At 42.3% G+C, this 137,232-nt stretch overlaps 1 long non-coding RNA gene across 5 annotated transcripts; it reads right to left on the bottom strand.

The window, feature by feature from the left end:
* Window positions 1-61,634: 61,634 nt before the first annotated feature.
* On the bottom strand, window positions 61,635-133,196 carry LOC139827252 (uncharacterized). Of its 5 annotated transcripts, none has more exons than XR_011737689.1 (13): window positions 133,041-133,196; window positions 131,702-131,845; window positions 109,310-109,423; window positions 100,095-100,215; window positions 98,146-98,265; window positions 96,326-96,460; window positions 93,273-93,721; window positions 89,609-89,836; window positions 85,716-85,817; window positions 83,340-85,293; window positions 82,201-82,375; window positions 64,876-65,045; window positions 61,635-64,378 (listed from the first exon to the last, which is right to left on the bottom strand). It is a non-coding gene; the product is annotated as an uncharacterized lncRNA (long non-coding RNA). The 5 variants fall into 5 exon arrangements; XR_011737690.1 differs by lacking the exons at window positions 131,702-131,845; window positions 133,041-133,196 and adding an exon at window positions 114,048-114,135 and having other exon boundaries at window positions 61,635-63,013; window positions 64,269-64,378; XR_011737688.1 differs by lacking the exons at window positions 131,702-131,845; window positions 133,041-133,196 and adding an exon at window positions 114,048-114,135 and having other exon boundaries at window positions 93,273-93,385; window positions 93,619-93,721.
* Between the last annotated feature and the right edge of the window lie 4,036 nt (window positions 133,197-137,232).

Below are 137,232 nucleotides of genomic sequence, written 5' to 3'. Positions count from 1 at the left end.
TGTCAATAATTATCTAATAAGAAAGAAAACCAAGTCATGCTGTAATTCTTCCATGAATGGAGCCATAAAGAACATCTCTGCCTCCTATATTAGTCTCTCTATATTCACAAAACAAGCACACATTTAATATCATTGGCATTCTGTCCTTATTATTAAGTGAAATTGAAAATGGGCAAGTAGTTCAGAAGATTTGTTGGAAGAGGGATGGGATGGAGAGATAGGCAAAATTGTTTCAGCCTTGTTTCCTTAAGGAAGCCAGTTTTAAGAAACAGGCAACAAGCAGTTTCCCTCATGGTAATATCAACACAACGAAGCGTATCTGTTTTGTGTTATATAAACAAAGACAGTGCTTTGCAGTCAAAAAACTCTGGAAGAGACATTAAGATGTCTTGCAGATGGCCCATGTGTTCAGTGTTGAAGACAAAGGTCCTGCAGGTGACTCATTACATTAGACCTCCCTCAATTAAAAGAGATAATGAAAGCAAATTGCATATTGTCCACCTCAGGTGATGGTGGGAAGCATCAACGAACAAAAGACCTCTTGAGCAGGCCAAGTGGAGAAATTCTGCCTTCTACTTCCCTGTTGTTTCATATCCCACACTTCTGGGGAGGAAAACAGACAGCATTAATAAGGTAAGATCACTACTTCAGGAACTTCCCCTGATTTTTTGCAGTTTCACCAGCATCTGGTTAAAAACACACACACACAAAACAAACAAAAAAACCCCTGAAATGCTGCAGAAGTGGGAACATTTTGCCCTTTGCAGCAGTGAAGAAACTCATATAACTTATCTAATATGTCAGCAGATAGTTAGCAGCAGACGTGACCCCAGCTGGGTGGGTACCACGTCTATGCAGAAGCGTAATGGTATGGAAAGGAACATAATGAGAACCAGGCTGGGTTGCAGCATGGCTCACATGGAGAAAGGCTTTCTTTGCAGTCACTGTGATGTGTCAAGGAAGTGGAGCTTTTTGTGAGTCAGCAGCATCACTAGTGTTCCCTCAGAGGGACACTGCTGAAATGGCTAACAGACCTGAACCAGAGCTGTAAAGGATGAAAAAGACACAATTATATCATCTGAAACCTTCCCAGGCGAATGATGGAAAGGCTTAGCTCGCTCTCTGGTTTCAAATGGAGTTTTAGAGCATTTGGGAACCAAATCTGCTCTTTCTTTTCCTCCTCACAGAAGTCCTCAGAGCTTTGTAGAGCAGCAAATGCTGTAATACACTGAGTAAGGAGAGTGAGTAGAAAAGTAAAGATGGCTTTGGACAAGTAGCCTGTTAATCAAACTGCTGCTTGCAGGGCTGGAGAAACTACAGGAAAAGCACCAGGGAACCAGTAAGCAGTTCATAATCATATAACACATATCTCTGACATCTAACATACTACTGTCCCACTTCTCTTACCCCCTCCCTCTCAGTTCTTGCCTACAACTAAATATATTAAAGACTTGACACCATTGCCATTTCTCTACATTTATGCTCTAATGGCAGTAGATTTTGGCAGTGTTCATTAGTGCTGGCTCATTAGTGGGCCCAGTGCCCAACTCTGTGCAGTCCATTGCACTGTTGGAGTGCCAGGTAGCAGAAGCAGCATGAAGAAATTCTGATCAGAGCTACAAGTTGAACAGACATTGGGTACTGCCCATACTTTTTTCCACGTTTCAACCAATATCTTAAATCAGCACAGGAAGGCAAAGTGCCTTGTCAAATTGTAAAATTTCAGGCCAACGTATGCATGGTTCTTCTTTTAGTGGCTCATTAATGCAGATTCACAAAGATGATGCCAGTATTAGCCAGCTCACATCATTGAACTCTGCTGGAAGTAAATGTAAGCTTATAGTTGAGCAATAGTATTAGGCAAGTATTTTTATAACAAGGGTAGCAGCATAAATGCCATTCATGACCCATGAACACCAGCCTGAGAAAAAAATCATAAAGCACATTATCTATCTTCCTACTACTTGTTTAATTAGTTTTTTTATATATAGTGAGATTCTTCCCTAGGTGTGAATGTAGCAGAAACATGTATCATCAGGACTAACTGCTACAAAAGCTGATGTTGTTTGGTTGAGTGTATGCAAATACTGAACAGTATTGTACCTTCTAGAGAGCAGCCATGCAGGTGTAGGAAGGGAGGTCCAAGAAGTCCATGAGAGAAGGACTTTGTTTCCAGCACTCCCAGAATACAGTGAAATTCAGCTGAGCTTGAACCACACACAGATGGTTATTGAACCTGCAGAATATTGTAACTGTTGATTCTCTTCTTGGGAGCTGAAGAGAGATATGAGAGCAAGTGTTTTGCGTGTTTGTTTCTTAAAAGCAGCTGCCTCTGCTCTGCAGGTAAGCTGCAAAAGCCAGAGAACAAGGCTGGCAGCCTGTAAGGACACACCACGCCAAGGACAAGGGAGGATAACAAAAAGAGACTCCAGAAAAACAGTGGCATTATCCCACAGCACTCTTCAGAGAAAGTGTGCCACCAAGTGCCTATTTAAACACAGGCTGCTAAAAGCACCAAGCATCTGAATTCGGCTAATTAACACATGGAGAATCTGCATGAAGAGAGCGGAGCACATGCATCCAATTACCTGAGGGACACAGCTTCACTGGCAAGCATGTGGAATTGCTTCTGTGGCACTCAGCATATGGCAGAAAAATACTTCTCCGTTTTTCTTCTTCACCTGGTACATCAGCAAATGAAGAGCTCAGTTCCCATGCATTTCTCTTTAGGCACAGTGAGCTCCTCGTGAGCATGTGCTTAGCTCAAGCTAACAGTGCCAGTGCTTCTGCATTAATAGTAATCACAATGAATAATGATGAAAAGGGCTTTTATCACAATTTTCAGTGGTAGAACTCAAGTACTTTACAAATAATGGTAGCATCATGATAGCTGGGGAAGGAGAAACTACACAGCTTGTTTCAGCTTTGTCCTCAGAAGTACCAGACGCTAAATGCCACCGTAGGAAGTGCATGTGTATCTCCTGAGACTCAGCCCAGTGCTATATCAAATATAAAATGTCTATTCTCCTTTTTGGTATATAAACAAAGGAGCCACTTAAATACAGATGCTTGGAGTGGTACTGGCATTCTCCTGCCATGCCAGGAATCCACATCTGGAGATGTAGCTGTCGGTCTCCTGTAGGAAACAAACAGCCTGATGTACCTTGCAGAGGCAAAGCTTCTTTGACAGCTTTTTGGCAGCCTCTACAGAAGGAACAGAGAGTTTCTGTCTGCTGGGACAGTCATGTCAGTGAAACTAAGGCATACAGCACTTTGTCTACAGAAAAAATATCCCAACCTAGGCAATGATCTGTACAGAAACAGGTGCTGAGGGACTTGTTGCAAAATGTCACCATCATGAAGACCCAGCAAATGCACCAAGAAAACTGTGGCAATGGTGGGGGTATACTTTTTTCTTTATTTATTATGTGCATGCAGCCCCTACACAGATGTTTCTTTACCTCCATGCAAAAGCCTATTATGTCTGAGTAGTTTACTCCTTTTTCATTCCAGAAATAAGCCATGCCAGTATAAAACATACCTTATGTCCAAGAATAAAATAAAAATTCAGAATTGATAGCATGCCACGTATATTTTGCAGTCCACATCAGAAGAGTTCCAGGACATGTTTAAGGTAGCTTTTATTTAATCTCATTTGCTTCACTTTCAAAGTAAATTCAACAAAATCAGATTAAGGACTTTTAAACTCTAAATTAGGAGTTTGACTCAGGAATTTAAATGGAGTTTAACTAATCATAAAACATACACTTTTAGTTAATTTAGCTTGTTTTTTCTGTGTGTTCCTGTTAGACAAGCTGTTAGACTGTGTGAGCTTTGGTTGTCTTTTGTATTCACAGAGTGAATACAACAGGATCTTAATTTCAACTCAGGCTGTGAGTCACTTCCCAGACACTATGGCAAAATTAACAGTAAACACCAAGTTTTACTGCTACTTATCTTGCAGATTGTAGGAGATAAGTGCATGTTTTGGTTCATAAAGAAAAAAAAAAAAAGGAAAATAAAAAAAAAAGGAAAATAAAAAAAAAGGAAAATAAAAAAAAAAAAGATAACTCAGACACATGGAGTCTCTCAACCAGGACAATTCTCTGAGATTAGGAGACTGTCATTCAGCTTTCATTTCTAATTTTTCCCTTTGTTAATTTTTCCATCTAAATAAGAAGTGTTATTAAATAGAGAAGATTAGCAACAAGATCAATGCCACTTCTACTTTTTTAAAAATTATTTTTATTTTTTTAACTGATTTGCTTTGGAAGAGACGAAACATCCTGCAATCAGGTTCCAAGCACATGGTCACAAGCATGCTGCAATGGTGGGTACAGGGACACAGCTAGATTTTGCAGTTAAGCCTCCCGTTGCTTAAACAAGTGATTCAGCCAGGGCTACCTGTTCTCAACCTAATTTCAGTATTATGTTAGGGAGAGAAGTCTCTTTGTATCAGATCTGACAGGCATGTGTTCCCGAGGAAGTGGAGGGGAAGGCCTCCGTTCATATGACTAATTAGACAGGCTTCATGCTGGGTTGCTCTTTTTTGATGCTGATCCCTGTACTAATTGTCAGTTTGTTCCTCGGGAAAGCAAGGTTGAGTTCAAATGCTGCAGCGCCTTGTTCCCTGTTAGCTTTCTTGACCTTAAACTGATGCGAATTGACAAGGAACAGACTGGGAGAGAGAGAGAGCGCGGCTCATTCCGCTTGCGGAGAGCATATTTTGGAGTCACAGGAATAAAGAAGCAGGAGCACAATTAACAGGGAACCGTCACGTTTTAGATGAAGTGTGTGCTGGTATGGTTTGAGTTTGAGGAGGAAGAAGCAGCGTGATCGATAAGCAGTTACTTCTAGCTGAGATTCTGCAGCTCCCTCAGGAAAGTGTAGATGGTTTAATTTTTAACTAGATCTCCCATCAGATTTTTTGCTCTGCTTTTCTTCTAGTTTGCTCTGCAAGACCAAGCTACCACAGCTAAGCCAGGCTCACTTCCCACCAGCTGTTGGTTTTTTTTTTTTTTATGAGGCTGTTTCAGCTCTGGTCAGACTTTCATGGTAGGAAAGGAGAGGGGGGTAAAAGAGGGAGCATTTAATCAGATCTGACATTCAGGAGCTCAATCCTGCAAGGTACTGAGCTCATTGACCTCAGTCCAGCAAAACAAGATACATAGGACTTCAAAGGGGATACTCACATGCTTAAAGTTAAGCAGATGTCTAAGTGGTATATTGGATCTGGGCCAGTGAAAGCAGGGCCTTCCAAAAATCAAGGCGCTCCAGTGCGCTCAGGTCTGCAAGCTGCTACCTTCCTCGGCTCAGCTTTCCACGTAGCTCCAGTGGAGGTGTTACAATTATAGCAGGGTTTGAGATGAAAAGGGGCCCAAGGGCTTGGCTGCAAAAGCAGGAAAAAACTGGCAGTTTTCTAGGCAGTAGCCCCTGTTCATTTGTTGCAAAATAAATGCTCTCTTACACTATTTCTGATTTAGCATGAAATGAGGCAGCCAAATGCTGCATTCCCCTCTAAAGTCCTAAAATTTTAATTTACAATCGAGGCATGACAACTCTGCAGAAGAGGGAAGAAAGATTTTGATTTTGTTGGTTGGGCTTTCCCCCCTTTTCTTTCTGATGCTTTTAATTTTCATAAAAGAGTTCAGGAGTGCAAAGCCATAGCTTTCTGATTTCAGGGGAAGACAGCTTGGAAATCATTCTGTGGATATGAGCATCCTCAAAACCTGACTTGAAAGAGTTGGCGTTGTGCAGCTTTAACTAACAGACTTCCCTCCACATTTTGTGTAGACATCTGAGAGAAACAGGAGAGTTTGCAGCCAAGTAAGGACTCTCTTGGTCTGATTTCAGATGTGGTCTCAGGAGGACTTGAACTGTTCAATGTGTCTTGGAGGTAAAGAGCGAACAAGACCCAACTCTGTGATGTCAGCAACAAGAAGAAAAGAAATCCCAAGCAATGATCTCTACTGGGAATCTCTGTTAGATCTCTACTGGAAAAAGCAGTGATTATCATCTGCTCAGCTCATCTTATCAAACATCCTTCAATTAAATATGTTTTATATAGGTACGTATACACACACCTGTATATCTTTCAGTTCTTATTTTGCTGCTCAGTAGAATTTGGACAACTGTATGCTTATTTCTGGACACAGTGCAGATAATATTTCTGTCCGCCTTAATGCATGGAAATATAAGCAAGTGGAAGGGATACAGATAGATCATTTCAGCCTCTGAAGAAATCAATTCTGCAGAAGTTCAACTGGCTGGACAAGAACTAAGCAACTATTGAAGATCTATGAAATTCCAGCCTTTGAGATGTCTTTGAAATACACAGAGAACATGTACTAATCAGTACAGTATGCTAAACATCAGCTTTCTAATAAAAGTCACTGTTAAGCTACAAGGGTTGCAGGGCTTTACAGCGCACTCACAACATGATTTTCAAATTTTCTTTCAAGACCTGATGTTTAAATGTTTTTTCTGCTTCATATGTGCTTCACTGTTCAGTGACACTGTTCAAGTAAGGAAGAGAGAGGGAACTCCACAAACAGGTGAGAGAAACCAGAGAAAGGAGGGAGAGTCTAGACAAGCAAAGAACTGTCATGTGTCCAACTTAATTTAAAAACAGTGACATAGGTAGAGGCTAATGTATATAAAGACAATCAAAAACAAACAAACAAACAAAAAACACTGACCAATCAAACAAAAAAAAAAAAACCAAATCACAACAAAACCCAAATCCTTCTTAGTACTCTTCTAGAGCAGCTCAAAAGAATTTTGCATTGCTGCTCTAATATCCCTCCAGTATGGACAAGAGAGTGACAATTCCAGTCCTGTTTTCTCATGATACCACACAAGAAAAATGTGATCTCAGTCTTTCAACATTTGGGGTATCAAGGCGACAGCAGACTCTTTGAAAGTTGTTTTGAGCATGTATATATTAAGGGGTCCCATATAGCAGAACACGCAGTCCTCCTCCTCCTACTGTCTCTAGCTCTGCTGTGGATTATTACCTGGTCTGGGATAAAAGGAACAGCACAAGTGAAAATTCATCTCAGGCGCCTTTCACTCATGACTTTGGAAGTAACAAAACATTCTTGCTTTCATACTTGGGCAGCACAGTGTTTCTATTATAGAACATTAGCAGCAAAACAGCTTCATTTTCACTGACTGCATCTGCAGTAGGCCCTATTTTCATTTAAATGATGGGTTTTCAATCTTCTGTGGTTTAGACCTTGTCTAAATTGGGGAATATTATCTCACCAACATCTTCCTCCATATTCATGTCAGCACAGACTTGCAAAAGGCTTTCCTGCAGAATTTTATCAATAGGTGCATCAACAATATATTTTTAAAAATTATTTAAAGAACCTAATAGGCATTTAAGAGAGAGGTCACAGTGTGATGCCTGGTATACCCATTCCCCTCAAGCATGCAATCTTTCAAACCCAAAGCAACAGGCTTTCTTCTTCAGCCATGACATCTGTCCCCACGTGTCCTCAAAAAGTGCTTGCTAGCAGAAGAGGAAACTTGCAGAATGCCAGAAGTCACTGTCCTACATCCAGTCTGCATTGATATCAAAGACCTTTTCCAAAGCTTGTCACAGGGTGCCCTTATGGAGCCTTAAATCAGGTGTTGTGTCCTGGCCCTTCAACTTTTAAATAGAAAATAATGGGTTATTTTAGTTTTCTGAAGCAGTTTTAAGAGGCAGTGGTAATCTCCTACCCATTTGTGAAAGAACCAGTTATTTGTATTATATTCCTATGTGTTTGGATAATATTTGGATAATATTCCAACTACATATATTGAGTAGTTCACCTGATGAGCACAGCCACAATTGTATGACTGCAAAAGCTCCTGTTACATCAAGTGATCAGAAATACACATGCAGAAAAACTGAGCACTGGATACTGGTATCCTCCTGTTCTAGAATTCCTGCATCTGTAATAGCAGCTCTACATGTACCAGAGTCCAAGATAACAGTTACAACAAAAATATCAGAATGTAGATGGCATAGTATTCCTCACCTACCCTTCTTCCTCTTTCACATACTCAAGATAAAACAAGGTGAGGGGACATAAAGCATTATTATGATTCAGCTTTGAGAAAAGTAGTTCGGGTCTCATCATTAGGGCCACATAAGAATACATGAAACAAAGTTTTCAAGAGATCATTGTGGAAAGAATCAATTTCATTATAATGCATGTGAGATGTAGACCATCTAAAACACAAAAGAACAGCAGGATAACTTTGCTGCCATTCAAGATCACTTGCAAATGTATATTGAAATGAGTCTCATGAAAACAGTGCTCTTGATATTGCAGAGGTCATCAGATCAGTGCTTGGTTTGTCAACATAACAACAATAATTCCACAATAACAAGCTTAGCCACAACAATGGGGACAGAACATTGGGGCGGTACAGTGACCAACCTTCAATTTTCAACTTCAGCCTCCCTGTTCAGAGTGGAAACAGCAGTGTGTGTGGCATGCCCTTTGACTGATGTACAAGGTCACTGAAAGCAAGAGTGAAGCACTTGGTGAAATAAGAGCTTAGACTAAACACTGGGTCATATTGTTGGGACTTGACCATGTGGAGGAAGCTTTCATCACCAAATTGCATTTTACCAGATGTTCACAAGTACACACACCCACAATCACAATCTCTTGTCTATTAGGAGGGAATTCATGCCATTTTCCTTTGTTCATTAGAATAGGGTCCTGTTTGGACTAGGTTTACAGGAATATTTCAACATACAACAACTCTCATTGTAGACAGCTGGGAGTGAATACTTGTAAACCCAGTCATCAGATATAATCACTGTGGGAGAGAGGGGAAGAGACCAGGAGACCTCACCAAACACAGTGCTACTGACAATTTTAATCAAAGGTTGCCACAACACAAAATGGCCATGGTGAGGAAAGGAAGTTAGAATGATTGAGGGGACTCTGGGGCAGATGGTGATGAAAGGTTCTGAGGGAAGGAGCAGAAAACTCTGGGTAGGAACAGTTTGGGAAAGGAGCTTGAAGAATGGGAGTGAAGTGCTGGAAAAGCGTCAGAGAACTTAGAAGCACTGGGGGTACTTGAACTCTGGGACAGGAGGTTTGAGAAATAGAAGATTGTGAGTTCCCATCACCCAGTCTCTCATGTTAAATCAGGAGGAGATGGAATTATCTTTAGCTAGTGATAAGGAGACCCTCATTAGGAGTACAGGACATAGACCTCCATCTATTTTTTTGTTGCAGTGACTACCGGGACACTCTCCTTAACAAGCTGGAAATATCCTAACCTTTCCAACCTCTTTTGACCATAGGATAGACGTGTCCAAATTTCCTAAGTGTGTTGTGTTCTCTGTCTTGTCAAAGATAATATTTGATTAGTTCATATTAAGGAATAATGAATTAATCCTGAAAACAGTGCTAGCTATCATTAAAGCTATTTAATTTTTGAGTATTTTGGGGGCATTTGTTTAGCTGTTTGTTTTTTTCTTTTGGTCACCACCCTCCACTGACACAAACAACTACTATGACACTGAAAAAGCCAGTCCTCATTTCCCACTTCAATATGCTCAAGACCCTTAAGACCCTTTGAACATCTCCACATAGGAAAAGGCAATGTAGTTCATCGAAGTGCAAAATCATTTATTTGTAAAGGCTTGTTTCTGCCATCCTTACACTGTAAAGAGCAGCGTAAAGTAAGCGCAAGAAACCATCTTTTAAACAAGTGCAAAGAAGGGTTTTCAAATGCTGGTGATGAGGCAAGTGCTGGTGAACACTCATTTTCCCCCACTTCCATCTCTTGTGGTCTCAAGGAGCCATCCCGCACCCCCAGGCCCATCCTGGGGCTTCCTGGTACACACATGTTGCAACACACTGGAGAAAGGGCATTGGGGAGCTGCAGTATGACCTGTGCTAACTGATGGCTGTGGGTTAGCTCAACTCAAGCCATGGCTGGCTTTGGAGATGGTGCTGGGGCAAGTGGAGGGACACCTGATGCAGTACAGAGCTCATGAAGAAATCTCAGTGAGGCAGAGATTTCTTCACTGTTAACCTTATGAGCATCTCTATACAACATGAAAACTGGTCCAAATGAGCTCTTGGAAAAAACCCTCATTTGAGGTACAACTCACCACATGCCTCCAAATCCCTGGCTGCCCCGCAAAAGTGACAGGCTGAGAATGTGTGTTCACTAAATATCATTTACAGTGAGGCCCATGTGAGGAACAAGTGGAATAACTGATATTGAGGTAGCTGAGATATTTCATGTTTGTAAGTACAAAAACTAAATTTCATTAGTTTACATATTCTGCCCCCCCACCCCAAGAGGCAGGAACTAGCTTATTTGCTGCTGTGTTCTACAATAGTTTTATCTTCAGCCTTATTGAGTCAGATCTCTCATGGTTATCAAGTAGCATCCTATCACAAATGACACCATCTCCATCAGAAAATTGTCCTATTTTTCACTAATGTGAAATATTAATACAAAAAAAAGTTTCAAAAAAAGGTACAAGAGCACAGCATAAACAGAAAACTGAGTAAAATAACAATGTTCTTGGGGACAAATCAGACAGAATTTACTTGAAAAACTGTGTGATTCTAATTTTACTTCAAACACATATAAATACAGGTAAAACTAAATCCTATAAAATTAGTCATCATACATGTATCAAAGTTTTCTTTAATAAAGCAGAAATTTTAAATGATTTACAAGAGTAACTGTGCCAAAAAATGGTGGATGTCACAGCAAAAACAGGTGGGTGGTGGTATTTGCTTCTCACAAAACAATCCAAGGGACACCTCATGAAATTATCCTGTAGCAAACTTAGAAGTAAAGAAATACTTTTCCACACAAATAGTCAAATTCTGGGACTTCTTGCCACAGAAGACTGTGAAGGCCAGGAGCATGAAAAGAGGTTCAGAGAAGAATTGGGGAAATCCATAGAGGATATATCCACCAGTGCATATTAAAGAAACAACCATTCTGAAATCATCAATGTTTGCAAGTTGAGAAAAAATATACCCGAAAAAAGGATCCCTCTCTATTTGTTCAGCCGGCTTGCAGCAAAACAAAATATTGGCCTATATGGATGTTATGGTCTGGTTCACTGTAGCAGTACTTATGCTTATGGGAGTTCAAAACACCCCCCAACTTTCGTACCCTTTATTCACCAACATATTTTTTCCATTTCTTTATCTCCACCTAGCTGTTTAAACACAATGCTATAAAAACCTGGTAGTAGTGTCTTACTGTCTGTATCAATAATTACTAAATGCATGAAAACCATGTATAAAACTGATCACAAGGACAGCCATCATAATCGTTAAAACTAGGCACACAAAGTAATTAGTCAGCACATCAATTCAGCTGCAGTCCATTAGCGTTTGTGTTTGTCACTGTCTTTTTTAATACTCTAGTTTGAAAATAATTTAATCCTACTAGTCATTTTGAGGTTTTTTTCTTTTTAAGTTAAGACTTAGTAACTAAAAAAAAAAAAAATCAGATCAAACCCCAAGAATAATCTCTTTTTAAATTTATCTTCAAAAGTGCTTTTTTCCACCCAAAAACATATCCCAAAAAATATACCAGGAAGGAATGTGGAAGATGAATAGGTTACATGACACCAACACTGACTAGAAAGCAGAGACACTTCAAATGGCACATGACTTTATCATTGTAACAGAATTAAAGTTCCAACTCCAAGATCCAGAAAATCTATCACTCTTCTGGATAACAATTCCTTCCTAAATCTCAGTGTTACACTCAGTTCCATTAAATTAACAGGGGTCTACATTAAAGCATACAGCATCAACTTCAATTTTCACAAATATTTCTTGAGTGAACTAGACAACCTGTTAACCACAGCTGTAGAAACCATACCATGACTGATTGTGATAAAAGGACAATTTTTGAAAGGGGGAATCAACATAGCAACAGCTTGAATAAACAGGATACCTGCCTTTCACTGTCCTTGGAGATGCTCTGTGTGTACACCTGTGTTGCAGCAGTATCTGTATGCTGGTGCCTGTTACAAGAAAAACTAATGTAGTAGATGACTGCTCACAAAAAAGTTAGATATTTTACTGAGGTATTAGTGCTACACTCCCCGCTCCCTTCCCTGTTATTCCAGGAATCTGCTTGCTTCTCCATCCACCCATGCAAGCTCCAACAAGCAAGTAGTGGTTTTCCATGGACCTTCTGTCATCAGTACCCCACAGATAACACAGATGTTTCTCAGCCCAAGGTCCTCCAAATGAACAGAAGCAAAACAGTCTATTTGTGTACTAACCAGGAAATAGTCACATCACTTAACTGCTTTACTTCTACCTGTTGATTTTATCAAAGTCAACACCTGACCAAGAGTATTTAGAAGAGTATCTAGAAGGAAAGCAGGAGCACCTGAGAGCCCTGAAAAGGTTCCTTCCCCATATATTCTTCCCTATGCAGGGAGGTGTGCCTTTGTATACCTGGTGGAGGGATACTAGGCACTGATTTTAAGCTTTATGTAGGTACTATTCATGAATGGTAGCAGACAGCTTTACCACTTTCACTTATCCAGAAGACCTGAAGCAGTACTGCAGCTGTTCTTCTGTATTTTCATTGGTGATAGAGAAAAAAAACTCTTTGCCACCTAGAACTGGATTACTTGAATGGAAAACTGTGGTATAGATTGAGACCACCCAGTGAATTCGGCTTGGTGGAACCCTTATTGGTGATGCCCACATCTTGGTAGAGACTGTATTTCTCATGTATCTAGTATCTTAGGGGACTACTGTGAAGCCACCAAAAATAATGGGCTGGGACCTAGCTATTTCTTTTGCCTGAGCAAAGTTCAGTAAAACTGCCCAGGAGACTTCACAAACATTAATTTAGTAGCTGTGCCCTCAAGCTTTATGTTTCAGGAGTTAAACATCCCCAGAGATAAGAAGCTGTTTTCTAATCACCACAAACAGCGAGTTTATATAACTCAATATGCTACATGACACCTTCTTAGCAACCAGTTCTGCATCAGCTGTTCTCACTTCATTAAATTAAAGCTTTTAAAAGACCTGTCTAGAGCTGATTGATAAAAGTATTTCTCATTCTTTCTACCCTATGTTTCCTCTGATTTTTTTTTTTTGTGTGTGTGTTTTAACAAAAAGTCTCCACCAATAACATTAGTGAATTTCTGAAGAAAACATCAGCATCCATTACCTGGAAGAGAGATTTTCAAAACAGATACGTTTTTTAAGTAGCTGATTTTATTGTGCTGCCAAACCTAGATCAGCACACAGAGCAGCACGTTGTTTAATTAAAATTGGAGCAGCAGTTGGGATGGGACCACTACATTACAAGATTAAGCACATCCCTCTTAGTGCAGGGAATATCCACTCCTCTGCACTGTGGCATCACTTGCCACCCATTTTCTTTAAGACAGTCAGCTACTGTTAGAGAAGGAAGAGATTTCAGAGAAAAACAAAATCAAGGCCTTAATGAACTGACAGTGATTTCTTCCTTTATGATAAACAAGTTCTTCTGTTCTTTGAGAGAGGGATCCAAAACCTGCTGAAGGTTACGGAGCCTCCCTATTGATTTAAATGGGCTTTTGGATCTCCTCTAATTCCCTCCTCACATTTTTATCTTATTTGTAAAAGGCCAGATGCTGGGTCCATATCTGCTCAAATCTATATTTTGCTAATGGAGCTCAGGTTTCCATAAAGACAAATGTAAACGAGTTCTACTAATACCCATTGCTGTGTGACTCTAAAAGAGAGACTTAGTCCATCCTGTGGTGAAGAGATAAGAATCATATTTTAAACCAACCTACTTTAAATGAAATTAAATAGCTGTCAGTTTTAATTGAGGACACTTCTCTGCGGAACCAAAAAATCTGACTTTATTTCTTCCTTCTAAAAGAGCTGCACTTATTTCACCTCTCCAAATAATGAGATAGGGAGGACTTCCCAGGAGACTTAGGAGACAGACGTTTGTGCAAACTTCTTTTAGGGAGAGATGGAATCTTCTGTAAGTTTTTGTATCATTTATGTTTCACTCACCATTAGATAAAATGACAAATAATGTATACTTGCACCTTTTAATAATAACTTTTGTCTGTTTATGAGTTATGAAGTATCTTACCTGTGCAATGTCATACCCTAACTCAAAAAATATAATTATAGATACGGTATGCAAAAAATACATGTCAGCTGTCTGTGCCACAGATGATCTCATGCATGTGACATGGCATTTAACATGTTGGACAGTAGTCCAGGCTGGGTCACACAGTAGCAAAAGGGCTGTTCTGTGGTTTTAACTATAGGTGGTATTACAGACCACTGTATTCTTTGATGTCCTTTCTTTAAAACATCATACAGATTAATAGATAAATAAATCCAAATGAAACAAATACAGGAAAAAACCCACAGTTAATTTTGCGGCTACTTTATAATTTTATTCAAAATACCTGTCATTTAAAAAAAATCTTACAACCTTTTGTGTTGCTGCCTGTATTTCCAAAAGGCTGTCTGAGTTAACACAAAGTCCTTTGCCAGTGTTTGATATTCAATGTCTGAACCGTACTAATTTGGCAGTCTTTGTAGGAGGAGATATTATCCTTTATCAGACCAACAAATGGAAGTGGAAGAAATTACAAGCTTTTGGGTTAATTTGTTCAGACAAGCCACATTATACCATCTTTGCTTATTAGAACAATGAACATACAAGCATCTCTAGCATTTAATAAAGGGGTTTTCCCTTTAGTTATGTCTAAGTAATTCCTAAATTGCCTTATTTGAATATGCATATCAGTAAAACTCCGTCACTCAAACCTTTGCAAGAAACTATCCAGAAAGTGCCTAACGTGGCAGGAGAGAATTCACTCAAAGAAAAACACAAAAGCGTGAAATCTTCCTTTTTGCACTCAGTCTCTGCATCTGATCAAAGCTGCAGAACCTAATTGCTGAAATTTTACATGCAACTTGCCTCATCTGCTGTTCTTAAGACTGCAAAAGTCACTTGCAGCACAACAACTTCCTCTTAGTTTGGACCTTGTCCTTTCCTGCTTGAGCTAGCTAGTGAAATACATCCTTCTATATGCGTTGCTACCTCTTTGGCAGAGCCAACTGGGAAGCAGTGGTTCAAATCCTGTAGTTGTTGTGCTAGGAAAGTTTTTATATAGCCGCTAATTAAAATAACGCCTTCTCTAGCTGCTAGACCATATATCTCCTTAAACATATCAAAACACGTTCAAAGGTGAAAAGTTTATGTGATGATCAAAACTGAATGGCCAAATTGTCTACAAATAAAACAGAAGCATAAGTTAACTTGGATGCAAGCAAAGTGAAAAAATCAGTGAAAGAAAAAAACCATGAATGATCTAATTCCCTTATATTAAAAGGAGTTAAACCCATTTTGCCCACTGATACTCTGGGGAGCAGGAGAACTGTATTTTATTTTCACACATGGAATGAAATGCAGAATGAACTCCATAAAGGATGAATACTCAGAGGAGTTTTTCATTTTCCAGTGTGGTCTCTGCTTTTTCCTCTTTGCTTTTCCCACCTTTTCTTGCCCACCCCCAGTCTTTTTATTTGGAAAAAAGCAGCTTGAATAAAGAAGACCACCAATAAGAATGTGACGTATTAGCAGAAGAATCTTGTCATATTTCTTTACTGTGGCCACATATAGAACCTGATTAAAAACTAATGCAGAACACATTACACATTAGACTTCATTAACACCCTCCTTCCACTTTTAGTTTTTCCATTTCATTTCCTCATTCGCAGGCTTTTATCACCAGTGTGGTTTGATAAAAGTCTGGGTTAGTTGTGTGACACTGCAAAAAGGATTGTACACTCAAGAACATTCTCACAATTTCTGAAGTATCCAATATTTGTCTCACTCATACTGAAGAATACTTGCCCCTTGAGGTGTTTTCTTCTCTACTTGAGCACTGCAGTTTTTACATTTATACATTTATTCCAACTATGTTATTAAGTTAATATTTAATGGATGGCATTTTCACCCACCTGCCTGGGGTTAAGGTTAGATTAAGTCCTACACGAGTACCAGCAATGAACAGTGAAGTTGTTCATATTGATTGCTATGACTGAAGAACATGAATACCTGAATGATTTGTAGTAACAAGAGTACTCTCCAGAGTTTAGAACTGCAAACACCTGTCCACAACTTTAAAGGGTATCTGTGCTAAGGCGCTGGGTAGATGGCTCCATCCTGGGGATCTGGCCCTGAGAAGCCTCCTCAGGTCTGCATCAAGGCTTAGGCTTCCACTCCTGGTTTCTGCCTGAGATATGTTGTCATTATATCCCTGCTCGGTTTTGTATTTCCCCATCCTTGATCCCTGGACTAGAAGTCTTGGCTTGACTCATCCAGTGCTCTAGGCTCTTGGCTCAGCCTGGTGTTCATCCCCAGACTTGCTCTGCTTGTTGTGCTCAGGTACCATGGAACAGACCCTAAAAGGTTCATTAATTAACATATCTTTAGAATAAGAAATGAGCCATGGCATTAATTCTGTGCTTTGTGGAGAGGATTTCTCCAAATGCAAATCTCTAGCCCATCTGGAGATTCAAATTCTGATAAGCAGAGTACAGAAATATTTCAAGACTTAGCTATCTTATAAGAAATCTTCAGTTTGGCTTCATCTAGAACTTTCAGCTGGAAGACCTGAGGGAGGGAAAAATCCTCTCTCCTCCCTAGAATATTTGGGGCTTAAAATTTCTATCAGCTCAGAAACAAATGCTGAACAGGACACTGGTGGGGAGAAATCTTTACCAAAAAACACACTTGTGCCAGAAAAGGCAATGTTTTCATGAAAAAGAAGATACTTATAAAACCCCATTATTATTTTGTGGCAAATAAGAACAGGTTTCAAAACCTGCAAGTGAGATTGCATTACATTTTCCTATTCTTTGTTTTTTCTTGTAATTTCTTCTGTCACTGATGAAGCATTTGCAGCTGGTTACAATTTCCACATAGACTAAACCAACTTTACTCAGTTCTGAAGATGAGAAGAGCCCATTTGGACCCCAGAGGACCATTTTCATAAAAGCTCAGTAAAGTGCTGAAACTGGTGACTGCAATAGCTGCAGGAAATGTCTGTCAGAGAGAAGACCACCATCTTACCTCTTTACATTAAGACCTTATAGGGTTTTGGAGAGTAGACTGCCATTTTCTCTTATTTTTCCTGCCCTCTTCCTTCTCAGCATAAAGATGTTCTAACAGAGTGTATCTGTGGCACAACTCCCATAATAGAATCATTTTGGTTGGAAAAGACCTTTACACTTTCAGTAAACCACGTCCCTAAGAACCTCGTCTAAATATCTTTTAAACACCCCCAGGGATGGTGACTCCACCACTTCCCTGGGCAGCCTGTTCCAATGCCTGAAAACCCCTTCTGTGAAGAAATTTTTCCTAATATCCAATCTAGACCTCCCTTGGCACAATTTGAAGCCATTTCCTCTTGTCCTATCACTTGCTACTTGGGAGAAGAGACCAACACCCTCCATGCTACAACCTCCTTTCAGGTAGTTGTAGACAGTGATAAGGTCTCCCCTCAGCCTCCTTTCCTCCATCCTTGGGGAAGCAGCCAAAGGGGACTAGGGCAGTGAAAAGCCGATGTTAAGACACAGGCTGAGTTAGCTTGAGTTGCTGCATGTTGGCGGCTCCAGACTGATGCCCAGAGACAGTCTTGGGGAAAGGAGAGGGAGAGCAATGCGGAAAATTCAGGAGACACAGACATGAGCAACCCATGTTTTCTGCTGGCACCAAATTTTGCACAGTTTTGAACCCAAAGTGCTTTACAGCACTGCTGCATTAAAAACAGGAGGATGAGGAGACTTCAATCCATCAAAGCCACAAAACAAATCCCAGCTTAAGCCATCAGGTTTCACACACACACACAAAAATGAACAGCAAGAAAACAGAAGCCAAAAACACTCAGTAAAACCACAGAGATAATAAATCAGCCCAGTTTCATGCAGAAAAGTTACCTTTGAAACATCCTCTGGCAAACCTGCTGAGAGCTTCATGTCCCTAATGAAACTTGAAACCTGCAGGATTGCATTTTTGAATGTTAACTCAGCACAAGGGAAAAAACTACCCTTACAACTCAGGAAAAAAAAGCCTTAAAATATCTCTGCTGCTTCTTTCTTCCCAAGGCACTCCTGCTTGCTGGCACTTCCACCAGGAGACAAATCCTGCAGATTCATCATTTCAGTACTTAAAAGGGGCCTATAAGAAAGAGGGGGACAGACTCTTTATCAGGACCTGTTAAGACAAGACAAGGGGTAATAGTTTTAAACTAAAAGAGGGGAGATTCGGGCTAGACTCAGGGAAGAAATTTTTTACAATGAGGGTGGTGAAACACTGGCCCAGGTTGCCCAGAGAGGTGGTAGATGCCCCACCCCTGGAGACATTCAAGGCCAGGCTGGACGGGGCTCTGAGCAACCTGATCTAGTTGAAGATGTCCCTGGTCATTGAAAGGGAACTGAATTAGATGAGCTTTGAAGGTCACTTCCAACTCAAACTATTCTATGATTTTATGGTTCTGTGATCAGGACCTGATGGGCGAGAGATGCTGCCAACATTTCTGAGAGCTTTTGGGTCAGGCTTTGGTGCTCTGTGGCCAAGAGATGGCACCCAGCACTAGAAATGAGAGGAGTGGTACACTATCACCCAGCCTTTACCTGTTAACACATACAGGCAAAGCACCAGGAGTGTTTCACCACAGCTGCTTCGTTATCAATACAAGGATTTCTTCTTCAAACAACTTCAGCTCCATTTCTACTTCTTTCCCAGCTAGCTATTACTGCAATGAAAAGTTTAGTGAGCCAAGAGAAAGTGCCAAAATCACTGCTTTCCTAGGGACAGTGGATAAAGGGCAAGACTGCCCTGAAATTAGCAGATAAGAGCAGACCTCAGCTGAAGCTTTTAACGGTTGTTTGTGTTCACCGAGGCCAGATGATTTTCAAGGAGCCGCTTAGAGATTTAAAGCACTGATGTGACAGGAACTCTTTGATTTTAATGTTCCTGCCCTCTTCTTGCAGCCAGTGTTTATGTAAACTTGAGAAAAACTGCCACTACTGTTCATCTCCCTCATTTTTCAACCTTAATGGTAATTACATTCCACGCATGACAGGAGACTCAGCATTGCATTCAAGACCAGGGCTGTAACGCTGCCTTTGACATGCCATTACTATGCATTAAGTCACGTTTTCGTAGAGGGGGAAAAATAACCTGTTGCAAATTCATGGGCTTAACAAGCATTGCACAAACGTATCAATGATTTGTGTACAAGGTTTCAATAAAATGCTGCAGCTTGAGATTTCCAGGGGCATCCAACTGATGGAGGCACAACAACCCTATCAGAATTTAATGGAAGTGAGGCTTTCAGCTTCCATGGGCTCTATTGAAATCCCAGCCTCAAAGATTTCTATTTAAAGGGTTGTATATTTTCTTCCTGATCTTCTGGAATACAGGAACAGGTTACGAAGTGAGATGTGTGAGTAATGTGGGTTTGAGTTTATAGATACAGTATACAGCTCTTCCCAAACAAATGTCCCTCATTTGTAAACCTTTCTGCATAAGTGCCTCAAGTTTTACATCTAACATTTTAGTGTAAAAACTTCTTTCAGCACTGTGTTTTCATGTCTTTTTTAAGGACAAAATTTCTATTTGTCCATGCCAGATCTCCACCATACCCTTCTTTGTTTTCAGCTTTTCTCTCTCACCTGATAAGCACTCTCTTTTCTTTATGCCTTAGAAAAATCCCATGCTACCAAATATTTGTTATACCTTCCCAGTCCTGCTTGAACTACAGACCTTAACAAAGATTGCCTTTGTTTACTGTAAAGAGAAAGGATACTTATTTTAATGTGATGCCTACTTAGTAAAAAATTCCCTCCCTCTCCTTAATTTCATCTGCTAGAGGCTTGCTCTTCCAGCTGCAATCTGGTGAGTCAATTGTGTGGAGGGAGGAAAAATAAGTAGTGGTTGCTGGTTTTCTCCTCTAGCTACAATGCTGTCTGCACAGACATGTGGCTGATGAACATATATATCATTTCTGAGAAAGCATAGCAAGCTGCATTGCTAACAAACTCTCACAAGATACAACTTATGACCACTTTCTGTGTGACATGCAGTCAGAGCACTGCAATGTACACAAACATCATCTGAGACATCTCATAGCCGTGAGTGGCAGAGCACAGAAAAGATGTTTCGATCTGGAAGCGAAGTTCATCTTCAAGCTCCCAAATATCATTACTCATCTGAACTGCATTTCTGCCAGACACAGGCTAGAATAAATGGAACACAGTGAGTGATTTCAAGAAAGTCTTGACATAAAAACATCTTTGACTCACAGTTTCAACCCTGAAACAAAGCCAGCTACCCTGGGCAAGGATTATTTCTGTAGCACTTCGGTTTCAGCCTTGGCTCCAAGCTCCTGGAGAGGAAAAACGTGATTTTTACCTTGAGCAGCAGCCAGGTTATTCCTCTATCCCCAGCTTACTCTGACTCTCCTGCAGGCAGCCCCTCCAGGACAATCCCTGGCTGCTTCCACATCCCCAGGCATCACACATCTCTCTTCTCATGGTCTTGCTTTGCCATTACCTTGCTTGAGCAGCCTCCAGCTGAGGTCAGGCCAGGCCAGGCTGATGGTTGCAGCACAGAGATCAGCTCTTAGTTAATCTGCTGAGCTGATTTATTTCCTTGCGAGAGTCAGTAGTTGCAGGTGATGGCAAAGGAGTGTTGCAGGTGAATGGGGGGATTGGGCACCCATGTTGCTTTGTGCCAGCCTGCTGTGCCAAGAGGGCTGCCCGGTGCTCCAGCCTGCATTTTTTAGGAGTACTGAGGGTACCACAACTTCTGAAACATGTGGGCAGCTTCAAGATCATAGTAGCTTTAAAATGGTTTTAATTGAATTACCAACTTTTTCTCTCCATCTTGGACAGCAAAATATATGTCTGTGTGTAACAAGACAAAAGCTGCATCTGCTACTCTGCAAACAGATTCCCTAGAGACATAAACTAGCAAAAAGAAGAAAATAAAAGAAAATAAAAAGAAAAAAAAAGAAATAATTCACCTGTATGTTTGATTAGGCTATGCTGAGAGGAAAAAACTGGGCAATATCCTCCTTCTAATGGAAATGGGCTGTGCATCAATGATATTAGTTTTCATTCTTTAAATAACAGATCAGATTTTAAAATCATTCCACACTGCTTCTAAAGACCTTTTTAAAGACCTTTTTCAGGGTTTTATTTCATGGCCCTTACAGAACTTACTTTAGATGACACGGACCAAAAAAAAAAAAAAAAGTTAAAAAGAAAAAACTTAAACCCAAATCGATTGCTCTGGTAATGGAAATGGAAACCCTGCTTGTCCTTATTATCATGAGCCTTATTACCCTTGTCATCACCACCACCATTATGCCATGAGGCTTTTATTCTCCAGGCATTGTGAGGAGGTTCAGCAGCAGAAGGGGCAAGCACCCAACCCTCTCCCTGCTCCGAGCTGCAGAGCTTCGCTCCCAGCTGTCAGTGGTTCCCTTAAGTGGCGCTTTATCTTCTCTGCCTAACGACTTACACTTTATTGTATCTGCCTCACAGTAATGCCCCGAGTTCTCTGCTAAAATCAGGGATCTCCTGCAATTACAGCCTGTGCAGACTTACAGTGAAAAGTCATTTTTGCAATTTAAGCCATTGAGGCTTCTCAGGCTGGATGTCCAGACTCTCGTGATGCATGAAGAGTGGCCCAGAAAGCAGGGCATGCACAGCACTGAGCAGTAAAAAAAAAATCAGTAATTTTCACTTGGAATACCTGCCACCCAATTCAGGAAATATTCCCCTGAAGCAGTACACATAAGGCCACATTTCCTATAGATGCAGAAGGTCAAATTCCATTATCCAGCCTAGATGTAAGTCCAGGTCAGCTCTAGCAACGTTAATGGAAATTACTGGATTTTCAGGAAGATTAGTGGGAGTAGGGTATAGCCCACAGCAAATACTTTTAAAAACCATCATGTTAGTGACTTTTCTGCAAGCATACAAAAAAGAGAGCAGGTAAGGGAACTGTAAAAGTGCTCATACTACTGCAAGTGTGTAGTAGGCACGATTAAGCTGGAATAAGTGCACATTTTTCTCCTGAGTGACATACAACAAACTGGAATTGGAGTGACTGTGCAGAAAGCATAAGGCATGACTGTGGCAATAGGATTAGACCAAAATATTTCCCCTCATCTAAAAATCTTGGCAGTATGAACAGCTCCCTCAGGTTCTCTAAATGACATTTTGCTCTACAGATCTATATATTTAATAGAGAAAAATACCACAAAAAGTGTATTTCAAAAAGAGGGGTTTTCCAATCTGAGGCATATCAGCGCTGCTGATACTAATATGTTGCAGGACAGAAAGTCCCCAAGGAAACTCCACATCTCTTGAAGGCGCTGGAATGGGCTCCCACAAAACATGCCACTTTCCTATTACCTCCCCAAAACGCCTGAGGTCAAGCTCTCACTGTGACACTGATCCTCATGTGCCACCAGTGCACAAGGAAAAGGGCACTAGTATTTTTTGTGGAAGAGCATTAGGCGGCTGCTGGCAGAGAAGAACCCTGCCTTCACCAGGAGTGGAGCGGTGGGGTCAGGCTGGGCACTGCAGGCACCCAGCCACCCTCATTTCGGGGCCAGAGCTGGCACCTCTGCATCACACTGTGGTGTGCCACAGGGACTTTGCCTGTCTGAGCATCGCTGCGAGAATGCTGCATTGCAAAGTGTAAATGTGCCTGATGGGTTTTGAAGAGAAGGCTATACACGTGGAGGGAACTGAACTTTGACTCGAGCTCTACACTTGTGTCCCAGGCTCCAGATCCTTACTTCATCTTTAGCTGGCAGACAGACCATCTATAAACTCTCACATCTCTCTTTCTCCCTTCTCTGCCTTGTGCATCACTTGCAGTCAAATTAGCTATTCCTATTATTGCTACCTTTCTCGCATTATTGTCTTGTTGCTCCTAACAATGAGGAATGTGACTCCCTGGCAGTTATCAGCTAATTGGGGCTGAATAAGGTCACTGACTAGGCATTATCCCGACCAAATCAAAATGCGCATTGACATTCAATGCAAACATTATCCTCTGTGTGAAATATCCCAGCTCTAACCAGAAGCATGCCTTCCAAATTTTGCTTCAGCTGCTCTGCAAAAGCTCTGCTGTGCTTCTGTCAGATCCATGGGGATAAGCTGCAAGAAAGAGCCCACAGAGGGAAATAGTGCTCTATATACTGTGTAAGCAAGTTTTCTGGCAGCCTTATTTACTGAGGCATTCAGTGGAGTGACTGTGGTTAAAAGCAGGATCATCACTAGGCGCAGGAATCACAGAAATGAACTTCTGCATTCAGTGGCTCTCTCACCGCTGCATGTCACAAGAGCGATCCCAGAGTCTTGCTTCATGTTTGGAGTAGATTTTTCTTTTTCACAGTCTGTTTGATTGGGTTGCAAAACCTTTCTTTCAAACATTCATTTGATTCCTGAGTGGCTGTCCTCTTTACCCTTTCTAGTATCCTGCTTTTATTTGCTCTGTTTACACCAACGAGGTTTTGTTGATAGGAGTATTTGAGATATGTCTATTAATCATCCTAATGTCCATATTCATTTGTCTGTTCATGCGTCACTATACCTTTTTAGTTATTCCTGATTAATTTTATAAAACTTTCACTCATTCAGTTAGAAAACTGAAATAATACCCTGTTACTAAGGTGCCAGTCAGACAGCATACTTCAGCCACAAAGTGCCTGGCTGTGAGTTTTGATGGACAAGAAGGTGTGAAGTCTGATGTAAGAAGAAAACATCTTTGTACTTCACTGAATATAACATCCTCTGCTGTTGAGAGGCAAGACCCACAACACCACAGGTGTCTGCTATGGTTATGTTCTCTGGGAGGAGACCTGAATGCCCTGTATAGATTGTTTTGAGCATGGGTGAAGGAGTGGCCAGCACAGGGATGGCAGGGAGGAGTCTTTCAGTTTGCAGATCCAGGGTGTGACTCCTAGGATGGTTGCGGGAGTGCATCCACAGTCTAGGGAGGACATCTCTTAACTACAAGGGTGATCAATCACCTAGGAGCCAAGGCTGAATCCTGTTCATTAAAGGCCAGGATTTAGACTTTGGTGAAATGGTAAAGTCAATTCTGTCAATGACACACAAATAAAAGCTGGAATTGTTCTTGGCTTTTGGGATTGAACACTGTTTTCTCCTCATAGCACCATTTTAATCTAACAAGGATGTCAGATTCTCAGGGCTCATACCTGCATGCACCCAAGGAAGTCTGCGGTTTTCCTGGCCAATTCTACTTGATATAAGTGAAGAAGTGCATTAGTAAGAAGCCCCACTGAGCTGGAAGGGGTGAGTGTTAGAAGGATATAACTGCAGCTCAGGCTGTTTGTACAGCCAGCAAACAGTGGAGTGCAAATAACAGAGCGGATGCTTTCCCCTTCAGCAGGAGAGGAAAGGGGGTGGGAAGGGAAGTGGGGGGGTCACTCTTCTCTGATGGAAAATCTTCATGTGCTGATCGCTGACACTCAGATTTTAGATCTGACAGAAAGCAAAGACATAACCAATCAAGAAGATTAACAGTGATGAGGTTGAGGTTCAGCTCTGAAATGAAGTAATTTAACACTCGGCTGTGCAAAACACTGAGCAAGAGAGTTTCCTTGTGCCTTCAGCCAAGCAGAAAATCTCTGTGAAATTATCTAAAATAACAGCATCCTTTATGAGCTTTCATTCCCACACCACGTAGTTTCAACCGGCTGAGGCTATTTCCACGATGCACCCTACATCAGGTGCACACATGTGTGCACAGCAGTATTTCAGAGATGGGGCTTCCCACTTTTTGTATGCTGGAAGCCACTGTTCAGGCACTCACACATTTCAAGGGACTGAAATACTCCAGATAAATGTCTAGTTCGGGATGAATATTTAAGTTTCATTTGAAGTCTTGTAGGAAGCCTGCTTCAACTGAGAGCCAATTTTATTGACTAGGAGCTGATAACTTCAGTATTCTTTAGTCTGGGCTTTCAGTGAATAAAAGTGACTTCAGGTTTACTTCAGTGTCACTTGCAATTCTTATTCACTCAAAAATGAAGAGGACGGTGATCTCTGTCTGTCAGTTACCCTTTCACTAGCCCTCCTGCTTTCTCCCTGTTGCCTTCACAGCATGAAATGTGCTTGCTCTTGTATCTAAAATAAGTTGATTAATATATACTGACCTTCACTGAAATGCAGGAAGGGATGTTTTGTCTTTCCACTTTTTCCTGTAATTCCACAGATGGGGCAATGATTATTTTCTGATTGCATGTGTCATCTGATAGCTGCCAGAAGCAGAGGTTGACCTGGGCAGCAGGGCTCCATGCCATGGCCTGGTGGAACCAAAAAGCAAAGCTTTCAGCCGTAAAAAAGGATTGGGCAGTACACTTGAAGATGTGTCAGTTAAATTAGCTAATCGATACTACACATAATTTGGCACTTAATTCAATACATCCTTACTGTATTTCCTTTTTGGAATCCAATGCTTTACTAGCTCAGATTTAGGCTACATGGATACCTACTGTTTTTATTCCTTAGGGATAAATTTGGTTATACAACCTTATAAATTTCCTCTGGTAGTGCAGATGAGCTACCTCAGTCTCAGGACAGGGTGACCCATTTCTTGCAGCACCATTATGAACCCTGACCAATCATGTCTTATCAGATGAAGCATTAAGGGTAACACATTACATTATGCAACAAGCCAGGAAGTAGGTTGGCTTTTCCTGTATTACAAATATTTTGGGGTACAAAGATGACAAAACAATATGAAAACTACCTAGCTTTTAACAACTGAGGCACTACTTTCATGATTTGTTTTTCTAAACATACACTTTTATCAAACAGGGCCATCTCCTCTCTTTTCAGTAAGGCCACGTTGGCCTCTCAGTTAAAAAAAAAAAAAAGGTCTATATACGAATTATTGTGAGCATATATTATTTTAGTAAGGCAGTGAGAAGAACAGATACAAGAATTCAGTAGAGACAGACATTACGTGTCCTGCTACTGTCAGCAAATGCTTTTTATAAAAGCAATAACAAACCAAAATCAGACTAGTTCCTTCTTTCCTACCTCTTCTCAAAGGTTACCAATTTGCTACAGAAAGTTGTTCCATTTTTATTTCCGTTTTGGCCACTCACAGTTGCTCCCCATTCCCTGATGTCACATTTGTCACCCCATAACGGCACATTAATGAGTCAATCTGGGGTTCGGATCATGGGGACAGGACACTCCCTCTCCATCCTGCCATCCCTCCCCTGCCAGTAGTGGACTCTGGGCAAGGCACGTGGGTGCAATGTGACATCCAGCCAGCCCCATGGCTCCTGTGAGGGTGTGGCAGCAGTGATTTGAGCATTCTGTCCAGGCACTCACAGCATCAGGGGGTGATGTGTGAATTTGGGGATGGCATGTGTCTGTTTGACAACTCTGATTGAAGCCGCAGCTTCGTGTTGGTGTCCTCTCCCTCACCAAAACCTTTTTGGGCTGCTAAATGATCCCACTGTCCTCAACCCCCGCTCCCATGTCCTAGCAGATGGTGGACATAGAAGATACTTGTCCCCATTTGGTTCCTCCCAGTGAGCAGTGACCCTAGCAAATATCTTTTTCTTTTTTCAGCACCGAGTCTGCGGTTGGGCTCACAGTGCCAAAATGGAGTTGTTGGCTACAGTCCCCAGATGTCTTTCTCTGTTTACATTTCCCACTATCAAGTCTTTTTTCTAACACCCACAGTATCAGGGTTTGGGGGGAGGCAGGGTGATGTTCTGGGACTACCTCAGACATCCATTTTCCATCAGAAGGGCTGGAGCCTTTCGATGCCAGACAGCCCCGTAGGATGCAGAAGTGATTTTTCTCTCTGAATTCACTCTTGCCGTGTCTCCGGTTCGATATCTCAAACTCAGCACAAAACTCTTTCCCTGATAGCTGTGACTAACGGCTTTTGGGATCCAGTGGGATGTTCTGGAAAGGACAGAGCATAGTATCTCACTGGGTGAGTGACTACAGAGAGTTTTAGGGATTTGGGGTTGGGTCCCCCAGATTTGCACCCCCACAGGCTGCTGACACCCATGCTGGTGCATCCCGTGAGTCCACGCATCCTACCTTTTCTGAAGGAAACCATGAGACAGGAGTGAAGATCAGCTTGGGAAGAGGACACCCAAAATGTGGTGGATGGGAGAAGAGATGGAGTGAGATAGCATCACTGCTCAGGTGTAAGAAAAGGAGCTTTTGTGATTCCTTCTTCCTTTGTAGTCCAAGAAATTCTTCTATTAAATTCAGTGAAAACCCTTCTACTCTAACAAGAGGTCCCAAGATGTTCATTGGAAAACTACACGCTGATCAAAAAATTCTGAAATTGGTATTAGTTTCCAAGTGCTTTAGAAAAGAGTATACTAAAAATATGTGTTTTGTTCTGAGACTTTCGGCTACCTTTTATTCGCTTAAGTTTAAACAAAACATCTGAAAATGAAGCGTCTGTTTATTTCAGTTTAATCTAAAACCAGTCTCTTCCCTAGTTCAATCCAAGTTATCTTTTGTTAGTTGTTCATTAGGCAGTAAACAAAGTAATTATGTGCTGATACAGATTAACTCACTTTTAAAGTAGGCACATGTTCTTGCTGCTCAACTTTGACACTCAACTTAGAGCTGTCATGAAAGGTTAATAAATTTGTGCTTCCCCATCATCCCAGTAGTCTTGAACATTTAAGGCCCATGACAATATTTCCTTGCAGTTCCACAATTACATTTCTAAATAAACTAACTTCATTTATAGAGGGTGTGTGTATCCCCTAAATGGCTGAAACTCCCACTGAACCTATTGGGTTGTTGTAATCCATGGCATCATTAGAAAAAAGTAAAATCAGGTATGTTTGGGGTATATGGATAGCTTCCAAGATGGCTTTGAAGACTGCCTTTAGGGGCACCAAATTTCGAACTTTAATAGATTTGCTTACTTTCTCTGTGTGTTGAAATACATCAGTGGAAATGGGATGAAAGAAGGTTGGTTCAAAGCAAGTTGTCATATTATGTTAACTCCCCTCATCCACAAAGTCAGAATGAGGGTTTCAGCTTATAACAAGCTGCACCTGTTTTGATCAGCCAAAGAATTTCCACAGCCAGAAGCTGCCTTCATAATTTCGTGTACGAACTATAGGCTGAGTTCGAAATTGAAACCTTGGCTAGGAACTGTTAGAGATAGCACTCAGTGCACTGTGTGGAAGGTTTTGCCGTGTACAACATGAGCAATACTAGAGAGATTGATTGATTGATTGATATTACAAATAGAAGTATTTTAATGTCACTTGTTAAATTTATCAGGAAGATTCTTCTAGTATTTAAAACTGTAAATGTTCTGCTGGAAGAGTAGAACATCAACACAACTAATCACAGTGTGACTATTTTCAAAAAGTCCTAATGAGATCTTCTGTGTCCCCCAAGTTTTCAATCCAGCAGCAAGAAGTAAACATATTTGCACTTTCGAGAAACATATGGGCCATTTACAATTCAAAATATTTTCTTTGTCTTCTACTACAACTGAAAAGATTGTAATAGCAGATTTGATTTTTTCTTGAATCCTTTCAAGAAATTGAATCAGCTCTGACATCTTTACTTCTTTTCCAAAATGTGAAATCTTTGAATCAATTTTAAATAAGATTGTAATTGACAAATCCATTGGAACATTAGTGAATATTTAAATACTAATTAGCTAAGCCACTGCTAATCTCTCTTCAGCAGAACTCACAGACATAAATGTCAATTAAACCTGAGTTTGTCCCCAAGGAAAGAAAGGTCAGAGGGTAGTGTTCAGTCAGCTGTGAGATTATGTTAACGCAGTGTTAGGAGTAATAATCTCTGGAAAAAAAAAAAAAGGTAAACTTTCTTTTATTTATTTATTTTTAATACATAATTACATTAACTATGGTGTGGAAAGAGGAGGAACAAAGGAAGAATTACAAGAAGTGAATCAACAACTGTTGTCTCTTTAGCAACAAACCAAACAACCATCAATCTATTGCCTAAGGAGTTAGGAGACAGTTCATTCCCTCCTTGCAACTAAATCATTGAGTATCTCAGGCAGATTCCTGCCTGTTTCCACTAGATTAAGGTTTAGGTTTTTATTTACTCCTGAAATTTCTGTAAGGTGTATAAATTTGAGGTTTTTTTTCTTCCTTTAACGCACCCCTCCCACTCTTCCCAAAAGAAAAGCACATCTCAAGGCCTTGCACGCCCCCATCCATCTCAAGACCTGCAGATCTATTTGTTGTCCCTAGCAAATACAGGACAGCAAAATAAACGGTGTGTGCTCCTTTTGCTTTTCAGAGTACTTTATTCCAGTCCTGCACTTAGGCAGGTGGATGGCTGTGAGCACACAGACAAGTCCATTCAAGTCAAGGGACTTCTCGTGCACTTCAAATTACACAGCTCCTTAAGTGCTTCAGTAGACTGAAGCCGTAACTCATTAGGACTGGCACCACAGGGGTATGTTTAAGTATATGCTGCAATGTTTCTGCAGATTATTTATTTATGTTGCATTGATAGACTTCAGCACCTGTTTAAGCACTTGCTTCCTCAATGAGGGACTCAAATATATTATTTTCTAGTTATATCTAGCATCTCTTTTTCCCTACACAATCTTCCAAGGAGGGGCTGCCATGGAGAGCATCTCCTGAGACACAGAGTCTCCAAAGTGCAGCTCTACTGATAATGTAAAATCAATCATTTCAAACTAAGAGGGAAAAAATGCTGTAGATGATTCCTGACTCCTGCAGCTGTTATGGGAAGTGTGTAGATTAACAGCTCTCTTATCAGAATATGGTTCTTGTATCAGCTTGCTTTGTCAAAATCTTCTCTTTTGTATAAAATCTGTAATAGAGTATAGGCAGTCTACAGCACAGTAAAGATGAAGTTAGAGCGAATATAGTGGCACATGGAAAGTGTAAGGTGCTATGGGAAGTGTTTTGAAAAGCAAAAAACACTGAAGTGACACAGCCCAGGTGAAGCAACATGTGGATTCTCCCTGCTCTTGGAAACCTTTAGCATTAGAGCCTCTTAATGGTGCCTTAAAAACAAACAAACAAACAAAAAACACAAAAAAAACCCACAACACAAACCACAAAATAAAAAACCCCCAAAAACCCCAATAAATCTTATAAACCATTCTTCCAAAAACAAGATTAAAAAATCCCCAACATGTCTTAAAATAAAAACAAACTAAAACTGTTCATGTACCACGCTGGTTAACAAGTTAAGTAAAAGCTGATTTATTTAGAAGCTTTGGAGAAATCTCAGAACAGAAAAATATTACAGCTTGCTGTCATAATCTCCTAAAGTTTAAGCGTTCATAGATTTGTAATGCTCCAAGCTAGGAGGGGCCAGTCTGTCATCCAGTCTGACCTGTTATATATCACAGGTCATTACATTTCACCAAGTTACCTTTGCATCGAGTCCAATAAATTGTGTTTTGCAAAAGACTATCTCCAGAAAGGCATCTGTCTGGATGTAAAGACTTTAGGAGCCAGAGAATCTACCCTCCCCCCACCCGGCCCTAGTGTATTCCAGTGATTAGGCTCACTCTAATAAAAACACGTGTTATTTTCAGCTTAATTTGCCCAGCTTCAGCTTCCAGCCACTGACTCAGGTTATGCTTCGCATCACTGGACTGTAAAGCCCTTTGGTGTTCAGCCTTCTTTTCTCGTGAAGACGCCTCTCTGGAGGACCTTTGTGGAGGATAAACATGTATAAGCAGCTCCAGCTAAATCATTTCTCTTCAGCCCTTGATTTTGTTTTACAGCTTTTTCTGTGCTCTCTGGGTATACACCTGACAAGCAGAACTTGCTGAACCTGCAGTATTTCAGTATCACTATCATATTTCAGTATCACCAGCCACAGACGGGTTCAGAGCTCAGTAACATCTTTATTCATGTAAACATTACTGGAGCGTTACACTGCAATCCGCTGCCTTCTTTCTGGTACAATATAACCAGTAGAGACTTCTGTTTTTGAGGGTACAGCCCCCTCTTGTAGATGAGGTCTAAATTTTTTATTCTAAGGTGTACAAACTGGTATTTCAATTGTACTCATTCCATTTCACTGGCATACACCCATCAAGTCATTCAGACAAGTTTATATCACTGCTTAGTCTTCCTGACTTTTACCATTCAGACAGTCTTTGCCTTATCTCCAGACTACGATTTTACTTCACCTCACAGATAAAGATGTTGAATTGCCACGTTAAATATGAATTGCCACTGAACCAAACCAGAAAAATCCACATTCAGTTAAAATTCCTCATTTATTTACAACTCCTTCAAGGTTTAGTCCATCTAATACATACCTTATTAACGATGTGTAATGCTAATTTTTTTCAGATAAATAACATGCAGAAGGTAGTGTAATAGATATCTTACAAAATTCTATTACTACTTCTAGCAATAAACTTTGTGATTCCAGCAGAGGAGGACATCAGTTTTGATCTAAGAACTATTATTAATTCTGTTCCTGTCCTTGGATATTTCATTAACAGAGCCTTGTAGAAATTAACTTGTTATTTTGACTGAGCCTGATGTTTGGTTAACTGGTCTAAGTTATACCACTTATTCTTTGTGGCTACTGACTGTCTATTTAGTATGTAAATATTGGTAGTTTTACAATGGACTGCCTATTTAATATGTAAATATTGGTAGTTTTACAGAGTGTCCCAGGTCTTCCATGGTCCAAAATTCAGATGAGATGAGCCTAAACTCACATATTTATGGTCTGTAGATGCCTATTTTGCAACCACTGCATCATGTAAAGAACCACATTCACGTGGTCTTGCTTAAGTAATTCATGTGTCTTTAGCAAGAAAAGTCTTAAAACACGCTTTTTTTAAAGCCACAGGAACCAAAACTAGAGGACTCTGAAAGGAGTAAGGTGATGCTGCATGATTAGTACAAGTGTAGATTATCCTCACTTGAGAACACTTAGATCCTTCAGTCATTTTACATGAGAAAAAGCTACTGAGTAAACACGGCCGCCTGAAGATGCTATCTGTGCACGGGAGTCTGAAGGTCTAGAGAAACTCTAATAACTTTACCCCAAATGAATTAAATCTGCCACGGGGTATCTCCAGGCCAGGAAGACACATGCATGTGCTGAAATGTTTATTTTGACATTCGTTCTGATGCTGGCAGCCTTGAGTGGTGGAGCCGCAACGGACTTATCAGCTCGTCTCCCACTTGAATCCCACATGCCAGCAGGGACCACGTCTGCATCCCCATCCCCTATGGCTGCCTGTCGCCCCACAGTATCTTGTTGGGTTCCAGGCCTTTTCCTTAAAATTATCACGTTCCACTTCCAGTCACTGTGGGTCTGAGTGACGCTTGCCAAAACTGATAGAGTTACAATTTTGACATGTCAAAATTGTTACACAAGCAGAAATCATGTCCCTGAAGGCCTCCCCTCCAGCATGGACAGTGTTGTCTGATAAAGCAAATGTTTGCTCCAAAACTAAAATGATGCAGATGCATTTTATACTGTGCAAGAGAGAATACAGCTGTAAGAGTCGCACAAAAATCCTGACTTCAACTCTAATTGTCAGATAACTCCTGCTATGCAATATGCTCGGCACCAGGGGAAATATCAAAGTGCACTTCCAAATGATATTTTCACATAAAAACTTGCTAAATGGCAGACTAAATCCTCAGCTGGCCTGCATCAGTGAAGCCACGGAAATTTATCTCATCGAGAATCTGGTTCAACGTCGTGTACATAGAATTACAGCGGCTTTGCTTGCCACTAACAAGTAACGAAATAAAAATAAAGTCTGCAGGGCTGTAGCAAAGAGTCTGGGGATTTACCTGAAGCACGTGTTGATATTCTAACTTGTGCAGAAACTGGGGCCTGAGATGGTGGCCTTGGTGTGGAAGCGCAGATTGATTAGATACCTAATCTGCAGCATGTCTTTCATCCCAGAGCGGTTTCCAAATGTGATTGTCACAGCTTGCTTTCCCTGACAGCTTCCCTGGTATGCGATCACCCTGTTTCTCAGTGCCCTGGGATACAGTTCAGCACGGCAGGTTACAAATGCACTCTGGGGCCACCTCTTCAGCATCGAGGCTGCAGTTTTCAGCTCTTTTACATTTCCTAAGTGTATGCATTTCTGGATTCACAAACTTCTGGGGCTTTGTAGGACAGCATGATGCTGAGTACTCAGACTTCAAGCACCAGGAACTGCCATTTCCCTGTCTGAGAGAAACATAGAGGTCAGGGAAGCCCAGGGAGGTTGGAGCTCAAGGACCAGCAGTCCCTGCTGGGTCCTTCCGAGGGCAGGATAAGGGCAGCAGTTCCTGCCTGTTGGAGGCTTGCTGGGGTCAGCCTTTCCCTCGAGGTGGAAAGCCCTTCCCCTCAGCTGCTAGATGGCAAACCCTGGCATCAAGCCCTGGGCTACTCTAGAAAGAGGACTATTGCTCCCTCTGTACTACCTGGTACATCATATATAATAGCTGCTAGTGTCAACACCACCAGACAGGTCCCTCCCCTCTGCAGTGAGCATCCTCATTGTCTGTTGCACTCTCCTAAAGCGCAACCAATGTGTATTTCATGATGCAAGAGAGGCTCGATGCCCAAATCAGGGCATGGGGTTTGCTTAGCTGGGCAGCATCCATACTCCCTTAAAAGCGTAAATCAGAGTACCTTGTAGATCCAAAACTTTTCATTCCTGACTCTCAATAGCCCAGTGGGGTCTAGACAGGACCATTATACTTCGATAGATTTGCCTGATATGCTAGGAATGTGTCATTCTGGGGTCTGTGTGAATGCAGCTGATTTTATTGTTGGAGTTTGGACACTTACCATCACTCCTTTCCTTCTTTTGCCTTTCCATCCCCTCACACCTCTTTTACCTTTGTTACTGCCCTATTGACCCTCTAGTGATCAGCCCTGCAGACCCAGCGCATCAGCCCCACAGTCTCCACCCAAAGCCAGAGGAGCCCTCCTCCTTGATGGGGCAGCTGCTGGGCACAGGCAGCTCCAGACCCTCCATCAACTCCCTATGGCATCAGGGCTATATGCTTCCATTTCCCTGCAGAAGGGGCAAAGGATCACTGCTGTGGGACCCACAGAAATTTCTTTTGGCGCATTATTACTGTGCTAGCAAGCTGCAGTCTACAGCGGTTCCCACATCCTGGATAAAACTCTCTCCCTCCTCTGATTACTGCTAACTCATACTTTCCAGAGGCTGATTTATCCCAGGCCTCGTAAAAACGCTTCAGAGCAGCCAAAGCATGTTGCCTTCGGAGCGCACCAGATTCCTTCCAGCACCAGGTATTTTAAAGACATATCCTCAGGGAGGATGCCTCTCCCAGTTCAACTCCTATGCACAGAGGCTTCACACTCACCTTAAATCACACAGGGTGTCAGCTGGGCTGAACTATCATAATTACTATTATTGTTAGCACTGTCAGGGTCAAGACTTGCTTATTCTGATCCCTGCCTCTTGCTCTGAATGGGCAAAAATGAGAGGAAGGGTGGGAGGAGGGAGAAAACGGAGTTTCTCACAAGACCATGGCAGGAGAGTGGCAGCAGCTGGAGTAAAACATTAGACTTTCCTAAATTTCTGCCCAGTACCCTGTGTGTTTGGTCACTCACTCTGTGCATTTGGTCACTGACTTGCTCTGCACCTCCACAGATGTCCTGCTCCTACTCTGCATTTGCTTTCCAGGAGCCATAGGTATTTAGTCAAAGTGCAGGTCACTGTAGATGACTACAGTGCCGCTAAGCTACTGTTGGCCAAACCCATCTTTGATGAACAGATACCTTCAACTCAGCAGGCCAGGGGCAGGCAGAGGAAGTCACCTGCCCATGCTGAGCAAGGACTAGGATGCATGCCTAAGATCGTGCCTGTAGCCGTGTGTTTTTCTTGAAAGCAATGATGCCAAAAAGTTGGGTTGATCGCTCACCCCAACCAAGTACTTTCACTCTGTCCATTACCAGACTGTTTTTGCAGCTCTCTGGTTATTGTAACACACTAAAATTGGAACATTGTCTTTCACTGGCATTACTCTAAGAAATGACAACCTACGGAGGTAGCAGTATGCTAAAGCAGTTACAAGCAGCAGTAAAACATCATCCTATTGCACCCCAGGGAAAGGCCTATTACCCTGTTTCCCCAAAAATAAGACAGGGTCTTATATTAATTTTTGCTCCAAAAGATGCTTACTTTTTTACATGTATAGCTATTGGAACACTATTTAAATTGATTTTTTTATGAACTGTAACTAGGGCTTATTTTTGGAGTAGGGCTTATATTTTGGGCATCCTCAAAAATCCCCAAAAAATCATGCTAGGGATTACTTTCAGGGTAGGTTTTATTTTTGGGGGAACAGGGTAAGAGACAGCAAACTGAGCCTTACCTGGCTTCTCTGAGCTCCCTCAAAACCTTTTTCTGGAGAAAGAAATCGGAGATAGAAAACAACCTCAAATGCTCCCACTGGTAAACACTGTCCCATAACAATGAAAACGGAACATACCTAGCAATCAAAGCCCTTGGCTTTCTCCTAAATTGGCTGGTGGGAAAACAGAGGTGATGAAAGAAGAGCAAAATACTGACCCTTGGTTCTCTTGTTTCCTACAACTCTGACCAGCACAACCCTCCCACCCCTGGCAGAGCAGAATCACGTAGGACTGCCTGTTGGGGCTGGCACCCGCCATGCAAGAGGCTGTGCAGACACAGAGAAGAGGAAAACTCTGCACTCCAGCAGTTTTGTGAACTAAGTATAGTTCAGACACTAACATTATTTGTTGCTTTTATGACACCTGCTTTGGAGGAGATGCCTGTGCCCCTTTGCTTCACTTTATGTCATATAGGGACATTTTAGTCTAACACAAATATAACAGTGCATACATTAATCTAAGCATGAAGAGTCATCTACTTCAAAGAGCATTAGACAGAATCCTCTGTGTACGATTAAAACCCAGTGCAACTATTTAGTTGACTCTGGATAAAGCCCTACTTTACAAGGTTTCTATGCTGACAGATCATTGAGGCTTCAGCAGTGCTTTTCTCCCCAAAACAGCAGATCCCCATCATTCCTTACACCAGGCAGGACACCACAGCAAACAGTCAGATGTCTGCAGATGTCTCCTTAGCCAAATACCCATCCCACAGACTTAACATAATAAGTCATTGTCTTTTTAAAAAGCAGAAGACACATTGATCACTCTCATTAAGGAAGCAGGACAATTTTCTTCTATAAAACTTCACCCTTCATAAATGTTGTAACGGGTCCAAAGGGAGAAGTGGAGTAGTTTAGTAGCCAGAGGACAAATTCACAGCTTCCCCATATGCTATTGCCCAACTAGGGGAACAAATGAAAGGGAGGAGGGGAATTTGCAGTGCTGAACTTCTATTTTTCTTCTCTTTTTCTTGTTTTCCTTTTGAAAGTACCACTCTCACTGTAGGGCAGTGGATCACTGGAGGGATAATTTTCCTCCCAGCAGCTGGATGAACACATTGGGTCATCTTGCTTGGCAGGCTCTTGGCCAAACATCCTCAGCCCTTGGCCTTTAAAATTCACTGCACCAACAATCTGCTAGTGCCCCTGCTCACCATCTTGCAACCTGGATTACAAAACCTTTTGGGTTAATCTACTTTTTAATTATGTTTTCTTTTTATTTTATTGCTGCAAGGGCAAGCAAGTGCTTAACAGTGATTGATGTGATGGGGCTGTCTCAGAGAGTAAGATATGTTTGTTTATATTGAATCACAACACGCTTCCCTATGTCTCTCATAGGTACAGCTTTAAATAGAAGCATTAATGAGTTACCTCAAAGCTGTCTGGCAGATCCAATCATTTTCCCTACTTTGTTGGTTTACATGCATAAAATAGACCATGGAGATACCAGCTGGGGCAGGTTCGGGGGTGCATAAGAGAAAAATGAGAGGAGATGCAAAGATGGAGCTCTCCCTGCAAAGGGACCCTGGGTCAGCACTAATTTGGCAGCACTGCGTAGACCAACTTGGGCTTCGGTTCCAGATACACAGCTTGTGTTGCTGAAGCATCACCATGACATAGCAGTCAATGAAGCACCATAAGATATTATCCTCTCCATGCCACAGGTGAGGAAGTGAAACCACAGATGAGGCATGGGGTGTATTTTTTAAGGATAGTAAAACACCTGCAATGCCAGATTAAGTGAGGCATGTGTTGGAACACTGGATCAGTAAAAAAAAGTCAGGTCAGGTGTTATTTTTCCAAGTTTACATTATAAATAATTGCCAAAGAAAAAAAAAAAATGTTGGTTTCTTAAATTCTAGCTCACTTTCCAAAAGGCTCCATAGGAACCTTCATGTTCTGACCATGTTGGTTTTCTCCTTTCTCAGATTCTTCAGAGGTTTTAGGTGATATATATTAATCCCTAAAAAGATACAAAAAGATGACCTGAAAACACCACTAGACGCTTCCTCTAACATTAAAGTCAGCAAAACGTTTGTTGGAGAACTGCATGTGATCCTAATTAACACAGCAGGTCCTGGAGGGAGGGACAGACAGACACCCATGCCAGTCAGGATCCAAAGCACTCTGGCTGCCTGCATCGTGCCACAGCATGACCACAAGACCATGAGATATGTGTGGTGTGCATTGCGGGCGAGCATCTCCCTTGCTCAGGAGCGGTTGGGAGGGCGTGAGGTTTGCCAGGAGATATTTTCCCCAGTCCTGAGACGGTGGAAGGACCACACACTTTTAGGAAATGGCGCTTACTAGTGGGCACCCATCAAGACTCCGGGTTACTGAGCACTCCAGCAGCAAGCCGGCTTTACAACCCTCAAGAACAGCCTGGGTCTTCCTCCCAGTGTTTTCTGGGAGGTTTCTGGTGATAATTCAGCCCAATAAACATAATGGTGAAGGGGCTGAATCCAGATTTCTACCACCATGTAATTCCAGTGGGTAGCAGATGGTCTCATGTAGTTTTTGTGGTGACCAAGGAAGATGAATGTACTATTGAAACAGTGGACACAAGAACCAAGTTTTGATCCTTTGGCAAGTAGAAAATGTATGTATGGTGACTATTTAACATGAGATTAAAAGAGATTCCCTATTCTACACTCATTGAACTTATGTTTTACCTGTCAATGAGATATCATTGTATGACTGATTTTGTCATCTGAAGGAATTAAAGCATGCCAGGATGCCAAGGCTGATTCTGAATTAAATCTACAAAATCCCATACAGAATAAAGACATTCAGTGTGACATTATTTTACACTAAGGTAATACAGGAGCACCTGTACACCCCGAAAATTAGATCTTGAGGTATTAAAAAAAAACAAAAACAAAACCAAAAACAAAACAAACAACAAAACCACATATAAAAAAGCTAACATGCCCATACAGCTACAACTACTCTTCTGCTTCTTTATAGAGCCAAAACTGTTTCTAAAAGCACTGAAAAGACCACCTGTTGAAAACTGACCACCCTAACTTGTAATATAAACACATTATATCTCTTTTGTGTGTAATACAGAAGCATGCATCCATTCACTTCAGCTTAATCTCCCAGTTCTTTATTCAGTCTCCTTATTTTTCATGAGTGTATCCAATTTAAATATATGCATACAGACGTGTTAGCCTCTGTTACAGTGGGAGCATAAATGTTTTTTACTAAAATTTCACTATCTTCCTAACAGCAAGTGTTTCTGGGGGACAGCAACAGCAGTTTTGCAAAATCACCTTGAAGTACACTAATGTTACAACTACAGAACGATTATATGGACTTATTATACTGTATTTCCTACAGCTTCTTTAGCATAGGTCCTGTCAGATAAATTCATTGACGTTTACATTTGAATCCCTTTTACTAGTGCTTTTAAAAGAAAAACCTCAAACCAGAGAAGGATCAACACATACTTTACTTACCTGAGCCACACAAAAACTGCTGGCATTGCAATACCAGCAGCAACCAGCAATTCAGTGTCCTTTTTCTTTACAGTGTTATTCTTTGTGCACAGAGACTGTTGACTTTGAGACTAAATTTGCCCAATAGGGTTTCCATCTCACATAACGATCTTTTCTTCTCCTTTTCCATTTTTCTTGTTCTCCTTATTAACAACTAATCACACCCAGTATCTGTAGTCTCTCAAGCACATAAATACTTGTCTTTTGGCATGAAGTCATGTACCTGGTTATTTGAGCCAGCATTTTCTGGACCTGAATGCATAAAACTTCTGAGGTCTGATGCTTTGCAGTTGCAATGGCAATCTAACATTGAAAATGCCCTATGGGGAACTTATGTCTCTTATTGTGGCTTTGTTTACTTGTTTGCTGAACAGAATTGGTTCAATTGTTAGCTATTCAGATTTATACATTACACTGATCTGAATAATTCCCTAGCCAAATGGCAGAAAGAAACCATGAGGCTCTGGGCTTTGCTTAAATTAAACCAGTGTGTATTAACTATGTTTTAAAGCATTTGATGAAAGTGCATTCAGCAGACTCCCCCAGAGACATCCAGATCTCTTGCTCACCATGCTCCAGCCTGCTGCAGTTTTATATGAGAGTAGTGGTGGCATATATCAGTGATAACTTAAAGCTGGACACTCAGTGTGCCTGTGTAAGCCTTTTGCATGAAGAGAACCTTAGTTTGAAGGTGATAACTCCAAAAGCTGGAACACAAAGTGTTGCCAAAGCAATACAGATGCTTTTTTTTTTTTTGATCACTTATAGATTCAGCATGAACAAATCAAGCCTTCTCTTACAAAATTACTCTTCAAAATAGAAATCAGAATTTCAGCATGTGTGTTGCCCATTTACTACCTCCTTGCAGTCCTCTGTTCCTTTCAGGTAACAGCGTATTTTAGTCTGCATTTTGCTTACTTGTCATACAGCTGCTTTCCCCAAACTGGGCAGGCAGCTTTCTGTAGTGCTACTTTTCTACTTTTACATACATTATAGCAGAAAAAAAACCTGGACAATGGCTCATCATGCTTTCATGGTTCCAGTTTAACATAAGCTAAACCTCGTGAACAACTTCCAGGCACTAGGTTGTTTGCAGGTGTCTTTTTATTTGCCACAACACGCGCTGCCCCAATTCTTCTATTCCTGCTCCTATTTTAGTGGCAAGATTAATTTTTACAATTTTGTGCTAGAATCAGGGAACTAGAAGGAGAATTATCTTTAAATGCCTCTATCCAACTTCATAAAACATGCTACAGACCTATTGCATTTACAGCCACACATAACAGGAGCAGCATCCCTGAAATAGCAAAAAGAGTGAGTGAGAATCAGATGCGTAGCATTAAATACCGACGGCACTGATGCATATGCATGTGTGTATGAATCTGCTCAGCTAGAGCTTCTGTGGTATATGAAAGGACAGTAAACCCTGAAGAGCCTGAATGTTCACAGGGGAGCTTATCAGTTGTTGATGAGGCCCTGTCCAGCCTTACAGACAGCCAGTTTCCTTCTGCACCAGGGCACTAGTTTGCTGTGGAGCCAGCAGAAAGGTGATAAGCCGCGGAGAAGATTTTTTAGGAGTCTTGCCTATCTTTCACACCAAGTGGCCAGAGCACATTTTCCACAGTTGCCACTTACAGATAGGCTGGCTGCTCTTGGATAAGGTCAAGAAAGAAATAGGAAAATGGGTTCCAGTTTGCTTCCTCTCACAGTCCCATAGGACTCTGAGTTTAGGTCAGACTTTTTTCTTCTCCTCTCCGCTTCCCCCTTTTAAAATGTATAAATTTCCCAGAGCTTCTAACTGCACCAGACAAGGTAACTGTGGAGTCAACTCAGAGCAAGAAACAGATTTCAGACTGGCTATCAGCAATTCCCTGTCTGCAACCGCCAGGCAGGAAAACGCTGATAATAAAAGCCTCAGTTAAACCGAGCTATAAGACTTTTTCAAGCCTCTCAGAGGAAAGGGGTTCTTGCAAAGTTCATCTTTTACCAAACCGCAAGTAACTCTTTTTGGGCTGGGCTCCGAGGTAAGGGCGATGCAGAGCAGGATGGTTCCACCACTTCACTGGGAAGCAGCACGCAACATCCAGCTCCAGGACAGAGCAGCCTCATCCCTTGCTCCCCAGGCTGCTTCTCTAGGTGCTGTGGGAAATGCAAATATGCGGTGGTTGAGGTTAGAATTTGGGGGAGACAATGTTAGGAAACTCTATGAGGGGGCTTAAGCTGATGCCTGAGGTTGTTGTATCCTCATCTCTGAATATCTGACCCCCTTGCAATTGCCAGAAGCATACCAGAGTGTTATCCTGGCCACTGATTTCCAGGGTTGCAAACTTACACTTGCGGGTGCACATTTTATCCTTGACTTCTGGCGATGATAAGAGTCATCTCGAGTTACCTGCATGTTTAATACTCCACTTGGGATAACGCCATTAGCACATAACAACACACAATGACTGTAAATCTGATGTCCTGTGGGACTTTGGTGGTATTGCATCGAGCAGACAGTTTTCTTTTACAGCAGAGAGAAACTCTGCCAACTGCAATGTTGCATCAGCCCTTCTCAGCATCTAAGCGAGCCATCCTTTATTGCCTCCCAGCTAAGAGCCTCCCAACAGAAGAAAGAGATTTGAGAAAAAGGCTACGTGATGCTTCAAAGGCTTAGTTGAATCTTCGTTGCTCTAAGGCATAAATTTGAAATAATAGAGAGTCCTGTGTTCCAGTGCTGCAGTGCCAACCCTTTCGAGTATTGCCAGTGTTTCAGGGTCAACATATTAATGAGGAAATGGCTGAAAGGGAAAAATAATTTCAAAGTTCCATTCCCAGTTCAAACTACCTCTGGAGTCCAACGCCTGTATTTTCAAGCTGTCCGTGTGCTGACGTCTCTTCTATTTCATGAAGGCATTGATACCTTCCACTTCTTGCCAACACGGATTAAAAGCCTCTCACCCAAGCTCCTCTTCTTGCAGACTACTGTGACAATTTTGTCCTGCTGATGCACAGAGGCTTTCCCCAAAATCTGTTCACTCTGGGCTCAAGCAGTGCCAGGCGTGAGGCGGCCTCCATGGGTACCAGAAAATAGCTCTCACCTCTAGCTCACAAAGGGAGCAGAAAAGGACCCTGTCAGTTTTCACATGGTTTCCACATGGTCTTACAGCACTGTATGAGGTTTCTGCCACCTGTGCAGGTGATGCAGGGCACTGCCAGCATCCTTCCTGGCTGGCAACCACCATAGCCCTGGCAGCTTTACCCCATGGCATGCCAGAGGCCTCGCAGCCCTATGCCGTTCCTTCGCAGAGCAATAACACTTCTAATTAGCAGGAGACCTCCCAAAAGAGGGGCAGAGGAGGGATGGAGAGACACAGAGGTGGCTTGGCCAGGGCTGCTGTGCTCCCAGCAGTAACAAGGTGCTGGGGCTGGAACGAGGAGAAGCTGGGAGATAAGAGAGGGCAAGAGGGGAGTATTTTGCTGACAGAAAATAAATATGCTTGTGAATGATGTCTAGTGCCAGTGATATTTTAATCTCATTGGCAGGGAGCTGCTCTTTCAGGTGGGCAGAATTAATTTGGTGTTTTCAGTGTCTTCCTTCAGGTGGATGGGCAGGCAGAGGGACACACTCCCTCTCCTGCACACCACCCCGGTGCTGGGGCTGGAAAATATTCCCTGACCCAGCAATCAAGAATTCATTAAAGAAAAATAAACTTGAGGCCTGATTTTCCATTGTGCCGACTGTTATGTCGGTGTCACCAGTAACCACTGTGAAGTGGCTCCTGACCCGTGTGGTGCAAAGAAGGGAAGAAGCAAGCCTGCAGACTCCTGGGCCCCCAATCCTATTTAGCAGTGGCAATTAATGAGGCACCGCTATGGCTGAATTGCTTGCTGCAAGACCACCTCCATGACCCCTACGTCTGTCAGCAGCAACAGGATTGCTGACCTGGCCAAAATGTTCTTGGTGCTACCAAGAAAGCTCAGCACAGGGGTATAAATCCATCATTCAGAAGGGCCCAACACCAGAAGAAGGTATTCCTGTTTTGTGGTCTGCAATCAAAAAGGTACCCTATGCAGAGAGATTTTTTGCCCCTTTGCTCTTCCAGATACCCAATGGAACCACAAACATGCACAAGGACATCCCTTGTAGAGTCATTCATGTCACCAAGACAGGTATCATATCATCACAGCCACAGGAGTGTTTCTCTACATCTCAGCTTGCAAAATACTTGTGCCTTGCAATACCTTGATCTTGTCCTTGTGCAACATTTCCCAGTGATGCAGCGATAAGCGATCAGCACCAGCTTCTCCTACAACAGATCTGCAAGCTCCTTCACCAGCACAAAAGCATGTTACCTTAAAAGCCAGTTTTATTAATTCCTATCTTATACCTGATAATGAAACAGCTCAAAACATAGGTTGTAGGTAACAGGAAGCTTCTGACTGAATTCATACCACTTTGTACACTCATTAATTTGGTGACTGTCTATCAATTAAAAAAAATAGTTGTATAAGTTGTTTGGGCAAGTTGCTTGCGATAGCTGCCAGAGTTAGACCTGGGACTGTCAAAGCATCTCAGTTCACCTAGGGTGATAAGAGCAATTCAGACCACCCCTTCTACACAGGTAGATCAGTCTCAGTGCCTGCTGCTGGCACCCAGTTCAGCCTTTATGCCCAACTGCAACACACCCAGAGTACTGACCTAGCACAGCTAGATGAATTCTCATTATGGATGGACAAGGAAGGAAAAATACGATTTTGCTCTAGTTTAATTTCTGGAAAATCAAAGCATGATCCAAGGGAAGAAAAAAAATATGTTCATTTTACTCTTTTCAGGGTAAAGAAACTAGACCTGGAGACATGCTACCTTAATTCGTCAGAGTATCACATGCTACAGCTGAGAGCTTTCATTGTACAGAGCCTCCAGTGTGGTCCAAAACAATAACAGGGTATTTGTCAGGCAGGAAGAAAATTCACAGAGTTTCATTATGCTGAAGGACACCAAAAACTGGAGAACAGGCAGTGGAAAAAACACATTACTGCAGCCTGGGAGCAGAGGTCAGCCAAATCCAGAGAGTGAAAAAACAAAGGGCTGTAACCTATACTGGATAAAATCAGAGACTACAGTAAAAAAGGTTAAAAGAAATCTTCCATTTCTACCACATGTTTATTGCCTGCCTTTGTCTAGGCTTACAAGCCTGAAGGCTCACTTTTCCCTCTTGATCACCAGTTTGGGGTATTTTTTTTGTCATAATTTTGTACAAGATGTTGCTTTTCTTCAAAGAGCTCACATAGACTTCAGTGCAGAATTAGGACATTGGTCACCCCAGGAAAGGAAACGCCAAACGTGTATATAAACAAGGGGAGAAGAAAACACAGCCCAAACAAGACCATTCTGGCAACAGAGACAGGCACAGGCTCCCTCATAAAATGTGACAATCAATATAACAAAGAGAAATTAAATTCCTGCCAAGTGTCTGATAGACATTGTGCATGCTGGGCCTGGTTATTTACTTCTCTTCCTCTCTGCCTTAAGAGGGGATGTTATTTGAGCCAAACGTGAAGCTAAGCCTGTCAATAAAGATTTATTAGTTTGCTGACAAAGTCTACCAGTTGCCGGCAGCACCATCAAGGAGAGATTCAGCAAAGGCAGGAGCATAAGAGTTGCTCAAGAAAGCATCACTGAGACTGATGGGGGCTAACCACTGTGTATGTTTGCCTAAACTACCAGCTAATTGAGGTGGGAAATGACTTCTCAAGAAGACGGACACTCTTCCTGATCTTGATTAACTCCCTTTGTATTGTGGTTTAGAGAAATATGTCAACGTTCTCCATCAATCTGCCAGCAAGTCTTTTCTCTAACATATTTCAGCTTGCCACTTGGCCTTTCACTGCAGATAGGTGCTGCCACCGCTGATATAGCTCCTGCATGACATCAGGGGTCCGTGCTGCCTCTTTCTGCTGGCACTGACCTTCCCACCTTGCAATAAAAATGAAGCAAGTCAGCAACTTAAAAAAAAAAAAAAAATCCTGAAATAGTTGTAGTTTGGGATTTGGAAGTCAATACTTCTCAGGTGTCTTTTCAAATCCTCCCTAGGACTCAGGATAGTTATAAAAAGTAAGTGTTGGGGACAATGTCATTGAAGAGTATTGGTGTTGCTTTGAACACATATCCATTTGTATCATTTTCCAAGTACAATTATAATATTTCAACTCTTAAAAATATTATTTTTCTTGTTAGGGATGTTGTGACATCTTAGTAGAGCAATTTGCATGGCACTCAGGAAGAACTGAAGTTGCAAATGCAGGTTAGGAAAGACCTGTTGGGGCAGCCTGGTGAGAAAGGAGCTGAGATTTACAGCTCACCATGAGTACTCGAAAAGCAGAGATGCCTGCCTCTGTAGACTGGCATGTCACCGTGCCCTCTGTACCGCTGATAGTGCTCCACTGGAGTACTGTATAAGGTGTCAGGTACAGTACTTCAGGCAAAAGTAAAGATTTCTCAGCTGTGCAGGCAAAATGCATTTACAGTTACAAAACAGATTAAGAGAAGGAGATAAGCAACCCAGGATGAGGAAAGCTGGGCCAAAAGTCATTCTCTTAAAATCGTCTTCCACTTCTAGATCCTTCCACGCACCCTCTTTTCCTAGGGCTTCTTACTCTTTCTGGACCACCATGTTCCTCTGCTACCCCAGCAGCAATCTGTACAGGGGCTAGTGGTCTGCTGCAAGAAGAGACATGGACTGGGGAGTCTAGGAGAGGGTATAGAGGGAGCAAGTAGAGACTACAAAATGTGGCTTTGAAGAAAATGTCAAAAGGATAAAAATACTTGCTGTGTTAGTTTAAAGAGACATGAAGAAGGGATATCTAATTTGCTCATTGCCTACTAGAAATGGTGAAATATATAAAAAACAAAAAAGAAGATCAGTAACTAAGTCCATACATCACTCAGATTCCTAATAACTTTGTGACTACAACATATATTGGTTTCAGGCTGGATTAGCAGGCGAATAGTTCCTTGTGGATGTTTGGTATTGCTTCTTTGGGAAAGGCCTCCTTTTACTGTATATAGTACTTAATTCAGTAAGGCTCTGAAGTGAAAGTCTACAGGCAACAATACAGAAGTCCACTTGAGAAAAGCTAGCTGGTTTTAAACAGCTGGAACAATTAGCAGGAAGTGTTCTACCTGCTCAATCTGCCATTTAATCATCACTAAGTCTACATAATATTCAAAATCCAAAATAAAAAGCAGCCTCAAAGTCCTTTCAGTACTTAGAAGGGTCCTATAGGAAGGATGGGTACAGATTTTTTTAGCAAGGCCTGTTACGACAGGACAAGGGGTAATGGTTTTAAACTTCTAGTGGGGAGATTCACATTAGAAATTAGGAAGAAATTTTTTACAATGAGGGCAGTGAAACACTGGCCCAGGTTGCCCAGAGAGGTGGTAGATGCCCCATCCCTGGAGACATTCAAGGCCAGGCTGGATGGGGCTCTGAGCAACCTGATCTAGTTGAAAATGTCCCTGCTCATTGCAGGGGGTTGGACTAGATGTCCTTTGAAGCTCCCTTCCAACCCAAAGTATTCTATGATTCTATGATTTGATCCTTTTCCGTTACCCTGGAATTTAGGTGGTTGGCATTTAAACTTTATGCATATATATATGCCTGATAATTTAAAGACATGAAGACCAAGAAAGCCTCAGTTAATATGCAGAGTCCTAGTAAGCTAAAACTTTTGCTATGTTTACTTTTTTTTTTTAGTTCATCAAAAGAAAAAAAATTCTAATTCCTAAAGGACACCTGCTGCAGGGCTCCACATGCTGACATTACTGTGAGGGAGGAGCATGCAGAGAGCTCACAAACGATACATGAAAAACAAATGAAAAGGTTTATAAGCTGGACATTTTGTAATACATCTTCCTAGGGGGTAGATCAACAGGTTACTTTCTCTGAACTTCTCAGAGAAATTTTGTTCCTTCATACCTTAGGTGGGATGTTTTCTAAAATGCAAGTGTTCCTGAATGGCTGGCTTTCTTGTAGGTGAGAAAGCAAAAGGTGCACTAATGATCACCTTCAATCATCTTACAACCTTGTTGATCTGCAGCAACTCACAGAGAGAGAATTTCTTATTTAGGAGGAGGAAGCAACCAACTTGAATCGATTGTGGACCAGCCTGCAAATGCTGCTTTTTTTTTTTTTTTAAGATAGGATGGGTTAATTTCCCAGTTCTACACAATTTATCTGTGCTGAGCTGGAAGAGTGTTGAGTGGGAAAGGGTTTCATTGTCCACTAGGGCCTTATGGCTCTTCAACACCCACCACTTCTGCCTCATGTCAAAGAAAAGCAAATAGGTTTATTAAATAGCTGTCAGGCCGAATGAGGCTGTACAGAGAACAAACAGAAGGGAAATTGGATTAGAGGCAGAGTACATGCCACACTAAACAAGGGTACAGATTTATGGTTTTCTCTGCACAACTGGACAAAGGACTTTGAAGATGAGTTTTGGGGAGGGGGAAGCCGAAGTCTGGGGAAGAAGGGGCAGGCGACCTGCACAGCCCTGGCAGGGCGGCAGTCATCTCCCTCTGTAGCTGGAAGCGCAGAGGTGAAGGTATCACTCCTCTTCCAAGCTCCTGGCTGTATTCCTCCAGCACATCCTTTCAGCATGCAAGCAGAAAGCGTACTAAGGCTGTCCCCTACCCACCTCCCTCAGGGAAGATGCCTTCGCCCTGACCTTCCCAAACATCAGTCCTAAATCACACCATCTAGCCCAGCACGGGCAACAAGAGGGAAAAGGAGTCACAGCAAAGCTACAGAGAATTAGACTTTCCCTGATAAAAGCTTTGGCTCACAGGCAGGCTCAGAGAGGTTGGGCTCTTTTGCAAGTGGCTGATAGTTATTCCCAGAGAGACCCCGGCCAAATTCTCACTACAGAGAAAGAAGTGCCAAAATATTTTCAAGTTGTTTTTAGCTGGAAGAAAAGGGATGAAAAATGCAGACGTACTCATCAAAGGGACCTCAGGGGCTGGTAAGGTCAGAAGGATTGTAATGCGCCAAGCAATGCAAGGAGCTATGCGTTTTGGGGCTGGAAATCTGCAGATCTCAGCTAGTTATATGTGCAGTAGCTGGAACTGACTACTACCTGTGTTGCTATAGCTGCCTGAACTTTTCTTTTACTGAGGAAACTATACCAGATCATGCAGAGCACAGTAACTGGCTCCACCATGAGAAGAAAAAGGTCTTGAACTGTTACCCTTGCGCTCACTTTCAAAACCTCTGGTTTTGTGTCCTACAGCCAAGCTGGAAAGCAAAGAGCTAGATCCCATGTGCTTCTACACACTTAGGTCCAAGACCAAGTAACTTTCTGGGCTTTTGCCTTAACAACCAACATCCAAACTCCACCAGGCAGGCTGGGTTTTCTTTACACCTTTGACCCAGCACAATCATCTTGAGACCACAGGATTCCAGGAAGGCAGAACCCCTCCAATGTCTTCATCACTGTTACAGCTCTTTCTGACAGTGCAGGTAAATGTACTTCTTGGCTGTACACTGACCTGCATATTTGTACCAACAGAGTGCTTATAACCAGAGTTGCTTGTAGTTTGAATTGCTTGGCACTGGGATTTATCCTGATTTGCTAGCATCTGCTAGTTGAGTTTGTCCAACCCTCAAGTAAGGCAAGAAAACATGGGAGAGTGGACTCATAGGGTGAATTTTTCTGTAACTAGTTGACAGATTTTTATATGTTTTAATTCATCACTTCTTAGCCAAAAGAACATTCCTATCACTTTCCATTAGAAACGTATAATAAAAGAGTGAGCAGGTGCAACGCACAATTTCCTATAAATTTCCAAGTTACCATTCTCCTAGTGACAACACATCTTTCCATGTCTCCACTTATTTAGCCTGAATTTGCCTATCATCCTCTGAGTTATTTAAGCACATGATGGGTGTTGGGTGTTCTTCAGTGCTTGACTGTATCACAGGCTGTGGCATTTATCTCACATCCAATGATCTGAAGAATCATTTGTCTTCAGATCAGTGTGCACTTGGAGTTATTTTTTATTATTTAAATTGCAGGAATTTTACTTTGAAGAGCAGCTGTGAAGATTGACACCAGGCATTAAATACATTATTTGTAGTGGTGTAAAGACACCTTGACATGATGCTGCAAAAAGATCTTCATCCCATGCATGGTCCTTGTATGATATTCTCCAACCCAAGTTCATCTAACGAGGTCCCAAACATTTAATATAGCATAACAAGACATTAGTCAATCCATTTTCAGTCACCTATGTGGAGCATCCAAGATATAAACCTTAGACCTCAAGATTTTTGTGGAGCACAGGAAAACTAACAAAAGAATCAGTGAAATTCTTTAAATAGTTCCTCTATTAGAATTTGTAAGATGATGGTTGAGAGCATGAGGAATCATTCAGATATTTTGGTAAACAAAACAAGACAGAGAAAATTAAAGAGCTTAGGTTTTTTTTGAACAGGGAAAGGGCAATCAAATCAGCTTGTGTCACACTGGTACTAAAGTCTCTGATATCTCAAGGTCTTAGCCTGAAAACATTCAAGAGTTCTTTCACTGTTTTGGGTTGGAACAAGACCTGCATTCCAGCTGACCAAAACATGAACCATCTTCAGTTCTTTGGCAAGCACAATGTGTTGTCCAGCTAATAAGGTCAATATAAAGATAAACTTGAGGAAGCCTACCAGTAAGAGCAACAGTTTGGGTCCAAGCTGGACTACTCAAACAAGTTGGCAATCTTTTTCCCTTCACCTGGAAATAACCCAAGCATCTGATCCCACAGTTGAGCTCGGCAGCCTCCCCACATGGTTGTGATAGAGGAGATGGGGGTGAGAGACCTCCAGTCCCCAGGGCACTTTTGGCTCCAAGGGGTAACAGCACGCTGTCGTCTCCAGGACGTTATCTGCCCTCTGAATGACAGGCACCTGTCATCAGTGGCCAGGTTGAGCGTTTGCCAGTGCTGATCCTCCTGGTCTGGGCACAGCTTGTCTGAGGCCCTCGTCAGCTTTCACTCACCTCCGAAGACCAAGAAATGAGCCACTGGCAGAAGTCGGCACCTCTCTGAGCTTAGTGGGTGTTGTCATAAGACACAAAATTTAGTGTTATGTTGGAAAACGCTTTGCACAGCAGTCAGGTGGTGGCGTGCAGTAAAGACAGTGTGCTACAGTGGCATGAGAACCCAGGAAAAATCCACCCTGGGATGGCTCAGGGATCAAGAGCTAATTTTGCTTACAAGAAGTCATGTTTCTTTTGTTTCAACACTGTGAAAACGCAAAGGCTTCCTTTCTTTCTCCCCACCAGTTTGTCAGGAGCTGATGCTATTGTTACCATAGAGCAGCGGAAAGTTTCCCTGATGTACCGCAGGAATTGGAAGCAAAAGGTCGGTTTCAAATGCATTTTTGCAATGATTCAGCCAGTCTGGTTTGGGATGCTGTGGCTGTGCTTTATTTTATGGTCATATTACATGCTGATAGATCTTACTCTTTTTTTTTTTTTTTATTTCACTAACAGAAAGCATCAGTATCTAGCTCATGAATTATCTAAACAGTTTCAGCTCTCTTGATAATGAAACATAAATCAGAGGGCAAGTTGATTAGTAGCATGCTTATAAAATATTGTACATATGCCAGCACTGGCAAAAGAGCATTCAGGCCAAACATTGTGGGCGTCAGCTTGTTTGCTTGAAATAAAACAGCTTAAACTACACACATGTGAAGTGTTAATTGTTTGTACCACACAGCAGTACACACAGGTAGTATCTGTGAAGTAGGTCAATGCAGGGCTAGAAGTCCGGCCATACTTTATTTCAGGCTGAGAAGAGGGTGAGCATATATTTATAACAAGAAAGATTTTGAGGAAGTGATGACCGTTGGTAAGACTCTTTCCTCGTCATCAGTAGTGAGACTCATCCACTTTATTAAGAGCACGCTTAAGCCTACATAAGCTTCAACAGAGAAAGGGCTAGGTTAACAGCAGTCCCTGCCTAAAATCCCACCCATTATGAATACACCAATACTGAATTAGTGAGCAATACTGTAAAATCACAATAAATCAAATAATGATGCAAACACAGCAATAAATCTTATGTTACACACCATTATGAATTTTAAGTCTGACATTAAGCAGAAAATGTATTTATTTGAGATCACAGTAGAGCTTTCCTCAGAAGCCACAAAACGGATAGTATTAGCGTTACAAAACCAGGCTGTGTGTAAAGAGTCACCAGGCCTTGCTTTTTCTATATGAACTAAAAAAATCAGCAGATAAATGTACCATTAAGTTGGTTTGTGGCTTTGTCTGACCAGAGATTTTGCCTCGAGCATGTTTCCTGCACAATCAGGCATGTGATAGGCCTGCAGACAAAAATGTTTTGCTAGATACAAAGACCAGGTTTAACTGATTAACATATACTACAATATAGAAGTGGCTATTAAAGTGTTCAGAACATGGTAGAAGCAGCAGATTGATAAGCTTCCAAAACAAGCTGTAGACAATGTCCAGTTTCTGGTAAAAGTATGGTCAAGATAAAACAGCCAAACCCCAGAAGCCACTGAAAGCCTAAACCGACCAACCAAAACAACCCACAGACTGACATGGTCAGGTTCCAATGATCTGTGAAATTACTGAAGCAGTAAAGTGGAAGTGAAAAGAACATGCGCCACAAGTTAAAACCTTAGAGAAAATTAAGGCCAGGTCTGCATTAGCAAGCAGTAACACTGCAGTAGGAGAGGATCTGCAGAGCAAAGCAAGTGGTGGTGAGAAACCAACTTCCACACTCCACACAGCCTGTTTGCTTCAGCCTGTCCCTTGCCTGGTTCCCCCACACTTATCTGGAGAGACCTGGGCATACATCTTCTGCTTTCAGTCCATCCAGAAGAAACACAGCTTGTGACCTCCAGGACTGCCCCACAACACAAACCAAAGCATGTTAAGTGCTGATATATGGGAGAGGGATTTCAAAAGCTCTCCTGCCATACATTGATGTGCTAACATAGGTGCAGCCTAGCTTACCTAAAAGTATACATGCATTGGAGAAATTTTCTATTCAAACTGCAACATGATGTTTTTCATTCTGCAATAGACCTTATTTTGAGGAGTGTATTGACTGCAGTATTCTGCAGTGACTAGTAACAAAAAAAAAATATCTTGATGTTAAGACTTTGTAGCACATACTTCAACTTTTGGTCAGCCCTGAAGTGGCTAGGCAGTTGGACTAGATGATTGTTGTAGGTCCCTTCCAGATGAAAATATTCTATTTAATTCTAGACTTCACAATCACGTCTGAGTCTAACAATACGGAGACAGAAGATCTTATGATTATGTCACTTTCAGAAAAAAAAATACTGAATCACTTGATTTCAGCATGTGTGGGACCTGGACTGGCGCATGAGCAAGGCAGGACAAAGCAACCTGCTGCAACACGCTACTTACTATGGCAGCATGGATGCACATGTCCAAGATTCATCACCCAGAGGAGTTAGAACATTCTTCCTACTTGCATGCACAGAGAAGTTTGCTCATCATGCTAACCAGACTACTCATGCTGGTTTACCATTTTCATGGCATCTTTGAACTATCACATAAGGAAATAATCTAGGACCAGCAGCAGGAAATATCTGTCATGACCTCCCCGTAAGCAAAATGATTCCACTCTGCCCCAGCAGTTCCCCTCATGCCTTTTTCTAAGGAGGGACTGTTCCTTTTGAGTAAGAAATAGATACCAAGAAGCACTGGGTCAAATCAAGTCTTGCAAAAATGGGTTTGTAGATTAACATGCAGCCTGTCGTTTCATACCAGCTTCTACATTTCAGGTAGATGCTATGAAAAAGGACAGCTGGTCACATCATTTTCTCTAAGCAGCCAAATTGTGGCCACACCAAGAAGTCTAAACCTATAACCATGAATTTCTGAAAATGAGACCATTCAAGCTACACTTAGCTCTCTTACAAGTTTTAGTGCAATTTGCTCATTCTGTGGCATTGAAAAGATGTAATGCTAAACTAAAATGTCTGAATATGTATAAGGTGGTACTGTGTCATGCAGACAGAAGCTATTCGTCTGTCATCCTTGGGGTGTGGCCTGTGGGTCATGGAGGATGGATAGGTCTTGATACTGGACTGCTCTGAAGCCTCTTTCATAACACAATGATGGAAGAAAGTTGGTTAGTGCCAAAGAAAGACTTTCTGTAGTAGTAGTAGTATTTTTTTTTTCTGCATGGATCCCACTTCAACTTTTACGTAACAAAAAAAAATAACACATTTAAAAATAATCACCGCCAGCTCACTGGTCAAGGACAAAGTGAATCTCTGAAATTAATTGAACATAATTCAGTTTGATTTGAAGTTTGTCTACTATTTGATGAATCATGGCCTGTCATGCTTCAGGGATGGTTACAAGAAAAGAGAGGTCCCAAGTGACATACAATGTCCCCTGTCCTTAACCCTCTCACCTTCTGGGCTCTCTGGACCTTCAATTTTGATTTAAGCCCCTTCCCAGCTGGGATCAAAAAGGCAAAGGCTTTTTCTCAGACTTGATAGGCCATGTCCCAGAAAAGTAGTACATTAAACACTAACCTGTAGCTCCATAAAAAAACAGGACTGGTAGTTGTTTGCAAAAGCCTGAATTAGAGACTAGCGACTTGAGATAAGATAGGCAATCAGTTCTGACTCTGCCACTGCAGACTTCTGGTCTACTTGCAAGAGAAGACATGTCATCATTTCTCTTGACAGTCCCCAGGATTTCAGGGAGATTGCCTAGCAGTCACAAGAGAAAGGGGGAAATGAAAACAGGACTCTTAAGGAAGAATGAAGGACTTCAGGAGAGAAGGTCTTAGCTTTATTTTTAACAGACGGTCTACACCAGCTCTAAGGTTAGATATGGTTACATATGTCATCTCCATATCTTTGGGCAGGGAGACTGCAACACATCGATGTAACACAGATTTTGCTGTTGCAAGAGTCCCTTACATAAGGGTCACAGTGTTGGAAGAAGCCTGAACAGAAATGAAGGTCAGTTTATTTTCTGTACTATTCAGTAGTTACTTGAATAGCATCTGTTTTTTTAGTTACAATTTCTTCCTAATCTGCCTATGCCTCCTGTGCAATTATACTGTCCATCCTACCACTGGAAATGTATTTTCCTAGACACTTGATGTAGCAAAAATGTTGTGTACTATATTAAATCCACAGCTTCTGCCAGAAGAAAACAGATCACAAAGTAAATCTGTCAGCTGTACGTTGAACTTGGTATCCAAACAACAAAACAGTAGGGCTGACATGGTAGCTCCACAGGACTGATTTGCTAAGCAGGTTTTTGAGGCTTATATTAACCTCTCCGATGGACTGGCATCCCAGCAGAACCATGGAGAGCAAGTGCCAAATGTGAGCACTGGCACAGCTGTGGCAAGCTCTATCGCTTGATGGCTAGTGACACGGAGAATGAGAGGAGAGATGCTAGTCCATGAATAGTTGTAAGCTGAGGAAATGCTATATATTATTCCTTTTCTGCAGAACAAATTCATATATAAGCATGAGTCATTAAAGAAAGAATTGTTCCATGTTATTAGAGTTTCTTGAGAGCCTACAAAAATACTTCATGCCCACATCTAGTTATTAGAGATGATACCTTATTCCATTGCAGAGGAATAAATGTTTTAGGCAACTTAGGATCTTCTGGCACAGAATTTTCATTTGCCCAGTTGCTCTTGAGTGGTTGAGATGGTCACTGTTCTCAAAAACATGCATCTACTGTCAGACATACCCAGAGAAACACAATACTGCTCATCCATAGCCAGACCATTTCCTGGATTGGTACCAAAAACAACAGAAGAAAGCGGCTATGAATCACAAAAGGGTTTATTGGAGATGGGAGAAGGACTGCTGGAGGGACTTTCCCTGTTATGGTACACAGTCCCAGTCACACAGATCTCTACCTGGATGTGTGGCCCCTCATTTCCCAGCTGATACTTGGAAGCTGGAGACAACCACACTATCACTAAGTGCATCACTGCTTTCTCTCCTCAGTACTCATGCTACCAGGTGTATAGTTCTTACTAACTTGTAAATCTCCCTAGGCCAAGTCTGGGCTGCTTCTACCGGGTCTACTGATGTGGAGGCCCTAGCTGAGCTGTTTGCCACCAAACCCACTGCACCCATCCCCAGGCTTCTTAGTATCTTACTCAGCAATTGGTAATTGAATTAGAAATTATTCACAGGAGGGTTCTCCCTTCCTCCCCCTTATTCCTCAAATGAAACATCTCCTCTTGCTCTATGTTCTTTAATCCTGACACTATTCAGAATAGAAACATAGGAAGAAGGTTACTGTATCAGAGCCTCTTCCTTCTTTCCTGAAACAAATAAAAAGAGAAGTTCAAAGTCTCTTGCTTTTGGTCACAACCTTCAGGCCACTTCACCAGGAGGCATATGTGTATACACTTTTATTTTATATGGTCTTTCTTCTTCCTTCCCTCTAAGCAGTCCTCTAAAGACCACACAGTATGCAGCATTTGGAGCATATTTTTTTTTTCCCCTCTGGAGCTCATTCTAAAGTGCTTCCACAGATATTTTTCTTGCCTTGTGTTGTATTTCCTCTGTAAGCTTTAAAAGACTTGGCAACACAACTTCCCTGGCTGGTATAAATACAGCCATAGATATTTTTAAATCACAAAAGCAAACCTTCCTACTCCCCCTCCCTCCTCCCCCCTCCCCAAAACCCATATCATGCAAGCATCTCTCTCCTCCTTGTGATGGAAGTAATTTCATTATTTTAAAAGCACTTACGCAACCAACAGAAGCTACACCATGTGTGTGTGCATACACAAGCCTCCCCAGAAGTCAATACGATTGTGCCCTCTCCCTACTTTCTCCTTTCTGTGTTCTTTATCAATATCATAATTTTCTTTTACATTTAACTAGGTGCAGGTTAATATCTGCTGTGTCTATCTTAAACATGAGTTTCCAATGTATGATGTTGAACTCGAGCAGGTTGCTACCTTAGGTGGAAAAGGCACAGAGAATGCCCTTTTGATGACTTATACAAGTCTGGCTTCATCATGGAAGTTGCTTCCTTTTGACAGAGCAATGATCACTGGATTATCTCTACCCAGCCTTAGTCCCTGTGCAGTCTTGGGGATCTTCATTTATTGCAGTGATTTCACCCTACTCTGTAGCAAACTAACTGGAATGTCACTTCTTTCCAGTGTTTGGAAAAATGTTTGCTGATTTGGTTTGGGGCTCCCCCCCACCCCCCTTCAGTTAGAGAGCAATTATGCTTGCTGTTTCTTAGCTTTGAATTCAGCACTCTTCACATAACATTACTTCCTGCTAGAAGTATCTAAATTCTTGTCCTTGAATTACTTTTTATGAAATCCAGGTCTACTAATATACTTCCAGCTAGCAAAAGCAGTTATCCATGCCTCAGTGTTGTAAACAGTTGTACTTAATTGTACAGACTTATCAGGAATAGTTTGGCACGCAGAAAAGGGAACTGCAGTATTCAGCAATCCCACCTTTGCCTGGTGGGCTATAGGGAGGAAGAACTCTGCCGTTGTCCTTTTGTCTCCAGTTGTCAAAGTCCCCTAATCAAAACTCATGTCCCTGCAGAGCAGAAACATCTTCACATCCAGTGCCAATATTCAAAGAGGGTAAAGAAAAGCTCTGCACTGTGCGTCTTAGTGTCCAACAATACTTCAGCTTCTTCAGGCTAAGAAATCATAAAGATAGCCTGAAAACGCCAAAGATACAAAATTAAGATTGTTTTGGGATGTTAACATTTCTTGTCATTTATTTTTAACAGAGGGGATGTGTTTCTTTTAAGTGTACAGATTTCTCATGCAATTCCTGCTCTCAGGTGTGGTTGGAAAGAAGTTCCTGGAAGGGCTCTATAGAAGCCCCTATAACAAACCTCTTCTCCCTGCTTTGTCCTGTTTTGAAGTGCTGGACCAGGGCTCACATCCAGCCTCTGCATTGCATGGAGTGTGTGGACACCACTGATGGAGCTGAGTGATGCTTCTTCCAGAGCAAAGGCCTTTGGACATGTAATAGTTGCAGTAACCATAAGTGCGAGAGAAGATTCAGTGACACAGTGGTCGTTCAGCACACCTTAGCATACATGTTCCCCCTTCCCACCTCATTGTGCACTTTAGTGTCCACAAAATGTTGGCAGCTGCTCCCCAATGGGTCCTGTTGCACTCTGCTTTGCTGGCTTTAGGGTTTCTACTTCAACCAGCCCTCTCCAGTACTGGTGTTAATTGTCTACTTGTATCCCTGAGTTATTTGGGCTTCCTGTCTTCCTCCAGACAATTCTCCCACATCCACCAGCTGTGCTCGGTATTTCCAGATATTCAGCATGAGCTACCTTTAACACATCTGAGTCTCCCAGTCTCCAGGAGGAAGAGAATTCAGGGAGCAGTGCTCAGAGCAGAGAGGTGCTGGGCTCTCCAACATTAGACTTTTGACTACTTGAGGAAGGGTCATCCGCTTCAGGAGACCAAAACTCAAGTTTGATTATAAGCAGAGCCAGCACATAGCTGTGGCAATGAATCACGCACACTGGAGTGTGCTTTTCCACCAAATGCATGCAGCTTCCCTGGTGCAGGAAGAGCCATGGTTGTTGGAAGGCAAAGGAGACTAAGTCATTTAAGACTCTTTCCATGGTTCTGCTAACTTTTCTTGTTATCATTCAGCATGATTTCAAATAAGAATATTCAAATTTCAGGGGACACTACGGATTTTTTTTTTGCAAGAAGAGACAGAACAAAGTGTCTGTACACCTCTTCCATTTCTCAGTGCAAGATGGAAAGGTGGTAAGCACTTCTTACCCTCTCAAGGAAGAAAGATATTTCAGGGGATTGATGTCACTGCAGCCTTTAAGTATAATTTATTCAATTTCTTCACCTCAGCTTATTTTTACCTGACTCAAATTATGCTTTCCGTCATTAGAGGAGTGAATTCAGTATTCAGGTTATCTTATAAACATTACAGAAAACACCTACAGATCCTATAGTAACACCTTATTTTTCTCAACCCTTGCAGTCTCCAACAGTATTTCTTATACATTTGGTTTAATGTACAAGTAACACTAAAAATACAAGAATAAAGAGATGAGCAAATATTACAGAAAGGAATTGACAACATGAAACAAACTCCATTTGGACAAACATCAACAGAAGATCTGTGATTGGCCAGCAGAGGAAAAAGCCTGTTGTAGATACCAAAGAGCACAAAATTTTACCAAGACTTCCATAAAGGCAGTATGAATACTGTGCTACTCCCGTAAGACAAAATCCTTTGAGGAAAATGAGCAATACCGTGCTATTAACTCATTTTCCAGAGGAAGGCTTGGCAAAAGAAGACTAGCTGTAGAATAAATGTCAAGAAGAGTAAGAGCTGGGGAAGCAATGGCAAAACAAATATAAAGAACTGCCTCCAGATGTTCGGGCAGATCCTCTTTTCCTCAGACCAGAGTCATGGAGCAGAACTGCAGCTGCTCCTGTGTCTGCTCAAGATTTACATTAAAAATGAAAGCATCAACATTTGCCCGTCCCTCCTTCAGGGTGTGCTTGAGTCACCCAGGCTCCAGAAGAACATAATCTGCACGTGGGGGTTAACATGGTTGAATCAATCTGATCATGGATGAAAATTCAGCTGCTATCGATTGCCCGCTTACACTGATTGCCCTTCCCAGGTCAGAATGTAGACCCGTCCCATTGTTCAGTGAATACAGTATTCTGTTCACTACATCAATTACGCTGACCCCAGGGAGGTCCAAAAGCCTCCCTGCTCACCCATTTACAGTGACAGCTGTCATGCTAATGAATCCACATTGACATTATAATTAAACCATTACACAAAGTGAGGCTGCACTCTCAGCTGTACAGCAAGCACACACAAGGCCACTTTGGAGAGGTTAGCTATTAGAAATGCAGTATAATAAGATGTGGTATCCCCCAAGTTTTAGAAGATGAAAAATGCACTGGTGCAGGCAGAAGATGCAAGTTTAAAGAGGGATTAGAAAACAAGTACAGCCCTGGAAGAAGCGACTTTTGGTTTCATCTTTAGCATAGCTTTTACTCCAACGGTAGTTTCATGACATTAGCTTCCTGACAGGTCTCTTTTTGGACTAGAAGGAGCACCTCAGACCCATACGCAGCTCCAGAAGGAGACTCAGAAGCACAAAAATTCTCAAACCCTCTAAACTCACCGCACACCTGAGCTAGACCTCACACATCACAACCAGTTCAAAGAAAGAAATGAATGTATCAGTTGGGGCAAATGTATGTCAATTGTTTGGCCAGGATGAACTGGGAACCGCCAGGTACTGCAGTTGCATTCTGCTTGACAGAAAGGCTTTTCTTCACTGCGACTGCACCCAAGCCACAATCCTCCCTCAGTTCCCTTACATTCTGCATGCATATTCCCCTCCCTGCATCCTTTTCTTGTTTGGCTATTACTGACCAAAAGTCTTAGCAGCTTTTTTTTTTTTGTGTGTGTGTAATAGTAATGGATTGGGTAGGTAGAGACAACTTCACATAATTCAAAGAGCTGTTGTGCTTTGCAGACCTAAATGTAGGAGGTTGGAAAAGGCTGAAAGGGGACAATATTGATGTTTAAGAAAAAAAAAAAAGTTATTTTACTCTATTTCTGTGATTACTGATCTTCTCAAATAATATTTTACATTTATGTGGAAGCCTATTACATAAAAAGTTAGTAGTGACCAAAAGATTTTATTTTAAGGAAGTATAAAATACATGGTGCAATAGATTAACCTTACTCATCTAAATGCAGAGAGGGGCCTCCAACTATATTTATTTTATCAGAAGTTTCTCATTTGAATCTGAGGAGCAGAGGATTTAAAAACTGTGGTGTAGGGTTTTTTTTTTTGTTTGTTTGGTTTTGGTTTTGTTTGTCTTTAAATACTGTGTTTTCAAGTACAGGAATAAACTCTGGGATGTTATTGCATGTTGTTCTTTGGGAGCAAATCTTCGCATTTGAGTATTGAAAAGCAGTCAGTATAGTGCTATATCTCAGGCTTTCAGCTTTGGTAAATTTGAGGACAAGGCTGTCCTTCACCAGAAAGGATTACCTGAACTTATTTTGAGACCTTTGTGGTCAACCTAAAGTAATTTGGAAAGAGGAATCAATGAGTTTCTGGGACTATCTAGAGACTTCTGTGTCTATACTGAAGATGCTTAGCAGAATCCAGCTTCCACATAATCCAGCAGTTCACTGTAGCAGATGATTGAGTTCTGAAGACTTGACGTCTCTGTCCTGTCATGTCAAGTCACTAAAAGCTGCCTGAAATGCCCCCTGTTGGTTTCTACTGTTGATGAAGGTCATAAGGCTTCTGCATGTACCATGTTAAAGATGTTCCCTGCAAAGCAAAACCCATGACAAGTAGCCACAGTATTCCACACCATCCCTGACAGAAAAAGCTGTATTTATATTTTTAATTACTCTGTCAGAGAATAAATTCAAAATAGAACAAACATCTAACTAGAAATCTCTACTTTTACCTAGAATATTCAGATGTCCTGCAATAGATGGACATGTTCCAGAAAGACATATTTTCTCTATAGAAAGAGAGCAAAATTGAACACTTCTGATTGTTTGTGTTTAAAGTTATCTTCTCCAACTGACAGCCAACAGGTTTCTTTCTTCCCTTCAGTACCTCACTACAATAGATTACCCCATATGCTAGTGTAAAAATGAGAAAGGAATGGATGTGTAAAGGAGGATCACGGAGTTAAGTGTTCACAAGTTGGGAAGCACCAGAACCATGGCTACCCTGTGACCCTTGGATCAACCCATGGGTGCGAATACGTTACATCGTCTTTAGCTCTGTGCCCACTCAGGACACAGAATACATGCCCAGCTATGCAGCAGCCATGAATAGAACGTGACTAATTTCTTCTAGAACACAGGGAGGACTGAGGAAGCACACAGCGGGAATATCATGTGGCATCACACAATCTTCCACACATATGGATCAGAAGAGCTTAAAGTCTTAGATCCCTCATTATCATATTAAGCCAGTCCAAAGCAAACATTTAGTACTGGAAAGGGATATAACCTGACAAAGTTATGGGAACAACTGAGAGCTGGACCTTGGTCAAAAATTTCAGCAAAACGTTACACTTCTGGTCCTACTTATAATACTGCTACCGCATGAACAGAACAAGACCTTAGAATTTAATTTTATTTTTAAATCAGCACAGTTCCTGTGCTTCCCTAGGGCTATGCAAGTATACAGAAGCCCAAGGTTGCCTATAATCTATGTTGTGTTATTCTGGTTTCCTAAACTGTACTTTGAATGATGGAAGGCTGAAGCAGCTGATAACAATGCTAAATGGTGAGAGACCAAATATGCACCAGTAGCTCAGCTGAAATTGCGTAGCTGGCATAGAGCTGGGCTTGGGCTGAGAAACAGATGAAGTGTCCTGAGAGCATGTCAGACCTGGAGTCCTAGAAACAGAGTTTTCTTTGCAAAACATCTTTCTCTTGGGGGATGGGGCAGGGGGAAAGAGAGTGACTTCTAAAAGCTATGAACATTATGATTTTTATTGAAGCATTCAATTAATACATCAATAACTGAAGTGATACAAAACAGATCAAAGGTACACGCAATCCAATCAGCCTGCTCCTCTGTGGAAGGGGAAACTGCGCGTATGAAGAGGGCAATTGTTTCCACACTTGGTGCTACTTTGTTGTGCCCAGGGCATGTCCATCGATATCTTTTAGCAGGAATCTAGATTTTCTTTTTTTTTTTTCCAAGACCTGATATTTTTACAATAGGATTCTTCTCTTCCATGCTCTGCATCCTGTGTCTACATGAAAAAAGGCCCAGGAGCCTGGGTAGGTTCAGCTTTATTCTTTTGAAGTCATTCTTGCTTTCTCAGAGCTTGAATCAGGTGTCCCAGAGGCTCCTTTATAAAAACTTGTCTGCTGCAACATGGCAGCCCAGTGCAGCAGCATTATTTCTCAGTGCTAACTCATAATTTCAACGTTTGTATTTCACTGGTGTATCTACAGGAGTCGTGGGGTCTGTACTCTGGTGGGACAATCTGCTAGAAGCACACCAAATCCACAAGCACTGATAGACCAGAACATTAATGTTTTCAGCATCAGAACCTCTTTGCATATGGATAAAACTGAAAACATTTTTACCAAGCTAAGTATTTACAAGTACAGGAACACTGGCTAAGAAGAGTTTCCCTTTGCCTTGGTATATTTAGTAATTTGTGATGGTAGGAGAGACATGAGCGACCAAGACAACACAGAGTTTTGCTTGGGGATAGCTGGTCCCAGCTGAAGCAAAACAACTTGAACTGAGTTATAAGGAGGGAAGAGTTAATAGGACTCCAGGATAAGATACTCCAGCAAATAAATCCAAACACGAGTTTGTAGGCTTGCTTTTTCGTTCTTCATTTTTCAAGAACTAACATTATCCAAACACGGCATTTACGAATTCAGCATGTTTGCACAACATCTGAGGCCTCTGAGCACTTCTTCTGAACTACAACCAATAAACAATATTTGGATTTGGACATTCAGTCAAGACCGAGGCAGAGAAGAAGGCAAAGAAGTCAGTACGTTGAAAGCTTCATTTTTGCATTTCAATATTTTCCTCTATTCATCTGTGCCAGTCTTAACAATGAAGAAAGCTGCTTTTCAGTGCCCTGTCCCTTTTTACAAATGGGTCCCAAAGATCCTCACAGTGTAGTCCCCACTGCCTGAGATTTTACAAGATCCCCACAGCTCTTCAATTACCTTCTTTGGCCTGTCAGGACTCCAGCATCTCAAATTCAGTTAGCTGGTGTTTGGACCTCTGCCAAGGGCCAGCCTTTGCTCCTAATGACAGCCAGCTGAGGGGACACTGAGAGGGGCTGAATTCAATTTGCAGGCCCTCTAATCTGATTACGGGAGCAGGGTTTTTATTTTCTCCAAAGTTTGCAGTAACCAGGATGAATGATGGCCAAAGGATGAGCTGTCAACATCAACAAAGGCTTGGAGACAAAAGGAAAAAAATGAGGGGGTATAAAAAAATTTTTCTAAGAAGAGAAATGAGTCTGGTCTGATTGACAGCATAGCGAGCTGTTGAGTGAATTGTTCAGGTGACAATGTTGTGTTTGCAGAGTGTCACTCTGTGTGGGCTGTTAAAACAGGAATGGATCCAGCTACCAGGCAGATGTCAAACAAATTCCAAGGAGAGATTTTATTTTGTTTTTTTAAAATAGTTCCAGTGTCCAGCCTCAAATATTGCACTATTCTCCCATCCTAGTCTAAAATATGTAACACTTTCTCAGTTTTCTATTTCATTATATTCTATTACAACTATTCAGCTGCAACTAAAGCTTATTATATAGCCACACACTCTTCATTTTTCATTCTCACACATCTGAGGGATTTACCTTACTGAACGGACTTGAGCATCACTTGGCCAAAGGCAAAGTTTCTTCACAGTAAAGTGCTTTCCTCAAGCGTGCAAGTTTTATTTGCCTCACTTCATAATACAGTTATGACAAAGTCTAACACCACTCACTCATTGTGGTTTTCTTAATATTTGAAAACCTCTCTTTACATAGTTGCCCTCTCAGTTAATCTTTAATGACATTTTTTGTATCAGCAGGACATGAACATAGAGGAAGGCAGTAGAGCTATGGCATTCTGCAGGTTCTTCTCTTCCTCTTGCAATACCCTGAACGACGTGTTCAACACAGTTATGTTTTCCCCTACTAGCTCTGCACATATTTGTTTCTACTCACTTAAGACAGATCGTGATAACAATTATTTAAATAAAAACCCTCTCTGATAAACAGGCGGGGTTGGCCAACAATCCAGTACAAAAGGCTTCATAACACAACAGAAGAGATATTCATACACTCAGGATTCCCATTCATAAAGTTTGAGTTGTAGAATCCATCCCATAAACCAAAAGCAAAGTGAGCAGATTTGGAAAAAGATGCCATGGGGAGAACCCTGGTTCCAGATCTAACTTTGTAGTGCCACAGTTTCCTTGACTTAGATATCTGAGTGGCATCAGTATGAGTCACAGCCCTAGAAACAACATGACGACCATAGCTATTCAAGGCAATCCCTGAGAAGGCCACATTTTTCACAAAGAACTACTGAAACTTGCAGCCATAAATGTAAGAGTCTACCAGCCCCTCAGAGAACCCTCAAGACAATATATTGTTTAGAAAAATACCCAGCTCAGATAGCATGTAACACAACATTTTCTAATTACCCTGTAATACCTACCAAAGAAAGTCACTTTCTCATCCTGTGAGCACATCAACTGGCAGAGGAATAAGCAGCATGAACAGATAACTTCGGATATCAGACTTGACCAAAGGACTTGAGGAGAGAGCCTGGAGGAGAATCAGGGTAGGACTCAAGACATGACCAACACAGCTGTCTCATCCAAGAGCAGAAAGAGAGGTATGGGCTTTGCGATGACCAAGCAGGGGCTGGTCATGTCCCAGGACCTACACGCCAGTCACAGTTTAAAGGGAGCCAAACATCCTGCTGGCGAGCAACACTGTCATCTTGCGAAGGGGCACAAAGCAGTTCCATCATTGCCTTACCAGTTGAAGACCTGAAACTGGGGGACTTGCATAAAAATATCTTAGAAACAGGTTCCAAAAAGAAAAAAACTGAAAACCTAAGGAATGCATAACATTGAGAAGAGACTGCTGCTGAAACCACAAAGCAGCAGAGAGAATTAAAACAAAAAGAGCAATAATTCTCCTCCTGTTTTCCCATAGACAATGTCAGAAGGTGTGCATAGGCTGCCCTTCTAGCAGGATGCTCATTTTGCCAGCAGTTTAGACTCACTTGTCATCCTGAAGTGTTTCTGGTCACTCACCTTAGGTAAGACTTCGTAATTTGGTGATGGAGACCTGGTGAGTAGGTATCTCTTAGCCACGTGCAGAGCTCTAAGGTCTCCTGTGCTTGGGAGTGGAGGCTTCGCATTTGGGAAGCAGCTTGTTGTCTTGTCAAGGATATTCTTTCTGCGTCTGTCTAAGTTTGAAGCCTCTGCAAAAATAAATTAGTGTTCACAAATGCCAGCTGGAACCTATTAGCTTGTCTGCAGAGATCCGCAGTGGTCCCTTGCTCTAACCTCCCTCAGTTCTTGCGTTCAACCGGATTAGGCTGTCTCCACAGAACATCCCAGGGCTAAAGGGCCAAGCAAAATGTTTCTTGCAATCATTCTTCCTGTAGTCTTTTCTCCTGTCTTTCTGGGGCCTCTATGGAGCCAGACAGGAGAGCTGACAGCAGGGAAGATGCCTGTACTGTGCCCTCCACTTCTCTTGTTAATGCTCTGGCAGAGAATAATGAGAGCAGCCTGACAAAGGTGCAGAAGGGTGAATAAGAAGAGAAGAGGAAGGAGAGGGGAAGACAAAGCTCAGATGAATGAGGAAAGTGCACAGGAAAGGAGACACAAGACAGACATGAGCAGCTGAGGACACATAAGGCAGACACAAGCAGCAGCTGTGAGGAACAATTTTGGAACAGAAGGGGGAAAAGGAAGACACACTGGCCTGCTACAGCCTGCAGTCAGCACCCGAAAGTATTGCCATTCCTCCCCTGTTAGGATGCCTGAGAACATCTTGCTGCCCTTAGCAGACTACTAGCAATAATAGAGCTCTCATGTCTTATACCTAATGAGCTCAGCTACTACAAGAACCATTGCACAGACTTATAGATCCTCCTCCTGTTGTGGGGAGCAGGTGGGGATGTTAGTGCAATGGTACATGATCACATTTACTAATCTCAAAATGCTTTAAATGCTATATGGGTATAAAATTACAACTCAGATGATATGTTGGTGGAAAGGAAAGGCTGCAAAGGTAAATACCCTGATGTTAGAAAATGGCAGAATTATTCACTCATGTTTATGATAAATCATAGAATAGTTTGGGTTAGAAGGGACCAAAAATGACCCATGCTTACTCAAATCTGAAAAAATCATAATGTTTTCAAGAGAGCAATATCCTTTATGTCAAGAACAGTATTATAGAATGGCAAAATAGGGAATCTCTTTTATGGCTTGCTGAGGTCTTCTGATCTAAGCCTCATGACAGCCTGTGCAATGAAACTGTCACCTGTGCTTGTTCATTGCTTTACACTTACGTTGAGAATAAAATGCCCAGTAATGGATGCCTTGCCTTTGTGTTGGCATCCATCCATTCAAAAACTTGAAACAAATTACAGAACAGTATCAGCCCACCAGTGATGCTGCAAGTTGGATACCAAGTGGTCATTCCATATTCTAGATCTACCTTTGGAGTCTAATAAGACTACAAAAAGCCAAGCCAGCTCCCCCAGATAATGAGTGCAGATAGAAAAGGCAAAAGCACTGAACATCCAAAAAAGCCTATGGATGACAAAATTTTAAAAGATGCTGCATACATTTACATCTTGTTTGAGGCCATTAATGCAGTTACACTATGGGAACATTTGGCCCATTATTCATAATAACCAGAAGATGAAGAAGAGTAACACACTTAATTGAAACCCTTGTCAAAATGAAAAATTAATTATCCTCCAAAGATTCTCTGTCAAACTGTCGCTTTCTATTTGCTACACAGGGACAATATCAGCAAAATAGCTCTGCAAGTCCTCACTACCAGCAAGTATATTATATTATGTACAAGTAACAAATGCAGAAGCAGCCAAGTCAGGACTTTTGCGATGAGGAACATTTTCATTAGAAAATACCTACTCCAAAACCAAACCCGATTTAGCAGGGTATGGGAAAAACACCAAGCATTGCAGTTTGAGCGTGGCTATCTGTACTCAAGAAGGAAGTTTCTGAGAGGCAGAAAGGGTCATCGCAGAGCTACAAGACAATCCCACAGCCCAGGCACTCTCCCAGCCAGCAAAAAACCTCAGCTCTGCTTCGAGCAGAGCAACAAAAATCTGTGCTGAAAGGAAGGACCGTGAGGTCGTTGGCTTTTTTTGATTCCTGCTGCCTCTGTGAACAGTCCAGACACCCTCCAGGGGAACAGAGAGCAAGAAGAGGGACTTTCACATCTCAGGAACTACTGAAGGATGAAAGAATAATTTTGTGTTCATCCCTTTTCGTAACTGGGAAAGCAACAGCAGCCTAGGCAGGGCTTCCACCCATCTAATTCCATGATCCCTTTTCCACAAGGATGGATGAGGAAAACTAAACAGAGCACTTTGATAAGAGGCACCAATGACTCAAGACGGTGGCTATCTGCCCAAACTCAACCAGAAATATTCATTCAGTTTCTAAGTCTTCCTAGAGCAAAGGCCTTAAGTTTCCAGTCGCCCAGGTATTTGCTTTCCGCCCTGCCAAGCGCTATTCCCGAGACAGAAAGAGAGAGAGTGAAGTCCCAAGAGCCTGTTAAAGGCCTCAGTCTACCCAACCTAGAGCATAGCTAGAGTGGAGAAAGACCCCTGGCTTTTTTCACTTGCGCCACATTATCACAGAAAGGTGGATTAGAAGTTATCTCAGCTCTGCTTTCTTTCAGAGCTCCTTGGCAACACAGCCACCAAGATATAAATATGCACACACAAAAATTTGCAGCAGGCATGTGTGCACGCACACACATAAGCCAACAGGCAAAAGTATTCCAAGGCATGGGACAAATAAGATCAGGAAGGCACAGGACTTCAGAAATTCTGGGAAGAGGAAGAAAATTAGGGTGTTTTTTCTATTTCTTTTTTTTTATCCTCTTAAAAAAAAAAAAAAGTCACTTTGGAAAATAAAAGAACTTCACAGCTGTCCTACCTACTACACAAATTGCAAGGTGCTAGCCATGGCTTCATGCCTGCATCATATAAACTATGATTTAAATAAAGAAGACTTAATTCTGACTGAAGTAAGGCTGACAAAGGACCAGCTTAGCCAAAGTACTCAACACTACATTGAGTAAGGGGTGTATACAAGAGGGCTCCCTTTTCCTGAAGGTAGTAGGCAAGTAGCATTTAACAGTCCATTTACCACTTTTCTACATCTTTGGTGGCCATTAGCACTTGCACCCAGGTTAAAACCAAAGAGCACAACACATTGATATTACCGTTTGTGTTCAGCTATGAACAGACACACATGCAATACATTTTAGGTGTCCTGCACAAGAGATGGACCAACATGCCACTGTTGCTCATTACACTAATACCCAAAAGTGGCAAACAACCTCACCACACTAAGTCTCTGCACGCAGCAAGTGGCAGCTCTCACCTCAGTGTTTAATACCCCAGAGTCCTGAAATCTTTGCTCAGCAAAGGCCAAGAGGAAAGCTGGTCACCACAACCTTTTTAAAACTTTGCTTTTCTCCTGACTAGCTCTGGGTAGAGAGGACCCTCCCCTCTCTTTGGGTGGGAGTTTTCCCACAGGTGATGGATGTTGATGCAATCAGACACCTGGAACAGATGCTCTTCTTTCTGCATCAGGTGATACATGCATTTGGCATGGCTTTTCAGTGTCTCCTGGATCATAATTCTTGTCTCCAGACACACGGGAATCTCTGTCTGTTCTCTAATAGGCAGCACAGGGTTGGGAGAGGGAGCAATCATGTCAAGAAAGCTGTGGTGGGAAGGTCTTTGGGCTTGTGCAAGCTCTTCCCTCACGGCCGTCAGGAAAGGATTGTTTATCAGCTGCTCCTATATCTCTTTCTGGTTTTATGTGTGTGCAAACTGTTTACATATTGAATGTTGTGCAATAAGATTAAGAAATATTTATTCTGTGATGTCTATATTAACCATTTTTACAACAACAGCAAAGTTAAATTTCATCCAGGCTCTGGAAACTCTTTTGTGAATCAGCTTTATTATTGTGAACAATGTTTCTGAAGTCCATGTGGCTCCTGTGGTCTTTAAGGAGAGCACAAACATGAGAGTTTGCAGTGGAACATAGGAGTCCTGCAAGTGGAAAACATTCATCAGGAAACTGAGGCTACAGGAGGGCAGAAAGCTCAAAAATCTTGCTGATTTTTGTTTATTGACAGGGCTTTTTAAAGAGGGAAGAATCAAACAGAACCGGATTTATTGTGAAGCACTCTCTTGACCCATTACTTAAAAATATGTTTAAAAAAGTCACACAATTTCCTTGCTTTATGATTTTTTTTCTTTCTACAACCTTAGAAATCTTCATTATTTACATTCATTTCAAGGTTTGAACCTAGTATCTGAATCCAAGTATCAATACTGACTGTGAATTCAATACGACAGAGGGCAAGGCTTTGGGAAGAAGTCATTACAGTTTTCTTCTCAGCTTTCCTGCCCATGCAGCCATGCCAGGGTCTTATATATCTACTCCTGGGTGGTTTTTGGGCATTCTTTCAGACCATCATCCATCTCTTCTGAGAAACCTCATGAACTGCCATTTCCAAATGTTATTACTATCCTTTCACATGCCTCTTCCTGATCCTGCTGGTCCCCAGGGTCTCAGTCAACATCTGTCTGGGTGAGCTGCTCTGCAGTTCCTTTTGGATTGTTTCATAGGAGCTGATATCCTGCAGAGCAGACACTTCACCATGAAAGAACATCAGACTCTTCCCGTAATGTGATTCTTCATTAGTGAATTGTTGTATTGCAGTCCTTTTATGTTTAATCTCCCCAGTTAGTTCAAATAATGAATTTACTGCCAGGAAAGTTTACAAAAGCAGATGATTTTAAATAAATACTTATTAAGTAAGTAGTCACTAAGTGCACTAAAAACCTGTATGTGCTCACCCCAGCAGGCAAAGAGCTATGCAGGGGGGTGGCTGTGGCCACAGCTACTATTTCTGCGCTGGACAAGTGGAAGAAGGGATCCTAGCTCTGGGAAATCCCCCATTGTTATTTGGAGGTGCTCTGCTTTAGTCCCAGCTACTTTTTGGTATCAGTATCCAGGCATTTGCAAAGAGCTATAAGTAGTTCATTCCTAGGAGAACTGCAGGTTAGATATTACCTGTGTACATTACCTGTCAATTTAAATCTCATCTTCCTTAAAACTCTCACAGAAACCAGAATATATTCACACAACCATCTACAAAGGAAGAATGATTTGGATAAACCAGCAATTACTGACAAAGTAGTGCATTTTATTTCTATGTTTTGTTCACAGAGATTGGAGGTAAGCCATATTTAATGGCGTTCTTTCTTTACAAATCTGGCTTGCATGACAATGAATTCTTTCAGGAAATATTTTTTGATCAGTTAAACAGTTCCTCTTCCAAAAGCTCCGAAGTTACTTGGTATTTTGAAAGATGTTCATTCCATAGTATTGATGGCATGCTCACCTTTCTGCAGGTTTACATTCTGATTATTTTCTTTTTATCTAGAAAAGCAGATAATTATGTAAATTTGTAATGTTATGTTTTAACAAGGAGGTTGACACTTCTGGTTTAAACATCTTCTTTGAAGAGTTAAAGCATTTTCTCTTCAAGGAATAGGAATTAATACCTTGAGATTTATTTCAAGAAAAAAAAAGAACAGAACAAAATGAAATACAAAAAAGTTATTTTTCTTACTTCTTTACTCTTGTCTGGTAGGCTAATGCCTAAGAAGGTAAGGGAAAGAAGAACTTTCCAGAGTCTAAGTCGTCTTACTTTTCCTGTAGGGCTAAAGAGAAGAAAAACAAAAAAAAGAAAAGTTCTGAATGGGGATTTTTCTAATGCAAACTCCTACTTTTCCAGTAAGGTCTACTGGGTCTAGTTCAGAGTAGAGTGCCTATAACTTATTATGGTGTTGAGTATTAAGCATCTCCACTGATGTCCCAGCACGTGGCTTTCAATGTGTGGCAAGACCTCCCTAGTCACTGGAGGAAGTCTGAATGTCTTACAACACTTACAGAGTTGATATGTTCTTTTCAACTATAATTAACTTTTTTTCTGAGACACTTTTAGAAGTATATTTTAAAAATCATTGTGCAATTCAGAGCTCTGAGGCCTTGACCTTACAAAGCACTCCATGGGAGAGGACGTAGAGTCACCCAATACCTTGGTGGGACAGCTGGGTGCTTCAGACGGGACCCACTCAGGTATCTGTGCCTATGAGCAAGATACAGGACACAGTGCTTATGTCTTGTGTCTAGGTCTAGAAAGATGAGTGTGGATTCAGAAGCAACTCAAAACCTATCTCAGTAATACCATGGCTTTTAAGGGTAGCCCTTAACTTGTGGATTTACTTGATTTTTATTGACATTCTAATGCCAAAAACATTAGGAAACCTACTTGCTGTCTCCCCTAAGTGCTCCTCCCAGCCTTGGAGGAAAGGTCAAGGTTATTATCCCTTGTAATCGATCATGAGGAATTTTCAGACATTCAGAAATGACAATTTGGTAATTTTTTTTGTGCCACCCTCAGCCCTGCAACTGTGTATTTTTTTTTTTAGGCAAGGACAGCAAATAAACCCATTAGTTCAAGTACCTGCCACCTGAGTCAGGAAAGCTGCATCCTTCTATGTAGAAACCTACATATATATATACATACATAAGAGAGAGGGGGTGAGACAATTTCTCAGTGGCTCTCAGAAGAAAGCTCTTTCGTGATGAAATTCTTACTTAAGAAAAGCTCCTAAATCAATTGCTCCCAGGCGAGGCGGGGAGGAGAGAGGATGAGGGGGGCTGCATTTTCTTCTCTCAGCAATTTTCCATTGCCATCCCCTCCTCCTTCCACTTCCCATCATCATGTTGCAGACAGCACCCAGGGCCAAAAAAAGAGCTGGCCTCATGGTGCAGCACCTCAGGGTGCTTGGCGGGCTGTAAGGGCCTCGGCTGGTGATGCCAAAACACATAGTGCTGGTCCCTTTCCACCACATTTCCTTCCAGCGAGGCGAGAGCAAGGCTCCCATATCAGTTTAGCATACCAGAGACTTAGAAGGGCTTACCAAGCTGCTCTGTTTAGGGGATAAAAGATGGGAGCTTGGCAGGAATAAACATGTCACTCGGGGAGCCTGCTCCATGGGGCCTGATTTCCCTCTCGCGTCGGCTCGCTGCTGGCGCAGCTCCCCAGATGCCTCAGCACTAATCCTGATTTATGCTGAGTTTTGGTGGGTGTGGGACCAGTCCCTGTGTAGCCCCTCCAGGCACTCTTCTCCCTCTCTCCTGGGCATTCGCTGGTGCTCAGGAGGAGGAAAAATGTGTCCTCCTCATGCTGGTAGGAACAAAATGCATAGTTTAAGCAGATTTCTAGCTTCTTGGGTGGGGGCACATGGCTTCACACGTGTTTGTGAAGCATAATTTAATGCTGCTGGGACTTCCCCTGAGGTTAGGTTAGCAAAATCAATCATGATTTTGAAGCATGGCTGGCTAGAAACATCTACAGGCCATGCTCATTGGTGAGTGGACACCCGGCACTTTCTGCTGGTGAGGTGGCTCACGGAGGCCACACTGTCCTTGAGATGCACACTGTCTTGTGAAGCAAGAAGACTGCTCACATACCTTCCTGATGGGAGTATTGGGAGAACGAGGTCATTTATTTATGGCAGATCTGAGATGGTCATAGGAGAGACAACAGAGCATTGAGCTTTCTCTTAGGGATATATTTGCTTTCAATTGCTAACTTCCCATTTACAAACAGAAGTATGGCACTGATGTTTTAATGGTTTTTTGCACTGCTTTTAGCTGTCTAGTCTTTCTCTAAAGAGAAGAGTAGGGGGAAAAATTCCCAAGACTTCACAAAGGGTCTTAGTAGGCTTCCCAAACACGTCTGCTCAACAAGACCAGCAGCCCTTCACCACCAGCCCGAGGTATCTGGGTGCACAGAAACACTTCATCCTGCCATCTCCATCACACGATGCAGAGAGCAGCATCTCCCCCAGATCTCAATGGAAAGTCCACCAAGGGCAAAGCCCTTCAGGAGGTTTTTTTGGAGGGAAATTATCGCTCTCCCCCTTCCCTGTCTCTTCCCTCTGCTCAGTCATGGCAGCGTGATTCGACTTGAGCCCTGCACCCCCCAAGAAACTGCAAGGTCCCTCGCAGATGTTTGGTAACACATCAACAGCACGGCCCAACACAATGTCATGAAATTCCCCCCCAATCTCCCTCAGACATTACCTAATTGATAAAGTGGCCGCCCCGCGCCGCAGCAGCTCCCTCCCCAGCTCGTGCGACACAGCCGGGCTCTGTTCCCTTTCGCCATGACATCATGCCGGCACTCGCTGCCTATGCATCATGCTGCCTGCAAGCTTCCTCTTCCACCCCAGATAAACACAGCTGAGACAAACTCCCTCAGCAATACAAGGAAAAAAAACCGAACAACCACACAAATACAAAAAGCCCCAACATTCTGCAGCTCCTGCCGCAGGCCCTCTTTCCTGCCCAGGTTGCAAGTGAGAGCTGCTGGCTGGGTGTTTGGATGTGGAGCCCATCTGCGGTCGCCTCTAGCCTCCCACTGTTTGCTGGCAAAATCTAAAAAGGGAAAAGGCTCAAACATACCAAGGTTTCTGCTATAACTTCCAGACACAAATACCAAAGGTAGTCTTGCTTATATGAGTAGGCACAAGTCAGCAGCGTTTCCACGGGGTCAAGTATTCAACCAAATGAGACCGTTGGGCTCAAGCTGGTAAAAATCTGGTGTAAATTTGTTGGCGGGGCTATAGCTAAGTTTGCAATAGGTTTGGTTTGCTATGTACTCCACCTAATGCAGAATTGGAGAACAAGGTTGCGCACAGAGAAAAATGTGTGCAGGCAGGTTTATCAGCAAAAAAAGCCATTTTCTTATTTTCTTGTTAGTAGCTTTTGATTTGAGATTGCCTCCCAACATTGCCCCCCTCAATATATAGTTTACAATATCTTTTTTAGTGTAATCTCCCCCACAATTTGAAAGCTGAATTCAGTTATCCTTCACTGTCTAGTCTATATATCTGTCATGAAAAAGATAGCTGTGAATTTCCTGTCATCCATATCCATAACGGGTCTTAGAAAAGTTTTCACACAAATGTAATTACTGAAACTTGCAATTATGCACCGACAAAAATTATCTATAAAACCCCTGGAATTTAGCAAATAAGGTCAGAAAAAAATTGGTCCAAATATCTCAAAGTTTTCTTTTCTAAAGGATGTATTTTACAAAAGGAATTTTAGTTTCCAAAATTTGGATTTCAATTTGAAATGCAATATTGTTTCAAAATAACACTTCTTCAGTTATAAAAGAATCCCCATATAATCATGCAATATAACCCAAAGTATGTGTATTTGCACATGTGCACACACATACACACACATATAATCATGCAGAGAGAGACACAGAGAAAGTAGGAGAGAACCCATGAAGAAAATTAGCTTCTTTGTATTTAAGTCAAAGCTAAGCCCAAACAATTTTTTCTTCTGGTTTCTTAGTTCAGGTATCAAAAACCAAACAAATAAAAAAATAAATTAAAAAAAAAGTCAACCATTCACTCCTAATGCTTACACACAATATCCTTTACTTCCTACCCCACCAAAAAACTCACAGTGAACTTCCAGGCTCTGAGGTCTAAATCTGTATCTACGAAACACAGGAAATAGTACATTTTTGAGCCTAAAAGCAAAAACAAGAGTAACAGAGGTTCTTTTCTGTTAATGCTGATCATGTAATTGGCGTCCAAACATTAATTAGAAACATTAATTGCCACACACTTCATACAAGGTGCTGTGGGGTTTTGTGGGATGTTTAATGAAGTGGTTGCTCAGCTGCTGTAACATTCCTTATCCCTCAGTTTCTCTGGATGCAGAGAGCAAAGCAGTTCTGTGTCCAGGACTGGGCTGCCACAGCATTTCTCTCGCCTCCTCACAAGACTGAGAACCAGAGCTCGGGTTTGAGCTGCTGTAGGCAAACTAGCAACACATATGCAACTAACAATGTCGTTCTCATTAATTAATCCTTTCTAGCTAGAGGAAAATGCTTAGCTAGAGATATGGGTTGCTCCAAGCAGGACCCACTCACCCTCAGCCATGCCCACTGGGATACAGAAGCCAGCCCAAAAGGCTGTGAAACCCCCCAAAAATGGAAGCACCGCAAGGAAAAGCACCACATCTGCTTCCATCCTAAATCCCTTGGCATAATCCTCTCCCACTGCAGGAACTCAGGACAGATGAGATAGATCCAAACAAGATTTTATTTCCCTCCTCTCTCTCTCACTCAAGGAGAACATGGCCATAACTCCACCGAGAATAAACAACCCCACAGCTAATCTTCCCACTCCTCAGGACGGTTTGTTGAAATTAGTGAAAGGATGCAGACTTTGCGCAGGCTGCTTGATAAGAGTTATAAGCACTGGTTTGTTATTATTAAAGAGAGGGAGCATAACTTCACTGTATCCAATGATTTTAAACCACAACATTCTCCCGCACAGCTATCTCCCTACCTACTCTATTTACATTAAATAGATGCCTGAGTAATTGTAGGGATGTGCATATGGAGAGAAAATAAATGGTTTCCAAGGGGAGGGTGATTTTTCTATTGTACACATTTTTTGAGGATGTGGCAATATGAACCACAAAATAAAGAATGAGAACACCACCAGAACTCAAAAAATCCCAACAAACAGTAGAGCCTGGAGGTATGAGCAACTTACTTTCCTTGAAATATCAACACAGATGCCAATGAGAAAATACAGATATTGGCTAGCAACCTGCTTCTAGGATTACCCAAGCTTGCATGCCGAGCTTCATGTAATGAATAGTATGGGTAATTTCATCCTGGTCCTTCTCAGGTGCCTCTGACGCTAAAATCAGGCTGCTGGTTTGATAGTTTAACTCAAATACTAGCTTAAAAGTAACACCAGTAGCAACCAGTAGAGTACCACTAGTGCTGCTTTAGGAGTGAGAAATCAATGTCTGTTCAGGCAGGTGCCCTATTGCACCCCTTTGCACCCCACTGCCTACCAATGCTAGTGGTGGGTGTTGAGTATGCAAGAACTGGCTTGGTCCTTTTTCTGCAGCTGTCTGCAGGGTGAGACAGGTGACACGTGTTTAGGCTGCAGCTGCTCTGGAGCAGACAGAAAGACCATTCCTCTATTTTGTATCACCCCAAGCACCACAGGATCCCTGCCCTAGGCTCCTCGGAGCTGCGCTAACAGAGATAACGGGCTGTCGTCATCTCTGTCGGCTAGAATAGACCTAAGTGGAAAAATCCTTTGGCTAACATTGATCTGGCACTTGCTGAATATGCAGGGAAGGTAGAAAGTTGGAGGGCAATGACTAACAATGGGGGAAGATAATAGCAGGATTTTCCGTATCTGATTTCACAGGCTCTTGTTGGCTTTTTTCTTTCCCATTGGCTTGTCAGTGGTTTTACTACGTTTATTTATACCCTGAAGAAACAACTCTACTGCTGCCATTTGCTCTTTGACCAAACAGCACCTAAAAAGGAACTTTGTGCTGTTGTTAAAATTTTTGCTGAATTAAGCACCAATTCATTACAACAGCTTTATTAGCTATGGCTATGTGTTTGGAGATAACTTTGGGCATAGATAATTCCAATTTAGTTTTAGGCAAATTCAATACCAGTTGTAATTTCAGTACAGTTGAAGTTATGAAGATCACTGTGTAACATCTAAGTGTGAAAACAACATAACAAAATTAAGTTTTAAGAAAACATACTGGAATGGCAAAGAACTTGCAGTGAGAAATCAAGCAGAAGCATGTCTACCTTCAGAATCCAAAGTTTATAGTTAATGTAGTGTCTGTAAATCTGTAATGGCTGTTATTCTTTGAAACATATAAAATTATGGAAAAATACATATCATTCTGTCCAGCAGACCATTTGCAAAAATATTGCTCTGTAGACCTTGTAGCAACACATTTCTGTGTGTTTTCTGCTGGTACAGCAGTATGGGAGCTGGGCAGCAAACGCTGCACACCTCACTGCACACCTTGATGCAACACAAACTGGTAATACAGTATTTATTATGTCACACAGCATAGAAATATATGTAGGCATGTGCATGTGCACATACATATTTGGATGTATTTGTGTGTGTATATACACATAGTGTTTGTACATACACACAGACACACATGCATCATATATTTTATTTTGCAATATCAAAAAAATGTTTGTAATAAGAGAAAGAAGAATGTGATGTCCTATTTCCTTTCAGTGAAAAATAAGCTGCAAAGGTTGGCTTTAAAAATTTTGCTGTAGTGCTAGTTACTTGCAAGTGTTGTCACCTCACAGAATCGTATAACTGGTGTTTTACCTTCAGCATAGCGTACTTGCTAACCCTGTCACTTTTGTATGCCATTCAGTCATGTGTTTGTAATCATAGGTCCAGGGAGCTGGCAAGAAAATCACTCTCTTTCCAGCTGTTCTGTCCTTTCACCGACATCCCATTTGGAGAGCAAACTGTAAATAATGAGGAGTTGATGAAGCTTCCATAGCTAGCAAATTTCCAACTTCAAAAGCTTTTCTGCTTCTGAAGTTAATGGCTGACTTCCCTCTGGGTTCACTTTTCATGCTTTTACTATATGCCATTCTAGACCACTAATAACTATCGGTGTTTGTGGCTGTCATAGAAGGACTCGAAAACATATGACCATTCTTCATGGTTCTGGTTCAGAGTTGCAGATCACAAGTATGTTCATAGTAAAAGGCTAAATCTGTGTTTCACAGCAAAGCTTTTTTTGTTAAAAAAAAAGTACTCTCAGATTTAGAAAATGCAACAAACTTCCTGTTCCAAGAATTGCTGGAGATTTATGGATGTTTCTGGACACTTAACATGAGACAAATACATCCAGAATCTGTGGTAATCAAACCCTTTCAGGTACAAATAGCCTCTTTGGCATTTGAGCAAACTGGTTGAAGGAGAGAAGCCAGAGAGTCGTGGTCAATGGGGCACAGTCTAGTTGGAGGCCTGTACCTAGTGGAGTGCCTCAGGGGTCAGTCCTGGGGCCTGTATTATTTAATATATTCATCAATGATCTGAATGAGGGAATAGAGGGTACTATCAGCAAGTTTGCTGATGACACCAAGCTGGGAGGAGTGGCTGACACGCCAGAAGGCTGTGCTGCCATTCAGTGAGACCTGGACAGGCTGGAGAGTTGGGCGGGGAAAAATTTAATGAAATATAACAAGGGAAAATGTAGAGTATGGCATCTGGGTAGGAACAACCCCAGCTTCCATTATAAATTGGGGAATGACTTATTAGAGAGCAGCGTAGGGGAAAGAGACCTGGGGGTCCTGGTGGACAGCAGGATGACCATGAGCCAGCACTGTGCCCTTGTGGCCAGGAAGGCCAATGGCATCCTGGGGTGTATTAGAAGGGGGGTGGTAGTAGGTCGAGAGAGGTTCTCCTTCCCCTCTACTCTGCCCTGGTGAGACCATACCTGGAATATTGTGTCCAGTTCTGGGCCCCTCAGTTCCAGAAGGACAGGGAACTGCTGGAGAGAGTCCAACGCAGGGCAACAGATGATGATTAAGGGAGTGGAGCATCTCCCCTATGAGGAAAGGCTGAGGGAGCTGGGTCTCTTTAGCTTGGAGAAAAGGAGACTGAGGGGTGACCTCATTAATATTTACAAATATATAAAGGGTGAGTGTCACAAGGATGGAGCCAGGCTCTTCTCGGTGACATCCAATGGTAGGACAAGAGGTAATGGGTTCAAACTGGAACACAAGAGGTTCCACTTAAATTTGAGAAGAAACCTCTTCTCAGTAAGGTTAACAGAGCACTGGAACAGGCTGCCCAGGGGGGTTGTGGAGTCTCCTACTCTGGAGGCATTCAAAACCCGCTTGGACAGCTTCCTGTGTAGCCTCATCTAAGTGTTCCTGCTCTGGTATGGGGATTGGACTAGATGATCTTTTGAAGTCCTTTCCAATCCCTAAAATTCTATTATTCTGTGAAGCTCTGGGGCCGATGGACCTTCTGTGTGAAGACCTACTCCTCACTCAATGGGACATGCACATCCATGCTGGCAATGAGGCAGCACCTAACAACTACATCTCTTCCTTTGCTGCATGCAAAGCAGTCTTTGAGGTTAAAGAAGAAGGTGGGTAGGGAAGAATCTGAAGACCATTGAGGATAGTTTTGAAAGATTATCTTCTCTAGAAGAGCAGGATTTTGTGGCAAGGCATAATACAGCCCACTATTTAAACTTCAGATGCATAGTCATCGAACCCATTTTCTTCAGATTCAAGTGTCACATTTCTCATAAATAGTATCAGCAATATTTTTAAAACAACAACTATATCCCTAAAGAAGAAAGAAACACATTTTGAGTTTTAATTTATTAGACAATGCTAAGCAAGTATACCACTTCAGAGCTGCAGAATATAAAATATGACATCACAGAATCACAGAATTGCTCAGGTTGGCAGGGGCCTCTTGAGATCATGAGGTCTGCCCCTGCAGCTCAAGCACAGTCACCTAGAGCAGGTTTTCCATCATTTTATCTAGATGGGTTTTCAATATCACCAAGGATGGAGACACTGCAACCTTCCTGGTCAACCTGTGCCAGTGCTTTGTCCCCTCACAGTAAAAGAGTGGTTCTTGAAGTTCAGAGGGAACCACTGCCACAGTGAGCAAGATACTGCTCATTGACACCAGCAGTTAATCAAAAGTAAATCCGTCCTGGAAAACAGACCCGTCCTTTCATCACTGATTGTTCTTTGATGTAGAGTGGCAAAAGGACAAATGCAAATAAAAATCTCACCCTGTGTCTTAAAGTATACACAGACTTCATAGCTGAGATCACCTGTGAACTAAGATGAGGGTTGGCACTGCAGGCACAAAATAGGAGAAACTTGGTCCTTGTCCTGAAGTCTTACTGCCAGATCATCAAGGTAGTTAGCATTTGAGCTGACATAAATATTTGCTGCTTTTTCTGTGAGAAACAAATTACTTTCTTCCCCTTCATTTCTGTTCTCTCTGATCTTAATAGCACATCCAAGTGTGTCAAACACCCAGGTGAATATGTTCATATCCCTGGGATCCCTTCTAGAACTGAGCATGAAGCCTGTCTCAGCAGTTCTTCAAGAACATCTGCTAAAAGTGGAGATCCTTGATTGCTTTTCTTCTCTCTCACATCAGTCTATGCTTACACAAATGATTTCAGCAGTTAATATATAAAATCTACATATTTCCAACTGTAAGCCAGTTTGGGACAAATAGGATGACAAATTCTTTCCAGTTTGATGTTTTCCTACTTATTTGCAATTCTGCTCACATAATCCCTGCCTCAAAGATGTTGTGTCACCCCTTTGCTTACATTCTGCATGCATACAAACATTAGTAAAAATAATATGCACAAATATTCAATCATTTTATCGCTCAAGATAAAATACAGAGTGAGAAAGAGGCTGTCAAGACCTAATAACCATTGACATTTAAATATAGTTATTTTCAAGACTCAATGGACAGATGTGGCTCAAAGCAATTGTCCTTGCGTAGGCACCCAACTGGCATGGCCCAGAACACCTGGGACATTGGCACAAGATTGGCAGATATGATAGAAAAGTATGGGAGACCCAGGCCAAATGATCAGCACCTGAAACCCAGATATGGTGTCCTGGGGATATATCAAATAGCTTGTAGACATCTGTGGGTCAACAACAGAATCAAGTCTGGCCATCTCACAACCGCCTATGGCCAGACAACGTGTGCAAGGAACTTATCGCCTCAAGTTCACCAAGTGGTTTTAAAGAAAGCACCCTTTGGTATCTATCCTGTTACTTAGGCAGATTTGAACGATTTACATCCAAATTACCAAATTATAGGCTGATGTAGGCAGAGATTATCTTTCAGTAGTTTCTGCAGTTGTTTTCCACTCTGTATGAAATAGTTATATAGTGAATGAGACAGGCGCCAAACAAATGCCTCTCCTAAACTACTCCACATGTAGGTGAGTGCCAGTTCCCAAAAATCTATGTGCTTTACAAACAGTGGAATCTCATTAAGGAACTGAACTAGAGAAAACCTTCACCAAGTATGTCCTAGTCCTGCAGCTGAGGGAACTGCTTTGTGTGCCCTCATCCCTTCTGGCTACAATGACCTGCTAGAGCAGGTCCTGAGATAGAAACTACCATTGCCATGAGATTTCATTTTCTCCAGACTGGAAAAAACAACAACAATCAAACAAAAACCACAAAAACAAAACAAAACAAAACCAAAACAAAAACAACCCAAAACAAAACAAAACGACAAACTAATTTCTTCTGAAATAAGTAGCTTAGTTTCAGGCATTTTTAAAAAAGAAAAATGAAAAGCTGTAAATTCATCATTGTGAAAACTTAAGTTGTTCTCAGCTTTTTGCTCAGTAGCCAAAAACCATAATACAAAACAAAATTGTTCACACAACCGCTTTAAACTTAGATTAAATTAAATTAACTTTTGATTAGATTAAGTTAAACTGGATGCGTCTTCTAAAAATGGAAATGAAACAGAGGAAGCAGAAATTTGACCACAATTACAGACAAGCTAGTGGTGGTAAACATGGCTTCCAAAGATGTTTGGGAATCAGATATCTACAGAGTTTCGTATTCAAATCTGTGCCAGAGCAACAAGCTCTGACCTTGATAAGACTCACTTAGGATCCTATCTGCTCAAGACAGTCTTTTAAATACAAAGGTGAGAAAGAACAGAAGCAGAAAGTGGAAGAAAGAGCTCTACATACTTCGTTGAGTAGTTCACCTTCCAAAAGTTGACAGTTCCTGTCCATCCTCCCAATCCCACCCAAAAAAAAGTTACATACAAAAAAAAATGTAAGTAGAAAGCCTCATGTTGGCTTTTGTGGAGAAAATTGCACGTAGCAAAAGATGCCGGGATCTGCTGGTATACAATGCTGTCAGCAGACATTGCCAGCTCTGAAGAGTTATATCTCACAGTGACAGAGCACACGTTTGCACATTACAGATGTCCATGAGCGTATCTATTTTACATACAACAGAAGACTTGTAGTTCAAGACACTCTGGCAGACTAAAGCAGACGTTCCAGCGAAAGCACATTTATCCAAATAATATTTCTGAGTATGCTGCCACATCTTTGCCCAACACCATTCATACAACAACCATGACTAAATTTATCCAGCAGTTATTGCTACATAAGCATGTCTTGCATTCTTCATGTAGGTGACCAAACAGTCCTATGATTCTTAAACACTGGTGCATTAAGGCATCTTTCCTGCCTGGCTGCCATTGCATGTGACAAGACAAAAATAAAACCATGGGCCTCTTGTAAATTTTAATCACCATATTAACACCCACCAGAAAAGCTTTGGGTGATCCCAATCTTGTTTAAGAGGGTTCAGCTGTAGATACTTACAGGATGTTCTGCCCCTGCTGATTGCTCATTATCCAAAATTAGCTCTCAGAGCAGCCTTTGCTATAGTGTCTGGCAAAGTGGAAGCTGGACCTGTTTTCAAGAGCTTTTGACATTCTCAGGACCTCCGCTCTTCCAGGAATGCATGCCTTCACGGTGCTGGACATTGCACAACTTTCTGCAGGGAGAAGTCAAGAGCACTGTTTTACTCAATGAGGAAATAAACTCCTGGAATGAGGCAATTCTGATTTTGTTGCTTTCCTGGTACACTCAGCAGTTTATTTGGGGTTTGGCTCCAGCTTAATGGTTTTCCAGGCTAACGGGTTCAGGTTCTGTAGTAGGTCAAATAGGTCTTGGACACAGTGAGTCCAATCTGAAAGGCTTCTTGAAAGCAAAATTCCTGTTGATCTTAGTGATGTTCTCCCAGCATTCAGAGAAAAAATGAACCACTTATGCTTTCCTCAAAAGATACACTTGATGTAAAAACCTGCACCCTTCCTGAAAACCTGAGATTATGAAACAACCCTCAAAATGTAGATACACATGCCTACAGAAACAACAGCTCTTCAGTCAAAGCGGAGCAAAAATCATACATCTTTTATATACACAAAAACTCTTCAATGCATCTTGTATAAATTATTTTAGATGGTAATATAAATTCCTGTTAATGCCAGACTTACAGTTGCTAAGCTCCGAAAACCTGTAAAAACAAATTACATTTTGAGGATTTCTTCAAACTTTTCCTTAGACAAATTGAGGTTACAGTAGCTGTTGATTTAATTCTAGTAGGATGATGTGCTAATGTAGTTTATTTATTAGCTGTAACAATTTTCCGTGATACTTGCGGTAACTTTGAGCTGACAAAATGCTGGAGAGGTTTTTTTCTTACAGAAAAATGCATTTTTTTTGCCAAAACCTAAGATATTTCACAAATTTGCTCATCAGAAGAAATCTGATTATTTTGTGTCAACTCTTGTTTTTATCTTGTCAAAACATTAATGTTTGTGTGTTTTTCATTTATTGCTATATTACAGTAAAATATTTGTTTTACGTGTTATAGACACATTGCATACTACATTTAACAAAATGTAACTCGAATCAAAACTAATCAGAACAGCAAAGTCAAAATAAACACTTCTCACCTTTTCAAGATGAAGATCTGGTTTTCCAAGTGAGATATTTCAGTTCTTTCACATGAGATTTTATTTGGTGATTCTTCATGAAAGTTTCCTGTAGAACGTGGTGCTTCCACTGGCTTTGTGATAGGAGTGGAAATGTGCTCACTTTGAGCACTTAAAAGAAAAAAAAATCACCTCCTCTTATTTCATTTCTTAAATTTTTCCTGTTTCTTTTCACTCCATATCATTAATATATTTTTTTAAACTTTGTGGTAACCGTTGCTTGGTATTGCTACATTTTTCCATATGAAAATTTCTTTTAATGTGGCCATTATGTAAATAAATATGTCTAAAATATGCTTTGCTATGTTACAAAATGAAGCTTTAAAACATATGCTTCTTATAACTCTTATAAAAATTAATGAAACACTCATTCTTACACAGTGGATCTAACTTAACTTTGAAAAACTATGTGAAAGCACTAAACTAAAATGAATGAGATTGCTGTTAATGTAAAATATCCGCTTGAAATACTTTGGTATTTAAATTTAGCTCATTCAGCCTCTGGCGTATGAATTTGGAAGCAAGCCAGTTTCTCTTAAAAGTACTATGCAAATCCAGAATGGACCGTTTTGGAGCAAAGCTGTGCTTTTATTGCATCAACTGTCTTTGGGTGTAAGTGAGGGGAAAAAGCTTCTTAAACAATAAATTTGTAGCATAGGAATGCCAACAAAAAGAGTTTTGCTTTTCCAGCTAATTCTGTCAGGCATTCCCCAAATTCTAATAATTTGCTCCCGCGGAAGTTGTAGTCTCCACTAAAATAGCTGTAATTAAGAAAAGCAATTCTGGACTGGTGCTGGTCCCAGCCTGTGGTCATGGCTGGGCTGGACGACAGCAAGGAGCCCGAGGCAGAGCTGTGTGCGGCTGTGGGTCACAGACACCAATCCCCCGTGAGCTACACCCGCAAATGGTTGCTCTTCCAGAACACGGAGGAGGTGATGAACATGCTTAGTGGCACCAAACGGTGGCTGGTTTTGGGGTCCCCCTGGCCCTGATGCACTCAGGCAGAGCCAAGCAGGTGGGGGAGTCCAGCTTGGGGACTAGGCATCCGTCATGCTCATGGTGGGTCTGTTTCCTTCAGTGCAACAGGGTAAAGCTCACATTTATCTGAGGGTGTCCCAGAGGTACAAAAGGCCATGAGAAGTGCCACTGCCATCGACATTTTAGGCTAGACCTGAAGACCTGCAACAGCTCTGCACAAGACTTGCCTCTGTGGACAAGATGAAAGTACTATGGCAACTGCACAGACGATGGAGGAGCCATAGTCACTCCTCCTGGGCAAAACCAGAGAGAAAGGTGGGACAGAGATGCATGGCTCTCTAGTGATAGCACTAGACAGAAGAAAACCCACTCCCTATTTATAAACGAGCAAGACTCTCCAGTGAGTGTGTTTCTGACTGTGTCTTTGTGGCGACTCCTCTGACAGCCCCTCTGCACTGAGCCTGTGTTCTACCTGGGCAGGAATTGCACAAAACAAAAAAAAAAAAGAGATATCACACAGTTCAGCACAGTGAAAATATCTATGGGTGAAGCACTCAGAGAGAAACTCAGTCTTCAGAAATTGATGTTTTTCTCCACTTGTACAAAAAAAAACTCAGAATAAGCGACACATTTGTTATCTTGCAACCGATGAGCGAGCAAGTACACCGGGAAGAGTTCAGGACAAAGCACAGGAAAGAGGAGCAGAACGGCACGGTTCAGCTTGCCTCGTGGAAGGCAGATCTCTGTTTTCCAATGAGACAGGAAGTGATGCAGCCTGATCAAAGGGCAGCTCGAACCACATGCAGCTTCCACTTGGAGCAGCCTGCAGCTGGCCAGCCCTTTCCAGTTTCAGATTGATATTTGGCGCAGGCCACTACTGTTCACTTGAGTCATTAAGAAAGACCAAAGTTTTTCAGGTCATATGGACAATTCCTCCCTGAAGGGAAAGAAAAAAACATGAGTATTTGCCAAGTTGAGGGATAAAAAAAATGATATAATGTTGTTGTTGTTTTGCAACAAGCAACTTTTCCAAACATTACACATTCTTATTAAGAATGGCATTAGTCCACTTAGAAACAGAATGTTCAGGCGAATTTATTCTCCATCAGCCTGCTGTTATCTAGGACACTTCTCAAATCAATCAAACCCTCCTGTAATGGAAATATTCCACAGCAGAAAGTGTCATACCTTGTAAAAAGGGAAATCCATTTCACTGTTGGATATATCACATCGATAAAAAAATCACTTATCACTGGACAAGAAGATAGATTTTTTTCAAAATGCCTGAGATGTTAGGGGGGAGGAGAAGCAGAGGTTATGGTTAATGTTATTAGATTAAGACCACTGTTTGCAACTTACCTTTTGAATGATGTATTATGTTACCCAATGAAGCAAATCTATTGTGGCTTTCATCAGTTTGTCTTTTAGTACTAACAACAGTAAGGATGAAAGTCTGCATTTCTGTAAAGAAAAAACATCAACAAATTAAAAAATATATATATGGCTTGCACATTTTTTTTCTCTGCTAACATATTGGCATTCCCATTTTTCCTCCAAAGGACTAGCGATGGCCAAGGATGAAGGTTGTGCCTGGGGACAGGACAACTTCCCCTGACCTTTGCATCAGACACATGGGGCCAGTGATACCTGTGCTCTGAAAACTGGTTTTCTACAAGGGTTTTCAGAGATAAGGTAAGTCTTCTCTTGTGGCAGCATGGTTGCTCAGAAGCATGGGATGGGAAGGCTGGAGGACTCTGGCTGGTACAGGCATGGTGAAACACAGACCCAGCTCCTGGACAACAACTGAAGTGAGTAAATCGAGAGTTACCAGTTTTAAAAAAGACCCAAGATAGCTGAGGGCATCAAATACGTGCTGCGCAAGCAGGACTGCTGTAGAAGTTATGTACAGGTTGAGCTGAGAAAGGCAGTCTCTGTAATTCACCCTCCCTTAACTTGGTGCAGGGCTGGTGGAGTAGACAAACACGGGATAAATAACCTGCTGGTTTGATTCAGCTTCTCTTTCAGCAAAACAAGGCAGTTTTTCCTCTCTGGGAGGTTTAAAGATGCTGTTGAAGCCCAGAGAGCATTGGCCTGGGATTTGTGTGGCCTTTTCCAGCTCCTTTTATGCCGAGGCTAAAGAGAAAAGGCTGCACATATTCAGCTGCCTCCGCTGATGGGGACTTGCTAGCACTGTGTGGCCCGATGTGTCTGCTCAACACCTCCCTGGTGCTCTTTGGGAGAGCCATAGAATGTCCTGAGTTGGAAGAGACCCACAGGGATCATCCAGTGCAACTCCTGTCACTGCATAGGACTACTCCACAGTTCACACCATGTGTCTGAGGGCATTTTCCAGTCTCTTCTTTAACACTGTCAGACTCGGGGCTGTGACACCTCCCTGGGGAGCCTGTTCCAGTGCTGCACCACCCTCTGGGGGAAGAACCTTTTCCTAATGTCCAGCCTAAACCTCCCCGGCACATCTTCCTGCCATTCCCTCAGGTTCTGTCACTGGTCACCAGAGAGAAGAGATCAGAGCCTGTTCTTCCTCCTCCCCTTGTGAGGAAGCTGTAGACTGTGATGAGGTGTCCTCTTAGCCTCCTCTTCTCCAGGCTGACGGAACCAAATTACTTCAACCACTCCTCATATGGCTTCCTCTCCAAACTTTTCACCAACTTTGTAGCCCTCCTCTGGATGCTGTCCAGTAGCTTTATATCCTTTTTATACTGTGGTGCCCGGAACTGCACACAGTGCTCAGGAGGAACAGGCTGTCGGCTACAGGTGGGTAAGGGGACACCACACCCTGTGCAGTCAGCTGTGAGTGGGTGATGGGGAAGCAGGCAGTAGCCCTGGCAGGAGGGAAGTGGGACTGGGATGTCCCAGTTCTCCCAACATCTTCCAGATCAGATAAGGAATTCCCATTTCAGTGCTGGGCAAAAGAGGAATGCAAGGGACCCAGGCACGGAGCCCATTGTGCAAAACCTCTCCTGCTTGAGGAGATCACCTTCTCTAATGATGCAGAAACTGAATGCTATGGAAAATCTCTTCCTACAGAGGAAGACTGTTTAAATTCGGGTCCTCTGTGGTTAGAGGGAAAATAAGAAATTCTGCAGAACATCCTCTCACAGTTCTTTGTTCTCCCTAATACTTTTAATTTCCACTCAAACATTAGGTTAAAGAAGCAGATTGTGGAAAACAAAACAAAGCAAAAAAACCCTACCACACTCACACATGCAAATTCACCCAGAAAAATTATTGCAGAAAACAGACTTTTTCTTCCTTATAAGATAAAGAGTCCAACCTTGCCATCCTTTTTTCCAGCAAAACTCTCCCTGGAGCTGAAAGGACGGGAGGATTGGAAAACAATCCACCCTACTTTTACTACCTGCTGAATCTCTCTACATTCGCTTCAGGACCTCAATTCTTTGGTGGTCTTCTGTTTTGACATCTGCTTACCCTTATCTCTAATCAGTTTTGCTGATAGACATTTCCCTTGAGTGTGGAGGCGCTGCCTAATAGATTTTTTTTTTTTTAAACCAACTACTACTTAGTAGTCAGGAAATTATCTTTGTGGTCTGCAAGGGTGAGAGACATGGTTCCTAACATTCCCATGCAGACAGCTAAGTCTCACTCAACTTTATCTGATTTACTTTATTATGCTCTTTATACTTTCATAACATAATGGCATAATGACCACAATACATTTTTGTTAAACCTGCAATTAGGTAAAATGCACAATATCCCAAGGCACCAAATAATCAGGAAATGTACTGTAAGTAATTGTTTAATTACATGGTAATTTACTATGGCTTGTATTGAGAGTTATACCAGCTGCCAGACCAAGGAACTGAACTTGGAACATGTTAAGACAAGGAGGAGCCCTTGTACCAATTTGTTACTTGATACAAAATTATTCAGGAAAAAAAAAAAAATTATCACACATAAAAGTGCAAGGTTTTACAGAAAGAAGAATGGGTAAAATGAAATGTTTTGTCCTCAGCTTATACAAATAATTGCTAGAATATGCAGGAGCCCACATTTTGCTCTAATGGTTCTGCAAAATACGTTGATCCTCCAACGGAAACAAATGCCTTAGCACCCCATAACAAGGCATGAGGTCTTGTTATTTAGCAATGGTACATTGCATTTCCAGCTAGACAGCTATTCGGAATGATGGACAAAAAATCAAACAAGATGTGATCCCAGTGCTTTCCAAAACCTTAGAAACCATAACGTGAAGCAGAGTACTAGAAAGTATCTTGTGAAGAAGTTATTAATGCATTGGCAGGATGCTTAAGAAAATCCCTGACAGACTTCTTGCTGTTGATTTTAATAAAGCAAAAAGAACCACACAGATATGAGGAATCAAGTCCTGGATGATTTCAGTTTGAACTTTCAATACGAGTGGGATAGTAAGGAATGTCTGCATCTGGACTTTTAAATGGTAGTCCTTCTTAAAAAAAAAAAAAAAAGGTCAATTTTTCTGGGTCTATCAAACGTAATTTTTATTGAATTTCCTTCTGCTGGTTTGTTTTGATTCTATTTCAGTGAAAACAAAGAGCACACACTTGCAAAAACACGTCTGAGTCCAGACGGTCAATGCAGGAAATTCCTGCAGTTCTGGTGAAAACTGGGACTGGAGGGAGGAGGGGGACACATACTCAAGTGTCTCTGCTGAAGGATGAGCTATAGCATGAATCTAAGAGACACTTGGCCATTTAGGGTCTGCCTCAACATCCATGAGCACACAGTCAGCTCAGACTGCCAGCTGGTGAGAGCTCAGGTGTAGTGACACAGACTTTTATCTGATGATTCAGGTGAACACAAAAGTACTGTGTTCAGAAGGGAAAAACCCTAGCAATCATAAATGGGGAGTAACCTGAAGTTCAGGCTTTGAGGGTGCACTGGCACAGGAATCCAGGGGAAATCTAGTCCCCAATTTCAATGTGGCAGTATAACTAGTTTTCACTTGTTTCTAAAGCATCGTGAAAATCTAAAAGCTGTTTATAAATTGTCTATATATAAAGTGTCTATATTCACAACTGAAGTGAAGGACGATGAGAACCCATACAGCCGCCCAATTCAACTCAAACTACTCCTTCTCCCAGAATGGGTAACTACTCTCTGCCTTGCTAATTACAGTTTATAAGCTCATGTGATTAAAGGAAGTAAATACGGCAAAGCCAGGAATGCAAAGTCTGTGCTAGACGTTCGTCTCTTGATGGCTCCTCATCTCTGGGCCTTATCTGTAGTCTTACCCGAGCAGCTGGCAAGCACCGTCTCCGAAGTGCTGATGTCTCTGTGCAGTTGTGGATAGGGAAATAACATCAGATCTGCTCCCTGGGAAAAGGATATGCAGAGCCCCAAATTGTGCAGCCAGTTTTCTTGTCACTCCTTGCAAAGCAGTGATCTCATCCTTGCCGTCTCCAAATTTTCTATCTCCAGTGTAGGAGAGGGAGGCAGCAAGGGACATGGGGAGAGGGAAGCTATGAAAAGAAAGATCCCATTGTTAGAGCGCCCTTATTTGTGTGAATGCTTGCCAAGACAACAAGATGGGGTCTGATGACATGAACTTGAGGGTCAGTGGGGAGCTATGCAAGAACGCCTGAACTCCTTGTGCTCACGATCCTTAGGAAAAAAAGCAACTTCCAGATGTGAGCAAGCCTTCTTTCAGCCACCCAGTCCCCTAAGCCTACCAGATTATATAGCCTGCACCCATTTGCATGGCTAAGCAATTGCACTATTTGTCTTGGAAGGAGAACTGCATCAAAATCCTAGACCCAACCACCAAAGCACTTCAGATGTGTTGGTACTAAATTAAAGTTGAATTAAATTTCAGGAACAGGGTCATAAAAGACAGAAGAAATCCAGGATCCACCTTTAAGAAAAGTTGGGAATGAACTGCAAAATCTACAGCTGTGGTATATATCCTGCATGAACTGAATACAGAGATCCAGACTGTCTGTCTAAAAGCAAAAACAAGACTGAAAATATTCAGGTGCTAACATCTGTTGCCAAAAAGTCACATAAAAATGTCAGATACAAGCCCAGTGTCAGGCCTAAGTAATTCTCTTCTATGCCATCATCATTTCAGAGGGAATTTATTCTGGGTTCAGGTCAGTTTACACCCACTGAGGATATGCCCATCCCCTCATCCATCCATCTGGGCCTTGCAGAAAGCAATCACAGCTGTCAGGGGAACTTGCAGAAAGCAATCACAGCTCTATCAGGGGAACTTCATGCTGATGGGGCTGATAGGATGCACTGACAGAGCAGACACAGCTCCCACAAAAGCCAGTACCATGGGTTGCACCCAGGAGGGAAAAGCCAGCTGTTATTCCAACTAACGCTTGCTAGATACTGGGCTCAGAGCGGACTACTGACACTCTAGTTATTCATTCTAAAAACACCTCCAAAACTTGCAGTGCCTCAGAACCATTCATCTGTGCACAGTTGCCAGTGGGGGGCTCCTCCCCTGGTGTAACTGCAGCATGGAGAAAACAGGTCCCCACTCAGAGGAGCCTTTTGAAACATCACTCTGTCCTCAGGAAAATTATTCACCTCATCCTCAGCATGGGCAGTACAGCTTCATTACCTACAGTCAGGCACAAGCCTCAGCCTTTGGCTGGAGAAGAAAAGTGTTCTTTTTGCATAATTTAGTAAAGGGAAAAAGTGTTGGGTTGTTTTGGTTGGTCCTGGGTTGTTGTTTTCTTTGTGGTAAAGCATTTTTTCTCAAGCCATGTTTGCAGCAGGTGCCCGTGACTTTGCAGTGGACAAGCCCGTCTCTGTCCAAGCCACCTCCTTTCCATTCAGCTCAACACCACCTTGGCTCCCTCCTTGCCAAGGGTGTGATTGAATGAGTGCTTGTGAAGCCTGTAAGCACTTGATAATTTGGAGTTTGTCTGGTAATAGTCCGGTGGGTCTGCATTTCCAATGTCTGTGGGACCGAACAGACGGTTAATTTGTACTCCAAATTTTCCCCTTCTCCTCTGCAACTTTTTCCAGAGCCTGCTTCTTGCTGACATCCATCTCTCTGCAGCCCCTCTCTCCAATTCCATCCTCCTACTTTTTTTTTTTTTCAAATAACCTGGTCTTTGTTGTACTAATTAGATTATCTCTGCCTGAGGGACCCAGAGAGCAGCCCCAACAGAGCACAGCCTGGAAAGACAGGACATATAATCCCTGTTATAAAGGGGGTTGTCATTTGGCATGTAGATCAACTAATTCTTTCAATACCATGGGAGCAATTGTATATCTTAATATTGATTTCCCCCCCCCAAGATATGATCTTCTACATTCCTACATCAATCTCACTTTCCCTGGCTAAAAGGCTCCATTTATTAGAAGGCAATGCAACGTGTGTATACACACCCCCCAGCTTTACAAATTCACAAATGAGAAGGTGCTTCATGGGGAGGGTGAGAGAGTGAGCAAACATGGACATGGCAAGTTAACACAACAGTTTCAGGAAGGAACAGGGAATAAACCAAACCTACTGCACTTTCACTTTGCATTACGAAGTAATTAATTCAGAGCTGACTGACATCAAAGGCTGAAGGCCAGTCATGGGAAAGGGCATTAGCAATAAATCATATGCTAAAAGCAGTAATGCTTTGAGTCAAGCCACGTTGCTACCATTCAGCAGCCAGCCTGTTAAATAAGTTTCTGCTTGTTTCTCTTGTTCTTGCTTTCCAGCCACCTCAGTATTAAATTCAAGAGATGCTATTTATATTTTGTGCTCCATACAAATCACCTCCAGCTAACTGCAAAAAAGAGAAGCACAACAATGGAATGACCTTCACTTGAGACATCAAAATGCTCTAAATGATAATCAACAAATCAACTTGCACAGGCATGGATCCCTTCTTCATGATGCCCCTTTAAAGGCTAACCATGGGTAACTGAATTCTCAAGGTATTCATTGCTGTCAGTTCAGAGGACTTTTACGGTTGATACAACAGAAAATTCCTTGGATTTAGATGCTCTATATTATCTTTCTAGAAATGTATGTCACTAGACAGCCTATGTTCAATTCCTTGCATGTAACCTTTTTTTGTATCAAATTGCATTCATATCATGACTCTTGAAAAGCATTTAATCTTGAAAAGATTATATAATTCATTTTCTATGCTCAACCAAACTTTGTTAGAACTAAAGAGGAAAGAAAGAATTCCTGAGCAAAGGAAGAGGGAAAAATTCATGCAGCTCCACCATCTAAGCAGTTCTCCTGACTTACACCAGCTGAAGACTACACAGCTTTAAAAGAAACCCTGTAAAGCCTGATGTTGGCACCTGTTAATACCATCCACAGAAATGAACGCATTTTATTGCCAGATAGGAAACTCTATCCACAGCACTGGGATCTTGTCCTTCTCTTCCAAAAAGTGTCACAGGATCTCTCACTTCCTCCTGGACAGTCACCAGAGCCAGAAAAAATAGGACCCGGGTCCAGTGTCTCAGCTAAAAGCAGCCCTCCAGCAGCGCAGAGCTTCCTGTAGAGCCTGTACAATTCTGCCAGCATCAAAGACAAATACACGTTGTGGTTTGAGGATCACTCTTTTGTTTAAGGGCTCCCTCTGCCTCAGTTACTTCCTCTCCCCTCCCTACCAGTCTTTCCACTTCTGCTTTCTGAGTACCTGATTTTTCCAGCTAAATGTTGGCCCATTTTTCCAGACTGCAATGATCCAGACACCTAGACTTCCATAAATATATAAATATGCATAAAAATCACAGGCGTTTATACTTGTGTGATGTAGAAAGGTAATAAATTCAGAAAACACTTTCTGTCCACCAGTATTGTTCACAGATATCCACAAAAGGCAACATCATAAAACAGCCTAATGCCTTTGAATATCAGTTCTGGGCTGGATTCTCAATGGGTGAAGAAAAACTCTTGGTAAACAGGATTTAAAAGCACCCAACCTGCCTGGCTCTTCTGGTCAGCAGTGTGGTGGGGATGTGCTTCTGTCCTAACAGATGTGAGGTGTCTCTTCTTCTGTGACAATGCACAGGAGTCTTGACAATTCAACAGCCTCCTGTAAAATAAGAGCATAACAGACACACAGGGCAAAATAGAGGCTCAAACCCCAAAAGACTTTCAAAAGCAGAGCCAGATGCAATATTGATGGAAGAAGGAGATGTGAGGTATTTTTCCCAATCCCTGACATAGACTACATGTGCTGGATGGTGTAACTGGAGAAGAAATAAGGAGAGAAAGAGAGAAAGATGAGGAAAAGTGAGAGCTTATGTTGTCCCCCTGTAACATTACCTCTGAGATCTCTGGGGTTGTTGGCTCCTTCTCCCATCCAAAGTCCCAGAAAACAGCACTGACAATGAACACCTTCTACTGACTGTTAATTTCTCCCCTTTGCCTGAGCAGAAGGATGGAAAATACTTCATATATCACAGCAGTAACTCAATAACAGTATTGAATGAAAGACACCATTTCAGAAGGGATTTCAGGCAAACAGTTGCTGTGATTGAAGAGTACACTTAATCGGTGGTTTACATTCCACGCAGGAGGGATGAGAAAAGGGAAAGTAATGGAAGACGGACCCTCTTGTCCTTTTCCAATGCATTGCCACAGCCCCATTCATTAGAGAGTCCAAGAAGGGGATGGAAATGTACAGGTGTTACTGAGGGTTTCTGGGGGCCAGTCTCCTAGAAAATTATAGCTCTGTGAGCGCTGGGACCAAAGATACCTGGTTTTCATTGTTCTGCATCTTGCAGTTGTGTTTTCCTGTCTCTAATAAAATGAAAAATATGATTGAAATGGTTCCTAATGTTGAGGGTGTGTGCACTTTTCAACTCTCTGGTGTCCATGAAGGGTTGAGTTCACCATTGCCACCAGAGAGGTCATGAATAGGTTGTCTGTCCTCTAATCAGATATTTACTGCCATGAAACCTGTAAGGATTAAACATCTCTGAACTGTTTATTTCCTGCTATCCAATTATTTTGAATATTATTTTGAGGCAGAGATAGGCATACACCCACACACACACACCCCATATAATGTGCACCATGATATTCCATGTACCACCTTTCCTTTGGGATTTGGTCTTAAAATTGGTTTTGCATAAGGAAGAAAAACAGCATCTGAGAGAGATTTTTCAAACTTCTCCTAGTTTGTTGTATTTTGGAAGCTGATCTCATTCAGATAGTTAGGGTTATTTTCAAAAAAATTAAAAATGATGCTCAAAATCTCAGTGAAACTCCAGAATCATGACTCCAGAAAGACTGTCGTTGTGATGGCAAACCGTTGCTGTGTCTTTACTTTGGGGTCAAGCCTGTCCAATTTGTGCTATATTTGAGAGTCTCTGCAGAAAAAGGTAGAGGGGTCCCACCTATTTGGAGTCTCCACAGAGTGCTAGGGCCCTCATTCTGATCCTGGAAGCAATATTTCTGTGGGTGCAGTGTCACGTCTGGCTAATTAGTGCTTTTAAGAGGAGGATGCATTGTCTTCATCTCCCTTTCCAGTGTGGTGAAGGCCATTTGGAGACCTTTGCATTGCCTTCTGTGGTGCTGTACAGATAGATCCAAAGTTTCTTTGTGAGATCTCAGCTCCCCACCACAGTGCCTGGTGCCCAGAGTGAGGCAAAGTGCCAGGGAAGGTCCCTGGAGAGCTGTAGGAAAAGACAGCTTTCCATAACGCCTGCCAAGTCTGCGGTCCTAGCACAACTCTGCCAAGTAGGGGAAACCTGAGGAAATACGTAACGGCACATTCTTCAGCATCGTCTTTCCCCTCCGAGGCTTGCACCTACCATGGCTCAGTGCCACACAGCACATCTGTGGTGGGGTAAAGCTGCACTGCATCTTCTGTAGGATTGTGTGCCTTAATGCTCTCCTTTTCATTTACCCCAACCCATTTTTCTGCTCCATACCTCAATGGTGGAGCCTGGCCCAGGGATTACAACTCCACAGGTCTCTGCTACCTGCAGGGTAACCTAATCCTAAATACAAGCTTACTGAAGCATCTTCAATAATAAAAAATCAAAATCAAAATCCTACCAGCTGCCCATAGCCGCTAGGGCAGAAGAGACAGTTTCACACCATGTGGGGAAAGGGATATACGCAGCCCCCCTTCATGGAGAGCTTCAGGGCTTATCTCATGGGGAAGAAGGTCTGGGATGTATTCTGTGCATCCGACCTGCAGCAGAGGAATGTGATTGGCAAGGGGGTGGCTGCTATCAAGCCCAACACATTCAGCAAATTCTTTGGCTCTTGTCACCTACCCGATGGCTTTTCCTGGTCTTCACAGCCTGGTCGGTGGGGACCAAAGAAACAGAGGGAGCAGCAGGCAGAGCTGGCCAGCACCATGTTTTTTTCTCAGGTCAGCAGCCAGCACGAAAACTGGATATCTTTTTTGGAAGGCGTTCCCCTGACAGGGCCCACCACTCAGATGAGGGTGGCAGACAAGATTCTAGCCCAGGTAAGGAAACATGCTCTCACTTTTCTTCCTCCTCTTTTCATGTTGGCGATCTGCTCTTGGAGGAACTAATACCCTGTACACCCCAAAATGCTGCTAGAACAAGCAAAAAACCCCAGCTCTAAGGCCAAAATAAGGCTGAGTCAGGCCCAACCCCAGGGGATGTCCTAATCACATTGGTAAAGCTAGATTTGTTACAAACGTGTTAAAGTTTTCCTGCAAAATTTTGTAGGGACTTCACTGTGTTCCAATGGATTTCTTCCAGGGAAATATCTATTTCTGGTCTTTTTTTTCAGGTTTTGAGGATAGGAAAAGAGTAAACATGAATATACACACAGATATATCAACAACAGCTTTTTTCCCATCCAAACTCTCCCCACAAGAACAATACACACTGCTCAAGAGATTGGGCAAAACAGCTCCCATGAGGTATCTGAAATATTATATCTTCAATGCAAGAATGCAAATGCACCAGATCAGGTATATTAGGTATCTTACTCTTGGTTTTCTCTTACAGACATGCTAGAGCACGATGAAAAAAGCACTCACCTTGCATAAAAATCATTCAGAAGTTTTCCACATCCTCCACTAGAGAGAAATTCTCAGCAGAAGGAAGAAAAAAGTCTTTAATACCCAGTTGGCTTTGCTTTTGACAACAGGAATATTTCAGTGCAGAAGACCTGGCTTTGGATGGGAAAACAAAGATTATTTGAAACAGAATTTAGATAGGTCTAAAAGGAATTAGCAAGCCTGTAAGAACATTAAGCAATGGAGTGGTGGAGAAACTCCCCCAGCACCCAGAGAGTTTTACAAAATAGCTAGGATATCTCAGAAAATTAAAAAAAAATCCAGCCACCTCATAAGATACAACTGTATTTATCTTGGCAATTGCTAAATGTCTCATATCACAATGCAAAACCAAAAAATAACAGAATGACATTCCAAATCACCATCTGAATGCAAACACTGCTTGACAGGGAAGGGGCAGAAGGCTGTTTTTTCTTGGATCCCAATCGTGTCAGACAGTTCTAGCTCAGGTCACCAAACAAACCACCATGTCAGAACAGCATCCTATAGAACTGGTTCTTCTTAACAACTCTGCTATCTTTCCTTCCTGAGCATAGGAAATAGACTGGGAAAGCTGGGATCTCCAGGGTCATAATTTTGCTATCTCATCAGTGTGCATAGCCACATCTCAAAGGCACAGAAAACAGAGGTGCAATTTAATAGCTCAGCATTTAAAGGTGTAAGTGGAATAGTTTTCCTAGAATCCCTATCACTGAAAAAAGTTAATTTGTATTCATTTAATCAGGTTGTTACCCTCAAATACCCTGGTTTCTATGCATGAGGCTGAAGAACTGGCAGCTCTGTGCTTTCTGATTGCCAAAGGACTAACCACCAAGCAACAGTCTGCTATTGAAGTTCTCTGACACTTTTTTCATCACAAGATTTTATTTTCATCTGCTTTGCAAAACTTCAGGATGAAATTTCCATGGAAGATGTCTGAGGCTGAGCACAAGGTGTTTGCTGAAAATCCCCATCAAGATGGTCCTTGTTCCTTCTGAGAACATTAGCAGAGAAGATATATGCTGTGTGCTTTACACCTATGCACATATAGTGTAGCCTTAAGACCTGCAAGCTTTGAAGAAGACATGAAATTTGAGAGAAGAAAACTCCAGATGCTGTTTGTAAACTGTGCTTTAAGTGAGGTCAGAGTCAAAAGGAATAAAAACAAGACAGGATCAAGCAGCATCCAGGGAAGAGGCTCATAAGGGTAAGACTTTGACATACTTGTGCTGGATGAAGAAATAGTAAGCAGCCAGATGAGCGTATAGGTTAAGAAAGATGGTAATGGGATGTGACAAAAAGCAGAGAAGTTGCTGACTCAGTGATGGAAGTGGGAGAGTTAGAGAAGGGAAATCGACGTCTAAAGCCTTGGAGTGACAAGGAAAAAGGATAGGGGAAACTGCAGAGGAGGAGGAGCAAATGCATCAAGGAGGGATTAAGGTCTGCACGCCACCACCACTCTCCAGGAGACATGCCAAGGAAGGAGAGAAATACCAGCTATGTAAAAGGAGGTTCTGAAATCTGCACGTGAAGTATTTTGTCAAGTTGGACAAGCTAGAGCTGCCCCTCTTGGAAGAGCATGGTACCAAGGGAGGAGCTCAGCAGACAGATTGGATTCAAGAGTGTTAATGCTGTGAAAACAGGAAGCTCATGAGTTCAATGGAAATATTATGAAAGTACTTTTCTTAAAATAGGAGTCTCACATGCCATTTCAAATGGTGCACAGACTTTTTCCAAGCTCTCCAATCAATACTGCTGGGCATGAGTGTTCAGTGATAAACTCATCATGCCTGGAGACATACCTGGTTTTGTGCTTCACAAATTACTCGTAAAGTAATACGTTAATCTTCTTACACAGATAAAAAGAGTGTCGCAGTTCCTTTACATACGCAGAGCATGCCGAAATTACCCATCCCAGTCAGCTGTAAAAGCAGATTTCAGGATTTAATGGAAAAGTTTGCTAGATTATTATAACAACCACAGTATGCATGCTTTTCTTATATATATATAATTCAAGATTACCCTCAATAAAAATAAGGAACACAAGCAACACTGCATTACACCCCGAGAGTCACTACATCATTGGTCTGGTATACATCAGTGGATTTTGATTCTTTCACGTGTTATATCCGGAGGTGAAGTGAGAGAGTGATTTTAACATACCCAAGTTTTAAGTGTCAGACATCTGAAGCAGATTAATGATGTCTGTGTAAAACTTGCCCTGATAAAATGCCACAGTTCGGACCTCATCTCCAGCCTGATTACAGGACTAAAGCAATCTTCTTTCTTTCAATTCAAGCTTAAGCTGCCGTTGTTTAGCTTATTCTTAGCAATAGCACAGCCAAATAAAACTTATGAACAAGAGAGCTTGAGTCCTCTTCACTCCCTCTTCAGCCCATCAGGACTGAGAGGGAAGAAAAGTAGAAAAAAACCTGCTTATTTCTACCACAAAGTCTCAAAAGATTGCTCTCTGATCACACTGAAGCTCATAGAAGTAAATAATCATCTTGTGGGATGCTGAACACCCACAAGTTGCTGCCCTGTAGGAATTATGGCTTTCCATGATTGCCCCGTCAAGATGCAAAAGTTTTGCTTGTAGACATGGTTTTGGTCCAAGTTCTGGATCTTACTCTGGTTCTCCCACTGTCCTGAAGAGTGACATGGAAAAGTCATTTTGCTACTCTGTACTTTTACCTTGCTGCAAAGTCCCCATCTTCTGTATTTGGCTCTCACCCTGCTTGCATGCTGCCCAGGAAAACCTCGACTGCAGCTTGTGCATTCAAGGGTAACTAAATTACAATTAGTCACCCTGATGCCAGTGGGATAAATCTGGATAGTCAGTACTTCATTACTCATTTCTATTTATCTGGCTGAGGTACTGCAAAGCCTATTTTTAAAATAAAGTAATAAAAATGGTGACAGAGGGTTTCTGCTTTTGGAATAAAAAAATAATCAGGACTTTCCCAGACTGAAAACTGGGGCACTACTTTCATCCATCACTTCTTACGGCTACATGATAACTCTCTCCTTACAATTGCAAGTCATTCTCTATCAGCATACAGGGACAGCTCTCTAGCAAGACACAAATAGAAACAGGCACAAAGCTGCTTATTGGTAAATAAATCAAAGAAGAGGAATTGGGAGAAGGAAATAACACAAAGCTCTCTCTGTCAGGATAGAAGAGATTTATGTGAGAGATTCACTGATGCTTCAGGCCACTGGTGCCATTTTCCAGGGTATGAATGGGTGGATCTTTTGCATACGTTTTGCTGGGTTGACTTAAGTAAGTCTTGACAACTCTCTTTCCCTGGGGACTAGACTAAAAGTATTGTTTAGAAATCTAATATATGGTTTATTTACTCAATTTGTGCTGAGCACTACAGTTCCTTCAGGCCAGCTTCAGCAGTCCATTACTCCATTAATGCTCCATTACTGAAATTAGTGCTGTAATTGGAAGGAGAGAGGATGATGGGGAAGGGGACACTTTTTTAAAGGAGCAGGTCCTGCTTAATCCCATCATGGAAGAAAGCATTAGAAAAAAAATCAACTGCTCCCCCACAAGCCCCTCTCTTAGGGAAAGAGGTAGGGAAGAGAAACTTCTCTCTGGTGGAAGACATGCAATAGCTGCGCAGTTAACAGATGTGTCCAAAGACAGCACCAGCCCATACCCCGTCAAATTAGAGGGTGCAACATCAAGATGCCTCCACACAGACCTCCCTCTGCCAGAAATCAGAAGATACTTAGACTTCACCTTAAGATTCTGGTCCCTTGCATGGAGATGGCACCGCTAAAGGGTCTGCAGATGCAGTCTCTCCTCCCAGTGCCTGTTGCATAGTCAGGCTGCAGCTGAATGTTTCACGTCCTTCACAAGGCTGAAGAAGGGAAAGGGGAGAGACATGATGCTAAGACAGACAGCTTAATCATGGAGATGATGCACAGAGCTGAATTTGGTTTCCACCACTAGTTCTCCTTGAAGTTGTGGAAAATGTAACTGTGTGTCGGGTGGCAGAGATTCCTTTTGCTACTTTCCTTCACTCACCCATCCCTCAAAATACTTTGCAGCATGAAGGAATTCAGGATCTGTGCGTAAATATTAATCAGTCAGCCAAATTACGACAAGGAAATTTCATTGAATCATAGAATGGTTTGAGTTGGGGACCTTAAAGATCATCTAGTTCCTGCCATGGGCAGGGACATCTTCCACTAGACCAGGTTGCTCAAAATCCCATCCAACCTGGCCTTGAACACTTCCAGGGATGGGGCACCCACAGTGTCTTTGGGCAACCTATTCCAGCACCTCATCACCCTCATCGTGAACAATTTCTTCCTTATATCTCATCTAAATCTTGTCCCATCACTACATGTCCTTGTAAAAAGTCCCTCGGCAACTTTCTTGTATGTCCCCTTTAGATACTGTAAGATTGCTATAAGGTCTCCCTAGACTCTTCTCCAGATTGAATAACCACAATTCTCTCAGCCTTTCCTCATAGGAGAGGTGCTCCAGCCCTTTGATTATCTTCATGGCCCTTCTCTAGACTTGGTCCAACAGGATCATGTCCTTTTTATGTTGGGGGTCCCAGAGCTAAAAGCAGTACTCCATGTAGGGTCCCACCAGAGTGAAGTAGAGGGGGAGAATCACCTCCCTTGACCTGTTGGTCATGTTTCTTTTGACACAGCCCAGGATACAGTTGGCTTTCTGGGCTGCAAGCACACATTGCTGTGTCATGTTGAGCTTCTCATCAACCAACACTCCCAAGTCCTTCTCCTCAGGGCTGCTCTCAATCCATTCTCTGCCCAGCCTGTATTTGTGCTTGGATTGCTCTCACCCATGTGGGCAACCCTTGCACTTGGACTAGTTGAACTCCTCAAGGTTCACATGGACCCATCTCTCCAGCCTGTCAAGGTTCCTCTGGACAGCATCCCTTCCCTCCAGCATGTTGACCACACCATACAGCTTGGTGTTATTGACAAATGAGGGTGCATTCAATCCCACTGTCCATGTCACCAAAGATGTTAAACACCACTTGTCATCAGCCTCCACTTGGGCACTGACCCGCTGACTTCAACTCTTTGAGTACAACCATCCAGCCAATTCCTTATCCGACAAGTGGTCCATCCATTGAATTCATGCCTCTTCACTCTAGAGACAAGGATGTTGTGTTGGACACTGTCAAACTTCATGAAAATTGTATCCAAAAACTGTATCTGTACATACGATCACATAAGTTTGCAATAATTTTTCAATACTAATTGTAATTTGATTACCGAGTAACAAATACCCTGTATGGTTATTCTGGATAACTGAAATATATACTGCAGATATACATATTTATTGGTTTAGTTAAATAGAAGACCTGTCAGAAGACTAGCAGGAAGATAATACAATAGCCCTAGAGAGGTCATCTGTTAAAAGAGATTAAAGAATTTACAATAAGAAAAAATGCCAGAGCTTTTAGCTAGGAAGCTAATGCTGCCATTTTCCAGCCAGTGACAGGATTTATTTTGCCAAAGCTGGAACTAGAAAGTCCCAACGGAAATGGAAGAATTAAAATATCTTCCCTGTAGGGGTGAGGGATTGTGGGGACAGGCAATAAAGCTGACTTTATTCATGAGGAGCAGACTGACGCAGAGACAGACTTTGCTGGAGGGGTCAAAATAGTAAAACTTAGCTGCCCACTATTACAGCATGATAGGACTTCGGGTAGAGTGCACATCATATCCTTCTCACATTTGAGTTTGTTCCCATCACACAGACTCATAAAGATTTGCTCTGGAAAAGCTGTTTGATTGCTGGGATAAGGCACTGCTCTGGAAAGGGAGGCTGTGAGGTCCCCCAAACAGCTTGACTCATTGTCTGGGGCTAGCTGCACCCCACTGAGAGCTCAGCTGCAGGCACAGTGTCCATCAGAGGGAGGAGAAGGTAGAGGCCAAGGGAGGTAGTGCCTGGAGAAACTGGATCTCTCCCTCTCATAACAAGAGAGGCCTAGCCTCAGGGCAAAAATATCTACCGAAAGAGAAATCAACTTGTTCACAAAAACAAAAGAAACAAAACAAAACCAAAAAAAAAAAAAAAAAAAAAAAAACACAAACCACAAAACCACACCACAAAACCCAAACCAACCAAACTAATGAACAAAAACTGAAAAGAAAGACAAGCAAACCTTGCATCTTACATGCTTATGAAAAAGAAAGTTAGCTCTCATTCTATGAGACCTCGGTGTTTTTAGGAGAGCACTTTACCCCTTATGGGCTAAAAAGAAGATGCTAGTCCTTCAGGCTGTGCTTCTGACAAAGGGGACTTGTCCCTAAACCTCTCCCTGGCTGAGCCACACAGGTGGGATATGAGTTAGTTGCTCCTTCCTTGCCCAAAATCTGAGCCACAGATGAAAGTTCAGGGTGCAAATGAGAGCTGCATCAGCAAGTGTGAGCAGATCAGCTGTGGGGATAGCTGGAAGCCCCTCTGCAGGTTACATTGCCTTGGGAGAGCCCAGGACACACCATTTGACACCTCTCTGGGCATCTGGCAGTGTCTCAGAGATCTGTGCATCTCCGGTGGCTGACAGGGAGCAGCCACGTAATGAGTCCCCTCTGCTACCAAGCCCTTGGCCAAGAAATGCATCAGTGTGCCAGGATGCTAAATACACTCCTGTTGGTGAATGCCACTTAAAGAAGACTGTTTTAGAAAGATGAAAATGGGCATTTCATCCAGGCAGAGACTGACAGAATACAGTGGGGATAAAATTACAAGAATAATAAGGCTTCAATTCTCCATTTTTCTATACTTTCAAGCTACCCTAGATTTCTCAACAGGGCTTCAAGAGCAGAGAGAAAACCATAAAGGACAAGTGAATGCCCCCTCAAGAATTAAATCCCAATTAACACACCATCAGTGATGAAGGACACATTTTACATGGTCGATTAAAAGACTCCTCCCTATTGATCTTTGCAGCTAATCATTGTCCTACCCCTGCTTAGGGAGTGCAGACACAAACCAGCGATCTAAATTTATTGAGACTCCTGGCAATCAATAGGTCAGACTCCTGGAGAAGCATTATGCAGTAAGCATCTCCACTGACTCATCACGGGCCAGCGAGCCCCAGATCTCCAGCAGGTCCCTGAAGCTGTTGCCTTCTCTGCCCGGACAGTTCACACAAGGCCAGGGTTGCTCTGTGTTTGCTCCTTGTCAAAGCCCAGACAAACAGCCCACAACAAAACAAACAGCTGCAGCGATCGCTTGCACCTTCAGGTCAGCATCATGGCATGAGAGCCGGGTACCTGGAGGCAGTAGACAGCCTGCCATACGAGCCCTGCAGTTTTGATTTAAGCAAAACAAAAGTGAGTAGCTGTAATTTCACAGATGGGAGCAATTCATTAGCTGGGAAAATATGTGGTTGCTCTTATCAGGAGTGACTGGGGAGCTTTTGATGCAAATGCCCATTTGCAGCTGCCTCTCACCAGATCAGTGAAAGGCAATAGACTGTGAGATGGAAAAAATCAAACTGTATATTCATTTGAGAGCCTGCAACAGAGCGACAGCATTGCCAGGCAATATTTCTGGGACCTGCCATGTGCCCAGGTGATCTGCCACTTCTGGATTTTATAGTACGTGATAACAAGAGGATCGCACACTCCATTAAATCACCTGGACAAGCGTCGTTCATATGACTGCAACCAACGGGTCAGAACTAAAACCACAGTAAATAACCGACCTGAGCACCCTGACTGTCCAGGACTAAAAGAGCAAAGGTGGGAAAGACAAGTTTAAAAAAACCAAACAAACAAAACCAAAACAAACAAACAAAAGAAGACTTGTCTCATTTTAGACAGTCGTCATCTCAGCTTGAATTCTTGTGCAAGGCTGATGGTACAAATCAGCCTTTCCATGCTCTCCAGTTACACTGCAGCAAAACATGTCCTCTGTAGAAATGACCAGTATGGGTAATCAAAGTTTTCAGTCTGTAAGAGCTTTTCCTGGTTGGTAAATGGCAGGAAAAGTGAAAAAATAGGGGGAAGCAGCTATAAAGAGAAGCTACTCACTGCAAAGCCAGATTTCTAGGGTGGTACTGGGAGTGGAGGTAAGCACACCCCACTTTCTGTGCATGGTGGTGTGGATGGCTTTTGCCCACATTAAGGCTTCACATGAAAAGGCCTGCATGTCTCAGGCCAGGATCTACAGGATTGGTTTTTCAGCACATGGGCATCACAGGAAGCATTTCAGCCTTTGGCACAGAATATGGGTGTCCCCTGTAACCTTCTGGGAAAAGCACTCCCTAATTTATCAGCTAAATTAGCCAAGTTAGATGAAAACTCAGGTCACAACACGTCTGGTCCCAAAAGAAAACCATTGAAAAGTCTCTCACTGACTACAGTAAGCTTTGGAGAGAGTTATTATTTGGGCACAAATAATCTAGCCATACACTCACACACTCAAGGTGAGAGAGGAATGAAGAGAACTGGAAGTACCAGGTGGTGATGTAGGCACTGTGGTGCTCTCTGCATTTCCCTAGCAACAGCTATTAGATTTTGCTGGGAGGCAAACACCTTCCGGTACCAGGGTTTGTAAAAGAATTAGACATGGCCCCAGCACAGACCCTTTAGATGATGTGTAAACTGGTCAAGAAAATCATCTTGCCATTCCTCATTCAAGAAAATGTCCTTATTTGTGAAGTAAATGAAGGAAGCATGGATATTTGTTTCCTCACTAACTTCCAAGAGCAAACTGCAACAATCTTGTGGTGATAAGGAATCTGGGAGACATGGCAGTCTGGTGTGAAAACACACAACAAAAGATTTAAAGAGAGAGAAAGAAAAACTCCAGATAAGTTACATTATTATTTCATTTCTACCCAACATGCAAAGGCTGCAGCACCACCATTGTTGCATAATGTCCTCCTAATCCCCCTCTGGTGAAGTGGCATCCCACAACAAACATCTCTGAGAACAAGCATCCAGGCAGAAAAGGGGTAAAAAGGTGGGGAATGGGCTCGGTCATTTCAATTTAGATTTCTGAATGACGCAAGAAAGCTGCCTGGGGGAGAAGTCCTCAGAGAAAATAGTAAATCTTTATTTTACATGACATTAATTACACTTTTACTGGGAGCTAACCCTATTACAGTATTGTATACAGCCACAGAAGATGGTACTTCTGTGGTGTCCCTCCCAATAAAGAGCTGTTGTGCAGGAGGTCCAGGGGCCAGGCCATGGGGTTTACTGCACTCTGTGACACAGCTCATAAAGACTGCTTAATGCACTTCCTTGCAAGTACTTTTCTTTATGACTTTCACGAGATTAGAGGCGTGGGAAGGAGCAGGATTCTCATTAATTTATTCTTTAATGCGAGATCCTTTAACATGGGCTGCAAATGAGATGTGAATTCCTCCTCCCATACATCCCAGTTGGATCTCTTACTGGGGGACTGGAAAAGCATTGCAACACCAACAGTGCAGGGTGTCGTGACTAGCCGTGTCCCTTGTGGTGACTTATCCTCCAGCATAAGACCTTGGAGCACAGACCTCAGCACGGCTATGGGACATAATCCTCAGTTCGCATTCAGAAAAGTGGCAGAAGTTAGTTCTCCTGTGTCCCAGATCACCAGGAGACCAGCAATTACTACCATGGACTCAGGCAGCAATGGACAACAGCAGGTGAAAAAAAATAAGTAGCTGAACCTGCCTTGGCAGGGGGGTTGGACTGGATGATCTCCAAGAGGTCTCTTCCAATCCCAACCATCCTGTGATTCTGTGAACAGCAGACGTTCAGAGCTGGAGCAGCGTTACTGGGGTTTTGTTGGAAGAAATAAACATCAGAGAAACAGAAAGAAAAAAGGAAAAGAAGACTAGAGGGTAAGAAAAACATGATTAGCCAGATTCTGAGAAAATACTATAAGAAAGAATTTGGTCCAACCACTATTACATAAGGGCTTCAGACCACGAACAAGAGAAACAGTCTCATAGCATTTGATCTTTCACTCAGGACAGCACGGCTTGGACAAGACAAATTAAATTGTATCAGGTTTCCCCTCTCCAAATAAAATAGCTTACAAATCCCCTATCTAAGCACTATTGTGCTTGAGGCAAAAGGTATAACACAGACACCAAGCAAGGTGCTGACCAGCAAGATCCAAAGAGACCAAACACAGCCAGGAAAGCTATGTCAAAGCAAATGTTTTAATAGAGACCTCAGGTTGCCCAAAACTTACTCTGGCGCTGAGTGGTTACAAGTCTCTTTCTCACTGATAGCTGAAGGAGCTACTGATGAGTTGGAGATCAATTAACCTGCAGCAGTGCTGGGTGACAGTGAAAATGTGCAAGCTGCTTTAGGAGAACCAGAGCAAGACAAAGATTTAGTCTGGCCCCTGACATGGGTGAGGCGATGTACAATTTGCGTGAGCCACTTCTCTATAGCAGGTGAAACGGGTTTCCCAAGAACCTTGAGCAGGGTTATGTGCAGGCAAACCACCTTGAGCAGTGCCTGAGGGGGCACAGCCTGCGCTTGGCATGGCAGTCTAACCAAAAACGTTTTTTCAAAACAGTGATGGGATGGATGAAAGAATGAAAAGCAGGCAGTTGGTACTAGAGAGACAGTGTATCTTCTAGATCCAGCTGGGCTGGGGACTACCTGTGCACTGCAGAGGTAACCCTTGCTGGAAGTTACTGCGACCCCTCCTCTACCAACTGAATTTCACAGGCGATTTCTCTAATCCCAGAATTCCTGCACCAATCCAACCCTCTCATTTTGCTGGAATTAAATGAATACTGGCAGAAAATATTTAATCAGTATCTTCCAATCAGCTGAGAATGACAGCCAGTATTGAGAAAATACATTCTTCTATAGGTTTAGCTAGATTTGAAAGCAAGTCTTCTCACAGGCTCATACTGCAATTATACTTATGTCCACGTACACTGCATCAGTAGGGAATTTCTCCTCCTGTACCACAGACATCCTGTGCTGGTTGCTCAGCAGTGCAACAAACTCATGCTATTGTAGACTCATCCAAAAATAACTTCCTGCCTGTAGAAACGCTTTGTGCTCTTGCATGTCCACTTGCTGAGCAGAAATCAGTGCAAGCACACGTATGTGAGGAATGCAACCTGCGTATAGCACTGAACTTGAAATCTTGAAATGCGGACTTTGGATAAACACTTTGCATATATGTAATGGCTTCCAAGGAAAAGTGAGACTTGATTACTGACAGATATCTACAACCCCCCCTGATTTTACAGTTAGAAGCAAAAAAAAAAAAAAAATTCAGCAGGAACTTTGGAAGTGAAAAATGTCGGTCCAGTGTAATTGTTGTTATAATTCAGTGAATTCAATTAAAAAAAACCCATACTCAATTAATTTTGGAAAGTTGCTTTTTCTTTTTCAAAACCAAAAACAATAGAGCAAAGCATAGAAGGTGCAAGAAGCCTAAGAATGAGAGATGTGCAAATTAGCCATGATGCTCCGAATCAGTCATTTTCCATAACAACACTCTCACAGGTGGTCATAAAAAAGAAGTGAGGAAGAAAAAATAAGGTAAATAGAGATGCAGGGCAGCTTTATGTCCTGTAATTAACTGCCAATACTACCATGAGGGAGAGAGACAGCCTGTAAAGGACAAAAAACAAACAAACAAACTGGATGCCAGGCTGTTTCTTGCATGAAACACCCTGATCTAAAATGCCACCTAGCAGTGTGTGCAAATCTCTACGAGAGTTCCAGCAATCCTCGCAGGGACCAAACTGCCATGGCTGGAGAAGAAAATACTTCCCATATGGGAAAAATAATGACACAAAATGCCCCCAACTACGCTGCAAGATCCTTTGAAGGTTACTGTATTCAAGCCACTGATAGCACCATTTCACTGTCAAAGGGACAGCTAGGTAGTACTTTTCTTGAACAATCCATTATATTTTTCTCCTAAGCAAGTTTGCCAAAGAGAAGGTATTTGAGCAGTAGGGCTCCAGTTCTATGTGGGACCCAAAGGGCAGTGATTTTCCACACCATCTCCAGGGTACCTTTGAAAGTTCTCCCAATTTGGCTCAAATTTTTTATATGTGATATTCAGCTTAAAAGAGAGCATAATTAGAGCAAACATAGCTTGTTTGGTTACAAATGCATGTCTCATACCTCCTTCAGTGTGTGCCCTGGCAATGATTTTCCAGGGTTGGGACTTTTATAGCTCCTCTCTACAGTGAGGACTGGTCATCTTCTCCTAAGGAGACCCCTGGTGATGTCTCTTGCCTCTCTGAGACTGACTGCTTTCACAAAACTTGTAGGAACAACCTGCTTCTGAGATCTGGCCTTTTCTAGCTGGATTCCCACCCAACTTGCCAAGTCCAGGAGTTACCATGGGGGTGAGCAAGAGCAGCCAGAGCACACTCATACCATCCTCACTTCTTAGAGAAATGGTGGAAAAAAATCCCAAATGCATGAGCTGGAGGAACATGAAATGACCAAATACAATAGGAGAAAAAGATGCTTTAGGAAGGGGAAAAAGAGCTCTCAAGCATTTTAGATTTGAGGTTCAGGCCCCTGATCTCAAGATGGCTTAAGCAGAGAGAAGCTAAGCTAGTCCCTCTGAGGTTTATACCACAGGTAGCCTGTTTGCTTGCTCACAGCTCCTGCTTCCCTGTCCCAGCCCATCCAGCATGTGATCCCTCCTTTAACCTGGCCTGGTGGACTTGTAGTTGCTCCAGATTCTCCCATGAAGGGGTTGTGCAGAGAGAGCTTCAACAAGCTGGACAGAGACTCCCCAACACCATCAGTACACCCAGGCTGTGCAGTGAAAGCAGCCACAGTCACTCAAGTGGGTAGGGAGGTTGTGAATCCCCAGCGCCACCATCGAGCAGGTTACCAAGAGTTGTTGTTTTGCTTTTTCTTGGTTCCCAGTTCTTGAAGGGAGCCCTGGGAGCAGAAGGGTGAGAAGGAAAGGGGGGAAGAGAGGCAGCAGAGGGAGGAGGGGCAGAAGGGAGTTATACTCACAGCTTTTCACAGCTGAAAACAGACCCCACTGCTGGTAATGTGAGAGGGCTGGAGCAGGCGCCAAATGGATAAGGCTGTAGACAGTGGGGCCAGAGCGCTGATACTTGCCAGTACCTGCAGATAGGAGACAAATAATTGGCACATGTTAAGAAACAAAACAAAAAATAAAAGGGGGGATGTGGGGGGAAGAAAAAAAAGGTTGAGAGAAAGAGACAGAGAGTTGTTAGATGTCCGTATTTTCTAAATGTGTCTGGCAGGAGCCCCTGCAAGGAATTTAATCAGCAAGAGTTGTTTAAACTGGGCTTTGAAAACAAGCCCTGTGCTGCTAGTAATGAACTTCATATCATCTGCAACTCCTGTTTGCTGACGACATTCAATTTGTTAATTCTGCAGCTGGTGATAGGGGTCAGATATGAAAGTGACAATTGTTTTTTGACGTTCCAACCCCTGCTCACATCTTTCTAATTAATCCTTTTAGGAGCCACCAGCAGATCAAGAGAAGTGTGGGGAGGTGGGGGAGGAGGAGGAGGGAGACGGTTTTTCTGTGCCTGCCCTGCAGCTCCTTGCCTCCCGCTCCAGTGGAAAGGAGATGCAAGGGCATACCTGCTACTTGGTCCTATGAGCATGAACCTTTTTAGGCTGCCTTAGAAAACTTTAATGCTGGAAAAGTAGGTATTAAAAAAAAAAAAAAATTAAAAAAAAAAATGTTTACCTTCCTCCCAAAAAAACTGCTATTTCTTATTAACTGTCTCCATGGGGGATTAGATGGGTGGTGGAACTGGCCATTGGGTAGGAAAACATTCTCCTGCTTGGTCACTCTGCAGATATGGGGCTGCTGAGGTCTCCCAAGGGCCCATTTAAACAGCTGAGTGTGTACAAACCACACCTGGACCCAGCATTTCAGTGCAGGTTGGTAACAGCCTTGTCGAACAGAGAAGAAATCACCAGCTCAGGAGGTCCATCAGTGCCCATGAAGCGAGGTGGGCATGGACACACGGGTGATGCAAGGGATCAGGACAGCCTGACCGTCATGTGGGCCCATGGTGCATGGGGTGGCTTTGAGGGAAAGAGCAAAAGGGCTGGTGGGCAGAAGATGTTTCTGGCCCATGCAGTGAGCAAACAGGGCTGAAGACTTAAACTCTCTCCAAGGAGATTTCAGCTTTAGAGCCTGAACTTCTTACCTAGAAAATTATTTAGGGTGTTGAAGCCACTTCAATGACCATGTGTATCTTGGAGAAGGCCAGCAGAGCATAGCAAGCACATGCGGACAAGAACAGCAGCATCAAGTGGGAAGGATAGACACTGAAAGTCACAGAATTTTGGGCAATGCCCCAAGGTTGGCCTTGACCAGATGAAGTCACAAAGCAGAGATATGTTTCTCAAATCTCTCATAAATGGCACCAAAACTGTTAATGTTATGCTCCTTGCATTTTGCTTGTGTTGGCAAGCTTATCCCAGGTTCATCTGGTCCCTGGTGGGTTCTGCCACAAGTTGCTGGTTATGCTGTCAGGAGGAGGAGGATGGTCTCCAAAGCTGGTCCCCACCCACAGTGGACTTTGTCATGGCACCCTACAGCAGAGCTTCAATCCAGATGTATGGCAGTGAGGCCCATGTCCACCTGCAGAACATCGATGAAGAGGCCTTGCAAGGGAGAAAAGCCAGCAGCCAAGACAGGAGAAATTTTAGAAAACACAAGAAATATAGGAGTGGGAAGTTGGCTGCGTGACAAAATGTTGGGAAGAAAGGACTGAGATAATGCACAGAGATTGCTGTCATCGGGAAAAGGTAGAAGAAAACTTTCCTCCGATCAGCATTAGGCTGAAAATTTTTTGTTTGTTTTTGTTTTGGGGTCTGGGGAGGTATTTGTTTTGGTTTGGGGTTTTTTAGTTTTCTTTTCTCTTCTCTACTCTTCTCCTCTTTTCTGTTTTGTTTTTTCTTTTGTTTGTTTGGGCAGTGGAGGAACTTGGTCTTTTTTTCTCAGTTCACCTCAGCACAGGGGCGGGAGACAAAAATCAGACAGGCAGTAGCCAGCAGGAGCCACAGCTCCATCACAAAAGCTGGCAGCACTTTCCATATTCAGACGCTGTATCTGTGATACAACTCCTGGTGCTGGCTGCAGAGTGGCACAGACAGGACTGCACAGGTCTGCTGAGGTTTAAACTCACATAAAATAAACCAGCATCAGCCTCCCTAAAGCAGGAGAACCCTGGCAGAAACTGGACTTGTCCTGGGTCAGAGCTGAACAAACAGCTCCACACGCCTCCTCCTGCAGGAAGGTCCCCAGGGCACAGCTCGGGATGCACATCTGCCCACGTGCTCTGTCCAGTAGGACCTGATGCTGAACCCTTGGCTCATGTGCAGTGGCTCTGGTTTCTCTTAAACAAATGGAGATCTACCAGCTCATTCTAGCTGGGTATCTGCTGTACCCTGTTTTCTTTGTGGCTGAAAAAAAGCAGCCACTTGCTTATATGCTGTCAGTGCTCCGGTTTTCCTGTGGAAGAATTTTTCATTTGATTCACTTTATCAATCAATAAGTACTGTTGTGGCCTTATAAGGGTTTATCCATCCAGTAAAAATCTGTAGTATCTGGTATTTTGAAGCCCAAACGACTATCATGAATGCTTACCTTATTTTTTTAACAGACTTTATCAGCATGAATTGATTTGCACATACAAAGAAAAGGTCTATTGCTCTTTTACTCCAGACTCAAAAAATTGGCAAAACAAAGGCTCAGTTCTGCTCTTGGATTGTACGGAGCAACACTAGCATCCACTAAATTACCCTGGATTTAGAACAGTAGACTCATGAGCAAGATGATGCCCTTACAGAGTCTCTTCAGTTTGTTCTAAACTTTATGCAGAAAAGCTAGGAAAATATTGTTTGGGAAGAGAACTGAATTCTGTGATGAATTTGATAAGTCACATGAAAAGATTAACAGCAAAATAAAAGTGCTGAGTGGCACTCGCCCAAAAAAGACATTATGGATGATCATGCTCTATGATTACCACCCAAGAACATAAGACTGACCATCTCCCTTGAGGCCCAATGCTTGAAGGGTGAGTGCCCAGCACTCATTTAGTGAGACATCAGATCTCATAAAGAGTTTTTTAGCAGCACATTCCAAAATGGAGAGACCAAAAAGTTCATTGCTAGCCACTTAAAATCTCAAATCAAAAGCATTTCAGGTACCAACACCATATAGTCATCTGCACAGCCAGCAGATGTAAAACTGGATGCCACATACCAGTGACAACAGGAAATTGTTGTTTCCTTGTTCTTGGTCAAAAAGAGTTCTTTGACTTCTGTCATTTGGTTGGTAAAGCCTTGGCTGAATTATTAGAGAAGATCAGCAAAGACTGATGTTAGAAAGAACTCTGCCAGAAAAAAGGATATGGTAAAATTTACTGAATGGATTGATGAATAAAATTTCACCAGACAAAAACCACGTGATCTGCAAAGTTATTGTTAGAGGTGGAGGTATCTCCCTACTCATGCACCACTGCCTGACACTAACAGGCAGCTCACTACTGAAACCTGCTGGTGTAGGGAGAATAGTGGAGGGCTGCCAGAGGTTCCTGGTAGACATCAGTCCCACAGAAGACCAAGAGCTAGCTCTGCTACATCTGCTGGTGATCAAAGACCAACAACTGGAAAGAAGGGGCTGCATTGAGCAGCAATGCAACAGATTTTCCCCATCAGATAAGCAGAATGCAAGAAAACAGAATTATACATGTAGTGAAAAATTATGAGAAATGACTGGATTTCTCAGGCCATTTATAAATACATGCGTTGTTACTTGTTAGTAGGCTTTCAACCTGCTGCATTTGTGAGCATGAGCATGGCTTTCTTACATGTAAGATTTATAGGCTTAACTTAGCTGCTTATGAAAAACCTGTTAGCCCTGAATATCTCTGCAAGCAGCAACACAAACAGCACCAAGTGGTTTTTAGTATCCACCCTGCTTAGCCAGAAGCACGAAGCACTTAGCGAAAAACGTTATCCTTTCCAGTGTTTATGTTCAACTCAAGCACATCTCAGACATTTTATTCTCTGTGTGGCTAAGTCCCACAGGTATGCTGTCATGTGAGAGACATGTTGTTTATTATTCAAGTGTTAACAAAGTACTTGAGTGAAAAAGTAATCTATTTTCAGGAGTGGAAAAAAGGCAAGTATGGCAAGAATCTCCATCTCCAATAGCAACAGAAGTAACTTTTACTGCTAGACCCATTACATAGGTGTCTCCATACAGGTTTTGTGCAGGCAGATGCACCCCTCCAGCTGCCCCTCAAACCATGGCTTTCAAGCTTCCCACACCACTTTGCTCATTCAGCCACTCTGGCAAGTTATTTTTTGAAATCCAAACAACATTTCCTCTTACTAAATAATCACAAGCATGATTATAAATCGTCATTTATGGCAATAGTTCTGATTTTCTCAGGTGAAAAAAAGCCTTTACATCAACTCAAAATGCCTAACACCATGAGTCACTTGAACATATTGCCACTGTTTTCTTCAATATTTTAATTTTTTTTACCAGACATCTCTCTTGCCATAACATGAGGTTTTAATAAATAAGAAAATACACAATTTAAAGAAACACACCCTCTCTCTAAGACACACACACACAAAGAAAAACAAAGCATTTCTAGATAGAAAATAGCTAAAAGGAGTAAAGTCAACAAGGACTATGTTTAAGTAATCAGCATTTCCAGATAGGTGATATCAAAATGGTAATTACCCTTCCAAGCTGCCTGAAAATCTACAGCAGGAGGTAAATGTCCAGTGAACTGTATTGCATTGCTCTCACCCTGTGCAGGTAGAGAGCTACATCTGGAATAATGTGCTCACAAAATGGTCTTCATCTTCCACAGCCCTGTGGGGCTCTGTGGAAAGGGTGTAGGGGGTCTGAAGGGACATAATTATGAACAAAGGAATGAAATAGAGCACAGCAACATTTGCACTGTTTATCAAGACAAATTCCCAAGCAGTGAGACACAGCTGACGTGAGGAACAGTGTCCTTAAGGAATCGATGGGAGCTCCATTAAAGGTTATGCTAGATAAAGCAGGCTGTGCTACAACTCGGAAAGTTTCCGAATACTCCAATTCCTTCTACAGAGTGAAATGGCAGAGTCTCCACTGGGCAGCAGTTTCAGAAACACCTTTAAGTCTCTGGCTTGTTTAGATTACTGTTTAGAGGGCAATACAGAATAACTATTGTAAGATTGTGTTAAAACAGCGTTGTTTAGCAGACAAGTGTTATCTTAGGCATTTTGGAACAACATTATCCTCTTGTATTTTGAGTGTAGGCTTTATGATTAAACACTTGCATCTGCCCTGCCCCATTACTCCAGTTTTGGAGGTGCTTTGAGGATGCTACTGCAGTACAAGCAGTCAAGAGCAGGTTGATTGTGGTAGCAGATTCTCAGTTCTCAAATAACACTATTTGTCTGGGTTACTTCTATTATGGTGCTTAGTCATGGACAAAGAAGTCTACCTTTATCCATGCCCTTCCAAAACCTCAAGATTTATTACAAAAAATAATAAATTATACATAGGTATTGTATATATTATGTTTCCAATATGTGTATTCAGTCATACTAGCTGAATTCACACCATCCTCATGGGCACTGGGGAACTTCTTCTGAAATGAGAGCATGTCCCATCTCCTAAAAAGTGACAGGACCTGTATTGCAAACCATCAAATGCAGGTTTGTTTTTCTTCTCGCAGCCCGAGAAGGCCAACAGAGTTTGGGAGGCTATGGTCACTAGGTGAACACAGGATGGGGAGAATAAGGACAGGTAGACAAAGCTAAACATTGAGCTTTCTAGACCCATGTTGAGGAATCTGAATGAAAGTGGTTTGATTTAAAAATAAACACATTAAAAAAATCAGCCCCTTCCAGTGAAAATACTGCTTAAGGCATATTGCTTAGGAACGAGAGATTAAAGCATTCACTAAATCAGCCTTTTAGCTGTTTGTAACTTGTTACAGGTCAAGGAAAAAGCTTCAATTCTTCCTGTGAACAAACACCTACCCCAGCGCCTGAACATGTTAGAGAGACGGTCCCTGCTGCCCAAATACTGTTAAAATCCTCATAATTAATGTTATTCATATACATGAATTTTCCATACTAAGATTTCAACAGCACTGCACAGAGCTCAACTCTCCAGTCATTATTTATAGACATCAATTTCTGACTTTGGACCAGAAAGATATCCATGGCAACAAGTGAAAAACTGAGGAAGCAACAGAGAAATAACTTAAAACAATACCAGTTTTGTGCAGCATCATGGAGGCAAGATAATTGCCCTTCTCTCCTCCCATAATGACAGGTTGGATCTGTGTCACACAGGCTGAAAAGGGACAAGTGACCCACGTACCAGTGGGTCCAACTCTCTCTCCAGCAAGTGCCAATGCATTTTGCATTAGCACTTTGCACGAGGACACCCTGAGTCCCAGCACCGATGGGGCTAAGGGGGTGTGAAAAACCTCCAGAAATGTGCTTTCTCACAGCCTGACAGATAACTTGCCATGAAACCCAAAGAGAGTCATAACATACAGGGCACCATATCCTGTGTTATAATTCAGTCATCAAAGGAATGAGTTGCTACTCACAGGTTACATGCATAATCCTTAAAGCTACTATTGAAAAGTGCTTTTTCTTTCGAACAGAACTTTGCTCCTCATGCAGCCTGTTCCCTAAATCCACATAAAAACTAGCTCATTCAGCTCTCTCTGAAACAATACAGCTCAGCTGGTTTGAAAAACAGAAAAGAAAAAGACCTGTTTACTAAATGTTTTCATTCTATGGAGTTAACTTTGTAAAAGTACCAGGTAAAGCAGATGGAAATGCTTTAAAATACAAATACTTGCTTTAAAAAAGGAAAGGGTTAAGAACAAGGAGATCATTTTATCTTCCAAGGTCAAATCCAAGCTGCTCTGAGGGAGCGGTGGTTGGGGACAAGACTAAAGTTGTAGGTTTCTCTTTAAAGAAATGCAGACCAAGTAGCAAAATATAGACTGAAAATTAAAGTGCAAGAACAGAAAAATGTTTAAATTAGCATGGAGAAGTCTATGTATCTAAGTCTTGCCTATACTAGACAGGGCTTGCTGGAAAATAAAAAAGTGCAAAACTACCAGTAAATCGCCCTCCTTAAAACATAACCTTATATTAGGAAAGGGGAGTCTTTTGGCTGGTATAGCCTGATACAGTCTCTTCAAGTAAGTAAGCCAAGCTGGAGAAAAGGATGCAGCTACTGCTGAACCATTTACCTGTACCTGCAGCTGAATGGAGAATCGTATTGGCTCTGCTGGCAACAGTTAAAATCTTGCTATTTAAAACTACCACTGATATTCTTGCACACAAGCCCAGGGAGGCAGTAGAAAGATTCACAGACTGCTTTTTAAAACTATGCAGTGTCCTGAGTGTCAGCATTTATGAATTCTATACACCCTCATAAAAAACAAAAACAAAACACCGACACCACAACACTTTTTTAATTTGAAGTTGAAAATTGATTAGCCACAAAATTTTAAGTGCAAGTATTCAGAGGGACGTAGAGATCCCAAGTGAATGGGGTGAAAGTGGAGGCTGTGGCCTTGTATACCTTGGCACAGAAGGATCTGAAGCCCTCTCTAGCTTGTCAAGAGAGGATCCTGATGCAAATTACCCTGTTTTCCCTCTGATCCTTCCCCAACTCGCAGGTGCTACATCTCAAATACAAATTTTGAGCACAGGACCAAAGCCCTAAACCTCAGCGCCTTCAGGACAACAGGGGATTATTTCTGCAATCCAGACTCATTATTTACAGTTTTCAAACCTGCCCCTCTATCTCAAATCCTTTCCCAAGCGCCATCTCAAAATCTGTTTTTAACTCATTGCAATGAACCTACAGCAAAAGCTTGTGAAATGCTGGCCTAAATTTTGCACATTTCTTCATCTGATTCTACAGCTTGTAAATATTACAGTTTGTAATATTTCAAATTTCTAATAGCAATTACGGGCAGGCAGACACCCCCATTTTGTGGCCAGTGCAATGCAGACAGCCAAGGATACTGTATCCACTTCCCCCCAGTGCCTGTTTTTTGCCAATTCTTGTTTTGCTGTTCCTAGCACTAGGGTTGCCCACTATTGCTTAAGAGAGATAGCCATGCAAGTCTCTGTTTTAAACCGCTTGCAATTCACTCGAAAATGCCCAGGCTTAAGCTAACAAGAAGAAGGTCATTTTAGCTGATGGTCTCATTGCTATTTATAAGTGAAGAAGCCTATCATGCAAAATAAACTAGTGGGCCTTTCTGATAAAGTCCCTTCATTCTGTCAAAGTGGTAACTTTTTCTAGGACAATCTTGATTTTCTACTATAAAACTACGGATCTTAGAATTATATTCTGCATTGCAGATTTCATATTTGTGGCCTAGGAAAATTTGTGGTCATAGGAAAATTATCCTTCAAAAGTTAACTCAGTAGGACTGCAATAGGTGACTTGCTGTCCAAAACAACAGGAACAAAACATTTATTCTTTTCCCTTGCTACCATGGGTAAAAACAAAAACCAAATTAAAAACAAAACAAAACAACAACAAAAAAAATCCAACTAATTACAAAAAGAAACAATCAACCAACCAAAAAAAAAAAAAAAAAACACCCAACCAACTTTACTTTCTAGAAATGTCACATTTGCTTTTGCTTTGTGTCCTTAAGAATTCATTGATTTCTTTTCTCAGCTTCCCCTAGAGTAATTGCCCAAACCTTTTCTGCCCATCCACACTACCAGAAGCTGGAGAAGCATTCACTATTAGTGTGTGTCAGAGGTGCTAACCTAAAGAGACGATATTAATGAAATAAATAAATCCGTCTGTATAGACTCTTCTAACCTTCATTCTTACTTTTAAGGAGACATGGAGCAGAGGCGGGATTTCCACAATGGTATTGTTTCAGATTAGTATGGAGAAAATCCTTCATCCTTTTTGTGTGCTTGGAAGCCTATAGTAATGATATTAATCCAGAGTTCTTATTGCTGGTTAATGGAATTCTTTTAATATTGACCCAAGTTTCTAGTAATTAGATTTGCATTGATCTGGTGATGTATAGAGCTCAAGTAAGTCTATCTATGTGTAAGCAAATTAAAAACCTTAAGCTTATACAGCCAAACTGTATAATCCCATGCTGAAAAATTGATCCTCTGATACTCTCCTGGGGATTTTTTTTTCTTTTTAGGTAAAGAGACACCTTCAATTTCTTAGACAGAAAAAAAAGGATTGGCACAATATTTGAGAGAGAGACAGACACATAACATATTTCACACTCAACAAAATCCAGTTCAAAGCTGTCAGAGTAAGTCTTTATAATTAGAAACTGCACCTTGTACAGAGTAACACAGCACTGACAATCAGCAGTTGGAACGAATATATAAATGTGTAGATATAGCTTCACCCATCCTTACTTTCCTGCCTGAGCACAGAGTTTAGTATTTTTGAAGGAAGAAGGTTGGAACGGCAACTGTCACCAAATGCAACACCAGCTTCACTCAAACAATTCCTCTTTGAAGTCAATTTGCTCTCTGTGTATCTTTTCCCTGTTATGGGGTAAAAGCATTAAACACAGACCTCAAAACATTCATAAATAACACTATCTTTGTTACATAAATACAGTGATATTGAAGATGCATCCATGAAACCTGTAACAATGGTAATATGACCTACAAATCAGCATGAGAACCAGTCTCCGGCTGCCACCGTGGTGTTCACAGCTGAACAGGGAGGGCAGGCACAGCGGAGCAAGCAGCAGGAGCTCAGAAATGTGGTCTCCAAAGGTGTTGCGCCCCAGGGGGGCTTATCCCATATCTAGCAAGAGCTGTGTTCACTTTGCAGTCTCTCTCCTGAAGGAAGGCACTAGTGTGGACCCTCCTTTCTCTCCCAGCGTGTCCATTAATTACATTCATTAAATAAACTGGAGATGCCACTTCACTATCAGACTGAACCAATTGGTTCAGAAAGCACTCATGGAGCAGGAAGGCAGACACACATGTACACCCAAAGAAGTGGGATGGCTTAAGCTTTATTTCCATAACTAATTAGACGAAAATAATTGTAAATCTTAATTCAGTTGCTAGCTCAGTTTCACACACATTATGGCCCTCCAGCATATCCATGCTAAATGCAATCCTTGTCTAATGTATTTCAGACTAGTAGCACAACACCAAAAAAACCACAACCATATCCAAGGTTTTCAACTGCATATAAAGATCAACCTATGTTTTGTCAATCCAGACAGAGCACCTATAATTTGGAGGTCCTCTGTGTTACCCAGTCAATACATGCATATACCTCTGATGTGTTTATAGTCTATGACTCTAAATTGAGTAGGAAAACCACAGAAATCTGGAAAAAAAAAAAAAAACAAACAAAAAAAACCAAACCAACAAGAACAATAACAACAACAGTGGTCATGTTATAAGAACTTATGCAGCATTTGTGAAGGAGACAGAGAATCAGCAATGTCTCAATACTTACCTTGATCAGTGGGAAGGTTTCAGGTAGATCTGTTCAAGACAAGGAAAGCAGCGTGATTCTGTCATGTAAAAGGCCCCCTTTTTAGAAACACTAATTAGGATCAAACACTGACCAACAGTCTTTAAAACCTCCTCATTACAAGCAAGAACAGCTGCAGCTTTGCAAATTGAAGCAGGTGTTAGAGGATATGGAGATCTTCAGGGTGGAAGATTCATATCTCCTGTTTCCCCATGTGGAAGCATTCCCATCACTTAATTGTCAATATCCAGATTCATTCAAAACAGCGTATCAGCAAAATTAGCATCTTTTTAGTCACTGTATAGCATGTCACAATCCCTTTATGTATTTCAAGAAATGTTTTCACTACTTGTTGTTCTGATTTGCACTGCTAGGCTGAGACCCAGGACTGATCTAGCCTCTATTCTCTTGGGCATGCAACAGCTCTGCTGGAGAAGATTCAAATGCAAGGTCAGAGATGGTTTTCTTTTGATGCATTTTCCACATGCTTCAGTAAAAGCAGAGTAGTACCTTGTTTTCATAATGAAGTTGTACACTTCTCAATGATTTCTCAAACAGACACACACTATTATGAAGTGCTAAAATAACTTTCCTGCAGGTCAGCTCCATGAACTTGCTTTGGGGCGACAAGAGTGAAAGCCTCCATATCATTGCCAGCTCTAAATAGCTAGCAGAACAAATACAGCTCATCCCTGCATCAAAGGAAACTTGCTGCCTCCCAGGAGCTTAGTGCTGCCTTATGGCTGCCTTAAAATCATTGGAAATTTAAGAGAATGCTAAATAAAAAATATCAGCGTGGGGTTTTAAAACCAGTTTTATCCTAAAAGCAATAAATATCTGTCTGTGCAAAGCGAAAGAGCCTTGCTTCTCCCTCCCTATAGCATTACCTGCTATATGTTTATCTGCAGGATCTCCAGGGAGTGTAGGATGCAAACAACCTCTCTTTCTCCAGGTGCAGGAGGCAAACTTAAAAAAAAAAAATGGGAATAGTAAGCCCTGCCCCCTCAGCAAGGCAAGGGGTTACCTCGGCTGGCTGTGCAGACCCTCAGGGCTGGGACGCAGTCCTGAGTCCTGCCTACCTCAGTCTTCTGCCCCAGCCCTGAGCTGGAAGGTGACCTGCAGGAAACTCAAAAAAAAAACCATTACTGTTTTCTGTCAGCTCAGAAAACCGCAACAGGGCCAGGCAGGAGGGGAAAAGGCTGGAGAGGAAATCAAGGAAATTCACTTTGGCAGAAACTAGCAAAGCCTTTTTCTGAATGTTAACTATCTAATTCAATGAAGTCTAGAGATCAGTAGAGACAATTGTCACTGCCAGGTTTGATGCCAATCACAGCTCTGGAATTGGAGCCAGCAAATGCATCCAACATACAAAGAGGAAAACAAAAACAAGGCAAGGATTTGACCCTTTGCTCTCATGATCCTTTAAGAAGAAATATCATCTTTCAAAACTGTGGGGAAAAAAAGTCTTCCCAGCCAGAATAAGTCACCAAGGAAAAGGAGAGAGAATTCACAAGGTGAAAGAGTACGAAATTGTAATTTCTCTGTGTCAGTCTGTGGTGCCTTTAGGGCCAACAGCAGGAACTCTTATGGGCTGAAAACCTATACGTGGGCTGGGAAATTAGGGAAGATTTCTGTAATCCATATCAGAGGAGCAGGCATATACTTTCACCCTTGTAGGCAGTTGTAAGCCTGCTGTGCCTTAATAGTAGTCCTTTTCCCCCTGGGGACACACCTCTCTTGTGCTGGTGGGATCTCAGTATCCTCAGTTCCATCACTGCCCTCACAGCATCCTTCAGAAGGCATACACTGAAGGAGGTTTTTAGCATCTCTGCTAAGAAAATACAAACGCTCTGTGCATTGAGGGTATAGCTAAGCAAATTAATCTTGTCTGATTTCTTTCAAGCAGGTTTTTCCATGGAGATTTTAAATGAAAACTCTAAGAGTCATTTTGGTCATTGATCAGCAGTCCTCCATATCATTTTTTAAAAGAAAGAGCAAAAAGCTGTTGTTCTTTTTTTTACTTCACCCTGCAAATGCAGAAAGACAGAATCTTCCAGAAATTCAACATGGCCCACAAGCCACACTTAAGCAGTCTCTGCTCTTAGGTCTGTAAGTACAATAATAGAATCATGAGGACTTGAAAAGCTTGGGATTACCCACCACTTTCCTGTGTGCACCTGATGCTCGCCAAAACCACATCTCCCACACAGATTACTATGTTAATACTGCCTACATAGAATAATGCAGCTTGACAGAAAGGTATTGGGTGCTTTCTGGGTGCTCTGAACCTGTTGCAGGTACCTTCTGCAGGACTTGGAGAAAAGGTAGACCAAGACCCGGATTTTAAAGACTGAAACTGGAGCACAGCACTTTGGTCTACACCAGGACACTCAGCCAATTTCATCACTAGACAAGATTTACTCAGGATCTTAATATAGATTCCCCAAAATAAAGCAAAGTTACAAAGATGGCCAAAAAACATTGCTTGGTTTATTATTAATTCCCAGGAAGGACTCTCCTTAGCACTTCCAGTATTTCAGCTCCCTTGGGAGTGTAGCTGATGACTTTCATTTCTTTACTGAACATCTGCAGATCTAGAGCTCCCACTCTTACTGCTAAACACAGTGTAGCATATTATTTTGAACAACCTGCTCCATCCCTCGCCCAAGGACTGAACGCTTTTTTCCTCTCTCATCCTTTGATGCACTCTTCCTTCTCTGAAATTGGGCTCTAGAGCAGCTCTGCAAAGGAAAACAGCACTTCATCCCCCTTCCTAACAACTGGGAACCTCAGGTGTGCCCATTTCTTGCTGTACATGACTTTTGCCTGCCTACAGCCCCTCTAAATGAGTCGCATTATGATGGTATAAATTCTGATGGTACTAAAAGTGCACTTAGATTGCATAGCACTCCGCTTACTAAAAGGTTTACATGGAGTTTCTATCGGGCATGCAAACGTTGAGGGTGATTTCGGGGTGGGATTTCCCTGAAAGTACAGTCCTTACCTTGTACTCCGTTACTTTTGCAGGAACCCTGTCACAGTGCACAAGTGTGAATCCTCTCTCCTGCATGCTGGGATACTTACTCATGAGAAACACAAGATACTAAATTCTTCTGTTTGAAGAATTCTCTTGCATTCTGCCCTGTCTTTCCAACCAAGCTGTACACCTAAATCCTAAATGATATGATGCAAAGGTCAGGAACACAAGGGTGCATACATAGAGCACACAACTCTACGGTGCAAAATCAACCATTTCCAACTTTCACCCGTTTCCTATGGATCTCATTAGGGCAGTCACCAAACTCTATCAAGAGACACCACACAAAAAATAGCAATAGACCTTGGCAGTGACAATCCCATCCAGGCTAGTCATATAGTCTCCACAGAGGCTATACAGGTGTCAAGGTTTAAGGCAAGGCGGCAATAAACCATGGCAGACGCTCCCTGTTACCCCCTCACTTCCCGCCACCCCCTTCCTCTAGATCGGAACGATGATAGGGAAGATAAGGAGAAAGGAAGAGAGACTTAGACTTGAAGTTGGAGAGTTTTAAAGGGTTTTACTAAGGCTGCTAATAAATAGAGAATATATATACACAATATACAAAACCAATCTTGAGTGCTCGATGTGGAGTTGGCGTCACTCCAGCAGCAGGAGCTGGGTGTGCGGAGCTGGAGGCTCCAGCAGCTGCAGCTCAGGCCCGCAAAAGTCATGGACGGGACTTCACAGCAAACTGGAAACCGGTTGCAGGGATGCGGGGCCTGAGGCCTGCAGATCACAGGCAGACAGGCAGGGTCCTCTCCAGATGCCGGCCATGGTCGAAGAGAGCTTGACCCTCGTGATCACCCTCTTATACACAAGGTATGACGATTATGAGATGGAATATTTAATTCGTCGATTTAATTCACCTGTTCCATCCACCCCTCAAATACAGATGTGACTATTTGACACAAATGCCACAAAGCTCCAAAACTAATTTCAAGGACACATAACACAAAAGATACAAGTGAAAGCAGGACTTTGCTTTATTTTTTTGCAGCCTGGCAAAGGCAAGTCACAGAGCTGCAGAGAGCAACAGCAGGAACACAGGCCAAGCTGTCCTGTTTCCTGAAGACTGAGAACATGAAGAATGAAGATCAAGACCAAACACACACAAAAGAAGGAGGAGAAGTTGTGTGGTACCATGGGGTATTTTCCAAAGTGTGACACGCAGCAATGACAAGCTGACTTTTGGACTTCTGAAGCTTGCTCCACCTCTGGGCTTCTTGCAAGGGGTGCATGACAGGCGCTCTCATCCCTGTCCAGTGCTTGTGTTGCCCACAGGGAGAGCTGACAAGTGGCAGCTGCGGATGGTGCAGTGCACCTGAAGCCCCTTCAAGCACAGGCTGCTCTGGACAAGCAAGAATCCCTAGGGAAATGGAGCCCAGGGAAGAGCAGAGCTGGCTCCTGCTGCAAACTTGCCCTGGGTAAGAGAGACCAAGAGATCCAGAACACCAGCGGTGCCTTGGAGGTGCAAGAGCAGCGGGCAGGAACTGAGGGCAAAAGGGCTCAGAGGAGCCCTGAACAGGGGCTGTGCTCAATGCGACAGAGGTTGAGAAGCAACACCCGGGAGCACCCTCGGAGCCCGCCCTGGGAGGCCACAGAGGACCCCCGGGAGCACCCTTGGAGCTCAACCTGGGAGGCTTTGATGGACCCCGGGAGCAGCCTCGGGGCTCAACCTGGTAGTCCGTGGAGGACGTCTGGGAGCACCCTCGGAGCTCAACCTGGGAGGCCATGGTGGACCCCGGGAGCACCCTGGGGGCTCAACCTGGGAGTCCAAGAAGTTCCTCCCCCCGGATGCGGGGCACGAGGGCCACCTTCGTGGAGCAGGAGCAGCAGGCACCCAGCCACAATGGCCCAAAGGTGGCCCAGGGCCGAGGAGCCGTGCTCACTGCTGCAGAGGAAGGCAAAAAACCCACGGAGACACTTGATACTCACGTGGGAGAAAAAAAGCCTTCCTCCCCCAGCTGCAGGACACGAGAGGCCATCTTCATGGTGCATGAGCAGCAGGCAGGAACCGAGCCAAAAGGGACCAGAGGAGCTCTGCAAAGTGGTCATGCTCTGTGCTGCAGAGGAAGGCAAAAAACCCCCGGGGACCAGGGCCAATCTGCCCCGGGGGAAAAAATTCCTTCCTGACCCCAGTGCTGGCGATCGGCTGTTCCCTGAGCATGGGAGCAAGACCTGGCTCCTTGTCCCACAGGCTGGTCGTGCTGCCCAGGAGATGCCCAAGCCCTATTCTCCCTTGGCCTGGAGCCCTCTCAGGGGCTTCTGAGAGCTCCCAAATAACCTCGGCCCGATTGACCTTGGGGGCAAGGATCCTTCCCGTGCCTAACGGGACACCAGTGGGTGCTCCAAAATACTGGGCCCCCTTGCAACCACTCTGCATCCCACTTCTTACAGCTTACCAGGGACACAAACCTTTTTCAGAGGGCATAACAGGGGAAGCTTTCAGCAGCTGTAGGCTGGAGGAAAGCCAAAGAGATGAAGAGAACATGCCACATTTCCTCACCATTCCTTCCCAATGCACCAAGTGACATGTGCTTCTGTGCTGGCTTTTATGGGGAGGTTGGCTGCTTGGAAAGATGTCCTCGAATGCTTTTGTGTTGTTTACCATGTCTTGATGTAGGGGATATCCCTTGTGTCAGAGCTTCAGCTGGGAGGGAATATGGGGGCTCTCGAACTATACCGTGAGATAGAGCTTCTTTCTTTTGTTTTGTAGATGCCAAGGACATTGGGTTTGTCTACTTTGGAGATAAGGAGGCTGAGGGGTGACCTCAATGCTCTCTGCAGCTTCTGAGGAGGGAAAGTGGAGAGGGAGGTGCCGATCTCTTCTCCCCGGTACCCAGTACCAGGATGCATGGGAGTGGCTCAAAGCTGCGTGCATCAGAGGAGCTTTGGACTTGACAAGAGGAAACTTTTCTTTCCCAAGAATGTGGTCAGCCCCTGGAACTGCCTTGCTGGAGAGCTGGCCGATGTGCCATGCCTGTCAGCGTTTAAGAGGCATTTGTACAATGCCCTTCAAACCATGTTTTAACATTTGGTGAACCCTGAAGGGGTCAGGCAGTTGGACTTCGTGATCATTGTAGGTCTCTTAGAGATGAACTCCTGTTCTCAGCCCTCATATTTTCTCTTCTCCTCTCCTTCTGTTCCTACCTCTTCCTTTCCCCAGCAGTATGTGCTGAGGAAATCTGATGACATTTCTTCCCAGCCCTGCACTAGCAGAAGGCATCAAATACTCATAAACATGTTCCAGCCCAGGCCCTGGCTCTGTCACCTTGTTGGAAGGAAGAAAGTCCCTCCTTCTGATGAGGGTGAGAGTGCTGGGCCCCCCCTTGCAACATTTGGGAATCCCACTTCTTACAGCTGCTGACTCTGGCTTCAAGGGGGATGAGGATGGTGAGCTCTGCAGTGCTCCTCAAGAAGGCATTCCCTTGGTCTTGCCACTGCTATCCAGATGAGAAAGATTTCCATTCATGAGCTGAGCTTGGAAGGTGGCCCTGCCAGCAGATTGCCTTGCAGCAGAGAACCTCCAGCAGCCTCATGCAAGGTCTTCCTCCCTCTGCCCCTGCACTGTGATTCTACCAGCTCCTCAAGTGCTTCCTCAAGGATGTGTTGGGGCTGCCCCCGGGCCAGCTCTGGCAGTGGACAGAGGACCCAGCTGCTCCTTTTGATCCTGCCCCAGGGGCATTGTGACCTCAGCGTTGCCGGGTGGTGGCCCAGTGACATGGGGGACAGAATCCAACATGTGCAGCCCCGCCCACCACAGCTCTGCCCAGCACCCTTTGGAGGAAGCCTTTGGGCTACTGCTGGCCCCGAGGGGATAACAGGGATAAGAGGAGGTGGTTTCAGCAGCCGCAGCCTGGGGAAATTCCAAAGTTTAACCAGAGCCATAGGCTGAGCTGGACAGTGCCAATAGACCAGCATGGGAATGAGAGACAAGTGAGCGGTGGTGACACTGATGTGTCATGGAAAGATGGGTCAAGTTCAGGCCTAGAACACTTGGATCCATTGCCAAAGCACAGCCAAGCAAATGCTGCCTCTTCCAAACAGCAAAAACAGCCCCCTGCTGCGATCCCACTGAATCCAAGCTGCTCAGCTCCTCCATTAAATACAGCCGTTGGCCATATTTACATGGGTTCAAGAAAGCCTCCTCACCTGAGGTGATGCGAAAGACTTCCACAGCACTAAATATCCATGAAAGAATTCATGTTTTCTGGTACCAAGTCAACATAAAAATATACTACAGAGACAAAGGCATCATACAGAGCTGCCAAGTCAGTAAGCTGTCTTCATTTTCATATATGCCAAATGTAAGAGAGACACATTAATGCAGAGTTGTAACTTAGCATACTTAAAAGTGGATTTGAATTACCTCAGGCTGTTCCCTCCTTGCTTACATCCACAGACAAAACCAAATTAAGGCAGTACTGCTGCTGTTCATTAGGACCTTGCAGCTCTTCTATCACATTGAGCTTCTTAATGCCAATAGACCACCATGAGAATGAGAAACAAGTGAGCGGTGGTGACACTGATGTGTCGTGGAAAGATCGGTCAAGTTCACACCTAGAACACTTGGATCCATTGCCAAAGCACAGCCAAGCAAATGCTGCCTCGTCCAAACAGCAAAAATAGCCCCCTGCTGCGATCCCACTGAATCCAAGCTGCGCAGCTCCTCCATCAAACACACCCGTTGGCCACATTTATATGTGATACTAAATCCACTTCAGCCACGGTGCAAATCTTCCACAGCTGATTTTGACTTTCACCTTTTGTAGAGGAGAGGAAGAGTTCAGCTGGAAGTGACCTCATGTCACGTTCAAACTTGTCCAGAAGGATACTGTGATGGACAGTATCAAAAGTTTCACTAAAACTACATCTGCTGCCTTCCCTTCATCCACTAGGCAGGTGACCTCGCCATAGAACTATATTATATTAAATTAAACAGGACTTACCCTTTGTGAAACCATGTTGACTGTGCCTGATGATTGCATTGTTCTTTAAATGTCTTTCATTAGCACCCAGTATGATGTTCTCTGTAATTTTTCCAGGTACTGAGGTTAGACTGACAGGTCTGTAGTTTCCTGGATCTTCCCTCATGCCTTTCTTATAAACTGGAAGAACGTCAACTAGCTTGCAGTCAGCGGGGATCTCCCTAGACTCCCAAGATCTTTGGTAGGTGACCAAGATGGGTCCTGCTGTAACATCTGCTAGCTTATTCAGTATTCTGGGATGAATCCCATCAGGTGACATGGACTTGCGATTCATTCAGCTGGTACAGCTGGCACCTTACAAGTTCAGTGCCCACAGACAGAAAGTCACTGTTGCCACACGCATGGTCCTCTGACTCAGGGGACAAGTCAGCCGAACGTCTGTCAATATTATTCAAGACCGAGGCAAAAAAAAGCATTGAATACCTCTGATTTGGCTTCATCCCTATTTATGAGGTGACCATATTCAACAGGTATCTTGCCTGGGAGATCAACAGTAGGCACCCACAACCATATCTGCTTCATCTTCCATCCCCCTAATCCTCACCCAGAGGCTCTCGACCACATCATCCCTAACTGTAACCACCAGACAGCCAAACCTCTCCCCTACATACGGTGCAACTCCTCCACCTCACCTGCCCTGCTGAGCCCTCCTGAACAGCCTAGAGCCCTCCATCCCATTTGCTCATCTGTCTTTGTGGAAACACATTCAGATCTTATCTAAAACCCTGGCAAATCCCCCTTTCCTTTAGGATTTAGGATTTGGAGTACTGAAAGAGTAAGGAAGGTACTCTTCTTGTGATTTGATACATTGGTGCCAAAATTGGTATGTACTTTCAGACTGTGTAAATAAGGGCATTTACACCCTATACGTTTAGGTTGTTGTGGTAGTGCCAGAGATGGAAGAAAGGGGTGGACCGCGAACTGGCTGAAGGAAAGAAGCCAGAGATATATTGGAATATTGGTTTGGTTCTCTCTGCACAAACTTTGCAGAGACGCTTAGAGCATGTTGTCTATGGTGAAGTCTTATTTTTGGAAAGAAGTCCTGAATTGTTTTTTGCTCTTTACCATGTTTTTCCTTGCACTGCAATAGCTTTTTTCCTCATTTGGCATAGGAAAACACCTGCTTCTATGACATGTACTTGCAGAACCCAAGTCTGTGTGAAGGAGAAGTTGATTTTTTACCTCTTTCATCTCAGGAATGAGGCTTCTGTCTCAGGACCTGAGTCCCTTGAGTTTGTTGTCCTGATGCATGCATTTTTCTCAGACTTTGGTCATGAGGGCACAGAACTCATCATTGTGCCTCACTGGGGTGTGGAAACCTCTTTGGCAAGGTGGGCTATGGTCCTTAACAAAACACATCTTTCCTCACCTCTCCCCACGCTGGTCTGTACCAGTGGGTAGTGGCTGCCTTGGCCATATCCCCTGCATGCTGCAGATCACAGAAGCCACCTATCTAGGAGAGAGACAGACCTTTATTGAAATTAATTATTTCTTCTATTGGCTGCATGCAAATCCTAATCACGTTTCTTTGCCTCCCAAAGCCCAGAAGTATCTTGGATCAAGGGACAAGCCTTCATATAAAATGACAAGGCTCTCCTAATTGTGAATGTTTGTTATCTTAAAGCGATAACTGGTGAAATATATATTGTTAGATCATCCATCAGTACTGCCAGAGGTCTGTAATTTCCATTACAAGACAGAGTACTGACAATAAACTTGAATTAGTCTGGTACTGTCCCTTGTGTTAGAGCCAGCCCCAGCAATGAATATATCAGCTCACATTCATTCACTTTATTTTTAACTGATTTTGATCTCAACTTACTCAAATTCAGAGAGCTGAAATTATGGTGGATAAAAACCAAACCAAAACAAGACAAAAAAACCAAACACAAACAAACAAACAACAACAAGACAGAAGAAAATGCTCTAAAAGTTATTATGACTATTCATATGGTCAAGAAACAGCCATTCAGACTAACCGGGTTCACAAAACAGATAATTTGGATACAATAAACCTATCTTATACATTGTGCTTCTTGTATTTTAGGTTGTCAGGACAAAGATTAAGAGAGGAGATGATTGTTCCTCTCTGAAACAGCAACAGTGTTGTATGTGCTAGAAGACAGGAAGCTGAGGTATATCTGTTGGGTTAGTATGTAAAATCCATCTTTGTACAAAGTTGCAGTGAACTTTATCTACATTTACTTTAGAAATTACATCAGTAATGAGCTTCTGGATCACCCGTGTTGCCATGGCTGAATGTTGCAAATTCAGTCTTTTAGAGACTGACCAAGGGCCTTCTTAAGAGCAGGTAGATTTGCTGCTGTCTCTACTGCCATTGCAAATCCACATCAGAGCCCTCTCACTTTCAATATTCTTTCTTCCAATTTCCAGCCAAACTCTTTTATATCCAGTTGTTCTCATGCCAACATTTTATTTTACACTAAATGCCAATTTTTTCTCCTTCCTCTTTGTTCCCCTCATGTACATGAATGACAATTATAGTCTCTTTGCAGATGTCTTTTTGCTAGATCAAGTAAATCTGTCTCTAGCAGTCCGCTCTCAATGGATTTTCATTTTTCTGGGCACACTACCTGTCCTGTCCTCCTGTGTGCAGCGGTATCTAGGATCATATGCAGTATTTCCTATGAGGTTGCACTGGTGCTTTCCCCAGGGCTATTGGTTGTCCCTCTTCTGCTGAAAATGGATTACCTGATGTGATCCTAAGCTACATTTCCCATATATTTTCCCTTTTCACAGAATGTCACACAAATATCCATAAGTAATCCTGTCTGTCATTAATTGTCACTATTATTTGTCCTCTACATCATGCTTCAAGAGACTTTCCAGCCACGAGGAGAGCCAAATTCTGGAACATATGCAACTCCTCTGAACAGGGTGGGGAGGAAAAATCCTAACTAGTTTTAGAACTCAGCCTGATAAATGAAGAGGAATATATGATGTGACTGCCTGAAATATCAGTAGTCTGGACCTCATGATCCGTGAGGACCTTCCCTATCCTTAGACCAGAATTACTAAATATAAGATGGAGTCACTAAAAATATCTAGCTAATCACTCACATGCCAATAACATTTTTAGGTGGAATTTTGAAGAGCAAGTACCAGCTGAGAACCTAAGTCCCTTCACCTCTATAGAAATCCCAGACACTTTTTGATTACACTTATTTCTATTGCCAGCGGTGGTTACATAACTATATTCACATATAAAGTTCTTGTTTCCTGGTGTTAACACTCAAAAATGACCATGACATAAAGTCATAGAACAAAAGGAGTATCCATGTTTTAAACACACAGAAATGAAAAAACAAATGAGAGATTAGAAATTGTGTGCAGTTGCAAAAGCCAGAATCTGATCTCACCTCTCCCAATCCTCCCTGCAATGCCTAATTTGTGTTAACATCTCCCTTCCTGTGTTGCACATCTACTGTTGAGTGAGTCAGAGGAGGCTGAATCAGAAAACACATTTTCCATTTAGATCTGAAACTGCTTGGCCGCACAGCAGTCAATCTCTGTTGCATTAAGCAGACACTGAAAACAAGAAGAGTCCTGAGGAAGTTGTCTCCTGTGTTCCCCTGTTTCCTGCTTTTCCTCATTGGTCTCATTATTCCATTAGAAAAGCGTAGATATGACAATGAAAGTCTCGTTTATTGTAGCATTTTCTAGAAAGCCTACCTAAGGACTCAAATTTTATTTTTAGAAGACATATATGACTAGCTCCAGTAAAGAACCAAGATATGAAAAATGCAATTATAAATAGCAAAAATGTAGTACAAAACCACAACCAAACACTCCCCTCCCCATTCAGCACCTACCTGCCTTCCCTGGGCACCTATGATTGATTTTCAGGTTCCCTGGTTTCACGCATCCAGACCGAAGCATCAAAATATTGGCTTGATGTCCACCAGGTGCCTACACTCAGTTGGGCTTCAGAAATTAGGTATTTGACTTTTAGGGCTCTGAGGAGGGGAAAAGAGGAGGAGTGAGATTCCCAGATCACACCTACATGCATCAGCAGTATGAGGCTTTCCAAGAAATAAAGAAGTCCCATGGCGTCCTGGGGATTACAACAAGCAGAAGAGCAACTGAGGAACATAGTAAGGGTATTACAGATCTCAGCCTAAACCCTTCCTCTGACTGAGGGTATCCTGTGTCTCCCACAGCACATGTCACCCCAGAACTTCCCTGTTACCCCAACAGGGGACATTTTCTTGCTTCTGATGTTCTGCTTATTAAAAATATAAATTCTTTAATTGAAAAATGCAAGAGCAAGACTTGGGAGTCTGACTCTTCATGTAAGGATGGTCTATGTATTATCCAGCAGGTGTTTAATGTAAAGAGTTCAGCATGGTGCTTACATTTCTTTCTGCATAAGACCCTAAGTTACTTCTGAAAAGAATTGTGATGGTTTTGACAATTTCATCTCTTTTTTTATCTATCTAACATATTTTTGAATTCAACTAAAAGTCTTTACCTCCATAATTTATTGTGGCAGTGAGCTCCACAGATTAACTATATGTGACATAAAAGGGCATTTTCTTTACTATAATAGTTTTAAATTTATTGCCTTTTAATTTAATTAGGTGTCCTCCTATGCCTCTCTCACAAGACAGGATAAATAGGAGCACCTGCTGACCTTCTTTGTGCCATACATTATTTTATATACCTTTGTCATGTCGCTTCTTATTAGTCTCTTTACTAATCTAAATAGCTGTAATCTTTTTAATCTCTCCTATAATGGGATACTTTCCAACCTCTAATTGTTTTCTTTGCCCTTCCTGAAAAGTTCTTAGGTATTCAAGTCTCTCTAAGTATACACTTAGAAGTAACATAGAGTTTACAATAATTTAATCTTTAGAAAGTCTTGCATTGTTTAGACAACTAGGCTACATCTATTACCTATCCTTTCTATACTGGTGTAGGTTTATCAGGAAAACAGTGCCTTTGGGAATGATCTTTGTTGGTACGAACATTTGCAAACAAGAGAGACCAAGCTCAGCCTCAAATACATTATGTATTTGGGGCAACACTTTGGGCTGTACCCCAGCTCAGGGCTGGTTTACATTCGCAATTACTTTGAAACTGTAGTCAAATCCATCCCACACACACACCCCTCCAATGCTGATGCCCAGAGTGTGCTTCAGGTGACCTTACCAAACCTTCCTGTAGCACTTTCTGCCAAGTTTCTTCTCCAAGACTGTGGGTTGATGATTTCATTTCCTCTTTGTGGAGGTGGGTCCCAGCCAGCAGCCTGTGACAGGGAGTCCCAGCACTCAGTCCGAGTGGCTCACCCAGATCTCCCGGCTCAGGCTCTTGCTGTTGATGGAAACTAGAAGAGATAATCTCCAGTTTCAGTATCTTTGAGTTATCACATTTGCTGAACAGATAGAAATTCATGCAAGCATTGAACAAATATCTTGGTGTAGTGTCAGTGCCAAAATGCAGCGTATAGTTCAGGAGTTGGAGAGTCGTCAGAGTTTTATCATCTCTCCCAAATATTTTTGGGGTTCACAGTTTCTTTTTTAGCAGGTAGGGAGGCTAGGCGAGCTCAGGTGGGTTGCTAGCCCAGTGCATGATAATTTCTACCACCAGCACACAGCAGCACAAAATGAAGGAGTTCTCCTGATGTAACGCAACTGTGACTTAAGAGGAATTATCTCCAGGTGTTATAGCTCCTCATCTGCATTTAGACAGCATCTGTTCTGCACCCCAGAAAGGTCTACTACCTGCCATCATCACATTTGTTTTAGGGTTCAGATTCAAATCTTGAACACCTGAATTTAAGCATTATAATCCCTCTGTCCAATTGACTCACAAAGGCAATTTCTCTCTATCTTCTTCCTTAAACCTCCCCAGCATGGACTTGCCTTCTCAGGGCCTAGTAGCCATGCCATCCCAGGATACCCAAGCTGCTGGGCCCAGAGAGGGGTGCAGCATCCCACTGGATATTCAAGTTTTGCTAAGGGTGGGTAGTCATGACTCCAGTTGATCCCACACCAACAGCTTCTGGGGCTGCAAGTGCTAAGAAGAAAATTAGTGAAAACTCTCCTTTTCTTCTTTTTCTTAAACAGTGAGGTATCCTTTTTACACACACAGAGCTGAAACTCTGGGTTCACTCCAGTTGCCTAAACTCAGGCACTCAGTACCACTGGAGATGCCATAGGTAGTGACAAAATCCACACCAGCTTGGGAGTTACTACATGGAAACTATGAGAGACCTCATCCTTCTGATCAGTACCTTGATACAAGCTGCTGCAGCCCAGGGTATCTAAAACAGCAGTTCTTAGACACTCAGGCTGAGCCTTTCTCTGAAACTTTAGTCCCAAATCAAGCACCAAAACCAAATATTTTGTGGAAAGTAGCTGACTATTCACACTTCAGCTGTCTTCAGAGCCAGCACGTTAAAGAGCATCGAATACAAACTACTCCTTTCTGAACATAGCACCCAACAGAAGAGGAAAAAGAAAGCTTTGCACAATCTCATTTACATGGTGTTTCTAAAGCAACAGCACTCCCAAAACTGTGTAGGAAAACAGAGCCATCTACAGGGGAAACCATTCTGGTTTGGCAAGGAAACAGATCCAATGAAGCAACATGTGGTCCTGTACAACCAGCATCAGATCAGGACTAGTCAAACCTTATCTTACCAGCAGAATGATGAAGGTTACACAAATACATTCTGTATAATGGAAGTTTTTTGAATCAGATTTAGAGTCTCCCAGATTTTTATCATTTTAGCAAACCCCTGCTGGTGACTATGACAATGAGTATATATAAATTTGCAGTCTCAACAACAGAACTCCTAATGGTCTTTCTACCTCCATGGAAAAAATTTCAGGGCCAAAGTCATCTTCATTCATTTTCCTATTGACTGTCCTGCTACATGTCTTCAACATAGAAGAAATTAAAGGAGAGATAAAAGAAGAAAAAGAGGAGTTGGCTAAAAAAAGTGACTGTTTGGACCAGGGTATCTGGAAATCCCAAGAAACTGTGGTGGAGCAGCTGCTGAAAAAGCAATGTTAAAAAATATGAGTTCCTCAATGTCAGGGCTACTACAACTCAGAGAAACAGCTCTAAGGGTTTCCCCATACCCAGATAATAAAGGATGTTTTGTTACGTTAACACAGGGGCCTCCATACTTAGCTGGATTAAACCAATTAAAATGGCACAAAATCAATCTTTCTTTAAATCCTTAAAAGCAGAGCAAAAATTAGGTTGAGGAACCCTCTCAAATTGATTTCAATTTCTGTAATGACTGATTTATGTGATATATAAAGTTCAGTTTCATATCTAGCTGGACTTCTAAATGTTTGTGTGTTCTTACTTATTCAATCATATTCTCTTTTAGGATTATTATTTTAAACTCATCCAGACTTGAGCTTTTTGAGTTATTAGGAAAAAAAAACTTCCATAGACTTACCTTTGGCTGAATTAAATAATAGTTTTAATTCAATTAAAACTAATCAAATTACATTAAATGCATCCTGCAATTTTATATGTACTGACCAAGCTGTACAGTTGATGGAACAAAGTCATCAGTGTAACGGTATAGCTTTGAGCTTTAATATTGTTCATATAGGTCATAATACAGGAAACTAGGACTTCTGTGGGTAGAAAAGAATTCTCTTGGCCTAGATAGTCTCAAGTTCTGTGTCAAAAAGAACAATGGTTGCTACTCATACTTTATAGCTTCCCGCTGGTTCAGATATCACACACAGAGATACCAAATGACCCCTCATGAGATGGCTATCAACTTCAGTGGGAACTGGATGGCATGGGAGGATTAAAATAAAGGATCACATATATAGGTTGCCCGGAGCCTTGCTACCATGGGACAACTCTGATTCACCACTCCCTTTGGTAAATTATATTTGAAGACAAAAACTAGTGAAAGATATTTTGAAACCTTTTTGAAAGGATTTTGCTGCTCTTTCTTCTGTTTTAACAATGAGTTTAAATGAAAAACTCAGGGCAATCAATTAGATGTGGACTGTAAGCTCTCCCAGACATGGGCTGCTTTTTTTGTGTATACATACAGGGTGAGGTATGTTGCAGTTAATTTTAACTATCTAGGAGTTACATCCAGTCTAAAGCAGTTGTGCAGAATTCTGCTGACCTCTTTACAGAGAGCCCTTCTAAGCAATCCACCCCATCTATCTTTGATGACATATATTTTAGGACTATGGAGAAGTTTTGTGCTAAATCATATTTAGATACTACCTCATCTGAGCAAAAATACTGGTTTAACCCCATCTGCTTCCCTTGCCACTCAACCAGCCCCAGGCACTCACAGCCTCATTAGATGGAGAGGAGGGGATCTCCTCTGTCAGGATGGCACTTTTGCATTCCTGCTACTACCCTGCCTGGTTAAAATCAGTCCACCTGGGGGAAGAAAGCCTCTGGGAGGCCCAAAAAAGGGACTGAGTTGTGGAGGTGGAGCACAGTTCCTCAGGGGCTGATGCCACCAGAAGCATGAGATGTGCAAGCAAGGAAAGTGCAGGCGGTAGAAGTCAAACCAGTATCTCTAAAGGGGAGATGGACCTGGAAGCAGATGAGATGTCTCTAGAGCTTGATGTTCAGATAGGTTGTGCAAATTTTCCTCCAGAACATCTGCAGCCATTCTCATCACCACATTACCTCAGAATTCAATAAGCACTCTTTCTACTCCATCATCCAAGTCACTAGTGAAAGTATCAAGTACCACCAAATCCAGGGTAGAGCCCTTTGATACTGGTTGCCAGCTCAGTGGTGACTAACTGACAACTGTACAGTTTCCGACCAGCTGCTAGATCTTCTTCTTTTGAAAGTGTATCAAAATAGTCTAGAATAGATATTTTGTTTAAGTGTGATGCAAAATCAGAACTTACAGAAAGCCACAGCTAAAAGAAAGGTACTCGAGTAGCTGAAGTTTAGTAAATGGGATTATCACTGAGATTCTTACACATGCATTTATGCCATTTTTGTGCTTGTTCTCTGATAAAAGTGAACAGCAGCTATTTTAACCAATACAACAGCACTGTGCTCCCAGAAAATCTCTACTGAAAAAAAACAGTTGGCTTCCAATGCTACATATGTGTGAAAGAGGTCAAGAAAGCAATACTAAATACCAACTGCTGTTTCTCACAGTATACTAAGCTTGGTTAAAACATAAAACTTTCCCTTGACTGTTTCTTTTTTCCTAAAGGCATAAGTATAAATCTAACTTACATTTCTATCTTTTATAGGATGCTGTGCAATTTCAGCTGATGGTAACATACTCCTTCAGGGACAAATTCAGAGTAGATAGACTTAATACTTGCCTCTGATTTTCTGTAAAAAGAACATGCAGCTCCTTCAGGTAATGGGA

This window comes from Patagioenas fasciata, chromosome 2, assembly GCF_037038585.1.
Source record: "Patagioenas fasciata isolate bPatFas1 chromosome 2, bPatFas1.hap1, whole genome shotgun sequence".
Lineage (NCBI taxonomy): Eukaryota > Metazoa > Chordata > Aves > Columbiformes > Columbidae > Patagioenas > Patagioenas fasciata.
The sequence above is the reverse complement of the archived record's forward strand: the minus strand, read 5'-3'. Positions and strand labels throughout refer to the sequence as shown.